The sequence below is a fragment of the Anolis carolinensis genome, chromosome 6, assembly GCF_035594765.1.
Source record: "Anolis carolinensis isolate JA03-04 chromosome 6, rAnoCar3.1.pri, whole genome shotgun sequence".
Lineage (NCBI taxonomy): Eukaryota > Metazoa > Chordata > Lepidosauria > Squamata > Dactyloidae > Anolis > Anolis carolinensis.
In genome coordinates, this window is record NC_085846.1 from 17,722,274 (window position 1) to 17,843,843 (window position 121,570).

General features: G+C 41.6%; 6 protein-coding genes across 10 annotated transcripts; 3 read left to right on the forward strand and 3 right to left on the reverse strand.

Annotated features, from left to right (window-relative positions):
* Positions 1-375: 375 nt before the first annotated feature.
* gys1 (glycogen synthase 1) lies at positions 376-37,310 on the reverse strand. 2 transcript variants are annotated; one of them, XM_062957439.1, is made up of 17 exons: positions 37,173-37,310; positions 31,210-31,389; positions 21,037-21,218; positions 19,462-19,653; positions 18,761-18,946; positions 16,892-17,036; positions 15,415-15,532; positions 12,199-12,319; positions 8,863-8,969; positions 8,184-8,243; positions 7,889-7,967; positions 7,375-7,488; positions 5,772-5,898; positions 5,436-5,531; positions 3,878-4,041; positions 2,373-2,453; positions 376-971 (listed from the first exon to the last, which is right to left on the reverse strand). In XM_062957439.1, exons 2-17 carry the CDS (start codon positions 31,325-31,327, stop codon positions 663-665), a joined length of 2,199 nt encoding a protein of 732 aa, XP_062813509.1. In that variant the 5' UTR covers positions 31,328-31,389; positions 37,173-37,310; the 3' UTR covers positions 376-662. The 2 variants fall into 2 exon arrangements, with proteins under 2 accessions (XP_062813509.1, XP_003225280.1); XM_003225232.4 differs by lacking the exon at positions 37,173-37,310 and adding an exon at positions 33,861-34,016.
* Positions 37,311-38,644: 1,334 nt separating this feature from the next.
* prmt1 (protein arginine methyltransferase 1) lies at positions 38,645-60,084 on the forward strand. Of its 4 annotated transcripts, XM_008117500.3 has the most exons (12): positions 38,665-38,800; positions 45,533-45,590; positions 46,911-46,954; positions 49,695-49,799; positions 49,932-50,087; positions 51,121-51,184; positions 52,015-52,157; positions 53,821-53,908; positions 54,901-55,016; positions 55,778-55,928; positions 56,691-56,812; positions 59,175-60,084. In XM_008117500.3, the coding sequence occupies exons 1-12, from the start codon at positions 38,771-38,773 to the stop codon at positions 59,256-59,258; spliced, it is 1,161 nt and encodes a 386-aa protein (XP_008115707.1). In that variant the 5' UTR covers positions 38,665-38,770; the 3' UTR covers positions 59,259-60,084. The 4 variants fall into 4 exon arrangements, with proteins under 4 accessions (XP_062840013.1, XP_008115707.1, XP_062840012.1 ...); XM_062983942.1 differs by lacking the exon at positions 46,911-46,954 and having other exon boundaries at positions 38,666-38,800; positions 45,533-45,586; XM_062983943.1 differs by lacking the exons at positions 45,533-45,590; positions 46,911-46,954 and having other exon boundaries at positions 38,645-38,800.
* A 1,346-nt stretch (positions 60,085-61,430) lies between these two features.
* Positions 61,431-66,217, reverse strand: LOC134299887 (DNA-directed RNA polymerases I, II, and III subunit RPABC5-like). The gene is made up of 3 exons (XM_062983945.1): positions 66,058-66,217; positions 62,809-62,924; positions 61,431-61,751 (listed from the first exon to the last, which is right to left on the reverse strand). The coding sequence occupies exons 2-3, from the start codon at positions 62,901-62,903 to the stop codon at positions 61,643-61,645; spliced, it is 204 nt and encodes a 67-aa protein (XP_062840015.1). The 5' UTR covers positions 62,904-62,924; positions 66,058-66,217; the 3' UTR covers positions 61,431-61,642.
* A 6,014-nt stretch (positions 66,218-72,231) lies between these two features.
* LOC100557727 (tetraspanin-4) lies at positions 72,232-83,267 on the forward strand. Its single transcript, XM_062957268.1, has 8 exons — positions 72,232-72,382; positions 77,265-77,346; positions 78,323-78,514; positions 78,884-78,958; positions 79,855-79,956; positions 80,054-80,182; positions 81,548-81,631; positions 82,824-83,267. Exons 2-8 carry the CDS (start codon positions 77,278-77,280, stop codon positions 82,890-82,892), a joined length of 720 nt encoding a protein of 239 aa, XP_062813338.1. The 5' UTR covers positions 72,232-72,382; positions 77,265-77,277; the 3' UTR covers positions 82,893-83,267.
* A 717-nt stretch (positions 83,268-83,984) lies between these two features.
* Positions 83,985-94,100, reverse strand: akt1s1 (AKT1 substrate 1). The gene is made up of 5 exons (XM_003230317.4): positions 93,922-94,100; positions 90,446-90,912; positions 86,088-86,165; positions 85,683-85,831; positions 83,985-85,023 (listed from the first exon to the last, which is right to left on the reverse strand). The coding sequence occupies exons 2-5, from the start codon at positions 90,909-90,911 to the stop codon at positions 84,880-84,882; spliced, it is 837 nt and encodes a 278-aa protein (XP_003230365.1). The 5' UTR covers position 90,912; positions 93,922-94,100; the 3' UTR covers positions 83,985-84,879.
* A 2,845-nt stretch (positions 94,101-96,945) lies between these two features.
* tbc1d17 (TBC1 domain family member 17) lies at positions 96,946-119,936 on the forward strand. Its single transcript, XM_008117501.3, has 17 exons — positions 96,946-97,101; positions 98,488-98,586; positions 100,163-100,237; positions 102,398-102,509; positions 103,050-103,263; positions 103,978-104,089; positions 104,677-104,841; positions 106,416-106,547; positions 106,660-106,763; positions 106,886-106,980; positions 110,791-110,907; positions 111,694-111,794; positions 112,661-112,760; positions 113,193-113,290; positions 115,129-115,245; positions 117,679-117,765; positions 118,541-119,936. Exons 1-17 carry the CDS (start codon positions 97,081-97,083, stop codon positions 118,751-118,753), a joined length of 1,962 nt encoding a protein of 653 aa, XP_008115708.1. The 5' UTR covers positions 96,946-97,080; the 3' UTR covers positions 118,754-119,936.
* Positions 119,937-121,570: the final 1,634 nt, after the last annotated feature.

The window sequence follows — 121,570 nt, forward strand, 5'->3', positions numbered from 1 at the left end:
CAACATTGCTATTCACATGTCCCTATATCAACAGTGCAGGATCTATTTAAAAATGATCAAGAATTCCCTTTTCATCTTACAAAAAACCTGTTCATCAACATAATTTCTAAAAGGTTATGGCATTTCCAAGAGAGTGACTCCTGGTGAAATGGGATAGCGTTGCTACGCCTATAGACCACAAACTGATCCAGCCAAAGGTTCAGTCACAAGTACTGAATGAGATATCATCTGATTTAACATCTGTGTGGCTCCCACGACAGCCTTCAGATTGATCTCTTTCCCACATCTTTTAAATGTACCAGGGTTCAACACATGCCTTAATATCTCCTCCTCCCAAAAGGACGGCAGCGCATGAGACTCTAGAGTATGTTTCGGTGTTGTGTTTCATGTTCTGAAATGAGTTAAAACCACATCCTTGAGACCCACTCCAAAGCATGGAGGAGCGTCTCCCTTTCCCTCATTTGCACAACCTGAGCTACAGCAGACAATTTTTCAGCTTGGCATTAGAAACACAGGCCAATCCCAAGCCTTTCCTCAGAACTGGAACATGTTAGAACCTACATTTGTGGATCTTTTCAGGAATCCAGCACCAGAGAACCCAGCTGACCTACTGAGGGCAAGAGGGAGGTGTGGGAAAGAGCGGGAGAGTGCGTAGGCACAAGCTAATTCCTCTCTTCGATCAGAGAGTTGGTGGGGCTGCTGAGGTCGCTGGGGCTGCTGGGAATGGTGGGGGTGCTGGCATTGGAGGACGTGCTGGCTTCGCTGGATCCTTTCTTGGAGCGCTTGCGCCACTCGGGGATGGGGCCCATCATGCCCGGGGGCTTGATGTTCTGCCGGTCCTTTTCCGCTTCCTCCTCCTCATCGTACCGTTCATCATCCTCTTCGGTCTCGCTGTGGTGGGGACTGGAGTGGCGGGAGACGGAGGGAGATGGCGGCACCGAGGCCGGGCGTGGGTAGCGGAAGCCCTGAGCCTGGAGAGAGCAACAACAAACATAGGGGAGTTGAGACTAAGAGGGAGAATCAAACAGCTCCATCTTGCTTTCCATTGCTATCCTTCTGCCTGAAACAATCATTCAGAACAAGCATTTGGAATTATTTTTGGGAAGGCAACTCTCAGAATCCCAGAAGCAACATGACAACAATAATGGAGCAGACGGAAACCTAGGGATCAGTGCAATGTTAGTTGTTTTATGTTCATATTTGATGGTTCATAGTTTTTAATGGTCCAACCCCCTCCCGAGAAACTGCCTTTTTTCTAGGAATCTCTTGGTACATCCACTTTGTTCTTCTAATTATGGCACATTTTTTGGCTTGTGGGATCTACTTTGTCAGTTATGATTCAGAACCAAATTGGTACATGTTGTATAGGGTCTGTAAGTCACATATTGCTCTCCCATGGTTTGGAAGAAAGAAGGGAGACGGCCTTCCACAGGAAATATGAAAGATAAATTGAGGCAGAGAGAGCTTGGGAGTGTTGCCTTTCACCCAATGAGTTCAAAATGGCACGTGAGTCACTCTCACTCCTGTTGTAGCATCACGAGTTTGAAGGAGTGACTGGCCTAAGACCAAGGAGTGAATTTGGTACTATGTGTTGTCAAAGGCTTTCATGGCCAGAATCACTGGGTTGTTTTGAGTTTTCTGGGCTATATGGCCATGTTCCAAAAGCATTCTCTCCTGACATTTCACCCACATCTATGGCAGGCAACCTCATAGGCTGTGAGATCTGTTGGAAACTAGGCAAGTGGGGTTTACATATCTGTGGAGTGTTCAGGGTGGGAGAAAGAACTCTTGTCTGCCTGAGGCAAGTGTGAATGTTCCAAGTGGCCAGCTTGATTAGCATTGAATAGCCTTGCAGCTTCAAAGCCTGGCTGCTTCCTGCTTGGCCAATTGCAACATTCACACTTGCCTCAGGCAGACTATAGATGTGGGCAAAACGTCAGGAGAGAATGCTTTTGGAACATGGCCATACAGCTTGGAAAACTCACAGAAAATTAGAATTTGGTACTGTTCCATTATCTGCGCAGAGGCCACTAGGGAGCACTGGAAAGATAATGGAACAGTATCATGAATTTCACAGATAAATGGATATTAGAAGCTGGATTCCCCAAATCCAAGGCCAACTCTCTCACCACTACAGCAGACTGACTCTAGTTCATTTGTTTATTAAAAATAGGAGATCCACCAACCAGAGCAACATGCAAACCAATAGTTGAGTCAGGTGGATGGATGTTCAGAACGAAGAAAAAACTGGATTAGGGTCTAATATACACATGAAGGGGCCAGCTCTATTCAGGGGATTCTACTTTGGGACAAGGCGGTCCCTCCATATAAAGATCTACATTTCCTTCTTCCATCATAGAGTGTATACTCACCGCTGTTGGCTCATGTGGCTCATAGGTGAAGTTGTCAGGGAATGCCTTAGCGAGTGCCATGTGTCTTGCGTACATGTAATACTGCAAAGGAAAGAGAGGGTGGTAGGAGGAGACAAAAATGAGCATTAGAGAGTCTTTCTTGTATCTACCTGCCATTTATCTTCCCTCCACTTAAAATAGATTAGAATTTATGAAATATAAACAACACCTCCCCTTCCCAGCAAGGTTCTCTCTGTATCTAGAAACATAAAAATTTGTCTGCACTCCAAGATCCAATAAAGAGATCCTTTCTATGTCTTTACTGCATTCAGAGAATAGTGAATGACCATGAGAAAAGAGAACTACATTGAGGATAGAAATGCCCTTCAGAAAGATACTTTATAGTACCCACTTCCTCTCAATTGACACACTTGGGATCTCAAATGATACACTTTGCCTTCACTTGGAACAAGTGGTCTAAAACTATTTAGTTGCTTGTGATTTCCTTTTTTTCCATCATTTTAAAATGTATTTGTTATGCAATGCTTTTGACACAAAATAAATAAACAAACTTGGAACAACACACATCTTGTCTTTTTAGAAGAAAGGAAGGCTGGGGAATGTATTATCTAAATTATGAGACTCAGCAAAAGTTTCCCTCCTTCACCTAGCCTCACATTCATTCTGCTCCAAGAAGCAGAAGAGGAACTGAGAGTATACAAAAGGATTAAAACCCACTTTGGGAAGGCAAAAGCTAACTACCCTAAAGGCACCAGATTTAATCTGATCGTGGAAGCTAAGCAGCACCAGCCCTGGTTAGCACATGGATGAGAGACAGTTGACGAAGAGGGCTATATTTCACAGGAAGAAAGTGGCAAAACTACATCTGAGGATTCCTTACCTAAGAAAACCCTATGAAACTCATGGGAATGGGATTTATGTAAGTTGAAAGGTGATTTGAAAGCACACATACACACAGAAAGCAAGCTTCAACGTTTAGACTGAGTTCCATCTAGTGGCAGATGTGTAAATTGCAGCATTTTGAGGCAAAATTAAGAAAAGTTCCTTTTTAGACTTTATTGTTCTTATGTATCTTCATAAGGGCGTTCCATGCAGTCATGCTGGCCACATGACCTTGGTGGTGTCTATGGATAACTTCGGCTCTTCGGCTTAGAAATGGAGATGCGCACCAACTCCTAGAGTCAGACACAACTAGACTTAATATCAGCGGAAAACCTTTACCTTTGTACCTTTAAATTTACTTTCGAGTTATGGAGGCCCTATCAAAAGGTTTAAGCAGGGATTTTAACCCTGTGCTCCTAGAGTCCTATTTTAAAACAAACCGCTGCACCATGCTGAATCTCTATTACAAATTACAGATTCAACTGGTATGTTGTCATATTGATTAGAAGACTTGTGGACTTGTAGTCCAAAAAAGAAACTTTTTCAAGTTCACCATGAAGGAAGAAGCTGACAAAATGTCAACAATGAGCCCCCTTCCACTCCCGTCTGCAGAAACAGCTCACCCGGCCTAGATATTTCCAGTCTAAGAGATCAGAAAGCCGCTCGGTGCGGTTCCGCTGGATGATGCGTTGCCGCCGTGTTTGCTGACAGAAGCTGTACAGAAAAGAGGTCAGCTGTGTGCAAGACTCATCCAAGCCCCGAAAACGTCGGTCGAGGATGTAGATTCCTGGTCAAATTAAGAGACAAGGTTAAAAGGACACATCCTATTTCGCCTCTTAAAAAACACAGGTCTATGTTTCCTCGTTTTTAATAAAATAGATGTGGAAAAGGAAGGCCACTCTGCCCAACTACCTCTATGGAGCTCTGCCTGAATTACCTGGCTGTATGATGAGCCTAAATACCCTATAGCAGGCACTGGCAAACTTCGGCCCTCCAGGTGTTTTGGACTTCAATTCCCAACAGCCTACCGGAAGGCAATGGCAAACCACTTGTGAGTATTCCTTGCCTAAGAAAAGTTGTGAAATTTATGGAGCTGCCAGAAGCCGGCAGGTGATTTGGAAGTGAATACCCATTCTTAAGCGAACATAGTGATCAAGGCTGCATCTACACAATAGAATTAATGAGTTTTGACACCAAATCATGGGAGTATAGTATTTAGACTTCTATACCAGAATGCTGGTGCGTCAGAAAACTAGTTTCTAGGATTCCATAGTATTAGTATTTTCCAGCCTGAAAACATGGATGTTCAAACAGGCCTTTGACCTCAAGAAGGCTTAATGGGTCCATACAAAGTTGACACTTGGCACTTTCTAAATCAATGGCTGCTAGTTTTATTTACTGATGTTTTTAAAATTGTATTATTTTGACTTTTATGTTATACATGTTATGTGTTACAGGGGTTGTGTTATAATTTTATGTGACTTGTTTATACTTATTTACCATTTTTTACTTGCTGTATGTTATATGAGCACCTTGGAGTACGTTTGTAAGGCACCCCGAGATCCTTCGGGGAGATGGTGGCGGGATATAAATAAAGTTTATTATTTATTATTAATTAGTTAATATGGTGCCAAACTGGATTAATTCTATAGTGTAGATTCACCCATATTCTGACCTTACAGATCACATAATCCCTCTTATATGTTATTCTTGAACCAAGACAACAGCCTTTGGGAGACTATGGCTCCAGATTTCCAATATACTTTTCTCTGTTGATATCTACTTGGTGATTTGCAACACTGGCAAGAATGTAAGTTGTCCCCTAAATATATTCCACAGACTCAGAGAATTTTGTGTATCTATATTGGAAAGAGAGGGAGAGCACAAAACTATAGCTACAGAACTCTAAGAGCCTTCTTGGAGGCAGTAAGGGAGAAGAAGTAAAATCCCATGCTCATGATGTCCAATCCATCTCCTTCCCTTCGTAGATGTCACCATAGGTGAGGAGAGGGAACTAGATAAATAGCGACCGATCATTTAAATATTTAGGTAAATAAAACCTCTATTAGGCTGTCCCTTTGGTGATTTGTCTTTTTGATTAGGATTTGATCCATGGATACCTGCTCTACCTTCTCCTTTTAGTGTACTCAAAAGTCCCAGTTCCCAATTCCTAATACTAACCATAGGCAGATGGATCTGCTATGTGTTCCTCCATAAAGCAGCCAAAGCCAGAGAGGTTGGTGGAAACACTGGGGATGCCCATCACAGTGCATTCAGCTAGAAAACGAAAGAGAGATAATTTGAGAATGTGGTGGCTACTTCCTAGGCCTGCAATGTCAGACGAAGAATCAGCCAAGATTCAGAGCAATGAAAGCAAACTGAGCTAGGAATGGGGAGGGGACACTATTAATACATTGCATTAGTAGTTTTGGAACAAAGTAGTCAAGTACAGCCAAAGCACCATTACATTTTATTTTTTTAGTATATCTCACCACCTTCACCTCAAAGAAATCTTACCTGGTGTGTAGCCCCATGGCTCGTAGTAAGAAGGGAACACCCCTAAATGGCAGCCTCTAACAAATTCCTCATAATCAACTGGAAGGAGAGGACTAGTGGAAGACAGGAATTCTGGGTGGAAGATAACCTGGAAGAAGAAAAGAGAGAGTAACTAGTAACAAAATAGTGTCACCCTAAAGATTTAAATATCCTTTAAAATTGGGTGGTGGATCTTTGGATCTGCAGATATTGCTAAAATATATCTTCCATCATATCTTGCTTTTGGCCAGGATGAAAAGGGACGATTGGAAATGAAGCTCAGTAACATATGTGGGAGAGCACGAGTTTCCCATCCTTGCTTTAAAGATATACAGTTGGCTCTCCACATATTGTAGGTTTGACTTTTGCAGATTTGATCGCTCATTAATACATTATTTCTATGAATATCTAGGTCCTCCAGTGCAATGCTATGGTAAATTTCCACCAGACATGCTGAAAGACCCAGAGATTCCTAGAGGTGTGTTCTTCGGACAGTAATATCAGTGCAATGTGAATATGGAATAAGTACAATTACAACTGAAATGGCTCCTGGACTAAGATTTTGGATTGTGTGATTTTAATAATTGGTTTTAATGTATAGATGTTTTTAACTTTATGGTTTTTAATGTTTATGTTTATTTTATTTGCATGTCTGTTTAAGTGGCATTGAATTGTTGCCTACTGTAAGCTGCCCTGAGCCCCATTCAGGATGAGAAGGGCAGGGTATAAATACAGTAAGTAAGTAAATAAATAAACAAACAAACTCAGATAAAAATAGTGTTTTTCCATTTGCTGTTTTTCCACTTTCACGGGAGTCTTGCACCCCTAACTCCAATGAGTGTGAAGGGTTGACTGCATCCCTTATCTGGAATTCCAAAATCAAAAACTGTCCACATGGGTGGCTGAGAAAGTGACACTTTTGCTTTTAGATGGTTCAATGTACATACACTTTGCTTCATGCACCAAATTATTAAAAATACCATATGAAATTACTTTTAGTCTGTATTGTACATGAAGCCCAAATGAATTTCAGGTTTATACTTAGATTCTGTCTCCAAGATAATGACCAATGTATATGCAAATAGAGGTACAGACAGTCCCCATGTTACGAACAAGATTGGTTCTAAAGTGTAACTTCATCCACATATATATATATAGGACTGTCTGTACCTGTATTTCATATATATGGGTAATGAGGTATCTTGGAGACAGAACCCAAGTGTAAACCTGATATTTATGCTTTGGATAGTTTTGGATTGAAGGACTCAAACCTGAGTCCCAATTAGGTTATACTAGGAGCCCAACAACTACAACCGCGCCCTCCCAGCAGAAAAACAAATAAACCCACGAGGGATGGTGTCCAAGAATGCATATTTAGGTCCAATAATGGGTCCCCAGGTTTCAAAAGGTTTCTAGTCATTGAGCTACGCAAGGCAAAAAAACGATCATGACCAAGACAAAATTGTAATAGACAGGAATGTGAAAAACTCCCAATATCAGCTGAATTGCAACTCATCCTTTGATTGCAAGTAATATTCAGGTATTCTCACTGCTTTTGTATTATAGCCAGACCTCTGTCACTCACCTTGACGCGATCGGCACTGCTGTTAAAAAGGCCAATGCGGCGGATGCTGTTGAGAATGGGGTCGGTGGAATCATCCAGCATGTTATGGGTGCAGATTGGGGGAAAAGACTGGCGCTGGTTAGGGAGGAAAAGAAGACAGGTCTCAGTAGTCATGATTTAAAAGCTAAAATGATGAAAAATAGAAAAGTTGTGGTCCTCACTGTTGCTGTAATTCCAATGCCTTCTCCTTATCCTGAATACAGTATCTATGTTCCTCTCACTCCAGCAACCCAGTGATTCTGGCCAAGAAAGCCTTCGACAACACATATCATCCAAACTATTATAAGCTAATATCTCAGTTTTAATGGACCTCCTTCAATTTGAACCAGCCAGGAGTCAGGCACTGAGAAATATTTTAGACATGCAGAAATTTATGTCTGCTTCATCTGGCAACACCATATTCAAGGGGTTTCTAGCTTAACTTTCCTTGGACAACCTAACCGCTTATAGGTCTTTCATTCATACATCCGAATACCTGGGTGGCAAAGATGGCTCTCTTCATCATCGTGAAATCCTCCTTGTCCAGCATTTTGTTCATATCAGGAAGATTCCCTCTGAAATATAAAAGTAAGCAGAGCTTAATAGGAGTGAACATAATTAGTGTGTGAGAGACTTCTTCAGCCCCACACAAATAGTTTTTAGATATCTATTCAAGAATTAAGGTTCGTCAAACACAGACGGTGTAGGGTAAACCCTAAGGCAATACCCATTGTAGCCCTGGCATCCCAATAACCCACTCTCTTGACGCTTTCTCACAAGAAGCCACTTACACAAGGAGTGACTCGTAGAGCTTTTTGCCAAACTTTTCTTTCACTGCATTAGCTGTATCCCTAAGGAGAAAAAACGGGAAGGGAAGAGAATGATTGTGGATAAATACAGAAATAATGCTTAAAAATCAGGAACTAAGACTGATAAGCAAATATAGGATTTATGGAATTCCTCTTATGAGAGAGAAAAGGGAGGCGAAGCAAATTGGGGGAGAGCCAGAGTGGTTCTGTGGTATGAATGTTGGACAACAATTTTGGAGAACGGAGTTCAATCCACTGTTGGTCATAAAAACTCAGTGCCTGATACCACACTCTCGGCCCCAGAAAACTATTTGATAGATTCTCCAGAAATTGGAAATTACTTGGAGACACATAACAAGAACAAGTGAACAAGGAAGTGGTAGAAGTAGATCAGTATAAGGACTTCAATACTTCCTATACAACAGTGATGGAGAACATCTGATATTCTAAATACTTGGCTACAAGTCTTAATCCTTGCACACAGCAAGGACCGGGGAGTTGTGGTCTAAAATATCTGCTATAAAGTGAGCGAGATGTAGTTAATTTTCAAGTAGAAGATATTATGTGCACCGCAATCCCCCAGAACCTAGTATTTGTATAGTGAGTTAGCATTTCTGAGAAGAGTTAGCATGGAGTCTCAAGGGGTGTAATAGGAACTCACCAGAGCTGCTTGCGGACGGCTTGGCCTTTCAGAGTCTCAACATTGAAGTTGTTGGTCCTGGCTGGCATAATGAAGAAGGCCACTACTGTTGTCTGGCTACCATTTACCTATGAAGAGAAAAGGCCCAAGAGTCAGCCATGACCTGTTCCTCCTGCTTCTGTCCAAAGGATTTCTGCCTTATACTCACCACTACCTGCCAATTCCACAACATTGCAAACATGAAAGGAAGTCCACAACAATTCTAAGGCTTCACCATTCATTCAGGGCACCACCTTAATAACTCTTGACATGCACAGAGAAGTGTGGTAATAATGGCTCATAGACAGATTTTTGTTCTTGTAAAACATCCTTGCAAGTTTGTGGAAATAATATGCGCATACTTGGCTCAGCATTAATTCAAGAAAAGGTCAACATCATGACAGACCTTGCCAGAATGGTAAGGGAGTCACATGGCTGCCAATGAGTTTCCAGACCCAATTCAAAGTGCAGGTTATTACTTCGGGTCCAGCCTATCTTCGAGACCGCATCTCTTTCTACGAACCGACACGGGCACGAAGATCTACCATGTAGACCTTCCTCTTGGTCTCACCTCTGTCTCAAGTGTGGTTGGTGGGGACGAGAGAGAGGGCATTCTCAGTGCCCCCCTCCCCCCATCTTTGCAATGCTCTCCAGAGGGAGATCAGGCTAGCCCCCACTCTTCAAGCCTTCCGTACACAATTGAAAAATATTTAGATTCTTTCAATGAATATACGTGAGGACCCATAGATTCACTAAGCACTTTACATGACTGAGATTGATTATTGTTGTTTTATACCTGCAACTATTGTTGTATTTTACTGATTTTAACCAGGGGGTTTTGTGACGTGAGATATTTATGTTGTATTTTGTGTGTTTTGCACCTTTGAGCGTTTTGTAAGCTGCCCTGAGTCCCTCTGGGAGATGGTGGTGGGGTATAAACAAAATATTATTATTATGAACTGAATTGCCCAAAAGGGGAGTTTCCCCCAAAACACTTGCCAAAAGTTTTTCACTTCTCTGCTAGTTTTTGTCTTTGCTCATGGGGTGAGCATGGTGACCATCCTTGGATATGCATGAATTTGACTAGCGATCATTTTAAGCTGGACATATTAAAATGTATGTTTGTTATCACACTATAACCTATATAGGAGTTATGTGGTTCCCAACCTTTGGTCCTCCAGTTGTTTTGGATTTCAACTCCCAGAAATCCTAGCCAGCTTACCAGTTGCTTGAATTGTGGGAGCCGAAATCTAAAACACCCGGAGAACCAAAGGTTGGGAAACACAGCTTTACAGACTGGTCAGTGGTTTGGATCCAGAAAAGAGATGGAGCGTGAGCTGAAAACACTTCCTGCCAATCTCTTCTCTTATAGCCTCTGGCAGTTATTTCCCTTAGAAGCAGGTTGCAAGGAAGAACTGAAGGAAAATACTGATTTTGAGTTGTTGGCTTCTTTCAAGAAACAATAAGAGATGCAATAGTAAGAAGCCTTTTCTGCATTTTCAGAGCAATAGAAACCGAAGTGTAAAACAAAAAGGGAATCCTTGCCAAAAATGGAAATCCCTTCAGTTACCCCCCAAAAAGAACTACCTGGGCAGTTCCTTTTAACAACAGCATTGAAGAGGTTGCTGTGTAATTGGTTTGCAGGAGGCGGGAGGGCACCATATGCAGGCAGTTCTCTTTGTTCTCCCAGAAGAGAAGCAAAGTGAGCAGATCCCTTTGACAGAGCAAAAGGAAGGTTGCTAGGCAGCCACTTTCTAGGAGGGAAGGAGGGAGGGCACCAAACGTCCATGCCGGCTGGGCTTTCTTTGTTCTCTTGAAGGGAAAAGCCCTGCAGTCAAGTACTTTTTTGCTGGAAGGCAGGTGAGAGAGCTGAATGCTGGAAAGAAGACAAGGTCTCAGACAATGAACCTGTACTATGCCAACCCAGAAATAATATCATACAAAAGCTGACTGGCATAACCTGGGGATCACAACCAGACACAATGAAGACATTTGCCCTTGCGCTTTGCTACTCTGCTGCTGAATACACATGCCCAGTGTAGAACACATATCACCACATTAAAACAGTGGATGTGGCGTGTAATGAGACATGCCACATTATCACAGGACATGCACACCCTACACCACTGGAGAAATGATACTGTTTAGGTGGCATTGCACCACCTGGCATTTGCTGGGAAGTATCAGCCAGTAATGAAAGGACCAAGGCAGTGACATCTCCGGCCCATCCCGTTCGGATATCAGCCAGCACATCAACGCTTTAAATCAAGAGATAGTTTTCTAAGATCTACAGAGATACTCACAGGAACACCACAGCAAATGAAAGTCCAAAAGTAGCAGGCTAAAACCTCAAGACATGGCTGATATCGAATGAGAGACTTCTTCCTGGGCACACAGAAGACTGGGCGACTTGGAAGGTGCTGAACAGACTGCGCTCTGACACCAACTTTAAAAAATGGGGCCACAGTGGAGTCCATGACATGCGAGTGTAGAGAAGAGCAAAGCACAGACCACCTATTACAATGCAGCCTGAGTCCTGCCACATGCACAATGGAGGACCTTCTTATAGCAACACCAGAGGCACTCCAAGCGGCCAGCTACTGGTCAAAGGACATTTATATAATGCCAAGTTTTTAACTTTGTTTGTGTTTTAAAATACATTACAACTGTATCTTTGGTTCGCTTCTGAAACAATAAATAAATACCAACCCAGAGCACCAAAATGCCTCCTGAGGATGAGAAAGGGGAAGGGGCTAACAGTAGCTGGTTCTGCTCTGTTTCCACCTCTCTGCCTAACTTGGCCCGTCTACAAAGCTTAGGACCAATGCAAGAACTAGCTGAAGTCTAGAGAGAGAAAAGAATACTGACAGGCTCCAGAACTAATCAGCTTTTGAAGCAAAAAAAAAATTGTTATTATAGGCAAAGCCGAAAAGATAAGTGGCTTTCGGGCAAACAGAAGTGCCCCCAACAAATAAAATCTCTGGAAACAGTCCAGTGATATCGTATCCTTTCTCTCAGTCTCTCAACCTAATTGAAATCACAGAGCACATTATTAGGGAGGAAGGCAGAAACGGTTGCGGTCTTGAGCTCAGTGGGAGAAAGACATATGATAAATGTTGCCAGTGTATGTTTCATTTCACACAAAGGAAGCTTGTCAGGGCTCATGAGGCATTTTTCACCATTCTGTGTTATCACAGAAGCAAAACAAAAAGGCTGGAGGTTACCGTTTGAATTTGGGGCTAGAAATTTGACACTGCGCAAAATTGCTCTCATCCCATACTGTTCATGGTTGTCAACTGTTCACAATCCTCTACTTACTCTCAGCAGGTAGTTGAGGCGGGCAAGGGCTTCTAAGAAAATGTCAGCCCCTTTGTTGGAATATTCATAGCGCCCAGCGATGAAGAAGAAGATGGTCTTGTCCAGATTGAAGTCCAGGTGCCTAACAGAGGAAAAGAGTGAGGAACTGAGTTAGATACAGGCTCCTGAGAAAGAATATCCTTTCTGCAAAGACTTTTTACATCCAGTCAGCTCCTTTTCCTTCTTTTCTTTGGTCTAGTTCAAGTTTTTTGTTTTTATTTTGAAGCAAAATCCTCTCTCTAATTAGGAAAACAGGAAATGAAGGCTGGAAGAACACAGTCTTCCAGAGTCAGGTGGCAGCAGTGTATCTGCAATATATAATACAATATAATTTGTGCTGGGAAAGAATGGAATTTTGGTCTAGTAGCTGGTTTTACTGTTGCTGCATGTACCTGGTTGCAACAGGTAAGGGAGACAGCAGCTGACTCCAGAATCCCTTACTGAGCATGCAAGAATAGCAAAACAGAAAAAAGGAAAAGCCAATAAGCCTGCTTCACCAGCTACTTTCCGCATTTTTAAAAAGCATAGATTCTCCCTAAATGTATTTGGCAGAAGATTTCAAGTCATCTCTTGTGCAAGGCTTACTTGGCCTTGCTGTCTTGTTTCACATGAGAATTTTGTTAGTTTTGATAAAAATGTTGAAACATGTTACACTTCTGTTCCTTGTTGTAGTGTAGAAGCCTATTCTATTCCTTCCTTTTTATGCCCAATTTTCAGTTGAGGAAGCAATGCTCAGGAATACACCTATGTCATGAACTGAGGTATATTTGTATTCTAGTATAGACAGAAGAATCTGAATCTCAGTTGTATGCCCCATGCTCCCAATTTACTCCACATTGTGGTCTGAGTATGATCCTGGAGACAAGATTCAATGCTCTACTTGGCTTTGGAAGCCAATGATTGTTCTTTTCCAAGGCTTAGCTTGAGTGAGTCACACACTCTCAACCCCAGAAATCCCCATGATAGGATTCCTATAGGGTTGTCATAAGATAATACTTACATTTTCACACTGGTGCACAGATCAGCTGATTTTTTAAAAGAAAGAAATGCTATCGATGGGGGTTACTAGATTGAAAACTGGACAGGGTCTTTATATCTTTCATGACCATGTACCATGCCATGGTTATGGGGAAACACACTGTCTATTTAACTAGGAAAACCCTCCTTCTGAGCTGTGAGACCTGCTTCAATATAAACATTTATAGGACTGTGTTATACAGTTACCTTGTGTGTATTGATTTCATTGTTGTTGGTATACTGTTCTGAATTCCTGTATTTATAATGCATCAAGGTTGCCAGACAGTAAACTGGATAAGGTCTCTGTGCTTTTAATGGTTGTGTAGAAGAGGGAATTTCAGCAAGTGGGGCTTTTCATGGAACAAATAATACCTACTGATTTTCTCTAAATATGGAGGGGGGTCCAAAGTGGTATTTCTCTGCATAATTGTTCAAAGAGGGAGGAAAGGAAAAAGTACCACAAGGCTGACACAAAATCCCTTGAGTGAGCCTTCATAACAATCTGAATTCCAGCTGAGATGTATTATTTATTAGGCACCATACAAATTATTAAAACAAAATGAACAAACAAAAATAGAAAAAGCATTGTGTGCAGACTGGGAATGCCACTTTGAAATAAATAAATAAATAAATAAATAAATAAATAAATTATTTATAGACTGTCCTCTCTCCCCAAAGAGACTCAGGGTGGTTCACAAGAAAAACAAAAATTGTAAACATTCAGTGCTAAAAACAAATAAACAACACTCAAGGCAAAACATATAATGGATCAACTCAATAAACTTATAAACCAGAACCAAGGATTTAACTAAATAAATGTCATAGACACAAGAAGTCAGACCAATTGAACACAATACATTAAAAGCATAGTATAATGTACTACATAATCAGGCTGAGACAGGTATCCTATGTTCGGGTGAGAAGGTGTGTAAGATATGCTAGTCCTACTCCTCTCCATAAGCTAGGTTATTGATAGAAGCCAAGAACTTGAAAGACAGGAAGGCAACTGGTCTCCCTTCCTCATGGTTTGCCACCAACCTCAAATCAAATATAGACTTTCTATCCAAACACGGAACTTCTGCTTAGGTGTTTGAAGACCTATCCTTTGTTATTTGCAAATGATTATTCTCTTCCAAGGATATTTTCAATGCTTCCTTCTTGTTTAGTCTCCACTGAAAATGTGTGTTCATCACTCTTCCCACTATTGCTATAACTTTTCTCATGAGTAAGAAGCATGCGGTTTCAGACTCCACAAGTCTCTTGATTTTAGTCTTGATTTGCAATGAAACCCATACTACTTTGCCTTAGATTGGCTTGCCTATGTATTAGTTACAAACCAATATTCTGACCAGAAACATATTACAGTTTCATTTTTACTTATATGAGGCCACAGCAGTCACTTCTGAGAAAGCATCTTAAGAAAAACAAGCATGACTTTCCACTTCTCATCTTTCAAAGACACAAACAATAACACTTTGGAGGTAATGAAGTCACAGATAAAGGTCTATATTGAATATAGGACAACATGTTGCCTCTACTTTCATCCATGTACAAATGCTGACTATACTACGAGTCAAGTCTTCTTCAACAGTGAGAATGGGACTGGTTCCAGAATCATCCCTAATTGAGATGGCTAGTTTAGGAAGCCTGGGATAGGTTGCATATCACACCTAACTACATCCTCGAACTGAGGGTGCATCTATACTGTATAATTAATATGGTCTGACACACTTTAACTACTATGGCTCAATACTATGGAATACTGGGAGTTGTAGTTTATGGAGGCACCATTATCCTTTGGGAGAGAAGGCTAAAGACCTTGTAAAACTACAACTCCTAGAATCCCATATACTCAGCTATGGCAGTTACAATGGTGTCAAACTGTATTAACTCAACAGTGTACATACACTCATAGAGGGATAGATGTGGAGATCAAAAGGAAGGATGAATGCTACCAGTGTCTCTCATTTCAGTCTTAATAATGGTAGTGTCAGTTCTTCCTATTATCAAAATATAGAGATTTCCACATAACCAAATTCTTCTTACATCCATCACCACTGGTTCCTGCCTCTCCCTTCCCTTTAAAACTCCACTTCCTGGAGCAGCCATTTCAACTGATTTTGCAACAGTGAGGAAAGACTAGGCCCCATGGTGACTCACCCGTAGAAGTGGCCCCGGACAAACTCCTGGATACGCGCCTTGCTCTGGGCATGGAGGTTCTGGAATTCGTGCATGGCAGAAAATTTCTTGACGTTTAGACCATTGGGAGTCACAATATCTGGAAATGGAATGGCAGAATGGGAAGTAGAAAGAAGAGTTTTATTTCTTTAAGTTTTTGAAAGTGCTCATCCATAAAAAGGGAAACAGACATAAAAAAAAACCAACCAGGGACACTGTATTTACATGTGAATGGAGAGGGATATTCGACAACAAATTAAATGTGGATTCAATTAATGGATGGGATTAGGGAATAAATAATATTCTGCAAACAAGGATTAGCAACAGTTAAAATGATTTACAACCAACTTAGGCTTCAAATGCGAATATCTATTTCCTGATTTTGTAACCTAAGAAATAATTGTGTATTATTGCTGCATGTGTTTCAAGCTTCCACACTCCTAAGGAAATGCTTCCTGAAGTTTCTAAGCCCTGAAGGCTGAGCAAAACACTAAACATAGCTCTAGATTATTTTAAATTGCAGAATATGTTTTTATACTGTGATGTTCTTTTGAATCTATTTGTGATATACACTATGAGTGTAGCTACCACATACTGGTCTGATTTTGTGTAGTACTAGGAAAATGCAACCCATGAGCCAGATGGATCCTGGATCCCATTTTCTGGCTCCTGAAGCCCCGGCCTCAAAGTTTTTGTCTGGAATTCCCCTGTCTTCTGAGTGTTGTTCTTTATTTACTGTCCTGATTTTAGATTTTTTAAAAAAGAATTAGTTCTCAAATTCCAAACAGGAAAGAATCAGGGCCAGTTAACACCTCCCAACAAAGGATTCCCCCCAGGCAGGAAACAGTCAGGCTTTGAGGGTTGTTGTATGTCTTTCGGGCTGTGTGGCCACGTTCCAGAAGTATTCTCTCCTGACATCTCGCCCACATCTATGGCAGGCATCCTCAGAGGTTGTGAGGTATGGAAAAACTAAGCAAGGAATGTTTATATATATATCTGTGGGACGTCCAGGGTGAGGGACCAGCGTAAACGTTCCAGTTAATCACCCTAATTTGCATTGAATGGCTACATCTACTAGCTACTTTCTGCCTGGGGACATTCTTTGTTAACTGCCCCTAGTTCCCATATCTCAGAGTGTTGCTTCTTATTTACTGTTCTGATTTTTGAGTCAGGCTTGAAGCTGCCAGGCTATTCAATGTTAATCAAGCAGACCAATTGCAACATTCACACCTACCTCAGGCAGACAAGAGTTCTTTCTCCCACCCTGAACATTCCACAGATATATAAACCCCACTTGCCTAGTTTCCAATACCTCACAACCTCTGAGGATGCCTGCCATAGATGTGGGCGAAACGTCAGGAGAGAATGCTTCTGGAACATAGTCATGGAGCCCGGAAAACTCACAGCAGCCCAAAAGATGACTAGTACTTTTGAAAGCTGTGACACAAATACCACTCACCTGGTTTCCTTTTCAACAAGTGTTCAGCTTCCACAGCTGTGATCTGGGAGACTGTGGTAAAAACATGCGTGCAATGGACAGCAGCCCGCTCCATACAGTAACGATGGTAGATCTGTCGGTCCCCAGCCTCCTTGTCCAAATTAAACTAGGGAAGGACAAGACAAATAAAATTGAGCAAAATTCACCTGTAAAGTCCTAAGAGCGGAATAGAGCAGAAACAGATTGAAAGGTAGACCTGATGCAGTTCTAGGTGCAAACTACCATCTTGCAGGAAAGAGAAATTGAGGACTTCCAAGACTTTCTGTGAATTTATAAAAAAAAATAGACCTAGATATTTTCTTCATGATATCTTCTACACCTAGCTCACAGTGCTGTATCTAATCCCCAAGAGATGGGATCGAGATAAACTGAATTGTTGTGGTATTCAATAAGCAGCCTTGCTTTGTGAAAACAGCTTTGGTGATGTTTTATCTGTTAAAAAAGTTTCATCTATGTCACATCTCCTTTTTCCATGTCCACCAACCCAAGTCCTTGATACATCTTTGGAAAGGAGGCACCGGAAAGAGGAGCACATATTCTTCAAAACAACTAAACAAAACCAAAAGGTTGGTGAAAGGGACCACAGACATACTCATGACCGAGAACATCACTGGCATTGTCCAATGACTGCTTGTTGCATGCAAGCAACCCAACTCACTCATCATAAATGTCACAGTAAAGTGAGGTTTCAAAATCACATTTTCATGTAGAAAAAAAATATTACTGTTCTGAATGCCAGTAAATGCAATTGCCTCATGTCGTTTTTGTGCCACAGATGCTATAGAATCATAAATATGGAAGAGACCGCATGGGCCATCCAGTCCAACCCCCTGCCAAGAGTCAAGAAAATCTAATTCAATGTACCCCCGACAGATGACCATCCAGCCTCTGCTTTAAAGCCTCCAAAGAAGAAGCCTCCACCATACTTCGGGGCAGAGAGTTCCACTGCTGAACAGCTCTCACACTTAGGAAGTTCTTCCTAATGTTCAGGTGGAATCTCCTTTCCTGTAGTTTAAAGCCATTGTTCCGCATCCTAGTCTGCAGGGCAGCAGAAAACAAGCTTGCTCCCTATGACTTCCCCTCTCATATTTATACATGGCCCTCATCATGTCTCCTCTCAGCATTCTCTTCTGCAGGCTAAACATGCCTAGCTCTTTAAGCCGCTCCTCATAGGGCTTGTTCTCCAGACCTGTGATCATTTTAGTTGCCCTCCTCTGGACACATTCCAGCTTGTCAACATCTCCCTTAAATTGCATGCCTAGAATTGGACACAGTGTGATTCCAGGTGTGGTCTGACCAAGGCAGAATAGAAGGGCAGTATGACTTCCCTGCATCTAGACACTATACTCCTATTTACGCAGGCCAAAATCCCATTGGCTTTTTTAGTCACCACATGGCATTGTTGGCTCATGTTTAAGTTGTTGTCCACAAGGAATCCAATAACTTTTCTACACGTACTGCTGTTGAGCCAGGCATCCCCCATTCTGCATCTTTGCATTTCATTTTTTCTGCCCAAGTGGAGTGTCTTGCATTTGTCCCTGTTGAAGTTCATTTTGTTAGTTTTGTTGCTTGGAAAGGCCCCGGGAGTAATATGATTCTTGCGTAAGTAGGACTTTGTGACAAGTCTTTCCAAGAAAAACCCTACACAGGGTCATGTTATGCCAGAGCCAAATTGAAGGCACATAACACTACAGTAAACAAATATACAAATAATTTCTTAATTTTTGAGTAACTAAACTGTATCTCTTCAGAAGGGCAACAACAAGGGATGACTTGCCTAGAAATCTATCTGTTTCCCATCCCAATTAAACCCCAGTCATAAAAACTCACAGTTTGGAGATTATTGTAGAAGTCGACACTTCCGGCGCACAAGTAGCGCCCAAGCAAAGTGGCATGGGTGGTGAAGATGGTAGCCACCGGAAGCTTCCGGATCCTGCAGAGGAAAAGACCAACCCCAGACAACCACTCGTGGAAATGACCGATGATGAACGGCGTCTCCTCACATTGTGCGGAAAACTGTACCGAGAACACAAGCAGAGAAGTAAATGGAGTTTTATTGAAGGGAGAAAAGAGGCTAACACAATTTGAACATGCCAATACTTTTATTTTATTTTTGCTGATCCCACATATCAACTGCTTCTAAAACCAGTAAAATTGAGGGTACCAGTGCAAGGGTGGAAATCATCTGGATTTCTAGCTGTGGGTGTGCTATATATCCCAGCCTTGTTCAACTTTGGCTACACTGGAGGTACAGTTCAACAGCATCTGAATGATTACATAATTTCTATGCCTGCTCTGGAGGGAAGTCATTCTATTTGTGGCCCCAAGAGGGATCCATTAGCAGCTGCTTTTAATTAGACTTTAAATGCACACTTGGTTTGTCTGTTTTTTAACTGAAGTAGTTGTTATAATTTAACACTGAACTCCATTCATTCATATTGCTAGCTATCTTGAGAAAACAATGATCTTGAAAGGTGGCCAAGAACTGTATTTAATAAGTACGTAAATTAGTCAGGAAAGTGTTTCCTTACCTCCCCAAGAAACCAGGCAGTAAGGAAGCCAAAGAGAACGGCATCATTTGCCTCTCGGTCGTACCAAGGAATCCCAATGGAGCAGCTTTCCCAGAGTTCTGTCTTCCAGCGATCCAAGCTCCAGGCAGTGGCTCCGATATCAATGAGAATCACATAGGGCCCCCCTTCAATCAGCCAGCGACCAAAATAAACCTGGACAGGAGATATACACAGAAGATTAACTGACACGGTTACTCAGTCCAAGGATTATTTCTAACAATGCTCCCATCAAACCACATATTTTGACACTTAAATAGAAAATGCACAAGCAATCCAAGTTCAAAATAGTGTGCTTTAGTTTTACAAACAGACTGGGTCATCCACTTTCGTGGGGGTTAGTGGTGCCTTTCAAGAAAGTGAAAGAATAATGTGAATAGGAAATACACTATTTTTATCTGAAGGAACCTTTCCAAGAATCTTTCAATCCTTCAGTGCAACTTCATAAGAAATTCAACACAGAATCACACTGGAGGACCTAGAGAGCATATTGATCTAACCTGCAAAAGTTAAATCTGGCAGGGTGACTAATATTTTGCTTCGATGCCCTGCTGTAAAAGTTTTACAAAATGCTAGGAGGGGAAATTTCAACACTCACAGATCTAGAAGCCTGGAGATGGTATAAGAGTAATTATGGGAGAAGAAAGGACTCTATATGTTCCAGAAAGGTCCTTGCTAAAATTTGAATCCTGAGTTTTTGGTGGATGATGCTTGTATCATGAGGTTTGACCCTTGTGCTAGCAGGACTGCTGACCAAGGCTGGTGGTTCAAATCCAGGGAGCGGGGTGAACTCCTGTCTGTCAGCTCTAGCTCCCCATGTGGGGACATGAGGGATCTTCCCACAGGATGGCAAAACATCAAATATCTGGGCGTCCCCTGGGCAGCTTCCTTGCAGACAGCCAATTCTCTCACACCAGAAGCGACTTACAATTTCTCAAGTTGCTCCTGACATACACACACACAAAATACATGAGGCCAAGAGGCAAGTTTGCCGTTTCTGTATCGGAGTCAAATCCATGGATTTTAAAATTCTATATGGAGCTTTTTAACTTTTTACAGAAATGCATAAGGTTAATCATCATGATTTAAGACCAAAAAAAATTTATTTAAACAATATGACTGCTGCAAGTGATAGTTTGCAGCGCACACATTCTGGCATCCCCCAGGTGTGAAGGGGTTTGTGTGTGGTTAATTTTAGCCTCTAGTTCATGTTACCCCCATCTCCATGTTGTGAAAGGTCGCTCTCCTGGTGTTGCTCTTTGCTGAATCATCCAAACTAACTGCCTGGGCAGAAATACTGAGCAGCACTCCTGGCCAGGAAAGTGCATGAGAGTGTGTGGGGTGAGTGAAAAGAGAGAAACCAAGGAGAAAGGAGGGATGGCACAGATACATCTCCTTTGCAAAAAAAGGGAAATGTCAGGGATTGAATCAGAAACCTTTTCCATGTACAAAAAAAGGTATCAGTGCCCCATTTGTATCAAGCACCTGCAGCCCCTAAATTCAATTGTTTTGTGTTTTTTGTCACCACCAGCTTCTTACTTTGCATCCTTTTGCATTCATGGAGTCAATTGTACGGCGGATGGCAGGGTTGGGTGGCTCTATGAGCTCCACTTGTGTGCGGACGTTCAACTCCAGGTAAGGCCCGATCAGGAAGTAATTCTCACCCCACTCATCCAGTGTAATCTTGGCCTTGGTCTGGATAACCGTGTAAATCCCACCAACTATATAAGAGACAAAGCGAAGAATTATTTTCTTTCTTGCAGGCATGTAAGTTTATACATATGTGTATGCTGTATCTTATTGATTTAAATACAATATTAGCCCCATACCTGTAGGACTGGTACCTGCAGTTTCACCTACCTGTAGCCAACAAAATATGTCATCCCTAGGAAGGCAGAAGGGAAAGCGGTAAGGTAACAGCCAGGCTGTTATCAGTTGTGGATTTTAGAGATGACATAGTACTGTCCTTTACAAGAACAGCAGACTTCCAAAGCCCTAAGAGGCTTCAATCCATGATATCGGTCCTTTCAAGTAGTTTCTGATTTACGGCAACCCTAAGGTGACCCTATCACACGGTATTCTTGGCAATATTTGTTCGGGGGGGGGGGGGTGCCTTTGCCTTCCTCTGAGGTTGAGAGAGTATCACTTGCCCAGGGGATACCCAGTGGGTTTTCATATCCAAACGGGAATTCAAACCCCCATCTCCAGAGTTGCAGTCCAACTCAAACCACACTGGTTTACTATATGACACATTTAACCAATACTTTGCTCACAACTGATAAATACTATTGTTTTTAAAGCTGTTTTTCATTTTGAAGCCAGCATGGTATAGTGGTTGAATGTTGGACTATGACTCCAGGAGACCACGGTTCAAATCCACAGAAACCCAGAAAGTGATCTTAACCACGTTGTTCTCTCAACCTAAAAGAAAAGCAATAGCAAACCCTTGACAGGAAAACCCTATCAAAGGGTTGCCATAAGTTGGAGTCAAGTCAAAGGCATATCACATTATTTCTATCCCAGAAAGTTATACTAGCAGAAAGTATTCACAGATACTTTGCTTTAACCAAGGTATCAGTTACCTATTCCTGTAGTTCCTGAAAGTTTGCCCAATGCAGCTATGTGCCAAATCTCTTCTGAAAAGGCACACACAGTGTTCCATCACTTTAGCTACTATCTGTTTTTTAAAAACCTGGCTCGGTTTACTAAATCTGTCTCTTATTCTGCAGTTTTAGAGTCTTGGTTCACCACGTCTCCTTCCAAGCCAGGTAATTTAAAAGAAAGGAAAGGAAAAACCAGTCTCATTAATCATGTAGCAGGAGACACTTGGCTTGGAAGTTGCATTGCAGAATGCAAGAACCCGGAAATGTAAGAAAAGGCAAAATTCAGGGAGTTGAGAAATGGCATTTTTAGGAAGGGATTACTTCAAGGGTCCACTTTGCTTCTCTTTATTGCTTGGGTGAAGAATCTTTGGTCCTCCAAATATTTTAGACAACTACTTCACAGTCCAGTACCATCAATCAAACTTCAAGGTCAACTAGAAAGAACTCTAGAGACTAACAAAATGTTTTGTGTTTTTATGGAATATTTTCCATGTCATCAGATGAATTTATACAGTACATATGATTGGTGTTGTGGCTGTATGTTGTGCAATCAAAGGGAAATTAAATAAAGTACTCTCACTGATCTCTCCCGATTATGGCACTATTGTTTACATTTCCTTTCTTTAGACTTCAGTGTTCAAATCGTATTCCAACTATGCATATTGTGTATATGCATGCTTACAATTCTTGGTAAAACTCCATTCATCAGATGAAACAGGCTGTTTGTACTAAAGCTCCCAGGAGCCCCTTAGTTCTCATGCTGGCGGAGGATTCTGAGAGTTACAAACCAAAAAGTAGGTTTTCCCAGCTGTAGCAGTAACATAGTTATATGATCAGAAGTCCTTATCCTACGGTAGTACTCCTGCATTCAACGGTAAAGCAGGTGACTGATGGCTTTTTCGTCTGGGCATCTAGTTTTGGAACTTTACCTCTAATGTTTTCTTATAATCAACTTTAGGGACTTTAAATGGTTTGGCAAACCTTTACTCTGTTGTTTTGAGACATCTTTGCTAGGCTTTTCAGCTACAGTATTGTATCTTGTTAGCTGGAATTACAGAAGATAAAGGTAAAGGTTTTCCCCTGACATTAACCCTAGTTATGTCCAACTCTGAGGGTTGGTGCTCATCTCCATTTTTAAGCCAAAGAGCCAGCGTTGTCCATAGACACCTCCTAGGTCATGTGGCCAGAATGACTGAATGGAGCGCCATTACCTTCCCGCCAGAGCGGTACCTATTGATCTATTCATATTTGCATGTTTTCAAACTGCTAGGTTGGCAGAAGCTGGGGCTAACAGCAGGAGCTCACCCTGCTACCCGGATTCGAACCGCTGACCTTTCGGTTAGCATATTCAGCAGCTCAGCGGTTTAACCACTGTGCCACTGGAGGCTGTTATATTATTACATTTCCTGCAATCCAGGTTTTATGGCTCTCATTTGCCTTGAAGCCATTTTAACATGAAAGACAGCTGAAATTTTATGGAAACACACAAATGTTAACACCATTTCCACACTTTTGAAGAGCAAATGGAATTATTGAAACACACAGATGGATATGTCGAAATACTAGAAATATATTACAGTATAATATTCTGGGGTTTTTTTTAATGAAGAAAAAGTATACGAAATATTAGGCTCATTGATCTAGGAGAGTTTTACTGATATTTATGACTCCTCTAACTCTTTTCAAAGAGTTTGCAGCTCAAACCTTTTTCTCTCCAATTTATCTCAAGATCTCTAATGTAAAGATTGCCTACAGTGTTTAAAGGTTAATTCTGTTATGTGTTGACAAGGTTGAGATCCAATTTCCTATCGAGGGGTGAAGGATGATCATTAGTATTACCCGTATTCTTACCCCGCTCTTCATCAAGGGGCTTCCATAACTACCTACAAATATCAAATCTTGCGATACCAGTCGTTCTCTCAACCTGTGGGTCCCCAGATGTTTTGGCCTTCAACTCCCAGAAATCCTAACAGCTGGTAAACTGGCTGGGATTTCTGGGAGTTGAGGGCCAAAACACGTGGGGACCCACAAGTTGAGAACCACTGAGATAGACCTTTGCTGTAAAGTGCCAGGAATAGCTAAAGAAAAATACAGGTGAAGTATCCCTTATCCAAAATGCTGGGACACAGAAGTGTACCGTATTTCAGTTTTGTTTTTTGGGGGAATCTGGAATATTTGTATACAAAAAATGAGAACCTTGCAGATGGGAATTTATTTATGCTTTTTATATATCTTATACACATAGCTTGGAGGTAATTTTATAAACAATATTTTTAATAATTTTGTGTATGAAACAAAATTTGTGTACATTGAACCATCAGAAAGCCAAAGTATCACTATCCTACCACCCATGTGGACATTTTGGAGTATTTAAGAATTCCAGGTAAGAATTACTCAGCTTTTAGAACTGTTAAGGTTATTTCAGAAACCCTCTGCTATGAAATCAGGATGGGGAATGAATGGATTAAGCAAAGAGGTGGAAGTGGAATAAACCAGACGCAGGTGAGTGCAGTCAATTGAACATGTCACAGAACAGGATTTCCTCTTCCTCCAGGACCACAACCATAAGTAGCTAGTATATATCCATCTCGGTTATTGCTGAATTCAGGTATGATGGAAAGAGACATATCTGATGGAAAGAGACATATCTGATGTTTTCCATCTCTCTGATAGCCTCAGCTGTCAAGTCTGATGGACCAAGGAAACTCTCCTAGACTGTTCACTTAATTGAAATTATAGCATGCAAACCTAAGTTAAGGTTCCCTGGTGGCGCAATGGGTTAAACTGCTGAGCTGCTGAACTTGCTGACCAAAAGGTCAGTGATTCGAATCCAGGGAGTGGGGTGAGCTTCCCTTGTTAGCCTCAGCGTGTTTCCATAAAATTTCAGCTCTGTCTTTCATGTTAAAATGGCTTCAAGGCAAATGAGAGCCATAAAACCTGGATTGCAGGAAATGTAATAATATAACAGCCTCCAGTGGCACAGTGGTTAAACCGCTGAGCTGCTGAACTTGCTAACCGAAAGGTCAGCGGTTCAAATCCGGGTAGCAGGGTGAGCTCCCGCTGTTAGCCTCAGCTTCTGCCAACCTAGCAGTTTGAAAACATGGAAATATGAATAGATCAATAGATACCGCTCCGGCGAGAAGGTAACAGCGCTCCATGCAGTCATGCCGGCCACATGACCTTGGAGGTGTCTACGGACAACGCCGCCTTTCGGCTTAGAAATGGAGATGAGCACCAACTCTCAGAGTTGGACATAACTAGACTTAATGTCAGGGGAAACTTTTACCTTTACTAAACCTAAGTTGGAAAACTACAATCAGAAGCCAATGTTATACCAATAGCAATCTCAGTTCTTTGTGATTGGTACATATGAAGATCACCTTTCTGATACTGGACAACTCGGGTATCCTGGAGTTTGTGTGTCCTGCATAACTGCTGTCTCATTCCCCCAGAAATGCCCATACTACAGAGTCAAGAGATCTTAGATCCTGTAATTAATCAATACAAAGAACCATTAACTCCTAGCCCTGAGATAATGGAAGAGTTATTTAATATTGATGTCTCTGCTACACTTTTAGAAGGAGATCCTTGTATAGCACAATTACAATCCAAGTTGTTTGTGGCACCAGCCAAGTAGAAGAAGGTGGAATCAGAAGGCTACGGGGAAATTCCAGGGTTCACGGAAGGACTTTAAAAATACATTTAGAAGAAATCTTTGGGCCATGGAAAAAATCACTGAGAGTTCCGAATGAGACCGAACACAATCCATGTTCATGAAATATTGACAGACAGTTGGAGTGAGGGACCAGAAAACAGTTGATCAGAATAAAATTTGTCACACGTTTAGCTGTAATAACAGCCTGGAGCATTCCTTCCTAGTCAATTCCATGTTGAGATCTGCTGTATTTCAAAGTATACATGGCTAAAACCTAGATCCGTGTGCATATGCATAGAATTATTCTATAAGACCGATACATTCTTAGGATATTCAAAAACAAAGTGCTCTTCCAGCAGTCACCAGCCAATCCCTCTGCAATGCCAGAAATACAGCTTAATGGTGTAATGTTAGAAAATGTTGACCATTTCCGTTCCCTTGGCAGCCACCTCTCCACAAAAGTCAACATAGGCACTGAAATACAACACTGCCTGAGCTCTGCGAGTGCAGCATTTTTCAGAATGAAGCAGAGAGTGCTTGAGGATCGGGACATCCGCAGGGATACCAAGGTAATTGTTTATAAATTTATTGTCCTCCCAACCCTGTTATACGTTTGCGAAATGTGGACTGTCTACAGACGTCACATTCAACTCCAGGAATGATTCCATCAGCGTTGCCTCAGAAAAATCCTCCAAATCTCTTGGGAAGGCAGGCAAACAAATGTCAGTGTGCTGGAAGAAGCAAAGACCACCAGCACTGAAGCTATGCTTCAACGCCATCAACTCCACTGGACTGGTCACGTTGTCCTAATGCCCGATCACCGTCTCCCAAAGCAGTTACTATACTTCTAACTCAAGAATGGAAAACGGAATGTTGGTGGACAGGAAAAGAGATTTAAAGATGGGCTGAAAGTTAACTTTAAAAACTGTGGCATAGACACCAAGAACTGGGAAGCCCTGGCCCTTGAGGGCTCTAGCTGGAGGTCAGCTGTGACCAGCAGTGCTGTGGAATTTGAAGAGGCATGAATGGAGGGCAAAAGGGAGAAACATGCCAAGAGGAATGTGCATCAAGCCAACCACCTTCCAGCTGAAAATGGATGTCTTCACTGTGGAAGAACACATGGGTCAAGAAAAGGGCTCTACAGTCACCTACGTATCCACTAGGACACTGCACTTGGAAGGCCATCATACTCAGACAACAAGGGATTGCTTAAGTAAGTAAATATATTTTGCAAAAATTACAGTACAGTCTTATACGTATATCTGTTAGGAAGGAATTTCTGCTATATTCAATGGGATTTACTCTTGGATAACTGCCTGCAGGGCTGTATCCTTAATCAGATTTCTATTAGTAACCTGACTCCATTCCTGCATACACAGGGCAGTGGGTGAGCACCAACAATTGTAAAATAATACCTTGGCAAAATGCCATAAACCAAAATATTATATCAGAGACATCTATTCTAAAAGCATGTACAGAAAATCAAATTGCTCAGGATCCAGGTTTAGCCACTGATGACGTGCCATTGCTGTCTGATTTTATTGCATGGATGGCACCTACTTTATTTAATGATCACAAAACACCATTTGGACGGAGATGCTATCTACCATAAACACTAAGCCTTGAGCTATTTAATGGCTTTCGAAAACCAGCACTTTGAAATGTGTCCAAAAGACAATGTGGAGCCATGGAAGATCCTGGAGTGCTACCATAACACGCTCTAGGCAACCCAATTTTCATCACACAACAGACCATCTAGAAATCCATCCAAAGCAATTTTGTATTGAGCATGCCGCTTTCAGATTTAAGATCTGGAATGTAGTTAAAGCAGATCTGAAGAAGCGACAGAGATGATAGATGGGAAGACATGAATGGCATCCATTGAGAACCAATGTACAGCATTGCTCCTGCTTAGTGATGTGTAACCATTAAACAGAAGGCACAGCAGGAATGCCAGGGGGTTGGGTGGGAGAGAGACCATAATAGCTTAATGAGGTTGGGAAACAAAAAGTGAGGTATGCAACATAAAGCATAGTTTTCTGAAGGACAGAAGCCATAGCAGGCATTTAACCCCTTCTTTGCTTTTAGCAGGCAACGTCATCTTTCTCCACTGTGCGCTAATCCCGTAAGGACTAGCAGCATGATTTGGTTTCAGATCAACAGAGGAGTTGGCAGGATCCTATGTGCTTTTAAAAATATGCCAGGCCATATGACTGCATATGACACAGCAGAATCATGATAATGGATGGCGCATGAGACAGGGAAAAAGTTCTGCCAAGCTGCCACCTGCTCTTCACTCTCCTCTGAAGTTGACTATTTATACAGGGATGCAGCCTGTGACAAGGATTGGGTGACATTTCAGAAAGCTCCTTCCACAACAGAATTGCATGTATTTCTCGTGATGTGTTTGTGGAAGGCGAGGGCAGCCTCCTTGGGCTCAATTCCAGAGGGAACATGCAAGGCACGTGTTCAAACCATGGGGAGAACTTTAACCTCAAAGGGGTCATGTCCTTAGAACTGCACACAGGGACAGATCATGATCAGCAAATATCCAAAACGAGGAGGAATCCCTGGTGAGGCTCCCTTACCCCATCCTGACGCAAGCGCAACAGGGTCCCTTTCAGCATTCTTACATATTTCCTGGCCCCAATCACATTATAATTATAGGGGAAACCGCCTAAAATAGGGCCTATCAGAATCTTGGTGCCTTAAGCAAGACCTATCCTGGAGACACTTGGCAGTTGAATCTGTCACCAGAGGGCACACTGGGTGATCACGTTGCTCCCTGGCAAACTGCCCCATTTGACAGCACTGGAAATGCTCAGCAGAAGTGTAGCTTGGAAGAGACGACAGACCAAGGAAAAGCCAAAACTCCCAAAATGTTCTCCATCAGGATAGGAGGAGGAATCCCCCAACAGTACATTTTCCAAGCTCAAGAAGAAAAAGTTAAATCACTCCTTTACATCCTCTGTAGGTGTTCAGAATTTGAGATTGCTAACATACAAGTGGAGGAGCCAAGCTAAGGCTGTCTCCATGTGGAGGGCAGCTTTCTGAAGGAGATATTCTATCCATGCAGGTTCTCTACATAATTTTGGATTCGTATTTTTTTTTCTGGACTGCAAATTGTGCAGAGACCTTCCACAAACAAAGGATGTATCTACACTTAACACCACTTTATAACTGCCATTGCTCTACACACAGCAAAACAACAAGTTGTAAGGAACACCTTACATGAAAGCAATAAAAATATAGAATTCAGTATCCCATCGCATTCTCTGTGTGGTCAAGAAAAAGAACTGAACCACAGGGTGCATTTACCCTGCTCAATGCTATGTAATTATGGGAGTTGTCGTTTTACAAGGGCAATAACATTCTCTGTTAGATGGTGCCTAATCAAATATTCAGTCCCAGTATTCCACAGTATTGAGCCATGGTAGTTAAAGTGGTATCAAACTGCATTAATTTTACAATGCAGATGAAATCAGAGAGAGGTTTTTCCTGAAATGTAAAGGTAACTGAAATTTAAAGAAGGAGGCAGACATAGTATACTGGGTTCAATGTTTACAAAGCTCAGTTGATGCTTGACTTTTGATACTTTTATGTTTGATATGTTTTAATCGTGCGAAATACTATTTTAATTGATACGTGCATGTTTTTTACAGTTTATAATATTGTGTTTTACTGATATTGTTATTACAGTAGAGTCTCACTTATCCAACATAAATGGTCCGGCAGAATGTTGGATAAGCGAATATGTTGGATAATAAGGAGGGATTAAGGAAAAGCCTATTACACATCAAATTAGATTGATTTTACAAATTAAGCACCAAAACATCATGTTATACAACAAATTTGACAGAAAGAGTAGTTCAATACACAGTAATGCTAAGTAGTAATTACTGTATTTACGAATTTAGCACCAAAATATCATGATGTATTGAAAACATTGACTACAAAAATACGTTGGATAAGCGAATGTTGGATAAGTGAGATTCTACTGTATTTGAATCTGGCATTGAATTATTGCCATAGTTTGTAAGCCGCCCTGAGTCCCCCTTCAAAGGTGAGAAGGGTGGGGTATAAGTACAGTAAATAATACATAAATACAGTAGTCTCACTTATCCAACACTTGCTTATCCAACGTTCTGGATTGTCCAACACATTTTTGTAGTCAATGTTTTCAGTACATCGTGATATTTTGGTGCTAAATTCGTAAATACATTAATTACTACATAGCATTACTGCGTATTGAACTACTTTTTCTGTCAAATTTGTTGTATAACATGATGTTTTGGTGCTTAATTTGTAAAATCATAACCTAATTTGATGTTTAATAGGCTTTTCCTTAATCCCTCCTTATTATCCAACATATTCACTTATCAAACATTCTGCCGGCCCGTTTATGTTGGATAAGTGAGACTCTACTGTACATTTCTTTCTTGTAAGCTAAATATACAGTCAGCCCTCTGTATCCATAGGTTCCATAGTATCCATAAGTATTTTTTAATTCCTAAAACAAACCCTGATTTTTTTTGCCATTTTATATAAGGGATGCCCTTTTACTATGCCATTATACATAATGGGGCTTAAGCATCCATTAATATTGTATTCATAAGGAGTTCTGGAAACAATCCACAGCAGATAGCAAGATCCCACTATATTTCCGACATAAAATTAAGAAATCCTGGCTCCCATAACCTTTTGCTCCTAACTTTTGAATTTTCATTTGCAGAGAAAATTGAGAATCTCCACTGCCAGAATCCTTTGGCTCCATCTGGTTACATGTACAATTCAACTAGCTGCACCCAACACTTCTGTCCTCTAGGAACCAGTCCTTCCTTGCTCTAAACCAGTAAGGTCTGATAAGAAAAAATGTGGGAGAATGCAGAACCAGATCATCTTCCCAGATGATTTTTAGAGGTTAAGTTAGGCATGGGCAAACTTGGGCCCTCCTGGTGTTTTGGACTTCAACTCCCACAATTCCTAATAGCCTACCGGCTGTTAGGAACTGTAAAAGTTGAAGTCCAAAACACCTGGAGGCCCAAGTTTGCCCATACCCGGGCTAAGTCAATTTCCTAAAAGAACAACACAACTTTGAGCACAAAGACCTACACAACTTCAGTTCCCATCTCTTCCTATCTCTCCCTTCTGTCTTCGTAAAGCAAAACCCCCTTAGCCATTCTGATTTCCAGTCTCCAACATGCACTCATCACTTCAAGTCTCACCATACGGAGACTCTAAGGCTGAATCCACAATGAAGAATTATACCAATTTGACACCACATTGGAATTCTGTGAAATATTTACTCAGAGTATTCCATCCCACCGCAAACTACAAACCCCAGGATTCCATATTGTGGAGCTATGGTAGTTAAAGTGGTATCAAGCTGCTATAATCCTGTATTGTGGAATGTTTCCAAGAAAATACTTTTTTGAACATGAAATCGCAACCTACCTTTATTGGCCACCTCCCAAGCCACTTCAAAGAGGACGGCATTATCCAAGTCAAGTTCATCGTCCCAGTCCTCTAAGCCCGTCAGGGAGGTCACCGAGAGGCTGCGGGCCAGCGGCATGGCAGGACTGAAGACAGCAGAGGTGAGGATGGGATGGGCAGGTCAGCGGCTCAGGGTTTAGCCTGGAGAAAGAGGAAAGTGATTCATTCCAAAAGCTGTGACATTCCCCAGAATCACCATGCTCGATTGGAGTATCAGAAACCCCCTGGGTCTTTGCTCCAAGCTAGTTTGTCTCATTGGAATAAAATGCCATTCTCCTTGACATACCTCCAGTCCTTTTCTTCTCCCTTCTTATCCTCAAAATACATGGAAATCACCATAAGATTAAATTCCACTGAAATGCAAATCCCAGAATTCCATGGTGGTTAATGCAGTCTCCAATTGCTCTAATTTTGCAGTGTGGATTCAGCCTTAGGCTGTATCTACACTGCCATATAGTCCAGTTTCAGAAAGCTGGTTAATTGCATTTATTTATTTATTTATTTTATTTACAGCATTTATATTCCGCCCTTCTCACCCCGAAGGGCACTCAGGGCAGATCACATTGCACACATAAAGGCAAACATTCAATGCCATGACATAGAACAGAGACAAGACGCAGGCACTGGGCTGGCCTCGAACTCATGACCTCTTGGTCAGAGTGATTTGTTGATTTGTTGCAGCTGGCTTGCTTTCCAGCCTGCGCCACAGCCCGGTCCTGGATTATATGAGTTTGCACTGCCACATAATGCAGACCAATGCAGATAATAATAATAATAATAATAATAATAATAATAATAATAATAATCTTTATTTATATCCCGCCACCATCTCCCCAAAGGGACTTGGGGAGGCTTACAAAGGCACTCCTGGGTATGACATACAATATAAAATGATACATGAGTATAGAACGATATCACATAAAATTATAACAATAACCACTATCAACACATATGACATAAGATCAAAATACAGTAGTCTCTCACTTGTCCAACACTCGCTTATCCAACGTTCTGGATTATCCAACACATTTTTGTAGTCAATGTTTTCAATATATCGTGATATTTTGGTGCTAAATTCGTAAATACAGTAATTACTACATGGCATTACTGTGTATTGAACTACTTTTTCTGTCAAATTTGTTGTATAACATGATGTTTTGGTGCTTAATTTGTAAAATCATAACCTAATTTGATGTTTAATAGGCTTTTCCTTAATCTCTCCTTATTATCCAACATATTCGCTTATCCAACATTCTGCTGGCCCGTTTACATTGGATAAGCGAGATTCTACTGTAGCACAATGTTAAAAACACAGAACACCTGTAGATAAAACTAGCTGCCATCCATTCACAACTAAAGTAACAAAGTGTCAACCTCATTTGTTAATCTGCATTCTGAAACTGGATTGTATGGCAGTATAGATCCAGCCCTGGTGCGATGGAGTCATGACAGGACTCTCTGTGGCCCCTTTTACACTGCCAAATAAAATCCAGATTATCTGCTTTGAACTGGGTTATATGGCAATGTAGACTCATATAATCCAGTTCAACGCATTATACTCTGATCTTTCTCTCGGATCTGTGCCTCCGCTGTCTTCCAGAAAATAATAAATCTTTATTTATACTCCGCTTTTCTCCCTCACAGGACCCAAAGCAATTTAAATCATATCAAAACCATGTAAACAACAATCCAAATACATTGATACCAAGTATAAAACATCACAAAATAAGGTAAAGGTAAAGGTTTCCTCTGATGTTAAGTCCAGTCATGTCTGACTCTGGGGGTTGGTGCTCATCTCCATTTCTAAGCCAAAGAACATTTCTAAGCCAGAGCGGTACCTACTGATCTACTCACATCGGCATGTTTTCGAACTGCTAGGTTGGCAGAAGCTGGAGCTAACAGCGGGTGCTCACTCCACTCCCGGGATTTGAACCTGGGACCTTTCGGTCTGCAAGTTGAGCAGCTCTGTGCTTTAACACACTTCGCCACCGGGGCTCCATCACAAAACAGACAGTTTAAAATAATAATAATATACATTAATGTTCATGTGTCATCATGTAGGATTATATTGCACCAGGAGTCCTCCCCCTCCCCTTTTCCATCTTTTTGGAAGATAGCACTTAAGTCTTGAGTAGCAGCAACAGCTGTGGTTGGGAAGATGGTAAGGAGGAGGAGGAGGGTAAGGGGAGATAATCTGCAACACAACCTGAAGATCTCCAAATGTCAAATGACAGAAAGAAAAACTGGAAGGATAAAGTGGGAAGGCAGGCCTCTATACTAATTCTGTCTTTAGTATAGAGACTGATTTGGGATATGGATCCAGAGAAAGGAAGTCGATAGCAAAGTTCCTGCAAGAAGAGAAGAAGACAGGGCTAATAGAAAGCTATCAGGAAAGTATGGAAAAGGAAAGAGATTTTGGATAGGTCATTAAATATGGGATTTTATGGAAGTGGGAAGGGATAAGGGAAATAATTTTGGAGAAGTGCAGCATTTATGGAAGGGGGAAAGGGAGGGAAAGGATCTGGGAGGATTGTAGAGAGTTAGGAATGGTGCACTGCAGAATGAGAAAGGGAAGGGAATCCGGATTCATTTAGAAGTCCGATTGCACTTACCTCTCTGCAGCTGAGAACAAAACTAGGCTCTCGGTTGCCCTCCCCACCTCCCACCAGACCCAGGCTCACAGGCTCCGCCCACTCGGGGGCGTGGCCAGGAGGCCACCCACTCCTCTCCCTCCCCACCTTCTTCCCGTTAGGTGAGCAGGGCCGCTCTTTCCCTCCATTTCCCTCCCTTATTTGCTCTTCCTCTCCTTTCTGATTGGCTGGAGGGAATGAATAACTCCCATAAAGCTTTATTGCTAGGAGTCAGATCACGGAAGGGAAAAGCAAAAGGAAGAAAGGAAGGAAGGAGCAGAAGGAGGATGCTGCAAGGTCTTAAAGGGGAACTCTCAGGAGTAATTTCCAGGAAGGAAGATTGGGTTTGGGGGGGGGGGGGATGGAGGACAGAAGAATGGTGTAATCTATATTCTATCTATACACATAATACAGTAGAGTCTCACTTATCCAACATAAACGGGCCGGCAGAACGTTGGATAAGCGAATATGTTGGATAATAAGGAGACATATGTTGGATAATAAGGAGACACAATAAGGAGAAGCCTATTAAACATCAAATTAGGTTATGACTTTACAAATTAAGCACCAAAATATCATGTTATACAACAAATTTGATAGAAAAAGTAGAAAAAACTACAAAAATGCGTTGGATAATCCAGAACGTTGGATAAGTGAAGGTTGGATAAGTGAGACTCTACTGTAAAAGTGAAAATATGTATGTGTGTGTGGCTAGGGTGTCCACTTCCACAGGCAAGCTCCCACTTCCACTACTCAGGAGACACCAATGGCCCTCCCTCCAATGACATTGCAGGTTATAGAGAGGGCCGTAAACATGTCCAAGAGCCCTGCCAATGTCCTCCACAAACACCATACTGCCCACCATCCAAGTGAAGGCTTTTATACTGGGACAATTTCATCCTAGATTTTATGTGTTTCCTCCACCACAGACATCCCAGTGTTTCTGACTCTCTTCATTGGTGTGGAATTTGCATGACCCTGCCCACTTCCTCTCCCATAACCCTTTCCTATTACTTTCTATGGCACACAGAGGAATTAATCAGCAGTTGAACATACCAGAGAGGTTTGGGAAGAATTCACCATGTTTATAGGAATTGTAGGTAAGGGGATGTATAGTTCGCCTGCAACCTAAGAACACTGAATTCCACCAATGATGATCCTAGAACTAACTTGGCACAAAGAACCCCCATGACCAACAAAAAAGAGTGGAGGTTTTTGGAGGGATTTATAGGAGTTGTAGTTCACCTACATCCAGAGCACACTATGAACCCAAACAATGATGGATCTGGACCAAACTTGGCATGCACACCCGATGTGTCCAAATTTGTATACTGGTGGGTTTTGAGGGGCATTGGCCTGGGCATTTTGGAGTTGTAGGTACTGGGATTTATAGTTCACCTGCAATGAATGAGCACTCTGAACTCCACTACATCTAGAGCACACTACAGAACTCTACCCACTGCCTCTCTCATAACCCTTTCCTATTACATCAAGGGAACCATTGACCGCATAGGCAAGCTGATGAAGAAGCACAACCTACAAACTATCTACAGACCCACAAAGAAAATCCAACAAATGCTACGGTCAGCGAAGGACAAGAGGGATCCTCTCTCCTCTGCAGGAGTCTTCTGTATACCATGCAGCTGTGGACAAGTCTACATAGGGACCACCAAAGGCAGCATTGCCCAAACACAAGTCAAAGAACATGAAAGGCACTGCAGACCCTCAACCAGAGAAATCAGCCATAGCAGAGCACTTGATGACATAGTATATTATTTGAGAACACAGAAATGCTGGGCCACTCCAACAACTATCATGTCAGACTACACAGAGAAGCCACTGAAATTCACAAGCATGTGGACAACTTCAACAGAAAGGAGGAAACCATGAAAATGAACAAAATCTGGCTACCACTATTAAAAAACTCAAAAATCAGAACAGTAAATAAGAAGCAACACTCTGAAAACAGAGGAGTTCCAGACATGAGAACCAGGGGCAGCTAACGACTCTGAACAAAGGATGCCCCCAGGCAGGAAGAAGCCAGGAGATGAAGCTATTCAATGCTAATTAAGGTGATTAACTACAACATTCACACTGGCCTCCAACTGACAAAGAGTTCTTCTCTCACTCTGGACTTTCCACAGATATATATAAACCTTCCTTGCTGAGTTTCTCCATACCTCACAACCTCTGAGGATGTCTGCCATAGATGTGGGCGAAATGTCAGGAGAGAATACTTCTAGAACATGGCCATACAACCTGGAAAACATGCAACAACCCTTTCCTATTACAGTAGAGTCTCACTTATCCAAGCCTCGCTTATCCAAGCCTCTGGATTATCCAAGCCATTTTTGTAGTCAATGTTTTCAATATATCATGATATTTTGGTGCTAAATTTGTAAATACAGTAATTACAACATAACATTACTGTGTATTGAACTGCTTTTTCTGTTAAATTTGTTGTAAAACATGATGTTTTGGTGCTTAATTTGTAAAATCATAACCTAACTTGATGTTTATTAGGCTTTTCCTTAATCCCTCCTTATTATCCAAGATATTCGCTTATCCAAGCTTCTGCCGGCCCGTTTAGCTTGGATAAATGAGACTCTACTGTAAATACATTTAACCCAATTGATTTTAAATCTATTTGTATATGATTGTATTGCATTGTATTGTGGTCGGAGGTATTTGTATGAATTTTATATGTTGTACGTCGCTTTGAATCCCACGCACAGCAGAAAGGCAGGATAGAAATGAAAAATACTAATACTAATAATAATAAATTTAAATAAAGTAAATGAAGCAAACTAATAAAATTATAGGGTCAGGGTGAACTACAACTCCCAATAGGATCCCATAGGATGGAGCCAGGGCAGTTTAAATGGAGTCAAACTGCATTCATTCTGCACTGTTGATGCACCCCTCCAGTGTCTTAGGAGCTGTATCTACACTGTAGAATGAATGCAGCCTGACACCACTTTAATTACCTGGCTCCATGCTATGGGATCTTGGCAGCTGTAGTTTGGTGAAGCACCAGCACTCTATGGCGGAGGAGGTTTAAAGCAGGCATGGGCAAACTTGGGCCCTCCAGGTGTTTTGGACTTCAACTCCCACCATTCCTAACAGCCTACCGGCTGTTAGGAATAGTGGGAGTTGAAGTCCAAAACACCTGGAGGGCTCAAGTTTGCCCATGCCTGCTTTAAAGAAATTTAAAACTATAATTCCCAGGACCCCATAGCATGGAATCGGGGAATTTAAGGTGGTATCAAATTTGATTGATACTATAGATCTCACCTCCTTCCTGTTTTCTATAGGAGCCGGACGTGAATCTAGGCACATAGACGAAATTCCCCACTGCAACTTAAAATTGTCAATGGTATCTTGTCCGGACCAATAGGAAGGCCGCATTGATCCACCAATGAGTTTTCAGGGAAGAATTCTGAGGTTGTGAATGGCACACTCACTTTGCCCGGACTAGGCGAACTCTGACTGGAAATTATCCAATGAAGTTTAAGGATGTTTTTAATTGACAGGCAATCTACCCAATGGCTGACAGCCTAAGCAGAAAAGGCCGTTCTTCGTCGCTGAGTGACGCCTTGCCCTTCCATATAGGATTTGACCTTAGCATTGAATGAACACACGCCAATGAAATAAATGATTGTCCTTTCCGAATTCGGATTGACAGGTTTGTCTACCAGACAAATACAGATACAGATACAAATACAAATACAGATTTGTCAATCATTTATCCTAAATGATGCGTATGCCATTGAGCCAATGAGAACATAAATGTATAAGTGGTGAGTCTACACTGTAGAATTAATGCGGTTTGCTACTTCAACAGCAGCGGCTCAATTATATGGAATTTTGGGATTTGTAGTTTTTGGCATTTCTTTGCCTTCAGCATTCTATACTGCCGAATAAAATCCGGATGATCTGCTTTGAACCGGATTATGTGGCAGTGTTGACTCATAATCCAGTTCAAAAGAGATAATGCGTATTATCTACTTTCATAATCTGAGTTATATGGCATAGTAGAAGGGCCTTACGCCCCTTCCCCTCAGCTGTATACAATCCACAATGAACTGGGTTATATGGCAGTGTAGACTCATATAGCCCAGTTCAAAGCAGATAATGCGGATTATCTGAAGGCTCAATGCATACGTATGGATAAAGAGAACCCTGTTCTTTGATTGTCACCTCAGTCAACAAATCACTTTCTTCGTCCCACCCTTTTGAAATAAAGCAGCTAATGATGACGGAGAAGACGGAACCCTTTGCTTTGACCGACATTTTTCAACACCAATAAATCGTGGGATATTGGTCCCGAAACCCGCCTCCCTTTTTTAACTGGTGGTCGTTTCCTTTTCGGACCAATAGTATTTCAAGCCAATAACAGACGGTTCGTGATTGACAACGCACCGTCCTTTGGACATGCTAAACCAGATTTGGGCAGACTTCGGCCCTCCGGGTTTTTGGACTACAACTCCCACAATTCCTAACAGCCTCAGGCCCCTTCCTTTTCCCCCTCAGCCGCTTAAGGAAAGGGCCTGAGGCTGTTAGGAATTGTGGGAGCTGTAGTCCAAAACACCCGGAGGGCCGAAGTTTGCCCGTGCCTGTTCTAAACCATTAAGGAAGCCCGCCTCTTTCACGGAAAGCATCCAATGGGATTCGAACGTCGGCTTGATGGAAGAGCCTGACGAGAAGTGTTGTCGCGTCAACCAATGGGCAGTACGGAGGCGGGGCTTATTTCCCCTCCTCTTTCTCTTTCTTTGGAGTGACAGCGGGGCCGCCCAATGGGTGATCCCGTTTCTACCTCCCACCTTTGAGACCGTTGAGGGGGAGGGGGCGGGCGCGCGGCGGCTTCTCTCTTTCAGCGTCTCATTCGCAAGATGGCGGAGGCTGCAAACTGCATCATGGAGGTGAGGGCGCGTGGGAGGGGGGAAGGAGCGGGAGAAGGGGGGAAAGGGGGCTCGGGGGAGGCCCCAGGCCCTAGAAACCCTTTCCCCACTGAGCCCGGGCCCTTTGGGGGGTCCATTTAGGGAGAGACCCCCCCACACACACTCCTTTCCCATTCAAAGGCCTGTCCACTCCTCATAGTGAACCCCAGAGCGCCTCTCCCCATCGTCATGGGTTCCTTCTCCTTCCAAGATAAAGGCCTTTTGGGTCTCATTGAAATCCCCTCTTTTCCCATTGACGGTTTTTTTCCCCCTTGGTAATTTCCCCACATCGTTAAATGGAATGAATTATTTCGATTTATTACTATTTTATATCTATTAGGCCCCTTCCACACAGCTGAATTAAAATCCCACATTTTCTGCTTTGAACTGGAATATATGGCAGTGTGGACTCAGATAATCCAGTTCAAAGCGGATATTGTGGGATTTTCTGCCTTGATATTCTGGGTTATATGGCTGTGTGGAAGGGCCCTCACATTGTTGTGGTTATTACTATTATTCTATTTTATGATCCCTCCATACAGCCATATAACCCAGAATATCCAGGCAGATAATCCTCAATATTTGATTTGAACTGGATTATTTTGAGTCCACACTGCCATATAATCCAGTTCAGTTTTGAGTTTATACGGCTGTGTGGAAGGGGCTTTAGTTTATGATGGCTTATTATTATATTTACGTCCCAATTTATGATAATCTCCCCACATTATAATGAGGAAAGGATTCTTCCCCATATTACTACTATTATTATTATTATTATTATTATTATATTGGAATAATGAGGAATTATTATATGAGGAATAATGAGGAAACATTTTTATTACCTGGTTGCTGTGAGTTTTCCGGGCTGTTTGGCCATGTTCCAGAAGCATTCTCTCCTAACGTTTTGCCCATATCTATGGCAGGCATCCTCAGAGGTTGTGGGGTCTGTTGGAAACTAGGAAAGTGGGGTTTATATATCTATTGAATGTTCAGGTTGGGAGAAAGAACTCTTGTCTGTTTGAGGCAAGTGTGAATGTTGCAATTGGCCACCATGATAATCATTAAATAGCCTTGCAGCTTCAAAGCTTGTCTGCTTCCATCCTGGGGGAATCCTTTGTTGGGGCGTATTAACTGATAATGATTGATTCATTTCTGGAATTCCCCTGTACTGAGTATTTTTCCTCCCCCCCCCCCACCCCCACAGATATATAAATCCCACTTGCCTAGTTTTCAACAGGCCTCACAACCTCTGGGGATACCTGCCATAGATTTGGGCGAAATGTCAGGAGGGAATGCTTCTGGAACATGGCCATATAGCCCAGATAACCACCCAGTGATTCTGGCCATGAAAGCTTTCTACAACATATATTGTTATTCCATTCCAATTTATGGTAATGTGATCTCCATAAGAAACAAATTATTTCTCCTCACTTGATATGTACATCATTATTATCATATTATATTTTCAGATCATCTCCCCATATTAATATGAGGAATAATGAGGAATCATTTTATTATATTATTATTATCATTCTTACTATTCTATCCCAATTTCTGATGATCTGATCTCATAAGGAACAGATTCTTCCTCCTCACTTGATATGTATGATTATATTCCACCTTCTTAACGAGGCTCAAAAATATTATATTATGTCGATATATTGTAATATAATATTTACAAATGACTGATCATCTCATTATGAGGAATAATTTTTGTTATTATATTATTATCAATTTCTGATGATCTGATCTCGTAAGGAACATATTCTTCCTCATTTGATATGTATTATATCCCACTTCCTTAACGAGGCTGGAAAATACAATTTTAAATATTCAATAAATCTCTTCCCCAGAGGCGTCGGCATAAATCGTGGGGGGGTGTGTGTGCTTTCTATCATGTTAATTGGGTCTCTCCCCCCCCCTCCCCTCCCCCTCCCCTCCCCCTCCTTTCCTGGGGCTCCCTGTAGCCACTGTGATTTTCGGTGGGTCCTATGAAATCCGGCGGCCCCGTTTTCTCTATCGCTGGCTGCCTCCGTAAATCGGCTGCTTCCCTCCTCATGGTCCCCGCATGGCACGCCTCGCCCCAGAGGGCTCCGCCTTCTCCGGCCCCGCCCCCTCCCGCCTCGTGAGAAAGCGCGCCGGCCCGAGAAATACGCCTCGTTCCTCCCCTTTTATAGACGGATCCCCCTCCTTTCCTCATCCCAAACCGCCTGGAGCTCTCTGCCCCGCAGAGATGCCCAGAGCGTTTGAGGCGCACTTCTCTGTGCCAAGCCTGCAGTCATCTATTGGGATGAACCTAAGGGCACGTGGAGCACGTCTGCACTGTCGCCCCAGTGGAGCTCTTTGTCCAGGGAGAAGCCTCCCACCTTTTGAATAGCTTGGAATGTTTCCCCTGTTCCATTGGCCCCTTCCTCACAGCTCTATAAAATCCACATTGAGCTGCATTATATGGCAGTGTGGACTCAGATAACCCAGTACCCCACCAGACATGCCCTATATCCCTGGATCTGATCCCAGGATGTTTGCTTTAAACTGGATTATATGAGTCTGCACTGCCAGATAATCTGGGGTCAGTTCCTGGGATATAGGGTATGTCTGGAAGGGACCCCAATTCAAAGGAGATGTGGATTATCTGCCTTGATATTCTGAGTTATATGGCTGTGTGGAAGGACCCTAAGTTAACCAGTACCCATAGGGATTGGCAGTTGCCGGATACATATAGTTTCTGGTTGATTGAAAGTTATTATTAAAATAGGCCTAATTGTAGTAGACTCTCAGTTAAGCGGCACCTATGGGGATTGGTAGATGCCGGATACATGTAGGCTCCTTTCACAGAGCTGTGTGAAAGGGCCTGTTGTTTATTGCTTGAAAGGCCTCTTCTACACAGCTGTATAAAATCCCACATTATCTACTTTCAACTGGGTTATATGGCAGTGTGGATTCAAGACCCTTTCACACAGCCCTATAACCCAGAATATCAAGGCAGAAAATCCACAATATCTGCTTTGAACTGGGTTATCTGAGTCCACACTGCCATATATTCCAGTTCAAAGCAGAAAATGTAGGATTTTATTCAGCTGTGTGGAAGAGGCCTGAGTCTGCACTGCCAGATAATTTGGAATAAACAGAAAACCTGGGATCAGATTCTGCGATATAGGGCCCTTTCACACAGCCATATAACTGATAAGTAGATAATCCACAATATCTACTTTGAACTTGAGACCCTTCTACACAACTCTATATCCCAGAATATCAAGGCAGGAAATCCCACAATATCTGCTTTGAACTGGGTTATCTGAGTCCACACTGCCATATATTCCAGTTCAAAGCAGAAAATGTGGGATTTTATTCAGCTGTGTGGAAGAAGCTATAGTAATTAAAAACAAATTAGGACCAATAAAGACAAATTTCACATAACACAGCTTTACTGTACAGGCAGTCCCTCAACATCGCACTGGAGCATGAATCCACTTTAAATCCGGTTTCTGCCTCCTACAGAATTCTGGACTCTGTAGTTTAGTGAGTCCCAGGAATTGTCTGGCTGAGCTGTTTAAAGCCCCCTCTTTAAAGTGGATCCAAGCTCTAGTGTGATGAGGTTCCCTGAGTTATAAACATCTGACTTACAAATAACTCTCTGCTCAGAACAGCATGTGTGAGAGACAACAGGAAGTGAGGGAAATCTATTCCTCCTAAGAGAAATTCACTCCTGGAAGAGTCATCATGGGGGAAACGTGTCTCTACTGAAGCTATATCCCCAATCCTTGTTTACACAACAAGCCAATTTTTTCAAAATCCAATTATCACAGGCAGCAAAATGAACACCACAGGCGTGTTAACTCTTCCCTATGCTATCCAAAGCTTAGCAAGAGAAAGAGCACACTGGAGTTACACTTTAAAAATGTACGTGTTCCCACCTCCATACAAATTCAACATAAGCACCACCCTACAGAACCTATCTTGTTCATAACTTGGGGACCTCCTGTATTCCTATATTATACCATAAACTCTGTGTTGACTTGATATTCATATTGAAATGTATTCATTAAAACAAATTAGGGCTAATATAGACAAACATTATTTAATGTGACACAGCTTTACTCTAAAAAAGCTTTTTCAGTTAAAAGTGTTATTTCTTCCATTTTTGCCAGTTTCTTAAGTTCCAGTTAACTGAGAGCCTACTGTGTCTGTAGGTTGGGCATCCCTTTTCTGAAATTCAGTCATAAAAGTGGCTGAGATATTGGCACCTTAACATTCCAATGGTTCAGTGGACACAAGTTTAGTTTCATACACAAAATTATTAAATATAAGCTATGTGTATAAGGTATATATGAAAGAAATTAATTTCGTATTTGGGTTGGGGTTCCATCTGCAAGATACTTCATTTTGTATATGCTAATACGTACTCCTTTTAAAAAATGAACCGAAGTATAGAACACATGGTTCCAAGCATTTCAGATAAGGGATGCATAAATTTACTTACTTACTGTTTTGGGGGTAGATTGCTCATAGTGGGAAATGCTGGAGTCTTCTGAGGGTTGTAAAAACTGCCAGGGAAAACTCAGAACATGAATAGTGTGGTGAGCATCCTTGAGGGATACTTTTAGAATTCAAGTTGGGGAGGAAAAGGATGAGAGGAAAAAAAATCCAGGCAGGTTAGGATATTGGAGGTTTGGTCATCTAGGTTTCAAGGTAGATTTGGACGACCGGTATCTTGGAGAAAGGAAAGAGATTTAAATTGGAGCCCTAGGATTGGGTTGGATGAGACCTGTAAAGGATGTTGCATGAAGCTCTGAGGAGGGAAATAATGTGAGCTGGGGGAAGTTTCCTGTGACAGGAAATTGATTTCTCCCCGCCATTTCACCATGTGGCACTCATTGAAACAAAGACAAAGCCGGTATTGGGACAGCCCAACTTCCTCGCTGGAAAGGGAAGGGGGATGTTTTGGGAAAGGTGGGCATACTGCCGCCTTTTAATTATTAATGGTTTCAGAAAAACTTTTGAAAAGTTACTTTTTCAGATTATAGCTCCCTGCAGCAAAATCTGCAGCCAGCTTTGCTTTTGGTGGATTCTAGGATTTGTAGTAAAGAGGAAACTTTTATAAGCATTTGCAGATACTTTAGAGAACAGTTTGCATGTGGTTTATGATCAAAATGCAAGCCGCCAGATACTGATTTGCAGTTCTCATCAGACCTTGCCAGGATGATCAGTGGTGAGAGATGCTGGGAGTTGCAATCCATTATCTGGAGGGCTGCTTTTTGACCCTACCTTAAACAATATCCCAGATCTATTACCACATTCCCTGGGAACTTTCTGGAAACTGACTGACTCTTCTTCTTTTGGAAACAAGTTTATTGCCATTTTTTCAGCTTGCTATCAATTTTTTTTGTAACTTGCACCAAACTGGATTCGGGAATTGATCCATTGTGTCCCCTTAGACCAGGACAAAGGGTACTATTGGTAGCTTGTAGTATAGATGCAGAGCATAGATTTATTTATTTATTTACAACATTTATATCCCGCCCTTCTCACCCGAAGGGACTCAGGGCGGCGTACAAATTGGCAATAATTCAATGCCTACACATAATTAAAACAGCAATGAAAATCCAATAAAACAATTAAAACAATATAAAAATATAAAACATGTGATTAAAATCCATTCCTCCAAAATCCTCGTGCTGTAGCCTACAGCACCTGCTATTTATAGATGTATAAATAGCAGGTGCTGTAGGCTATATTTCAGAAGAAGAAACTGGCAAAACCATCTTGAAATATTCCTTACATAAGAAAACCCTATGAAATTCATGGGGTCACAATAAGTCGATAGGCAACGTATTTGAAATGGGATAGGGCGAAAAAGTGCTTTGGAAATAATATATTTCAAATGGCTACTGGAAATAGACCTTGAATGTCAAGGACATAATACTTGAATTAATAACCTTTGGTCCTCCCCCATGTCCATTGTGGTTGGGGCTGATGGGTTTGGGAATTAACAATATCTCAAGTGCCACCAGTTTCCACCCTTTTACCTTGTGGTGTTGGGAATTTCCCCCACATATCTTAAATAACCTGTGCAAATAGTTTCTTGTTTTGTTCACCTTTGTTACTTTAAAGCACTTCTGGCATAACTGGGGTTTTACTTCATCCCCTTCCTGGAAATACTGTCCCAGACCAAGTAGATCTTCAAGAGGGGTGCTCGGAATAGGGAAAGTGCCAGAAAGAGCAGTTATCAATTTGACGAGGGGTGGTGTGTTAACAAAGCAGTCTGGCAAATCCCCATATAGCAACCTTGTCATTTTTTGGCTGACTTTTTTTTCTATTCTGGGCCTAGGATTGTGATAATCCCATAAGAGGCCTCATTCAAACAGGAGGCGACCTTGTTCTGTGGACTACGGAAGTATATGCCTTATTGTTGGGGGTGGGGGTGGGCTGTCTCTTTCCCATAAGGGAGCTGTTTGTGAAGACTTTCCCCCATTTCTTACATCTACCTGTGTTGCCATGGCAGTCCTGAGGCCAGGTGTCATGCTCTGAAGGGGAACTTGGTTCTTCTTGCTACCAGTGTCAAACAAAGTAGGAGCTGCCTTTGACACCTCTCCCTATAGATCACAATCTGGCCACCTTTTCGCCCTCTCCCACAAGACTTGAATCCAGTCTCCGGCTCAGTTCCCGTTGAGCTCTGAATTGACTTTATTTCCCTTGTTACTCTCTCTTTCCTAGAATTTTGTAACCACGCTGGCTAATGGGATGAGCCTGCAGACTCCGCTAGAAGATGTAAATATCCTTTGAGTACCTGATGGCTAAACTAGTGCCCAACCCTGGGGTGGGTGAGGCACGCTAGCCCTGGCCAAATCTGTTTTCCTTCCTATGTCACCAGCTTGGTGGGGTTCACTGTCCCATAGCACCCTTCTCTCCCTTGTATATGTCCTTTGCTTTTAAAAATGCCTCTTTAGTTGCTCCTCTGGTTTTGTAGGCAGCTTGCTTAGCGATACTGCTCTTCTTCAAAGTCAGTAGGAACAACTTACCATCCTTTCCCATGGATTGTAGAAAATGGTCACTTTCTGTTGCCATTCTTCTTCCTGTGCATTGTATCCCATCTTCATATAACGCGTTTTAATTTCTGTTCCTGTACATTTTTTGATACATATATTCAATTAATTCTCATTAACAGTCTTAACTCATTATACTCTTCCTATGTAGTCTGGGAGGCAAGACTTTTTTAAAATTGGGGCATGTACCATACTTTACTTGCAGGGTGGTTATTCTCAGTTCTCACTGAGTTAAGAGTATTGAGCCAGGTCATAGCAGTTTATCATAAATAGTTCAGTTTGCTGTTATTGTGATTCAGTGAATTTGGCCTTAGTGGAGCCTCTCTAAGGCCCCTTCTATACTGGCTCTATATCTGATCTCAAATTATCTTCTTATCCCAGATTTTCTGGCAGTGGAGACTCATATAATCCAGTTCAAAGCAGATAACCTGGGATCAGATCCTGGGATATAGGACAGTGTAGAAGGGACCTAATCATTTTGTTCAGAGAGGAGTTGCAATGGGAAGTCTGGGGGTGGGGAATAATTCCTCCATTTTGGGGGAAAGGGGAGAGAGCTACTTTGTTTATTCTCTTGTCTTCACTACACCTTCATATCCATATTTCTAGTCTTCATAGTTGCATAGGTACAAACAAAGTGTGAGAGCAGTTTTCTTCGGGAGTTTTCAGTGCTGGTCAAAGGAATAGGCTGCTTTATTATTATTCCACTTTTCTCTCAGGACTGGGAACCAGAACGGCTATACTTAGCCCATCTGCTCATAGGTGCTAGTAGATACACCCTTCTGATGTGCTTCACACCTACTCCACTTCCAGTGTTTTGTACTCCTGTTTCTGAAACCCTTCTCCTATTGTAGTATAACCCTCTTGAAGCACATTTTCCTTCCTTCATGTCTATCTGCTATGAATGTACAATCTTGACTGGTTACACATTTGATGGAAATGTACATGTGGGAGGCAACGGGATTTGTGGTGCAGGGAGGTGGGTGGCTCTGGATGCATGGGTGGTGGTATTAAGAGTGCTTGACTCATTGCTTCCTTAACTTATATTGCAGCTCCCCACTCGTGGGGGCAGTCGGGGGGTAGTGCAACCCAGGAGGTAGGCCTAAAAACCAGTATAGCCTGCTGCCCTTCCCCTGGGGTGGGAGTGGAAGGATTTTCCCCACGTGCCATGCAAGGGGAGAAAACAGCTACAGTTCTATAGCTACAGTAGAGCTAAGAAGACTAATGTAACAATAGGTTTCTGACAAAGGACAGATTATTCAGTTGTAACTAGATAGGGAATAACACCCACAGTATCATCCTTTCTAACGCATATTTCAGAGGTAGGAACAGGCAAAATAATCTTGAGTATTCCTTGGAAGTCAACACCTTGATGAAGGGAGCAAGAGAGGATCCAGAGGGTTACACCCTTGTTGTGGAGGTACCTATAGGTTTAAACCAACACCTTGAATTGTTTCAACAAGAGGAGTGATTCTTTGCAGGCACAAGAACACTGGTATAGGTATTCTCAGTGATCAACTTCCCAAGACATCAGACCTTTGTCACATCACTGGGGGCAGATTCATACAGCGATGGATCACTCTGGTTTTGACAGCATGAGTGGTTGTTAGAGAAGAGGAATCCAACAGCAAGTCGTCGGGTTTTTTTTGTAAAAGTATGAGTAAAAGAATTCCTTTGGAACTGAAACTTCCAGTGACTTAAGTGACTGGGGGATTCTGGCAGTACATTTTCAAAAGGTCACTTTGCCATACTCTAGCTTTTTAAATACAGAGATGGCAACTTGAAGCCTCTCAGATGTGATTAGACTGCATGACCTATTATCTCTCGCTAGTGTCTGCTTCCTGTAACTTATGTCTGTTGCAGGTATCTCCCCTGCTCAGACATCCCCCATCCTCAACTCTCCATAGACACATGTGCTTGACAGCATGGTTTCTACACATGAGGCACAGATGCCAATGAGTGACTAGATTTTCTGTAGTTCTAATATTTTTGTCTTCCTTACATTCTGTATATTGAGCAGGTTCACTTAGCTCCTGAGGAAATGAAAGCTGGGATGGACTTGAAATGTGTTTATGGTCCCCCATTTTTCCTGTTGTCTAAAGCGAAGAATGGAATAGAAATTTGATGGTTATCTAGTTGAAAGGTCTAGTAAACCACATCTCAGAGCTGTGTACCATCTGTTTCTTTCCTACACAAAATGTTTTATCACTTCCTTTTTAGAATGAAATGACCTGCTAAAAAGGTTTCAGGTTCCTCTCCTAAACAGTCCGTTTTAAAGGGGGAGGTTGCCTTGAAAGGTACGTCAGGACATCAATGTGCAGTCAAAGTTAACCCGCCCCATCACACGCTGAGTAAAAATAGCACTTTATCTAAGAATAAACGTGAATAATCCCTCAAGGCGAGCTAATGCTCGGACAGTAAAAGGACATTCTGCTCTTGTGATCTTGAGGTTTTCGCGTTACTGAGGTGTTTCAAAATGAATTATCCATGGAAGCAGAATAAGACGGGCCTTAGGAATTTCTAAAACTCAGTGACTTGCTGCTCAGTTAATGAAGAGCAGCTGTTTGAATTTAGCTTAGCAATAGGTCACCACTAGCATTGATGTGAGTATTGCCTGTCCAGCAATGCATGTAGCTCTTCCATAATTTTCATAGGCACTAATTTGATCAGTGCTGCTCAAAATAGTGGTCCCTGGACTTGTGCCTTTAGCTTTTGGACCCTAGAGAACTCCAAGTTGAAGTTGATAGGCATAAATATGGTGTTGCTCCCTGGCATCTACGGGAAGAAACCCTGCTAGCCTTATCTGGAGAAACACTGCTGTGGATCATTTTTGAAGGAACCCTTAGGCTGGAATGGGCCACTGCCAAGTACGTAGGGGTTGTTTTTCATTCTCGAACCTTCCAAGGGAAGCATTAGCAACTCTGGTGCAAATGAAAGTGACATCATGTCACTTTTGCTTGATTCTGGGGTGGACTTTCTCCCCACTTTTCGAATTACTTGGGATGAGGAAACTGACATTTTCTAGTAATGCTGTGCTGTTGTTTTGCTTAACAATAGGCTCTAATTCTTTTTTTCTAGATTTTCAAGCAGAGGATCATGAAATAGGGAACTGCTGATCACTTAACATATAGAAAAGGAGTGTGGGGAGAAATGTAATGAGAACTCTTCAGGGAGGCCTGTATATCTTTGTGGAGAGTGTTTGCTAAAGATTCTTTCTTTCTTTCAGGCTACTATGCTTGTGGCCTTTTCCCCTCCAGCCATCATTCCCTTTGTAGTTAGTGCAGCAGCAGAATTCTGGCCTCAGTCTGTGACATCTCCAATAAAACTTGAGCCATTTGGTCTTTTTATTGAAAGGGTATTAATAGAACTTCCAGATGTGTTGCATGACAAATTCTACTGTCTTCAGGCCTGTATGCTGGGTGATTATGATGATGAGAGCTGTGACCTATGCGTTTAGTGGGCAGTCAGTTGGGAAGGATTGCTTAATCTCATTAGTTGATTAAACCTTGCAACCTATGCAGCTCAGTTGCTGGCTGATGAATCCTAAGGGGTAAAGGGTGAAAGAACAGTTGTAGGGAAAAGGCAGCCTTAGGAGATTTATAGAATCGTAGCGGTAGAAGAGATCACACAGGCCATCCAGACAACCCCATCCTTCCATACAGGAATACATAATCAAAGCACTCTCAACATATAGTGATCTATCCTCCTTTTAAAAACATCCAGAGAAGGAGGTTCCACCACACTCCAAGGCAGCATATTTTTCTGTTGAGAAGTTACTGAGAGGCCCTGGGGTGATTTAAGCCAGTTTCATCTTAATGCCCTCTTTCTTTTGCCAGGTCTCATGTACCACCCAGCCGGAAAGCAGCGGAAAGCCGACAGCGGAGGAGATGACCTCCAAGGATTACTATTTTGATTCTTACGCCCACTTCGGGATCCACGAGGTGATGGGAGTTGAATTGAGAATGGGTCAAAATGTTCCTTCTTAGCAGGATTCTTTTCTGTTTAATGGGGTGCAAATGGCTTTTATGAAGGTTTTCTGAACCTGCATTTTTGTCCTTTTCTCTACCCACTAGGAAATGCTGAAAGATGAGGTGCGCACACTGACCTACAGAAATTCCATGTTTCACAATCGACACCTCTTCAAAGACAAAGTGGTTCTGGATGTTGGCAGTGGAACTGGGATCCTTTGCATGTTTGCAGCCAAGGCTGGTGCCAAACGGGTCATTGGGGTGAGCAAGACGCCCATGTTCCTATTGGCCCCCTTTTTATAATGGATGATAGATATTCTAAAACAGGTGGGCAGCTGTGATCACCCACCATCTACCCCTAACAAAACTGGAAGTGAGACTGCTTCACTTCCACTTTGTTTTACTGGGCTAAAATGTGATCAGATTTGATTCAATTTAGGGCATAGTGGAGGTTAAGCAGGCACAAACCCACCACTTTTTGTGTAGCTGCCATCATTTACCCAAAACCTTATAAGTTGGTTTTTGAATGAAAATAACATTTTTAAATGGGAATATGTGGGCTTTCAGAGCTCAAAATGGTGTTGGCGGAGCCTCATGTTGACCACATTTCCCCCCACCCTGGAGTTTGATGAAAACTTGAAAGTGAGCAGAATGCCATGGGTTCTGCAACAGAGCTTGGAAAAGTTACTTTTTGAGCCTCTGTCCTCAGAATCCTTTCACTAACTGGGGATGATTCTTGGATTTGTAATCCAAAAAAGGTAACCGTTCTCAACTCTGCTTGTGCACTAAGATAAATTCTGCAATCTGAAAACCACCAGCACACCACTGTATAAACACATAATACCTCTTGAATAATAGGTGGTTAAGTCAGATTAAATTTTTCCTTCCTGCAGAATTTAGCTTAATAGGACCAGTTGGATAGGCCTCATGGTGAGATTATTTTATATACTTTGGTACCATGGAAAGAAAGAGAATATTGCAGGCCTGATTCCTAGGGTTTTCATATATTCAGCAAAAGTCTGGGTTTTTTTTTTTTTTTTTTGGAAAAACAGTTACACACATCTTCCTTGATTTTGTAATTGAGGTTGTACCCTTTGTTATTGTGATCAACTAAATTACATCCAGCCTTGGATAATAGTAAAGGCTTTTTAAACTCTATTGAAGCAATGTTTGGTGATGTGAAATTACATGAACTAGTATTTTGGCTGAGCAGGAAAAGGAAGGAGAAACATTTTTACTTCTGTATGATAGACTATGGATTGAATTTCTTTTTTTGGAATTACTTTCTTAACAGATTGAGTGCTCCAGTATCTCTGACTATGCCGTGAAAATTGTCAAAGCCAATAAACTTGATCATGGTGAGTAATTTCTTTTTAGATATCCCGTCTGTACTTCTCAACTTTGGTGCCATTTACTTGGACATGTCTTGTAGGGAACACTACAGGTGAAATGTGCCTGCCATTCATTCTGTCCCTCATTTTGTCTCAGAATATCTAACACAAAGTGTAATCACTACAGGACGTGCAACTACAACACCACCCATGTGAAACTTGGGGTCATTATAGTTTTCTTTTAGATAGTTTCCAGAAGGACTGTTTTCTCTATTTCCTTTTGATTTTATGCCTCTCAATTTAAAGAAAAGAATTTTGTTTTAGAAACAGGGCTGCCCTGTGGTTGTAGGTTTTTAATATTAAAAACCTTGTTCTAATTATGCAGGAAAACGGCTGTTATATGACCCTTCTCCACCCTCTCAGTGAAAGCTGTGACTTATGCTTGGGTCACTTCTCATCTTGTGACTCCTGCAACTTCCTCCTCCTCGGCCTTCTGTTTGGCAACTCATCCCCTCATCACAGTGTAGAACTCAGCTGCCATATACTTACTGTTTCATCATACTATGATGTGATGCCTCTCTTTTCACTTTAGACTTGCTTTCTCGCAGCTCTGGAACCTTTTTATAATTAACTTCATACTCTTCTCAGATCTATACCACATGTCCCTGACTCTAGCTCAGCTCTACCATTGATTTTCTGAAGCTCATCAGTTTAACTGTTTCTCCCTTGCTGCCTTGTAGGCTTGAATCTGCCTTCCAAGCATCCTTATGCTGCTGATCTTTTTTAAAGTTAGGAAATTATATGTATTAAATTAGCTTGTATCTTCTTTCTTTCCCATCCTGCATGTTCCCCTCAAGTGGTCTCCATCATCAAGGGCAAAGTGGAGGAAGTGGAGCTGCCTGTGGAGAAGGTTGACATAATCATCAGTGAATGGATGGGCTACTGCCTCTTCTATGAATCCATGCTCAATACTGTTATCTATGCCAGGGACAAGTGGCTGGTGAGTCTATTGTCTTTCTGTTAATTATCAAGTCCAGAGTCTGATTCCATGCCTTGCTGTTTCCTTTTGTATGACACGGGAATAATGATATAGTCTCCGTTGAATAGCGATGGCTCGAGTGGCAGAACGTTGATTGCTTTGGCCAAAAGAGTACTTCGTGTTGAGCAGCCCTTATTTGAAATTCCAAAATCCTTAATAATCCAAAATCTGAAATGGCCCCCATGTGTAGCTGACATAGTAACACTTTTGCTTTATGATTATTCAGTGTACACAAACTTTGGTTCATGCACAAAATTATTAAAATATTTTACAAAATTGCACTCAGGCTATGTGTATAATGTTTCTATGAACCAGAAGTGATTTTTTTTGTTTAAATTTGGATTCCAGCTCCAAAATACATCATTATGTACTTTTATGCAAATGCAGCTATCACAGAATTCAAGATGCAACACACTTCTGGTTTTTAGCATTTTGAATAAGGTATACTCAACCTGTAATTTAAGTTGGCTATTACCAAGAGCCAAAATGCTCTTACTCTTCCAAATACACCAATTTCTACCATAGTAGAACAGTGATTAGTCATTTGTATTCCTCTGCTATGAAAATTTCACTGAGGCTGTTTTGCTCCATGATGAGGAAGGTCCCTTTCCACCTTCTAGTACTCCCCCCTGAATGGGACCTTTCTCTTCATGGAGTGAAATTTTCATAGCAGAGGGATACAAGTGACCCATCACTGTTCTGCTATATTACCTTACTTGCTTCTGGAAACAGGGATTGTCCTTAACCTCCTTAAAGTCCATTTGTTAGGAAGGAAGAGAATAATTGAAAGGAAGAAAGGAAAGGAGTTGAATTTCTTGTTAGTACTCTGCCTCTTCCTGCCTTTTGCACGTCCTTCACACATCTATGAATATATTACCCCTGAAGGAGTGCATCCATCCTTGAAAAGCCCTTTAATGCCATGCGAGTTTTACAGGTACTTTGTTTTTCAAAGACCTGTTCCTTATGGTGCTCTGACTACTCCGGTATTTATAGAGGGCTGAAGAAATGGGGAATGTTACTTGGTTGAAGTACAATTTCCATAATTCAACATTCCTTCAAGCTCTGGAAGGCTTAGGTTTTTTAAGACTGGCTGTTTAGAAGCAAGTGCTAGATTAGATCTCATTTTTAATCAGTTACAAGGGAACGGCATTTAAAGAATAAAAATAAATGGTGCTGTCCTCTTTCCGCAACCTATTTTGTTTCAGGCAAATGAAGTGATTTGGATTTAACTGATTCAATGATAGCTTAAACGATGATACCTTCATGTAAATGTTGGCTATTTTATGAATTCTGCAGCTCAGCCCTCCTGAAGATCACCTCAAAAGTTAAAACATTAAATATTATACTGTAATAACTTTGGTGTGAATGCAGCTGGAATTTCTTAGCATTACTGTACATACCTAATTGGAGTCTCATTACTGCTAAAGTCTTAAGAACATGATATTGGGACAGTTATTTATTGCCATTTTTCATCATCCAAACTAGAGTACTGCTTCATGGGAAGGAGTCCCTTTACCTCAGTTATTTAGCTCAGGGAATTGGATTCTGCAGGGAGGGATGGCTTATGAGTGCTGTGGAGCTCCACCAGCCCTAACATCTTCCTTCCAAATCCCTCTTGTCCCAGACTCCTGATGGGCTCATATTTCCAGATCGTGCTACGCTGTACATCACAGCTATTGAAGACCGGCAGTACAAAGATTACAAAATCCACTGTAAGTAGGTTGTTCTTTGATTTACAAGGGGCAAGACCAGGCCCTCAAAGGGAGGATAGCTGGAGTCATGACAGGATGAAGCCTTCAGTTTCTAAACTTTATTCTGTGTGCTCCATCTTTATACCTCTTGTGAGAGTAGCACCTTGCCCTGTTTACCTTCTCTGGGGTCCCCAGCCTGGTCAACAGAATGTGAAGTGAGACATAGAAGGCCTGAATATATACTTAATGGTCATCTTAAAAGCTTTATTACTTTGGAGGAGATGGTAACCGGATGAGAAATGGTGTTGAAGCCTGGGATTTAGATTACTTCTCCCACCTCAGTTTCCCTCTTGTAGAAAAGCAAAGAGGGAGTGAGGCTAGTCTGTGGACAAAGCCCTGATGTTGGCTATGGAGTTAGTAATAAAGTTCAGCCCATTGGGAGGGCATGAGGTATGAATGAATCATAGAACCTTAGACTTTGAAGGGATCCCAGGAGCAATCCAGCCCAACCCTCTGCTATGCAGGATTCAAAGAATACCCAGCAGATTGGACTAGATGGTCCATATGGTCGCTTCCAATAAATGGCCATCCAGACTTTATTTAAAAACCTCCAAAGAAAGAGACTCCACGTATGACCAGACTTTCTAATGTTTACGTGGAATCTCTCTTCCCATAGTTTGACTCCATTGTTCCGTATCTTAGTCTGTGGAACAGCAGAAAACAAGCTTGCTCCATCTTATGCTCCATGTTCTAGATCAGTTATCTGCTTCTTGTTTATTTGTTCCTTCCAACATGTTCTAGAAATTTCTGTGACATGCAGGGGTTCTCGCTAGCAAAAGGGTTACCTGAAGCTCAAAAGCTTGAAAATTACCAATTTAGCCCAATGTTATGGGGAAGCAAAGTTTGATCTGCTTCTCTTGGAGTTGCCCATTTTGAATTAGATTGATGGTAGTTGGTGGATTGCCCTTACAGCATCTGATTCTTCTCTCTCCAATCTGTGCCTCTTATTACAGGGTGGGAAAATGTGTATGGTTTTGACATGTCATGCATCAAAGATGTGGCCATCAAAGAGCCACTTGTGGATGTCGTTGACCCAAAGCAGTTGGTCACCAATGCCTGCCTCATCAAGGTATGACTGGGGTGGGGACAATATTTTCTTTTTGCTTGCCTCCATTACTGTTGTTCCTGAGCATATTCTAAAACAGGAATAGTCGTTTATCCATCCATTACACCATTATAATATACTTTACCTCACATTGATTAGCCCCCTCAAAGCTGAACATTATACTGAGCACAGTGCAAAACTCAAAGCAAACATGATTCTAACCTGCAAGGTTTTGGGTAAATAGTAGAACGAGGAAGAGGAAGCTGACCTATTATCCACTCACTGAAGGAGGATACAGGCTGGAGTTTGTCTCTTGCTGAACTAAGTAGGTAGGTATTCTTGCATCAGTTACATGCTCAGCAGGTACTCTTGGTAGTGGGTTTGGAGTTCAGATGTTCTTTATGGCAGTGGAGGTGGGTGACTTGATGAATTCCACAGGCATAGTGCAGGGAGGAAATGGATGCAAACAGGTCAAGAATTGGGGATCAGACACAAAATATTGGAAGGGCCTGCCTTAAAAGAGATCTGTCTGGGAGGTTTTTTTGCCTTTGCAAATCTTTCAGATCTGGAATAGCCACTCGGGAGGAGAGCCACCTTGTGTGCGCTTGCTTCCTTCATTACCTCCAGTTCCATTTGCAGATGGTGTCATCTCCCAAGTGTTTGGCTATAGGGCCAGAGGAGTTAGTTATTGAAAAGAATACTTCCAGTGTATCATCCTGGTTATGTCTTTTTTTAAATCAGCCATTGCTTATCCATTGTCCTTTTTCTCTCCTTACGGCTGGCAGGAGGTAGATATCTACACAGTGAAGGTGGAGGACCTCACCTTCACATCGCCCTTCTGTCTCCAAGTGAAGCGGAATGACTACATCCATGCCTTGGTCGCCTATTTCAACATAGAGTTTACCCGTTGCCACAAGCGCACTGGCTTTTCCACCAGTAAGAGACAGAGCCTTGATTTGGGAAACATTTTCAGTACATTGCATTCCAAGTGGGTGCTTGTAGTGTAGATTTTGGTAGCTGGGAGAAGTGAAGCTTTAATTTTAAAACCCACTGCATTAGGAATTTAGCAAGTAAATAGACAACTAGCTGTTATCTAATATTTTGGGGGAGAATGTACTGTTGTAAGCAAATAGGTGGCCCAGTTGCAGCTAGACAATGTAATCTAGTCCCTGAGTGTGAGACAGATAACAACAACAACAACAACAATAATAATAATAATAATAATAATAATAATTTTATTTATAGACCACCCTCTCTCTGAAGGAACTCAGGGTGGTTTCCAACAATATGGCAACCATTAAATGCCAAAAGAAAACTATACAAACAGTTTATGTCCGTATAAGGCACATTAGACGATATAGGCAACCTAACTGTAACTTAATAAACAAAATGATGAAAATAAAAAATAGTAATCGAAGCTCCATCAGGCAAGGTTGAGGAATCAAATGGCTAGGAATACTAAAATGGACCTAATCAACTGTAAAAGGACTGGATGAGGGGTAGTGCAAGATACCTTCAGACTAGAAATTCATGTAGACTTTAGGGAGTCTTGAGTACAAGAAGGGAATTCCAGCAATATTGGTGAAGCAATGTGTGTGAGTAAAGTAAAGTTGGGCTGATAATAGTGGACACTCATGTGAGTGAGTGCCTTTCTCACCCGATATATTTTCCCATTGACCTGAACTTGTTCCTTCCCAGGTCCAGAATCTCCATATACCCACTGGAAGCAGACAGTCTTTTATATGGAGGACTACCTAACAGTGAAGACAGGAGAGGAGATATTTGGCACCATTGGCATGAAGCCCAATGCCAAGAACAATGTAAGTTGAGAATGTAATCCTTATTTCTGTGTGTACCTTTAGAAACCTCAGCTACATCCTTCCCTCTAGTAATGGTCAGCTGCTAAGTGCCAAGAGAAATCTGGGCCACTGAGAAACGAGAGGGATGTACCAGTATGTTTGGGAAAGAAAGGAGAGCAGGTTTGCAAAAATACTCTAAAAAACAAAACAAAAAATGTGGAAACAATACAGCCCAAAGAAAGCTTATTTTCCTTGGTAAGTATAGAAATAAAATGATTGAAAGGTGTTGGAAACATGGGTGGGAGGTAGAGGGAGACAAATCAAACAGCCTCCTTGAATGGAGGGCATTTAGCCTTGAATAGGAGCAGTGCACAGGGAGAGGTTGAAGGACTTGTAAGACCTTGGACCCTTCCAGACAGGTCCTATATCCCAGAATCTTATCCCAAGTTTTCTTTTTCTGTCAGTGTGGACTCATATAATCCGGTTTAAAGCAGAAAACCTGGGATCAGATCCTGGGTTATAGGGCGTGTCTGGAAGGCCCCCTTGTGCTCTGTTTAAAGTGAAATAGATGGTGAGACCAATGAGTTTGGGAGAGAAAATACCCCAAGTCTGGTCAGACCCAAGTTTTACCACAGCATTGCATGATTCATAGGAGACTTGGGTGGCTGCCCCCATTTTGGGACCTCACTCCCTTCCTGGCATAATCTGCACTGGAAGCTCATCTGAGAGCCCTTCTACACTGCCATATAATCCAGAATATCAAGGCAGATAATCCACATTATCTGCCTTGAACTGGATTATCTGAGTCTACACTGCCATATAATCCTGTTCGAAACCGATAGTTTGGATTTTATACAGTTGTGTAGAAGAGGCCTGAGTAAATCTGTCCACATAAAATGTACCAATTGATTTCCCCCCCTCATCATAGCAAGTGCACATGCTTTTAAAAATTGGCCATCCTTTTAATCCCAAGACCATCTCACTTCCCAGCTAAGTGGTCTTAGTTGCTCAAAACTGGAATAAGATGAATCAAATCAAGACTGAAAGTGTCTGTGTATGTTTGACTGATTGGCAGCTAGCACTTTACATTTGAAGGAGGTGTTAAGAGTGATAATAGTAGCAAGTCTAGTGAATTCTTACTCTCCCACTACCATCGCATTTCAACATCATGAGACAGGGAGGGGAGGAAGTAAGCCAGCTAAACATGTTCCTACTTGCTGAAATGAAGGTGCCCTAAAGTGGAGAGCATCAATAGGGAACCTGTGCAAAGTCTCCAGCCAATTAATTATCTGGGATTGGGGTTATAGTTGTACAGCATCTGGAGGACCACAAGTGTAATGTGTGGTAAGCCCTAAGCTCTCTTAGCCACGTGTTATCTGTATTCATTAAAAGATTTCAGACTAGTTGGTGCCAAGGGATGATATCCAGACCCATGACAGAGCATTTCAATTATGTGATTTTTATGTACCCATTGTTGCTCATTGATTGTAGGAAACACATTCTAAAACTTGAGTCTCCCTCCGCATTCACCTCACTAACTCAATGATGCTTGGCTCGTCATTCAGTGACATCAAGAGTTTAAGCATCCAGGATTTAAAAGGTCAGGGGATAAGGAGATGAAGCCAGCAACAGATGCTTTGGCCCTGAGGCACATGCTTTCACGTGTTTATGAATAAGCCCTTTGTAGGACTCCAACCAGGGAAACAATCAGCTTGCAGGCTGGAAACATGCCAGTGTGTTGTATTGGTTAAAAAGGGTGTTTGATTGTTCTTCTGCTACACTATTTACAGGGAGAAGAGAATCATTCTCCTAGCCTCCCCTTGCTTTGGAAGGAGGAGAAAAGAAGGGTTTGTTATTGTTGGGGAATTTCAAAAACAGGAAAAGTATTTAAACACAGAAAGCAGCAGGAACGATAACAGAGCAGTTTTAGGAGATCAGAAGTTTCTTGAGCAGAACAGGTAAAGCAAGTGAGCTTCATCAGTTACAGGAGCAGAATCAATCTTTGAAAGTGAAACAAACAGTGAAACAATTACATTTCTGTATAGGAAAATAAGGGCCTAACAATCTCTAGAGATGTTTCTCTCTTTCCATGTTCACAGAAGAACAAAATGGAGACTTGGGCTTGCCATGTAGCTAGAAACTTTGAATAAAAAGAGCGTGTCCCTGAAAAGTGTCAGTCTTAACAAAGAAGAGAATAGAAAGACAGGCAGGCAGAGAGGGCAGTGGGGAAGGGCTTTCCCTGCCAGCCAAACCATCTACCTATCTAGTTCCTTGATGTGGATTATAAACCTGAGCAGGATGTAGTTGAGTTCCAACAGTTACAAGGGAGTGATTTAAGGAGGAGAAATTAATCTGGTCTTTCCCTCTCCTTCCTCACCTACAGCGAGATCTGGATTTCACCATCGACCTGGACTTCAAGGGCCAGCTGTGTGAGCTCTCCTGTTCAACGGATTACCGGATGCGTTAACCCATCTGCCCCATCACCCGTTGTTTTTTCCTTCCTCCGGCCGACCTTGCGCCCAGAGCTAACTCTCCCTCTTGTCTTCTTCCGTTGACGTATCATTAACCCATTTCATTGTGTAGTTCCCTGTTGCTGCAACTCTGGGCCAGCAAGGAGAGGATCAGTATTAGAGGCTAGGGGCGGGGGGGGTGGAAGTAGCCAAGAGCCCCACGAATCCATTGCCCCTCATTTCCAGCTCCCTCCTCCCCCAGAAGAACGGGGGCTTTTAGCACAACTGAAGACACATAACGTGGTTAGTCCATCCGTCCGTTTGTTTTAAGGCCTGCGTGCTGACTGCGGACTTTCATAATGAATTTTTTTTTTGTTAGTTGGAATCATTGTTGGTCTCCTCTGCCAAACCGTATTGTCTAGAATTATTCTCCCTCCCATCCTGTTTTCAGAGTAATTCTGCTCTACAACGTCTACTCTTCTCTCTAGAGCAAAAATGCTGCTTGGGTTTTTTGGGGTTCACTCCTCTATCCAGTGTTCAGTCAAGGGGCAGGGCAAGGGAATGGGAATCCCCAACTGGTTTATATTAATCAAAAGAATACGGTTGTTCTTTGGGGGGTGGGAGGGTGGGTAGGGGGTGGCATCTCCATTTTGTGGGTGTTGTTTTTTCACTAATAGTTTTGTACTTCTCCCTCTCAAATTCCCTGTTTGGATGTGTGGGGTGGGAGTGGGTTTTTTTTTTAATCCCCTGCCCTTTGAGAGCTGACATCGTGTGACTTTCATAACTTATGGTTTTTATATGGTTACATTCATGAGGAAAAAAAAATAAAGAGGTTGAAACTAACTACTTCTTCTGTTTTCTTTGGGAAGCTGTTGTCTGTTATGTAACTGTGTTTGTGGCGTGGGTACAAATTACCTCTAGTTCAAAAAAGTATGTTTTTCAAAATACAAGTTTTCCAAGCTGTCCCCAGAATCAATAGATGAACAAGAGCTTGCTTTATTCAGGTATAAGGGAAATGTTTGCGCTCAAAATTCCCAATAAGAAAGAAAGAAAAGTTCAGTATTGTCGAAGGCATTCATGGCAGGCAAATTCTTTCTCCCATCCTGAACATTCCACAGTTTTATAAACCCCACTTGCCTAGTTTCCAACACCACAACTTCTGAGGATGCCTGCCATAGATGTGGGCAAAATGTCAGGAGAGAATGCTATGGAACACGGCCATACAGCTTGGAAAACTCACAGCAATCCAGTTCGGTATTATTTGTTCTATTTTTTTCTGGGCAGCACAGTATTAGGGGAAAGTAACTAGTAGAAAAAGCAATGAGAATGACCAAGCCATCTCTCTTCTTCAATATATGTGCATTTATACAGCAGCTGACCAACCGTACAGCAGGGATGGGCAACTGGAAGATACAGGAGCTGCTTTTGCAATCAATGTAACAGGAACAAAGATTTACATATAAGAAATGCACTTGTAATTCTAAGATGTACATGTTTAGACATGTTATATGGAAGGGGGTGGGGCTTAGAATGGAATAAAGATGGTATATATAAGACTTGATGGGCTGTTTCTGGGCTTCCATCGGCGCATAGAAGGCATTTTGAAATGCACATGTGATTGAAATGCCTTCCATAATAAAACCTTGACCCCTGCCTCACAGTGACTATATGGCCACTTGGCAGATCCAGTCTTCTAATGTGTATTTGCCTTCAAATTGACTTATGACAATCTCATTAATTGCTTTGGGTTTTCTTAGCAAAGGAATACTTGGGAGGTCATTTTGCCAGTTTCTCCCCCTTAAATTAACCTACTGGATCTGGCATTCACTAGCACTTTCTTAGTACTCTGAGACAATACTGTAGCACTTGGGTTGGAAAAGGCAGCTGAGGAAAAGCTTATGAGTTCAAAGCCTTCGCTGTTATGCTGCACCAGCATGAAGTGAACTGAGCACATTAGATACAAACGCTGGTACAACTGGGCAAAAGCCAGAACCCATGCGTTGCTGCAGATGCCAATCCCCTGAGCCCTCTTGACTACTCCAATTACGTGTTGCTCCAGTTCACTTACTCCCTTCGCGTAAGCATACAAACTAAGAAGGAACAGCAACTTTGCCATGCCCTATTGAAGAATCCCTCTAAACTGGAAAATGCCATTGATATCACTGGATCAAATGACTGGGAACACAATATAGGATGAGCATATTCCATACTTTTTTATTGCACATCATTGAATGAGGTGGAGTCCCTCCATTGCACAGCTGCACCCTTTATAGTAAAAGACGCCAATTAGTTCGACACAAACTAAAAAACCTCATGCCAGAAACAAGCAATCGGGAAAGTATAACAAGTTGAAAGTCATGCTTCGGGATGGTGGCAACAGTCCTGCTCCGGGACGCCAATGCTATTTCTCCAAAGGTGCATAGTTCAACAGTTTCTCAATCAAATCCACATGCGAGAGAAGCATCCGCCGACAGCAGTAGCGCTTTAAGCCGAGCGCATCCAATGCGTCCCTAAAAGAGACAATGGAAAAATAAATACGACATATCTCTTAAAATGTTTGCCTTGGGACAGTGTGTGTGCTTGTATCTCTTCTCCCCATGTAGGGCTGCCAAGTTGTGCCTCCAAAAAGCATGATATGTAGAGATGAGCTTATAAATGCCTCCTCCTAGGCTGTGAAGAAGTTTCACCTACTACTTATAGTGACCTGCACGCCACATATGTAGACCATAGCAGCTTTCTATAGTAGACTTGCAGGCATACCAAATATACCCTTTCTTAGAGATATAGGACCAAAGCTGGATATGCACTGCAATATAAAATCCATATCTGCTTTGAACTGATTATATGGCAATGTATACTCATAATCCAGTCAAAGATGATAATGTGGATTATATGATTTGATAATCTGGATTATATGGTAGTGTGGACTCAGCCCAAGAGTGCATCTACACCAGGCATGGGCAAACTTCGGTCTTCCAGGTGTTTTGGACTTCAACTCCCACAATTCCTAACAGTCTGCTGGCTGTTTGGAATTATGGGAGTTGAAGTCCAAAACACCTGGAAGACCGAAGTTTGCCCATGCCTGGTGTAGATGCACTCTTGGGCTGAGTCCACACTACCACACGGAGGGCCGAAGTTTGCCCATGCCTTATCTACACTGTAGAAGTAATGCAGTTTGATACCACTTTAACTGCCATGGCTCAATGGCGTGGAATCCTGGGAGTTGTAATTTGTGTGGAACCAGCACTCTTTGGCAGAGAAAGCTAACAAACTTGCAAAACTGCAACTTCTATGATTCCAGTTTAAAGTGATGTCAAACTGCATTAATTCTACAGTGCAGATGCACTCCTAGATTCAGTCTATAGTATATCACACTAAAATGTGAACAGGAATCATTGATTCCTAACTGCCCCTGATGGCAGTGACTGGACTGTTAAATCAGTAAGAACGACTAAGAACATTCCCTGGGTTTGATATAAGTTGGGTCTGCTTCTTCTCGAAGCTGACAATCGTATAAGATTTTTATCAAAGGCCCTCCATGGACCCCACCTTCACCTGCAAACTCACCCTTCGGTATATTCAGCCTGCAAGAGGCCCAGGTAGGCTTCCCATTTGTTTCCCACGACTTTGCCACAAGTGAAGCATCGGACAGGGATGATCATTTTTCAGACAGCTTCGAATATCTTAGTATGGGACAAAGAGAGAAAATGTGAGATATTCAGACTTGTCTTTTCTTCCTATCATCCCTGCTTTGCTATCCAGACCCTCTTTACAAGCCAGCACAAGCAGGAGACATAGTGCCTCCAGGTGTTTTGGACTTCAACTCCCACCATTCCTAACAGCCTCAGGCCCCTTCCTTTCCCCCCTCAGCCGCTTAAGCTTAAGCGGCTGAGGGGGAAAAGGAAGGGGCCTGAGGCTGTTAGGAATGGTGGGAGTTGAAGTCCAAAACACCCGGCGGGCCAAACTTTGCCCTTACCTGTCCTATATGTATAGCCACAAACGACAGGTAAGAGTTAAATGAGGCATTGCTCTGTTCACCATAATTAAATTCTTCAGTAATAGTCTTATTATTACAGTGGGTCCTTGGTATCCCCTGGGGTTTGCGTCCTATATTCCCCATGTAGAACACAGCATTTGATATTTGTTATCGGTCTCCCATCCAAATACTAACCAGGGGTGACCCTGCTTAGCTTCCAAGATCAGAAGGGATAATAGGCCTTTAGGGATGTGTAGGCCAGTCCAACTGCTTAACTGTTGCTGTTGCTATTGTTGGTTGAGTGGGCTTATTACAAAAGACCCTCCTCATAAATGTACAGCAGAGTAACTTATTAGTAGCAGCGTGACCCAGCACCAGTAACCAAAAGTGATTAGAAGAACACACAGACCAATGTTTATCTCTTTCTTTGAAGGCACGTCTTTATAGCAAGATAATATGGTTGCACTATTTACAAAAAACAAGGTTTCCATAACACAAATAAAGTTCTTTATACTTTTTTCTTTGCTTCCACACTGTGCTTCTTTTTCATGAAGATAAACAACTTCGCTCTCACACAGCCTCCTCTCACAATGAACTTACACAGGAGCTTTACACACAATGTCATTCACGCAGGAGCTTCACACATGAGGCCTTCAACCTGGGGCTTCTCTCACACGGAAGCTTCTCACACCAGGCCGTCTCACGCTGAGGCCTACTTCACACTGAGGGCTACTTCACACTGAGGCGTTCTCACACACTGAGGCATTCTAAGCTACAGGCACACCTACTTATATTGAACTGCAGTTTTTGCTGAGTCATTGCATTAATTTAACCCTTTCAATGCTGACTCACATTTTTGTAATTATGTGTCATCCTTTCTGACCTATGGCAACCTTATTATGGGTCTTCTGCTGGGCTTCTTTCTCATGTACATAAACAGGTTCGCTTTCACAGTGCCTCCTCTCTCAACGAACTTACACAGGAGCTTCACACAGGAGCTTCACACACAGCATCCTTTGCAGTGGAGTTTCACACACAAGGCCTTTTAATCCTTTAGTACAGTGATCTTCAAGCTTTTTAAGTGGAGGGCCGATTCACAGTCCCTCGGACTGTTGGGGGCCCGGACTGTGATGAAATAGTCCAAAATTAGGATTGTTTTTGTGTGCCTTCAAGTCGTTTCAGTCTTAGGTCTACCCTAAGTCTAAAGTTTAGGACAGAGGCCAGGTCAATGACCTTGGAGGGCCTTAGTTTGGGGACTCCTGATCTGGACGATCTCATAAGACCATAGGAAAGCAAAGATACCTCCAAAGACCATCTAGATGGTCTCATAAGACCATAGGTAAGGAAAGGGACTTTCAAAGGCCATTTGATGATCTCATAAGACTATCAGAAGACCATAGAAAAGGAAAAGGACCCTCAAAGGCCATCTAGATGGTTTCATAAGACCATAGGTAAGGAAAGGGGGCCCCAAAGGCCATCTAAACGGTCTCATAGGACCATAGGTAAGGAAAGGGACCCTCAAAGGCCATCTAAACAGTCTCATAGGACCATAGGTAAGGAAAGTGACCGCCAAAAGCCATCTTGATGGTCGCATAAGGCCGTAGCTAAGCAAAGAGACCTTCAAAGACCATCTAGACCAGTGGTCCCCAAACTAAGGCCCGGGGGCCGGATGCGGCCCATCAAAGCCATTTATCCGGCCCCCACAGCACAAGGGCAGAAGGGGGTTGGGCTAAATGACCCAAGGGGTCTCTTCTTCTCTTACAACCATTATTATTATTATTATTATTATTATTATTATTATTATTATTAACATTGATTCTGGGTGGCTATCTGTCAGGGGTGCTTTGTTTGTGCTTTCGGTGCACAAAGGCAGAGGGGGATTGGACTCAATGGCTCAAAGGGTCTCTTCCAACCCTCTTTTTTGTTGTTGTTGTTGTTGTTGTTGTTATTATTATTATTATTATTATTATTATTTATTGCTCGGTGGCCAACTATAGTTCGGCCCTCCAACGGTCCGAAGGATCGTGAACTGGCCCCGTTTAAAAAGTTTGGGGACCCCTGATCCAGACGATCTCATAAGACCATCGGTAATGAAAGAGACCCCCAAAGACCATCTAGATGGTTTCATAAGACCATAGGTAAGGAAAGGGCACCTCAAAGGCCATCTAGATGATCTCATCAGGTCATCAGAAAACCATAGATAAGGAAAGGGACCCTCAAAGGCCATCTAGACGATATCATAAGACCATAGGTAAGCAAAGAGACCTCCAAAGACCAGATAGACTTAGGTCAACCCTAAGTCTAAAGTTTAGGACAGGGGCCAGGTAAATGACCTTGGAGGGCCTCATCCGGCCCACAGGCCTTAGTTTGGGGACCCCTGCTTTAGTGATTAACTCACATTTTTGTAATTAAAATTACTTAATTTTTAATATTTCTGACAGCTATATGCTTTCATCATTTCTAACCTATGGCGACCCTATTGTGGGTTTTCTTGACAAGAAGTGTTCAGAAGGTTTGCCTGAATTTCCTCTGCCTTTGAGGTTGAGAGAGTGTGACTTGCCCGAGATCTCTTAATACCTTGCATGGCTGAACAGACCAAAATCCACAAAGACAGCTTTTACCCATGACAACACCAGCTCGATTTTTTAAATCTCACCAACTGAGTTTCTGCTAGCATTGCAAAGGGCCATGAAAAAAAAATAACCAGGAAGACAGTATTCCAAGTCCTTGCCTATCTAACCCCAATGGGATATACATCTAGAGAAGCCAGAGGCTGTTTTGTTGCCTGCCTAAGTCTCCTCTGATTCCCTTATTTTGCTTTCTTTTGGTCAATTTCTCACCTTTTTTCTGCTTTTTACTCCTGCTCTCTTCCGGGAAAGCTCTCCAAACGTGGCCCAGCAGCGTGCCCGGCTGCTTGTTCGCGCTATCTCCCCATCTCACCACTCGAGGGCGCCAGAGAGCAACAGAGGCGCCGCAAAGGGCGGAGAAAGATGCGAGGCTGCTGCATCGACTCCGCCCCTTTCTCCGTAAGCAGTCCTTTAGTTGCCGTGGCAACGTCGAATGGAATCCTGGGACTTGTAGTCTTTGGAAGAGAAGTTAGCATTCTTAGCCAGAACGCTATAATGCCTCACTGAACTACAAGCGACAAAAATGTTGCTATGGCAATTAAAGTGGAATCGAAGTGCTACAACAGTGCAGTGTGGACAGGGTTCAAATTTCCTTGCTTTTGTCACTAATTCACTGGTCGATTCTCAGGCCCCTTCTACACTGCCATATAAAATCCAGATCATTTGCTTTGAACTGGATTATATGGCAGTGTAGACTCATATAATCAAGTTCAAAGCAGATAGTGTGGATTATTAATTTTGATAATCTGGATTATATGGCAGTGTAGACTCATATAATACAGTTCAAATAAAATAATCTAGATTATCATATTTGATAATCAGGATTATATGGCAGTGTAAACTCATACAATCCAGTTCAAAGCAGATAATGTTGATAGCCGTCGCCCCAGCCTTCAAATTGATTTAAAAAAAAACGCAGCAGAGAGTTCCATAGATTACTCTCCAAAAGAACGGAACGGGACCGCAACAGACTATTATTAAAAGACCTTTTTTCCTTCATTTTCCTCTTCCCTGAACTATGTAACAAATCCCCCCAATAAAAGTAGCATTTATTTTAACAGTAACACTCTCTATCTGGTTATTTTGTATCTCCCTCTGACTCCTTCCTTTTGCATGCGGTTTCTCTCCCTCCCGTCCTTTAACTCCGGCTGAGGTTCTCCGCCATAGATTAACATGGCGGACGATATAAATTGGCTCATATCTCTATCAAAATTACCCCTAGAACGCTCCTCTCTTAGACCTAACCCTTTCTAAGGCTCCTGACTCGAAGACAACCAGCAGAACCGGAATCGGTCCAGTTTTCGGCACCTCAACAGCTGACTGTCAAACGGGACCGACAGCTCCTTTCAAGCCAAGCTGCTGCTTTATCCCGGGTTTTCCTCTCCCCGCGACTCGCGGAATGGTTTTCCCTAGCCCCTTTCTGTGAATTGGGGATGGGGGGATCGCTCTCTCGCGGGGGAGACATAGTTCTCCAAGGACCCTCACCCTCTACAGCTGCCAGGGGGTGACGGACGGGTGCACTCCACGTTTCATGCATACTTTTGTGATTTTATGAAGAAGAAGAACACTCTTCCCCAGACCTACCCTTGGACTTATGGAATCCTATACTTCCAAAGACTACAACCCACATGTGCCCCTTCCCATGCCATCTCTATGAATTCCTTATGAACTCTTTCTCCTCATGTATTTGTGAATTTTCATATTCTATATGACTCACTGTTGTATGAATTTCAAATCGTTGGGCTAACTTCATGGATTGTGAAATCATGTTGCTTGAACCCCACTTCTATGTTGAATTCCCCAGATGTTGTGAACTTCGTTCTTATCAAATGTTTCCTATTACTTATATCGATTGTTTATGTCATTCATGATTCCCCTTTATGCAATGTCACCCACCTTTATGGATTCTCCTTTATTTTCTTGAAAGCTGCCTATCTGCCTATATGTATTTATACTCTTTGGGATCCCCGGAAAATATGTGTTTTTCCCAGCTGGGTTTATATTCCGACTTTATTTTTAATTTTCATTTTATCCCATATAATTGTCAGATCATGAAATCAAATGGGAAATATTATGACCCCAACCTGAACTCTAGCCCCATGACTCAGACCTCCCTTCCCAAAAACAAAAGGATAATCTGCCACAGTTTAATCCCATCTCATTCCGATCGCATGGACAATATAGGGCGAGTCACCAAACTAAAGGTGACTCGCCCCCAAGGCAAACATTGTCACATCTCAGGCCAGGACGCCGCAGGAAGGCACCCTGTGGGGCCGTCAATGATGGCTCATCACCACCCATCACCACTTCCCGTCTGACACCCCAAAGACATATCTAAAATCTGTGAACGTGACAGGACCCCGGACATCCTTGATGGGTGTCATTAATTCCTTTAGAAATAGGCTGGGCCAGAATTAATCAGATATTTCCTGTCCGGTCACCCCATTGTCTCAATAGCTCCCGCCTCCTCCTCTCTGATTGGCCCGAGAGGGGACAAAAAGCGGCTCCCCATTGGGCCAGCAGAGCAAGGCGGGAAACGAAAGCCCGCCTCGTTCAACCTCTCAGCCTATCCGCGATCAGATGGGCAGGGAAGCGGGGCGGGAGATTCAAAGGGCTGTCAGACCGAAACATTGTATAAATATGGCTTTATTTGAAACATATGTTACGCTAGTAGATTGAATGATCGCTATTAGCGTCCTTTTCAGCTGAATTGCTCAATAAAACTCCTTGGCGGATTTTCCTTCAACTTGGCGGACCTTCTTCATTCCAGGCTTCAGGTTGTATTGCGGCTTATATTCTTCTTTTGGCTTCGCCAAGGTCCGTTCCCTCAGGACCGGATCGGCTCTCTCCTTAAGGGGCCCGATCCCCCAGAAACGCGGTCGATAACAATGTGGATTATCTGCTTTAATAATATGGATTATATGGCAGTGTAGATTTATATAATCCAGTTCAAAGCAGACAATCTGGATTATCAATTTTGATAACCTGGATTATTTGGCAGTGTAGACTCATATAATCCAGTTCAAAGCAGATAATGTGGATTAACTGCTTTAATAATCTGAATTATATGACAATGTAGAAGGGGCCTCTCTGTGATCTGCCCCTCCCCAGATTATAGTTTTCTTAATTGCCTTAAATGGCTTTTAATTACTGTTTTTCAATATGAATATGAAGTCAAGATAGTGTTTATGGTATAGTATAATATGGGGTATAGTTTTGGACCTTTTTCTAATAATAACTCTCATGCAACCAGAAATTATATCAATGCCAGTCATCTGAGATCTAATGTAATTTGAATGATCATGGGACACAGTATGATCCCCACATAGTTGTGGAAACCCGTTGGGTGACTTTGAGCAAGTCACACTCTCTCAGCCTCAGAAGTAAGCCTCTGAATAAACCTTGCCAAGGAAAACCCATAAGAAGGCTAGCAAATGTTGGAGTAGAGCTGAAGGCGCATAACAATAATAACAATGTAAACAGAGAGATGTCTTAAGACACCCTTGAGGTTTAGTTTGGAGCTGAAATTGGCCAGAGTCTTTCAGAATCATGTGATGTTCCCATTTAATATGATAGTTTAAGCTTCTTATAATTAGCATGACCAAAAAGCACCCTTGGGCAGACCTCGAATTCATTGGGATGAACTACTTGGACAGAAATGGAAAAGAAAAGCACAGGATTTTACATTTTGGCACATGGTAGATCTGCATGAAGCCCAAAGGAGTGGATCTACAACAAATCGGATATGAATTAGTAGCTTTCAATTAGGGGACGAAATGTATGTTTTCATGGATTTGATGGGGGCCCTTCCAGACACGCCTTATATCCCAGGATTTGATCCCAGGTTTTCTGCTTTTAACTGGGTTATATGAGTCCCCACTGGCAGATAATCTGGGATAAGCAGATAATCTGGAATCAGATCCAGGGATAAAGGGTTGTGTAGATCCAGCCTGAGTTGTTAACTATGGCTGGATCTACACTGCCATATTATCCAGATTATCAAAGCAGATAATCCACATCATCTGCTTTGAAGCAGATTATATGAGCCCCCTTCTACACTGCCATATAAAATCCAGATTATCTGCCTTGAACTGGATTATATGGCACTGAAGACTCATATAATCTAGGCCCCTTCCACACAGTTGAATAAAATCCCACATTTTGTGTTTGAAGTGGAATATGTGTCAATGTGTACTCAGATAACCCAGTTCAAAGTAGATACTGTGGGATTTTTTACCTTGATATTCTGGGTTATATGGCTGTGTGGAAAGGCCCCCAGTTGAAAGAAGATAATCTGGATTATCTGTTTTGATAGTCTGGATAATATGTCAGTGTAGAAAGGGCCGAAAAGGAGCCTGTATTCTTTCGTTTTGACTTTCTTTAGGTGCAAAAATCAAGCATCTATCAATTTATATAGGTGTCAGTTTACTGGGGCCCCTTCTACTCTGCCATATAATCCAGATTATCAAATCAAATAATCCAGATTATCTGATTTTAACTGGATTATATGAGGGCCCTTTAACACAGCCATATAACCCAGAATATCAAGGCAAATAATCCACAATATTTGCATTTGAAACCCTTCCTACAAAATTTCCTCGCCATTTGATCCTCCTTCCAACTGCAATCAAAGACTCATAGTTTGGAGGGGATCACAAAGGTCATCCAGTCCAGCCCCTGTCATGGGGCCCTTCCACACAGCCCTATATCCCAGAATATCAAGGCAGAAAATCCCATAATATCTGCTTTGAACTGGGTTATCAGAATCCACACTCAGATAGTGTGGGATTTTCTGCCTTGATATTCTGGGATACAGGGCTGTGTGGAAGGGCCCATAGAGAACACACCATCAAAGTATTCCCGAGGCCTATTCTACAATGCTATATAATCCAGATTATCAAAGCAGATGCTCCACTGGATTATCTGAGTGCACACTGCCATATAATCCAGTTCAATGTGGATTGTATACACCTGCGTGGAAGGAGCCTGAGTCTACACTGCCATATAATAATAATAATAAATAAATAAAAAAATATATTATGTCTAGGCCATCCTACTGGGATCTACGCGCATCATCCGAAAATATATCACACAGTCCTAGACACTTGGGAAGTGTTCGACTTGTGATTTTGTGGTACAAAATCCAGCATATCTATCTTGTTTGCTGTGTCATACAATAATAATAATAATAATAATAATAATAATAATAATAATAATAATAATAATAATTTTATTTTTATACCCCGCCCCATCTCCCCGAGGGGACTCAGGGCGGCTTACATGGGGCCAGGGCCAGGCAACAAACAATATAAAACTCAAGAGTAGAAAACAAATCAAAAACAGATAAAATCACATATACCAATAAACAATAAACATACTTTGGTAAAAACCTGTGTTGGCTCCTAAAAGAGGAGTGGGCCAGAAAAGTGCAAATAGTGTACAATGCAAATTAGAAGAGAGGTAGGTACCAGGGACTATTATCCCATTAAAGTGCTGGAGAAGGTGAGCCTAGGGACAATGTACGGCTAAGGAGTAAAAATACTATAAAGTAAAATAGACAACAGGGTGATCCAAACTAAGGAAATCAGTCGCCATAATCAAGTCCAACACAGATAATCTGGATTTTATCTGGCAGCGTAGAAAAGGTCTGGGAATCTACTGAATTTGGAACCTATGTATATGTTAGGACAATATAGTTTTACTTCTTGATGCTACTACAGTAGAGTCTCACTTATCCAACACTCGCTTATCCAAAGTTCTGGATTATCCAACGCATTTTTGAGGTCAATGTTTTCAATACATTGTGATATTTTGGTGCTAAATTCGTAAATACAGTAGAGTCTCACTTATCCAAGCTAAACGGGCAGGCAGAAGCTTGGATAAGCGAATATCTTGGATAATAAGGAGGGATTAAGGAAAAGCCTATTAAACATCAAATTAGGTTGTGATTTTACAAATTAAGTGTTTAATTTGTAAAATCATAACCTGATTTGATGTTTAATAGGCTTTTCCTTAATCCCTCCTTATTATCCAAGATATTCGCTTATCCAACATTCTGCCGGCCTGTTTATGTTGGATAAGTGAGACTCTACTGTATTTCCATGGTGCATTTTATTCCTTTTGCAGGAGAAAGAAGAGAAAGAAGTCCCTCCCCTTGGAGCAGAGGCATGTAAAAACCCTGCTAATAGACAAATAAGTGATGCCACATGTCTGGGCTGTTTTGAGCAAAGAAGGGTCGGGGAATTGCTTGCTTTTCCAGACACAGATCAGAGGTTTTGGGGTCCAGGCCAGCTTGGGCCTCCCAATTCCCTCCCAGAGAAGTCTTTCCCCTCCTAGAGCCCCTTGGGCTCCTCCCCAGATCTGCAAAAAAGCCTCTGCCCCTTTCCTCCCCTCCCATTTCCTTCCCTCTGTCCCGTGCTGGAATTTGCTCCCTCCCTTCCCATCCTGCATCCCACAGCCAAGGAAAGGCTTGGAGGCCCCCAAGTGCCTGGGAAGGGGGCCTGCCCCACATCAAGGACTCCCCAGACCCGGGACCAAGGTGAGGGGTCTTCAGGATGGTTAAGGATGGGGAGGAGGGAGGGCTGCAAGGAACCAAGGGGGGTTTAGGAAGGAACAAGTCTGTGGGTAAGGAAGGAAGAAGATCAAAAATGGGTAGGAAGGGGTTCAAATTAGTGGGTGGGTTGGTTGGTTGGAAGGGGATCAAATGGGTGAGTGGGTGAGACCAAGGTAGGGTAGATAGGTTGGAACAGGCATGGGCAAACTTGGGCCCTCCAGGTGTTTTGGACTTCAACTCCCACAATTCCTAACAGCCGGTAGGCTGTTAGGAATTGTGGGAGTTGAAGTCCAAAACACCTGGAGGGCCCAAGTTTGCCCATGCCTGGGGCAGCCACAAAGTAAGTACCACTCCATTAATAGGAAATAACACTTTCAAACCAGGAACAGATTTTTTTACACATTTTGTTACATAGTGCAATGCTTGTTACCATTTAAAGAAGAATCAGACCATGACATCTGGAATCTTAAAATGATCTAGGCCCATAGTCAAATATGTTGCCTTGGAGCAGGGGTCCCCAAACTAAGGCCCGGGGGCCAGATGCGGCCCTCCAAGGTCATTTACCTGGCCCCCGCCCTCAGTTTTATAATATAATATTTTTATATCAGTTTTAATAGTATAATATATTGTAAATACATATAATATTGATAATAATATTATGTTATACAATATAATACTAATAATAATACCATATAATAATATTAATTATATGTTATATATTATGTATTATATAATTGTATAGTGGTATAGTTCAATATAGTACTATATAATGCTAATATTGTGCTATGCTAATAATATAATATATTGTATGTACATACAGCTGCTCTGAGTCCCCTTCAAGGTGAGAAGGGCGGTATATAAATGTCGCAAATAAATAAATAAATAAATATAAATGTAGTAAATAAATGCAGTAAATAAATAATTAATTTTAGACTTAGGCTCAGCCAAAGTCTGAAATGACTTGAAGGCACACAATAACAACAATCATGTTGGTTAAAATTGTTTTCATTTTTAAATATTGTATTGTTCTTTCGTTCTTGTTTTTGTTGTTGCATTACAAATAAGACATGTGCAGTATGCATAGGAATTTGTTTGTATTTTTTTTTTCAAATGATAATTCGGCCCCTCAACAGTCTGAAGGATTGTGGACCGGCCCTCTGCTTCAAAAATTTGAGGACCCCTGCCTTGGAGGATGGTGGAGTCTCCTTCTTTGGAGGTCTTTTATCAGGTCCCTTCTATGCTGCCATATAAAATCCAGATTATCGGGTTGCTGTGAGTTTTCTGAGCTGTATGCCCATGTTCCAGAAGCATTCTCTCCTGACGTTTCGCCCACATCTATGATAGGCATCCCCAGAGTTTGTGAGGTTTATTGGTAACTAGGTAAATGAGGTTTATATATACAGTAGAGTCTCACTTATCCAACACTCGCTTATCCAACATTCTGGATTATCCAATGCATTTTTGTAGTCAATGTTTTCAATACATTGTGATATTTTGGTGCTAAATTCGTAAATACAGTAATTACTATGTAGCATTACTGCGTATTGAACTGCTTTTTCTGTCAAATTTGTTGTATAACATGATGTTTTGGTGCTTAATTTGTAAAATCATAACCTAATTTGATGTTTAATAGGCTTCTCCTTAATCTCTCCTTATTATCCAACATATTTGCTTATCCAACGTTCTGCCGGCCCGTTTATGTTGGATAAGTGAGACTCTACAGTATCTGTGGAATGTCCAGGGTGGGAGAAAGAACTTTTGTCTGTCTGAAGCAAGTGTGAATGTTACAATTGGCCATCTTGATTAGCATTGAATAGCCTTGCAGCTTCAAAATCTGTCTGCTTCTTGCCTGGGGATTCTTTGTTGGGAGGTGTTAGCTGGCCCAGGTTATCTGGTTTAAACTGGTTGATATGGCAGTGTAGACTCAGATAATCAAGGTCAAAGCAAATAATGTGGATTATCTGCTTTGATAACCTGGATTACATGTCAGTGTAGAAGGGTCCTCAGACATACTTTGGACTGTGTGTTCTCCATGGCAGGGGTTGGACTGGATGGCCTTTGTGGTCCCTTCCAAACTATGAATCTATGATTGCAGTAGGATGGAGGATCAAATGGTGGGGAGGTTGTATGAAGGGGTTCAAGTGGGAATGTGTTTGGTAGGTAAGAGTTTAAATGGGTGGGTGGATACAAAGGGGGTCAAATGGGGGGGGGGATTAGGAAGGGATTCAAAGGGAAGGAATTAAATGGCAGGATTAAGTGGATAGGAAGGAGTTCAGATATTTTCATGAGTAGGAAGAAGTTAAAATATATGGGTAGGAAGGGGTTTAAATGGTGGATAAGTGCTAGAGCAGGCATGGGTAAACTTTGGCCCTCCAGGTGTTTTGGACTTCAACTCCCACAATTCCTAACAGCCTACCGGCTGTTAGGAATTGTGGGAGTTGAAGTCCAAAACACCTGGAGGGCCAAAGTTTACCCATGCCTGTGCTAGAGGGTTCATACTGGAAGAGAGGTGTATAGGAAAGTATTCAAACAAGAAGGAGGTTGGGTAGCAAGGAGTTATTGTCCTAAAGATTCCCCTCTCCTGCCCCATAGAATTGATCCTGATCCAGGTCCCTTGTGTACAAACTGTTAAATGGAGGGGCGTGCATTTGGCAGCTGGAAGCCCTTTTCCTCTAGAGGTGTGTGACTTTGTTCAAGACAAAAGATTTACTTCCCCGTTATGAGAAATCTATTTAAAAATAACGCTTTGCAGATTTGTGTAGTTGATTGAGCATAGGAAATACATCTTTGCCCAGGGCCATTGAAATAAATGGCAAAGTTCCTAAAAGGGAGGAGACTAGAAAAGTAAGAGTTAGATATAAAAACTGGTCATTTTTTCATACAGTATTGGCTATAAGTGTGGGATAGACATGCCCCATCCTTTCTCACACACACCCCATACCCTCCCCGACCCCTATGATGACAGGAAGTGGGTAATCCTAGGGAAATGTGTAATTCGTCCTTGGTGGTGTGGTTTGAAAGCACTGGGATGCTAACAACTCTGTTATTGAGAGGGAGGGCCATAAAGAACAAACATTTAGTGCCCAGCTGTTGCCAACGGGTCAAGACTTTGGGGCAGGAGCTTGGCATCCGATTAAGCAAAATGAGCTTAATGAGGAAATTAAACATATCTGGAGGCTCAACGTACCACATTTTGGAAGAAACATAATGCTTGTTGCCTTTTAAAGAGAGGTCAGACTGTGACATCCGGAATCTAAAAAATGACCTAATGTTCCATGGTCAAATAGATTGCCTTGGAGGATAGTGGATTCTCCTTCTGTGAAGGTCTTTTTATCAAAAATGGATGAATGCCTCTCAGGAATACTTTGACAGTGTGTTCTCCATCGCAGGGGTTGGACTGGATAGCCTTTGTGGTCCCTTCCAAACTATGAATCTTTGATTGCAGTACTAGACATTCCTTTTGTTTTTAATTTCCCCCTCTCTTCAGAAATAAGTTATGTCTTGGCTGCTCGTATATGCCTTTATCTGCGCAGAATAAAATGTGTATTATATTAGTTCCAGGTGTATGTGTGTGTATGTTTTAGATAACAACGTAATTTTAGTTATTGCAAGAAACAGACTGGCAAAACCAGCTTTGCGAATGCCTTTTCCTAAAAAAATCCATGGGTTTGTCATGCGATGACAGGCGACAAAGAAACAAATAAACAAACAACCAAGTACAGTAGAGTCTCACTTATCCAACATAAACGGGCTGGCAGAACGTTGGATAAGCGAATATGTTGGATAATAAGGAGAGGTTAAGGAGAAGCCTTTTAAACACCAAATTAGGTTATGATTTTACAAATTAAGCACCAAAACATCATGTTATACAACAGATTTGACAGAAAAAGTAGTTCAATATGCAGTAATGCTACATAGTAATTACGAATTTAGCACCAAAATATCACGATGTATTGAAAACATTGACTACAAAAATGCGTTGGATAATCCAGAACGTTGGATAAGTGAGACTCTACTGTAATTAAATATTGGTTTCATCCCAATTTGAAGAGAGAACATTATATTTCTTGTTTAACATTCTAGTCCTGTTTCATACTTATGCCTCTTCTACACTGCCATATAAATTCCAGATTGTCTAATTATGGCAGATTATATGGCAGCGTAGGCTAATATTATTTATTTATTTATTTATTTGCAGCATTTATAACTCTCTAAGGCTCCTTCTACACTTCCAGATTATCTGCTTTGAACTGGATTATCTGGTGGTGTAGACTCATATAATCCAGTTCAAAGCAGATAGTGTGGATTATCTGTTTTGATAATCTGAATTATATGGCAGTGTATAAGGGGCCTCAGCAGTTCCTCATAAAACTTGCTTTGCAGATCTTTGGTATTTTTAAATCAGCCTCCTCCAGACATAATCCATCTTGTCAATATCCTTCCTAAACTATAATGTTCAGAAATAGACCCAGAATTCCTGGTGATATCTGGATACTCTACTCCTCTTGATGCAGCCTTGAACTACCTTGTCTTTTTTTGATGCCACGTCATGCTGTTGGTTTATGTCCACAGTGGAATACTGTACTGCTTTCAAGCCATATATCACTCATCCTATATTTGCGCATTTTCTAACCCTACATTTATTCCTGGTAAAATTCATTGTGCTGTTGCCATCTATGAAATGTTGGAAGGTTTGGATCCTGGATTGCTTGTGATTCTCTGTGAAATGTGTTTGAATGTATTTTTTAGTGTAATATGTGAAAACTCCCAGTCACTGAGTGTTGTTTATTATTGTTGTTGTTATTATTGCTATTATTATTATTGTTGTTATTCTTATTCTTATTATTTTGCTTCCATGTCTGATTAGAAATATATCCATCATGGGGGTCAGCCATGGCTGTTTGCTCTGCGTTAAAGTGAAAATGTTTGTCTTCAATCTCATCTTCTGGGTGAGTTACAGTGGGCCCCCATTGTGAAGAGAATATGAACTATATGCTAGCCAAATTTGTGCGTCAGATAGTCTTTCAGAACAATAGGTCATTCACAGTCCCAGGATTTTTAATGAACAGGTAAAGGTAAAGGTTTTCCCCTGACATTAAGTCTAGTCGTGTCTGACTGTGGGGGTTGGTGCTCATCTCAATTTCTAAGCCGAAGAGCCGGTGCTGTCCATAGACACCTCCAAGGTCATCTGGCTGGCATGATTGCATGGAATGCCGTTACCTTCCCGTCGGAGTGGTACCTATTGATCTACTCACATTGGCATGTTTTCGAACTTCTAGGTTGGCAGAAGCTGGGGCTAACAACGGGGAGCTCACCCCGTTCCCTGGATTCGAACTGCTAACCTTTCAGTCAGAAAGTTCAGCAGCTCAGCGGTTTAACCCGCTATACAAAAACCTATCTTGCAGGGTTCTGGCGAGACTGAATGAGGTAGAAAATGTATTTGCTACCCAAATTCTATCATGAAAAGTAAAAACCTAAAACATGTTCTCTTCTCCCAATTGTTTGCTGAGCTGTCATTGAATATTAATCAGTCAATTGCTTGTAGGTCTGTGTACAATAGAAATCCAAGGGCAACTTCAGTAACAGAAATAAAAGCTTAATTTTATTACACAATTTTTTTGCACAGTACCTACAGACACAAAGACATGATTGGAATAGAAGGAATTTAAGCGGAGTTTGGTCTTGAGTTTGCAAGAGCCATTAGCTTTATAAAAGAACTGCTCCAGATAAAGATGAAAATGATAGAAACTGTTTTTATTTGGCACAGCTGTCTATATGTGTTTAATTCTCTTTTAGGATGGCATTGCTTATAGAAACTGTGCTGGTCAGATCCTGTGCTGGTTCAGAGGCATAAGAAGAAGGGGATGATAGGCTTCTGCACTGCCTGGCTTACACATGCTGACTTTCTCTCTGCCTCTCCTCTAGCTGGGTGGCTGTGGGGTCCTCGGCGTGGGAGTCTGGCTGGCCGTTTCCCAGGGCCGCTTTGCCACCTTATCGTTCTCCTTCCCATCGTTGTCAGCCGCTGGCTTCTTCATGGCAACTGGGGCGATCATCATGGTCGTGGGCTTCCTTGGATGCTTGGGGGCAGCCACAGAGCACCGCTGCCTCTTGCTCACAGTAAGTAGTAACTCTCTATGGAATTGATGTGTTTTCAAAGAAGGAGCTGTGTTAGGGTACATCTATACTGTTGATTTAACACAGTTTGATGCCACTCTGATTGCCATGGCGGATATATGGTGGATATATTTCTATGTGTGTGGGTGAATTGGACTCAAGGTGGGCAATAGTTACAGAAATGTTATGTGAAAACTTTGGCAAGTATTAGCAAGAGACACTAGTGAATACAGAATGTCTTGATGACTTACATTCATAATCTATTTGAAAAGCCACGGTAGGGAATAGGAATACTATTGGTTCAGGGATGTCCAGTCTGCATGTGAACACAAATTCTAAGCTCTATGCTTTACCTGTCTCTCTCCATCCCAGTTTTTTGTGGTGCTCTCCACTCTCTTCCTCCTTGAGCTGGTTGGATTGCTGATTTTTGTCACTTGTAGAGACAAGGTAAGACCTTTAGTTGTATAGATAGGAGGGACAAATAGCGTGGGACTGATAATGTTAAACAAGATAGCCAGAGGTTTCTCTATCTTGGGGGAAGGATAAGCAAAAAGAAATTGATTCAGAAGGTGGCATGCCTTGAATGCATGGCATGAGAAAGAGTCCTTTGCACGAATCCGATCAATCATTTCCACACTTTAAACAGCAAGAAAACTGCAACTCAAATTGTGTGTATTAATGACTTGGGTTTCCTTTAAAGAGCTGCAGCACACAGGGATTTTAGCAAGGTCCGTCAAACACATTTCGATGCCTGAAGTCGGACTGCATATAATGCTACTCCCTTTATGAAATCAAGTGGTTTGGGCCATAATCCTGTGTCAGTTTAACTAAGAAACTTCTCCCACCCCTCAAACCTGATGGAAACATAATTCAATACAACCTTACATTTGTTATATAGTAGGTCCACAGTATCAGCCGGGGTTTAGTTTTAGGACCTGTCATGAATAACAAAATATGTGGATGCCCCAAATCCATTATGGATTTTACATGCTGGTATGCTGCAAGCCACCTCGAGTCTGTGTTGCTGAGAAAGGCAGGGTAGAAATACCCCAAATACATAAATAAAGCATATACAATGCCACAGTAAAAAGAAAGGGAAACCGCTATGTGAAGAGTTTAATGTTTAGTGATCATCATAAGGACTGGGAACTTTGGATTATTCTAACTCAGGCATGGACAAACTTTGCCCCTCTGTGTTTTGGACATCAACTCCCACAATTCCTAACAGTCTACCATCTGTTAGGAATTGAAGTCCAAAACACCTGGAGGGCTGAAGTTTGCCCATGCCTGTTCTAACTTCTTGCACTGCTCCATTCAATGTCTTTTTTGAATCTTTTGTCTAGTTTGACAAATATGCCCAGTCTAACCTAAAGGAAGGTCTTAAGCTGTATGACACAGATGACAACTTGGGGTTAACCAAAGCTTGGAACCACGTCCAGAATGAGGTGAGTGTCAAACAATTATTTTAAGAATGGTAAGGAATGGCAGGTGGGGTGTTGATTTTTCTCACATCTCCACTTGATGTCTCTCTTTGCTTTCCAGTTCCGTTGCTGTGGTGTTCAGAGTTACACGGACTGGTTTGAGGTGCGCAACCAGACGTGGGTCCCTCTGTCCTGCTGCTTACAGCAAAGCGACACTTGCCAAGAGGACAGCACCAGCTGGTGGAAAGAGGTGAGAGAAAGACAGCAAGGGCTGGCTTTGCGAGAGAAGGAGGAATCCACACATTCTGCCCTTCCCATGAAGCTCAGGCAGAATCAAGCTGCGGTACCTTCTTCTAGTGTGTTATTATGTTTATTTATACTCAATTTTTTCTCTCCATAAATGAGACTCAAAGTGGCTGTATATGTGTTATTCCTCATTCATAACTTTTGAAAGCTTGACCACACTTTGATCCTGCTTGGCCTCTCACATGTTTTAGTTCTCATCTGTGAAATGTTGCCAGGTATGCTAGACTGCTATGGTTTCCAAACTAGTATTCTCACCAAGGTAGCCATTTGTTGTTGTTGAAAGTACAGCCCTCACTGAAATATTGAGCTGAGAAGAAAAGGGATCCCATTTTGCCTGAACAAGAAGTCTTTGATTGCCTTTGACTGGGAACTGCATATTTCCACCTTCCATCCTTACTGACACCTGCATTAAAAGCCATTGTACAGCTAAATAATTTTAGATTATGAATTTAACGATCTTACTAGTTGGAAATTGCTTTGGTGAAGCACAACATTAATGCTTCTCTGCAACCAAACTCCTATTTATGCTTTACAACTGCTTCCAAATTCGTTATGTCAGAACATAAGACTGATTTTGATTACTGCTCTAGAATGATTTTTAAAAATAGGTTGATTCTCCTTTTGAATTTCAAAATTCTAGTTTTATTCCTGTGTTTTCTATGAGACGTGTATTTCAGATTTTTTTAATGTGTCAGAAGCGACTTGAGAACATCCTGCAAGTCGCTTCTGGTGTGAGAGAATTGGCCGTTTACAGAGACGTTGCCCAGGGGACGCCCGGATGTGTTAGCTGGCAGTCTTCTCTCATGTCCCCACAAGCTAGAGCTGACAGATGGGAGCTCACCCAGTCTCGCAGATTCAAACTGTCAACCTTCAGCTCTACAAACCAACCTTCAGGCCAGCAGGCCAGCCGACACAAGGGTTTAACCCATTGTTCCATTGCAGCTCTGTATTTCAGATGTCTTAATTTCATTATGAGCACTTGAACATTTATGTTTATATTTAGAATGGACAAAGGTAGAAAGCAAGGATATACATATGCAGAAATTTTAGGGAAAATATTAAGGCTGTACTGTGGGTACATACTGTACTCAATTTTCTCTCCTTCCTCTTTTTTTAAAATCCCGAAATACTGACAAACATAATGAAAATAGTACTATTTGTGTAACCAGACTGAATTATAATCTAACAGTTAAGGTTTTCTGCAGTAGAAACTACTGAAACTGCACGTAATGCATGGACTTGATCTTCCATACCTTCTGACCATTTCTGCAGTTTGACTTGTGTTTATTTTGTGTACGATTCCCTGCAGCCCTGTTATGAGAAGGTGAAACTCTGGTTAGGAGAGAACATTTCTGCAATGGGCATCTTTGCTGCCTGCATCATCGTTGTCCAGGTGAGATGGTCGGCTTGTTGCTAAGGACCAATTCAGCCATGTTTACATCTCTTTACACAATTCACCTGCTTTTGATATTGATAGGAAGGGAGAAGAAGCTATTCTATAGTAACTCAGGGGCCTGTAATTTAAGGCAAAAGAATAATAAAAAACAGAGGGTTGATGACCTGAAGATTCATTAAGCATTGCTTGAAGGGATTTACTAAGCATAGATCACACCGTTCAAAGTTTATCACTGCTGTCTTTAAATGGGGAAATTGTGGCATCCAGATTTCTTGGACTGTACATATAGCAGCCCTTTAGGCAGCACAATCAATGAGGAGTAATGTGTGGATGGGATCATGCAAGGAAGGTAGACTTTTTACAGTAATCCCCATCTCATCTCCATTCAGACATTAGTTGGGAAGCAGAATGGAAAGACGGGTGGTGGATTCACATGTCTCCGGGGCTGTTTGCAGTGGCAGAGCACATGCTTACATGCCTAGGAAGCTGTACCACTTCTAAGTTGGGTAATCTTTAGAGTCCTGGTGGCGAAGTGCATTAAAGTACTGAGCTGGAGACCAAACAGTCCCAAGTTCAAACCCCGGGAGTGGCGTGAGCGGCCGCTGTTAGCTCCAGCTCCTGCCAACCTAGCAGTTCGAAAACATGCCAATGTGAGTAGATCAATAGGTACCGCTCCGGCGGGAAGGTAATGGCGCTCCATGCAGTCATGCTGGCCACATGACCTTGGAGGTGTCTATGGACAACGCCAGCTCTTCGGCTTAGAAATGGAGATGAGCACCAACCCCCAGAGTCAGACATGACTGGACTGAACGTCAGGGAAAACCTTTACCTTTTAATCTTGTCTTCATGGCTCATTAGTTACTTTCCAGTTTTCTTCACCCCATTTAAGAATCCTGTGGTGGATCTTTTATTTGCAAAGCTGTGATCTATCACAGAGCTACTGCCAGTGTAGGCAATACTAGACTAGATGGTGAACTGCGATCTGGCAATTTCATGTTCCCCAGATGATGGCACTACGGCACCACTGACCAAGGACTGTCTTGTCTTTTCTGTCATTTTTAGAGGCACGGAGACAGGACAGAGTTGGACATTTTCAGAGTGGGGACTTTTGAGATGTCATGATAACGTGAACTAGGGAGTCAACCCTACTGCTTTCAGCCTAATATATCACTCCTCTCCCTCCCAACAGGTCTTGGGCATTGTGTTCTCCATGCTGATGTACTGCCAGGTTCGGAGAGCAGAGAAGTACTATGACTGAACCCCTCTGAGCTACTCCTTGTAGCTCAGGGACATAAGTAAAGGTTTTTCATTCGAAGGAGCTACTTTGCTTTCTCCACTCAGCCCCTTTCTTCTCATCTTTCAAGACGTTCCCTTCCCATGCTATTTACAGACAGAATGTGTTACCTGCTAAGAAGTATTTTCACCCCAGGATAGTCCCCCCTCTCCCCTCTATTACTTTTTTAAAATTCCCTGTATCTCTTTTTAACCATTGAGGCTCCCCTCCCTTTCAAACTTTATCCTATATAGGTCCCCCCCCCCCAATATCTTTTATCATAATCTCTCTCTCCTAACTCTGCTGCTTTTGTATATAACAGAACTATACCAAGTACAAATAAACACCTTATAATCACAATCCTCTTCCTGCTGTGTATCTGTACTTTTTGGTTATGACTAATTTCCTTTTAAAGGGGACTTTACCCCCACTATTATCTTTCCTTTAAAAAAAAAAGGAACCCTTGAGCAGAAATCCTTTCATTTAGATACCGAGACCTAGAAGAACTCTTCCTATTAACTAGCCATTATTCATCTCCTCAAAATTAATTGCATGAGTGATTGTCAATAAAGTAATCAAGATGTTGGGGATACAAAAATAGGAGAAAAGAGATAAAACTGCTCTCTTCACATCATTTCTATTTGGTAGATTTCACATGCCTGCAGGCACAACGGGAGTCCGTAGAGCAGAGCTTGGAAATGTTACTTTTTGGGCTAAGATCTTCCAAAAAGCACAGCCACAGGCAACAATCAGCTGTAGAGCCAAAAAGTACTTTTCCAATAGGACAATGGGCAGTTCTCCAACTATGTACTGCCTTTCTTTCATATCTCTGGGAGTGCATTGCAAGGCCTTCTCCCTTTAGGTATCTTAGGCCCCTTCCTCACAGCTAAATGAAATCCCATATTATATGCTTTGAATTGGAATATATGGCAGTGTGGACTCAGATAACCCAGTTCAAAGGAGATATTGTAGGATTTTCTGCCTTGCTATTCTGAATTATATGGATGTGTGGAAGGGCCCTCGCTCTTTAATTTTGTTATCCAAACCGTATATTTTCAGACAACACAACACAAGGAGTTGGTAAAAGACATATTTTTATTATTGGCTAGTAGGTTGGCAGGAAGGAGAAAAAATAATACATCCTCTCCCTTCCAATTCACCAATCATCTTTGGACAAAAATAGAGGGCCAGAGCCAGAAATAGCCCTTGAAAATCTGATACAAAAGTATGCTGGGCGAGCAAGGTGGCAGAAAGAAGGGGATAAACAGAGGGTTTTGTGTGACTCTTAGAGCCCCATCAAGGCTCATATTTGAACCACCCTCCGCAACAGGAAAAGGAAAGACCCTGAAATGCCACTCCTGCAATCTGGCAGAGGCTTCTGCATGGGGAGGAAGAGGAGACAGGGAAGAAGAAGAAAATGACAGTATCTCCCCACCACTCCAACGAGGGCTCAAACTGAAGTGCAGACAAACCCAGCCTATGTGCAAAGGATCTTTTAAGACACTTATAAGGAAAACCGGGATTAGAAAAGAAAAGAAAAACTATTCTGATTAAGGGGGCCATCAGCAACCAGGGTTGGTAGAGTAGGGAGCACACAAAGGGGGATGTAGTGAGGTTTTTGTCAGTAACTCTCTGTAGTGTGTTGTTTTACTTTTCCTCATTTAAACGTATGGATGTCAGTACCCCCTTGCAGAACAGCTATCGTCCCTCCTAGTTATCCAACATAAAGGATAATGTAGGACAGGTTTTCTGAGTTGGAGACAGAAGGGGGTTTATGAGACCTTCCAGCCCAACTGTAGTGTGAGATTGAGGTGATCGCTGTAAGTTAAAGTTTATGGGAGCTCAAGCTTGGAGGGAAGATTTGGACTGTATGGCTTGAGGGGAGCTTCCAACCCTGTCCACCGGATTTTGAGGGGAGTGGGGGAGAAGGGGACCAACTGGGGAGGGGGAGGCACAGGGACCCCCAGATCTATCAGTATTTCCGCTGCAGCTTCTGGAAGTCGCTCGTGTTGAGCCGTGGCCGAGGCAGGTCCCCAAACATCTCTGTGCCATCTGAGACCCGCAGCACCAGTGCCCGCATGCTGGCAGCAATCTTCTCAAGATCAGGAGATGAATGCTGCAAAAAGGGAAGTAAAATGAGAGGCGGAGGACTTTCCCCCCTTATTTCCCACATATTCTGCCCTTGATAGTTCTTAACTTCACTTACCATGCAAAAAGGGCTTTTTTTTTTACTACCCTCCCCAGTCAACAAAGATAACTCTCCCAACCTTGGGCCTTCACTTCCCATTTCTCATAGGCATTATTCCTTTAAAAGCATTTTATATGTTTCTCCTCTTTTCAAAATATCCAACATAATGAAAGCTGATTTCTGTCCAAAATACACACCAAGCTATTCTGTACCATTTATTCTGCTGGTACTGGAGAAAATGAAAAGGCAATAGCCAACCACAAAACACCTGAATCCGCAATAGCTATTAGTCATATGAATTCAAGGCTAACTGCAGTCATAGTACATCTTAAAAACCTTTTTAAAAAAAGGATTCCAGCCCCCACTTATCTGTTGGTTTAGGAACCAGAACATTGTCAGAAAGTAGAATTGGTTGAGAACTGAACCCAGGTTATTTTAGCTCGCAAATGCCACTGAAAAATATGAAACCTGTATAGCTAGGTTTTTAAGGTTGCATGATCGCTCTGAAGGCAAGGTTGTAAAAGATACTATATGATTACAACTTTGAAATACCTCAGCATTCATGGCCAGTACCCCCTCCTACTCACCTTGCTGGTCTCTTCATCTGAAGATCGCAGCTCTTGCCGCTGTTCCTTGAAGCCCCAGATGGGCACTGATACTGGCAGAGATTTGGCATATTGATGGCTGAGTGTTGGAGGGGCCACCTGCCCCGGAGCCTCTTCGCTAAGACTCCCATCTAGAAGAAAGGCCAGGGTGGGTAGAGTGGGCGCAGAAGAAGCAGCAGAAAGAGGAAGTCAGCAAGCCTTGTCATCTCACACTATACTGGGTGGTGTCCTAGCTTAACTATTGTAAAAAGTTTCACCATATTCTCAAAAGACGTTGGGAACTACAACAATATCAGCTAGTTCTCTTAACTTGACTTTTATATCTGAGTTTGTTTGCCTTTCTGAGAACTAGTTATTTTTCAGTTATTTCCCCTGGCCACCACTTACCATCAGTGCTCTCCAAATCTGAGTCAAAGAAGGGTTCGTAGTCCTGCGTTGGGGAATCCTCATCCATCACAAACAGACCTGGAAGTGGAGTTTGGATGGAAATACAGGAGGGGGAGAGAAAGAGAGTTTTCAAAACAGAATTACAGTTGTTGTTTTCCATAACGTGATCCCATAAAGAAAGGCAAGATGGAGCATCTCTGAATCAAATATGCACATGTCTTTGGATTGGGGCATGGCTCTTTATACCAGAATCCCTCATCAAAGATTTCACACATTCGTAAAGATGCAAGGTGTTTAATGGACCATTATGTCCAAATCCCTGCTGAATTCAGTATCTTCAACTAGGGCATTTCCTCCAGGTAGCTGTCCAGCCTCTATTTTTGAAGATATTAGAGCAGGAGACCCAGCACTTCCTTTAGGTAAGTTGTTCCACTGCTGAACTACTCTGACAAATCAAGTAGTTCCTTCTAATGTTCTAATGTTTGAGCCAAGGTGAGGAACTTTTTGCTTTTCTATCTCACCTTTCTCCTAGTAAAGGACCCATTCCTCATGATTTCTAGATCAACATACAATTCTAACATGGGTTGGTACATATAACAGCTGGAAAACAACTGTTACCTAGGTTTTGTTTGATTTTGCCTCTTTGCAATAGATCTATTAGATCAGTGTGGTCCGGGGTGCAGGCCGCATGCAGCCCACCAACTCATTTTTGTTGGCCCTTACTCTTCTTAATGGAAAAATATTTTAACACTTGGAAAAAATAATTTACCCTTCTTATTGCTTTACGTTTTTAAGAAACGGCTATATAACGGCCATATTGAAGCCTCACAATCCCATACTAAAGTTTGATTGGCCCTCAAGTAACTAAAGGTTGGATCACACTGTATTAGATTGTCAGCTATCACACACATGAACAGTAAACTCAACTCAGAGTCTCGGTTGCTCAGCATTGCCATCATCCACACAGGGTTGGCAGAAATATCACAAGAAACCTGACAGGTCAATATGTATGGCTGCTACGTTTCTCTTATTACAGTCTGAGCTTCCATCATCCACACTTCTGAAATTCAAAATACTCTGGAATCCAAAATTATCCACATGGGTGGCTTTGCTTTCTGATGGTTTAGTATACACAAATGTTTGATGCACAAAATTATTTAAAATGTTGTATGAAATTACCTTCTGGTTATATTTATAAGGTATATATTTTGACCATTCCTTATGGCTGTTTGCAAAACCTGGCAACATAATCATCACGTGAATAGGATGTTAGACTAGATGGCCCTTTTATCATATTCAGCAGGCCACTTATGTTCTAACTTACTTCACAGGCAGATTAGATGACAAGTTAGTTCAGATATGGAACAGCCTTCTCTAAGCTAACAACCTCCAGATATCTAGGACTATAGCTTTCATTAATTAAAGTTGCCAAGGAGGGATAATGAGGACAGTAGTCCAAAGGAGCTTGAGAGTACCAAGTTGGACGAGACTCATCTAAGAGCATTTTATTCAATATAAGGGGATGAGTCCAACAGATACAGACCAACATGGACTTTCTAGCTCAAAATGGGACTCCAAGTGACTTGGGCCAATGAACTTTACTGGGTTCCATATTAACCACAGACTTCACAGAGACCCACAATCTTGGCAAGTCTCAGCATCAACTCCCTAACCCCAGTGGCTAAAAATACCTATGCTCTTCTCTAGTTCAGACTCACTCGGGAGTATCATGTTCATTCAGCCAATTGACAAACAAGGGAGAGGGGGGCTCACAAGGCAGCAGGAAAAGCCAAAAGATCAGTAGGCAAGATGCAGAGCTTGGGAAAGTATCTTTTTGCACTAACCCCAGAAACCCTCTTGCTGGGGATAATGGGAATTGTAGTCCAAAACAGTAACTTTGGAAAAACTACACATGTGGACACACAGAGACCTGGTTGTTTGAGATTGCTTTATAGCAATGATATAAGTTACTAAAAACCCTGGTATCTTATTCCCCCCACCAAGTCACATACGTTATTGTTGTTGTGTGCCTTCAAGTGGTTTATGACCTATGGCAACCCTAAGACAAACCTATCACAGGATTTTCTTGGCAAGATTTGTTCAGAAGAGGTTTGTCACTACCTTCCTCTGAGGGATAAAAAAAGGCAAAATATAAATACAGTATATTTTGCTCAGTAATTTTGTTCATCTAAAAGTAGCAATGCTTTAGAGAAAGATGAGAAGGATTTGGGATGAATAACTAGCTTGTGAGAATAATAGACCTACAAATTTTATGAGATCATGCTCTCTTTCTAAGCATTGTAGTGCTCATGAAGCACCTAAGAGCATAACAACTTCATGTTCACCGCAACTCATAGAATCATAGAATCATAGAATAGTAGAGTTGGAAGAGACCACATGGGCCATCTAGTCCAACCCCCTGCTAAGAAGCAGGAAATCGCATTCAAAGCACCTTTGGCTGTTCCCTAACATCTCAAACCCAGGGCTTGAGAATCCAGAACTTGGAAATAATAGCATTCCCTGTTACTTTTGGGGATATTAAATATAATTATTCTGTAAAATAGTGTTACAGCTAATGTAGCTACTGATTTTGTATAATAAATAATTAGTCTTCATTACTTTTTAAATGCCTTTTGAGGTCACGGGGGATTTGGGATCAATTCCAGGTTGCTTCTTTATACTACTCATTAAAATAAACAAGCTTTTAAATGAATAGGACCAGATATGATCAATGGCTCAATTGATGCAATTGCTCTTGATTCATCAATGGCTAGGGGTCTAATGCTGAAGGGAAAAGGGTATATCTTGCTTCTTCTTTCCCAATCATTTCCTGAATCTCCAGATGTTTCTGTTATTATCCAATCCACTATTACCCGAATAGCAGAATAAAATGCACAGGCTCAAGCTGCTAGTGTCACTAAAGGGCTGAGCTGAAAATAGTTCACTTATGAAGACTTCGTACTACAATCTTTGTATTATTTTAATTATTTAATTTCAATGCCATTATGCCTAGAACAGTCCATGCACGTGCCAAAAGGGGGACCCTGTTTTTTGAACTGCTCCGTGGTGCTAGTCACTTTACTCCAGAGACTTCTCTCTGTCCTACCACCCTTTCAGGCCCTTTCTACACTGCCATATAATTCAGATTATCCACATTATCTGCATTGAACTGGATTATATGAGTTTACACTGCCATATAATCCAGTTCAAAGCAGATAATCTGGATCTGATGTAGCAATATAGAAGGGGCCTCAAACTCTTTTGGTGGGAACCAGGGAGAGGGCTTGTTCGGTCACTGCTCTCCCAAGAGAGACCAGAATGGCCCCATTCCTGCTTGCCTTTAACAGGAAGGAGAAAACAATCCTCTGCCATTGGTCATTTATCAACTGATGGAAGGAGAGCTACTGGGGACAGTGCCATGTAATTTTATTGCATGTAATAGTTTAATGTTTAATGGCTTTAATAACACAAAAGTTCTTAAAGTAAAATGTAAATGCATTTACACTGATTTTACTTGAATTGTTTTATATTAATTGTTACCTGGCCTAAGTGGGATAAAAATAAACAATAAATAAAATAAATAATCTAACTCTCAGTTAACGCTTAATAATTACACTTTTTTAAAGACTCTGAAGAAACCACCTGTATTGCTTCAGCAGATACAGATTTCCCCCAAACTACTATAAAATGCCCCATTAGCAACAGCAAACACAGGTCTTCAAGGGCTTCCTTCTATCATGCATACTTTCAGAAATGATACATGTCCACCATTTTATTTTACTGTTGAACCTTTGGCATGCTCCTTAAGCCAGGTTTTTCAGAAAAACCTTGGGGATGATTTGCAGTGTCCGAAAACTCTGGCTAGTGTAGTTTGTTTTGCCTTGCATTTGTGCTTCAGCTTTGTTGATTAAAAAGTAAGCTATGTTGAGGCACAACATTATGAAGATCATTTGATGGAAATGTGGCCTATATATGTGAAGCTTCGTTTCAAAAGGTACCAAACCCATCTGAACAAATTTTACAGGAATTAACAACAACAAGAAACATGCTGCGGATATGCATGCTTTTGCTTTTAAATGCAGTTTTCCAGGCCCTGAACTAGTGATGTTGATAGTTTTGATCTGTGTATAACAGGCATGGGCAAGCTTTGGTCCTCCAGGTGTTTTGTACATCAGCTCCCACAGGGAGTTGAAGTCCAAAACTCCTGGAGGGCCAAAGTCTGCCCATGCCTGGTGTATAATATTCTACTCCTAGCCAACAATGAGCTGCCACCTATAACTCAGTTATTTTTTTATTATTAGTTGGTACCTTTTGGAAACAAACTCCACATATGTTTTTAAAAAGAATCCCAGACTTACCTGTGGTGTCACTAGGATGGTCTCTCCCACCTGGCTGCTCCAACTCAGTCAACGTGTTCCTGTCTCCTTCATCATCATCATCTTCAGGTTCCTGGCCTCCAGAGGCCTGTGGCAAGGGCCCCTGGGGCGTGGGTGTCCGGTGTGGGGCAGGCTCCTCTGGAGCATAGCTCGGGGGCAAGCTCCTGGAATAGGAGTCATGGTTGGGAGGTGGGCGAGGGGTGGAAGGAGGGCGGGCCGCATAGGTGAAGGCGGTGGTCTTGTGAACCACCGCAATATCTTCGAGGTAGCGTTGGACAGCGTCCGCCAGAGCACCACTTCCATGCTGGACGTAGCTGAAGCCAGTTGGGGGCGGTGCCCGGAAGGCAGTGAGCAGCACAATCTCGTTTCCTGTCTGACGCCGGTACTGTTCTGCTGAGGCAACCAAGGCCGCCCAACTCTCCTTGTGGTTATCTGCCATGTCTGCCATCCTGGAGAGGGAAAAGCATCAACTTTAGGATTATCACACAAGCAAAAAATGTTAATGCCAGGCATGGGCAAACTTTAGCCCTCCAGGTGTTTCAGACTTTAACTCCCACAACAGCCAGCAGGCTGTTAGGTATTGTGGGAGTTGAAGTCCAAAACACCTGGAGGGCTAAAGTTTGCCCATGCCTGGCATTAACATTCTATCACACATTTTTACAAAATCTTAGCCAATCCCTTTTTATGAAGTTGAGTTGACTTGAAATATTTAATTGTCTGTACTTGGTAAAAAGAGACTTGATTTTAGGTTACTCACATTTACTAAATTTGAGTAAATGTGGCATGTTGCTGTTGTGTGCCTTCAAGCTGTTTTTGACTTATAATGTCCCCATCACTGTTTTTTTTTTTTTTTGCAAGATTAATTTCAAAGAGATTTGCCATTGCTTCCTCTGAGGCTGAGAGAACGTGATGTGCCCGAAGTCCAACAATAAGTTTCATGGCTCAGTGAGGATTCAAACCTTGATCTTAAAAACTGTAGTTCAATGTTCAAACTATATCCCCTACATTAGCTCTCAAAACACAAATTATTATACAATACAGATATCAGAATGGTTGCTTCCAGGATTACAGCTTCCAGAATCCCTCAACAGCTGCTTATATTGTCTGAAGATCATGGAAGTCTCAGTCGAAAGTAGTGGTTTTCAACCCATGGGTCCCTAGATGTTTTCACCTTCAACTCCTAGAAATCCTAACAGCTGGTAAACTGGCTGGGATTTCTGGAAGTTGTAGGCCAAAATACCTGGGGATCCACAAGTTGAGAACTACTGGTTTAAAAAACAACTTTCATGCAATGCCTCTTTTCACAAAATGTGTTACCCTCATTTTATCTAAGTCTTTATATTAAGATAATTACTGTATGATTTAAAAAAGAGCTTTTCTTAAAATTCAAAGGATTATTTCTTCAATATTTTTGTCAGTTGCTTACATTTTGGTTACCTGAGAGTCTACTGTAATAATAAAGAAGTTACAGAATCATTTAGGAGCTAAATAGTTTCAGCTGAATCAACAAACCAAGATAGGGAAACAATCCTCAGTACAGTGTAATATCAAACTTCATTGACTAGTGCAGGCGTAGGCACACTTCAGCCCTCCACGTGTTTTGGACTTCAATTCCCAGAAGTCCTAACAATTGTGGGAGTTGAAGTCCAAAACACCTGGAGGACAGAAATTTGCCCGGAGGGAAAGAGACCAAGAGTCTTGGATTTTGTAGAGGAAAATTTGTTAATACAGTAGAGACTCACTAATCCAAGCTTTGCTTATCGAAGCCTCTGGATAATCCAAGCCATTTTTGTTGTCAATGTTTTCAATATATCGTGATATTTTGGTGCTAAATTCGTAAATACAGTAATTACAACATAACTGCGTATTGAACTACTTTTTCTGTCGAATTTGTTGTATAACATGAAGTTTTGGTGCTTAATTTGTAAAATCATAACCTAATTTGATGTTTAATAGGCTTTTCCTTAATCCCTCCTTATTATCCAAGATATCCGCTTATCCAAGCTTCTGCCGGCCCGTTTAGCTTGGATAAGTGAGACTCTACTGTAAATCAGAATGGCTGGGCTCTGTGTACAGTTTGACCTGACCCCATTTTAACTGCCATGGGCTCAATGCTGTTGGATTGTGGGAGTCGTAGTTCAGCCAAAGAGCGCTGGCACCTCACCAAACTACAAATCTCATGACTCCATAGCATTGAGCCACAGCTGTTTAAAGTGATATGAAACTAGGTTATTTCTACAGGAAAGGGCAGCAGCCACAAACTGTGGAAAGGTAGAAACCAGGAGACCTGAGTCCTCTTAGCCTTGTATGATTGTGTTGTTTTGTAATGTTCATAAGCCTCTTTGTGTCTTGAGTAAAGATAAAAGTGAGAAACCAGGACATCTGGGCCCTCTTAGCCTTGCGTGGTTGTGTTGTTTTCTTGTGTTGCTTTGTGTCTTGACTAGAGGGATAAAAGTGGGTTGCAAATAATAAAAATAATATATAGTAATAGAAACCAGTGCACCTAGACCCTCTTAGCCTTGCATGGTTGCGTTGTTTTCTTCTTGTTGTTCTGCAATTGTCAAAAGCCACTTTGTATCTTAACTAGAGAGATAAAAGTGGGTTGCAAATAATAATATAATAGAAACCAAGAAACCCAGGCCCTCTTAGCCTTGCATGGTTGCATTCTTTTGTTGTTGCTGTTGTTGTTTTGCAAATGTCGCAAGCAGCTTTGTGTCTTGACTAGAGATAAAACTGGGGTGTAAATGATAATAATAGTAGTAATAATAATAATAATATAGTAGCAGAAACCAGTGCACCTGGGCCCTCTCAGCCTAGCATGTTTTCTTGTTGCTGTCAAAAAGTGGGATAATTATAATATATAATAATAATAGAAACCAGGACACCTGGGTTTTCTCAGCCTTGCAGGTTGTGTTGTTTTGTTGCTATTGTTTTACAATTGGAGTAAGCAGCTTTGTGTCTTGACTATAGATAGAAGTAAAATGCAAATATATATACACATACACACCAGAAACCAGAACACCTGGGCCCTCTTAGCCTTGCATGGTTGTATTGTTTTGTTGTTGTTGTTTTGTAAATGTCGTAAACAGCTTTGTGTCTACACTAGAGATATAAAAGTGGGATGCAAATAACAACATATTAACAACAATAATAAAAGGTACGACAACAGGAGAAGGGGAGAAAGTTTAAGGCTTTAGGAAACACTCCAAAGAAGGCCTCCATCATAAATGGGGCCCAATGTTTTGGGGAAACATTGGCCCCCATTTCAATAAGGAAAGCAAACAGGACCCAGGGCTCATAGGTTCCCTCAAATAATGACATACATTCATGGGAAATGGGTACAAAATACCTATTTTTGCCAGGCAAAGCAAGCTGGGTGAAGGACGCAATGCTACTCAACGCAAATCATGAGGGAAAGACATCAATGGCCCCACAGCCTTCCCCTTCCCATTGATTACCTTCCTCAGCCTTTGGAATCTCCTTCCGAGCTTCACCACCGGAGTCTCCCCCGCCTCCCCTTTCGGGGCAACTAGGCCAAACCCTGACCTCTCACCTTTAGCCCTCCCCAGGACACCCAACTCCCCCCTCCTCTTTAAACAACAACCGCCTCCTCCTCCTCCTCCTCCCCCTCCCTTCCCCACCCCCTCGGCTCCGCCTCTTCCGGTTGCCCTCAGAAGACATGGAAGCAGCGCCCACGCCATGCCCTTTCCAAAGATGGCGGAGGGACAGGAAGCGCTAGCTAGAGAAAGGAGAGCGTGAAGGTTTTTCTGCCCAAATCAAAGATGGACTGAGAAGGTGACGTAGGAAAAGGAGGCGGAGTCATAGGAAGGAATAGAGGAGGGAGGTTTATTTACAGCGTTTCGTGTCAAAAGCATTGCATAAATAAACAAGTATTAGAATATTACAATATTATTATATATTATTACTAGCTGTGCCCGGCCACACGTTGCTGTGGCAGTGTTGGTGAGAACTTGTTGAGGTAGTGGTGGTATTGAATGTCTGTTGTATGGTTGTCTTTATGTTTAGTATGCATTTGGTTGTTTGTGTACTGTGAAAGTGGTGAGGGTAGAGGGGGTCTAGGTCCCTGTGTAGTATTGTATAGTATTTATACGTTGTCCATGTGTTGTGAATGCTTAGATTGTGTCCTGCTGCATAGTAGAAAGGGTTGGGCTGGATGGCCCTTAGGGGTCTCTCCAAACTCTTGGAGTCTATGCTTCTATTATTATTATTATTATCATCAACAACAACATCTTCATCATCATTATTATGTAGAGGCTGGATGGCCATCTGTCAGGAGTGCTTGGATTGTGTCCTCCTGCATGGTAGAAGGAAGTTGATCTGGATGATCCTTAGGGTCACTCCAAACCTTAGGATTGTATGATGATGTTATTATTATTAGTATTAGTATTGAGAGGCTGGGTGGCCATCTGTTGGGAGTGCTTGGATTGTGTCCTGCATGGCAGAATTGGGTTGGACTGGATGGCCTTTAGGGGGTCTCCTAACTGTGTGATGCTATGATTCGATGTGTATTATTATTGTGCAGATATTGGATGGCCATCTGTCAGGAGTGGTTGGATTGTGTCCTCCTGCATGATATAAGGAAATTGATCTGGATGATCCTTAGGGGTATCTGCTAAACTTAGGATTGTATGATATTATTATTATTATTATTATTATTATTATTATTATTGAGAGGCTGGCTGGCCATCTCTTGGGAGTACTTGGATTGTATCGTCCAATGGCAGAGTTGGGTTGGACTGGATGGCCTTTAGGGGTCTCTCCTAACTGTCTGATTCTATGATTCAATTTGTATTATTACTGTGCAGATCTTGGATGGCCATCTGTCAGGAGTGCTTGGTTTGTGTTGTGGTTATTATATGTGACATTGGGCTTGTTCCCCATGTGAGCTGCCCCGAGTCCTCCTGGGAGAGATGGGAGCGGGATATAAAAATAAAGTATTATTATTATTATTATTATTACTATTATTATTACAGTGCGGCTGTCTTGCGAGGGTTTTAAATAATGGTTTTAATATGAAGATAACTGATTTTAGTGATTATGTATATTTATACAGTAGAGTCTCACTAATCCAAGCCTCGCTTATCCAAGCCTCTGGATAATCCAAGCCATTTTTGTAGTCAATGTTTTCAATATATCGTGATATTTTGGTGCTAAATTCGTAAATACAGTAATTACAACATAACATGATTGCATATTGAACTACTTTTTCTGTCAAATTTGTTGTATAACATGAAGTTTTGGTGCTTAATTTATAAAATCATAACCTAATTTGATGTTTAATAGGCTTTTCCTTAATCCCTCCTTATCATCCAAGTTATTCGCTTATCCAAGCTTCTGCCGGCCCGTTTAGCTTGGATAAGTGAGACTCTACTGTAGTTTATTTTATGCTCTGGCATTGAATGTTTGCCGTATATATGTTGTGTTCCGCCCTCAGGAAAAAATAAATAATACACTCACTGTTGTCCGTTTTTGAGCTAAAATTATTTAGCCGCTTGTGTTGCCTCTATTTTATCCATTTTATACTTGTTTATTTATGGAATGCTTTTGACGTGAAATAAATAAAAGCAGGCGTAGGTTTGACACATCCTGTGATTATTCTACACGTTTCATTCAGTGCTGTATTCACCTGCTTCGTGTGGGCAGATTTGTGCCAGATGGGACAGGCATACTGAGCAGTCAAGTAAGACAAGTCCAGGGCTGATGTTCTTAATAATAAATGGGCAGTGTTTCCTGTAAACAAGTTATCTTTCCAACCCAAAAGCATTGCTTTACAACATTTTAACTGGAGGTGTGTCTTTCCTCCACAAATGGATGAACACACAGGGTCTTTATCAAGACCAATGTTAACAATTACATCTATTAATATAGAAAGTGGCTGTGAGTTTTCCGGGCTGTATGGCCATATTCCAGAAGCATTCTCTCCTGACGTTTGGCCCACATCTATGTCACACATCCTCAGAGGTTGTTCGGTGCTGAAAACTATGCAAATGGGAGTTATATACAGTATCTGTGGAATGTTCAGGGTGGAAGAAAGAACTCTTGTCTGTCTGAGGCAAGTGTGAATGTTGCAATTGGCCAGCTTGATTAGCATTGGCAGCTTCAAGGCCTGGCTGTTTCCTGCCTGGGGGAATCCTTTGTTGGGAGGTATTAACTGGCCCTGATAGTTTATTGTCTGTATTTCGCCCGAATTCACCGGTAGGCTGTTAGGAATTGTGGAAGTTGAAGTCCAAAACACCTGGAGGGCCCAAGTTTGCCCATGCCTGCTCTAGGGTTTTTCCTTTGGACTTCAACTCTCGCAATTCCAGATCATTGTCCCAAGCAGCTGAAGCTTCTGGGAGTTGAAGTCCAGAAAAACCATCTGGAGGCCTAGAATTTGGGGATCCCTAGCTATCCTCAGGGTTTCAATATGAAGCGTTGTGTGAGCTTTCTCTCATTTTGCCCTATTCTAAGATGGCGGGTGAAGCACAATTCCCTTCACAACCACCTCTTCGTGCTCTTCTTCCGCCATTAACAATAATGGCGTCGAAGAGGAAGGAGGAGCAGAAAGGGACCCGGAAGTGACGAATTGTTTTTCCCGGAAGTGGCTGCCAGGGAGAATGGAGTTGGGAGGCTGCAAGGTAAGCGATGCCTTTGACCCACTGGGGAGGGATGGTTCTCCTCCCGCGAAGAGAGCGGAGGCGCAGAGCGGGAAAGAGAGGGTTCTCTCTCAGAAGGAGTTTACATTTCCTTCGTAGGAGCAGTGGGAAGGCCCTGGTCCCCATTTTGTCAATGCAGTGGGTGGGCGGTCGAGTGGGAAGCCTTTTTCTCAGCTGAGAGGTTGAGAGATTTATACAAGCACTTCAAGGAGGGCCCAAAGTCATAGAGGTTTGGTTGCTGTGAGTTTTCCGGACTGTCTCGCCATGTTCCAGAAGCATTCTTTCCTGACTTTTCACTGCATCAATAGCAGGCAACCTCAGAGGTTGCTAGGTATGTTGGAAAACTAGACAAGTGGGGTTTATATATCTATGGAATGTCCAGGGTGAGAGAACTCTTGCCTGCTTGAGGCAAATGTCAATGTTGCAATTGGCCACCTTGATTAGCATTGAATGGCCTTTCAGCTTCAAAGCCTGGCTGTTTCCTGCCTGGGGGATCCTTTGTTGGGAGCTGTTAGCTGGCCCTGATCCTGTCTGGAATTCCCCTGTTTTCTGAGCGTTGTTCTTTATTTACTGACCTGATTTTAGAGTTTTTAATACTGGTATCCACATTTTGTTCATGTTTCATGGTTTCCTCGTTTCTGTTGAAATTGGCCACATGCTTGTGGATTTCAGTGGCTTCTCTGTGTAGTCTGACATTCCACAGATATAAGCCATTTGACTAATTTCCAACAAACCTCACAATCTTTTAGGATAGATATACAGTAAAGCAATGTCATTTACAAACTCTTGCAAGCATACACATACTCTCTCTGTACCCGCACACATAAATCAATATGCAGCAAAGCGAAGTTATTATCAAACTCTGCAAACATGCACATTATATATATATACATACACATACACAAATGGATATACAATAAAGCAATGTCATTTACATGCTCTTGCAAACACATTATATGTTATGTCAGTAATTTTGTCTCTTCCGTATATTTTCATACTGTTGGGATGTTGTTGTGATACAGTCTGTATGAACAACGCTGAAAAGTGACTTAGAGTGAGCCTCCACTTTGTAGAATAAATTTAGTTTGAAACCATTTGAACTGTCATGGCTCAATTCTCTGGAATCCTGGGATTTGTAGTTTGCTGAGGTACTAGCACTCTTTGACAAGCCTATAGATCTTGCAAAACTAAATTCCCAGGCATTGATAGCATTGAGTTGTGGCAGTTAAAGTGGTGTCAAACTGCATTAATTCTACAGGGTAGATGTATTCTGAGTTACATGCCATAATTGTATGTTGTGGGGGGGGGATGGGAGGACTGGCTTTTGTGGCTTTTTCTGTCTTAATTGTCCATTCTCTCTTGTCCCAGGTTGCATTTGAGAAAGATGGTGTTTACTTACACACCAGTGCAAAGCGTCATCCTGATCAGGATTCCCTCATCCCAGGGGTTATCCGCATAATTGAAAAGGTGGGTTCAATGTGGGATACCAGCTGAAATGGAAAAGCCATGTGACTGTAAGGTGATGGTGGTCAGATGCTAGCGGTGAGAAACTTGTCCATGTTTGGAAAATATTTTGAACCTTGATTTAGCGTGACATGAAGAAACCACATTGAGTTATGTGCTGAAATACTTCTTCTCTGCTACAATGTAGTGAGAAATTCAGAGACTTTTACTTCTGGTTTTGTTTGACCATAGCTTTTCATATTGAAACCAACAAACTGTGATTGGTGCTAACCGTGGCTTACTTGAAAGTATCATAAGGAGGAAGCAGGACTCCTGATTCCTAGACTTCTTGTATCTTGTTCACAGAATGCCAAAAAGTTTTCATGTGACATCTACATGTGCTTATTCTCAGGGCAGTATGCGTGATGGTTGACATTGACTTTTGCTATTAATTTAGCATATGTGTTGTAGCTCTTGTGATTTTTAAAAGCAATAATTTGCTGTTCATTATGATTTAAATGTTGAACTTAAAACATGAAATGCGATGTGGCCTGACCTATATGTTCAATAGTTTGTGTGGGGGGCAGGGAGGGGGGGCTTGTAATTGATTTTCTAGGCGTTGGGAGATATATGTAGGGTGGACTTTTCAATATTATTAGTAGTAGTATTATATTTATTTATATTCTACTTTTTCTCTCTTAAAGATATTCAGAGTGACAAACAATGCTAAAACAGTGTACAATATAAAGCCTAAAACATATACACACTAAAAGAGAATTTAAATAATTACATCACTAGTACAGTTGCCCCCTATACGTACGACTTCTGTATCCACAGATTTAACCATCCATAGCTTGAAAATACTCTTTCTAGAATTAAACCTTGATTTTGCTATATCTAGAAGGGTCACCATTTTATTACAGCTTTATACAAAAACTTGAACATCCATAGAGGACCCTGGACCCAAACCCCAGTGAATACCAAGGACCCACTGTATTCTAGATCAGAGCTTCTTAAATTTTTTTTACTCATGTCTGCTTTCCACATGAATTTTCTCATGATCCTTTTTTGCCAGAGAAAGTTTTATGTGACCCTGGGTATATATATACATAAAACAGGGATAAAAAAAAATCAAACATTTACTGATAATCAGCATTTGCAAGGCTTTCTAAACAAGATGATTTTCCTTTTTGTGGAGTACAGATAAAGCATTTTCTGCAGAGTCCACTGTTGTTGCTGACAGATCCATGTAAATATCTAGGTGGCATTCAGAAACCTTTTACAATTTTTGTGACCCCAACACTGAGTTAGGGGACCCCATTTGGGACCCACAGTTTAAGAAGCAGTGTTCTAGGTGGCCTCTTGATTTTACAAGTGGCTTTTAGAGGAAACAGCTTTTTTCATCTTTACTGAAATGTGCATGATATTGATGACTGTTCAGATTTCCTTCATTCATCTGGAGTGTCTTAATACAGTGTACTCTAATTATGTGTGTGCTAATGTGGGGGCTGTTATGTAGTGGATTGTGTAATACAGTACATGTACATCTATGGATATTGTATTTTGGAGTTCAAGGCCTGGTATTTCTTCCTTTCTTCAGGGTTCGGATACTTTGCTGCAATGGACACCTATAGAGGAGTCTTCAGATCCTGCTCAAATTGTGTACACCAAGAAGGTGAGACTTCTTTCCTGGTATTACAGTCCTTTACCCATATCTCACAAACTTTTCAATACATTTCATCCCAAAAATTTGGCAAAAATTATGGATTTCTTTTACTGGCTATTCATTATATTAGACAACATTTGTATGCTTTTTTATTCTTTGCATACCATCATGTTGTTATAGATATAGCGCTGGCAAAAACAGTGGACTGCTGTTTTGAATTAGTTTCCAAAGAAAATTGCAGCAGGAATGTGAAATAGCTGTTGAAATTACTTCTGCATGTGTTTTTGATTTTAACTGTTTCTTGAATTGTGCTTCTCTTAACCAGATTTGAGTAGTTCTGTAAAAGTTTTTCAGGAGCTTGGGTATTATTTTTCATATACTTTCTACAAAAAGAGTCAAGTTTATTGATTTCTCCCCTTTCCACACTAATGTCATTGTTGTTATATATATATATATTTGCTGTGCTTTCCAGTTTTGAGGTAGTCTTTTTCTCATTGAGTTTTCTCTGAGGCACTTTTAGAATAGTGAAAGCATAATGTGGTATTGGAAACTGCTTTATATATATATATTTATTTTTATCTTGCGATTCCTTAGAAGACACTTCAGGCAGGCAACAGCCTACACAAAATATAATCCAATATGAATGCACTTTGTTAGTATTAGTTGTTATTTGCCATCAGGTCAGTTTCATCTGGCCACCCTTTGAATAAAAAGCCTCCAGGGCCTGGTCACCATCTGCCTTGCTCCGGTGTTGCAAACATAGGGCCATGGCTTTCTTTATTGAACAAATCCGTCATGTGTTCTTCCTCTTTCCCAACTGCCTTCCATTTTGTCTAGGGTTATCCAATGAGTTGTGTCATCTCATAATATGGCTAAAGTATAATAGCTGAGTCGTTTTGTCTTGTTCTTTACTTTCAGTTATTTGTCTTTTTAGCAGTCCATATTCTTAGAATTCTCCTCCAGCACCACATTTCAAAGGAGACGATTTTCTTCTTGTCAGCTTTCTTAATTGTCCAGCTTTCACAACCCAATATAGAGAATGGAAGAAATGTATAACATGCTGGATTCTGACATGAGTATTTAGCCATACATTTTACACTTGAGGGTCTTATCTGCTTCATAGCTTCCCTTTCATATATAGAAAGCAGATGTGGCATTCATATGATTTGTTGTGAGTGGGTATTTGCAACCAAAAGGTATGTGCCTTCAACTTAATGGACTTATTATGGGTTGTTTCCCCAGCCCCCTTTTTTTGGCAAACAACTTTGGGGTAACTGCCTTAAAACACAATATGCTTTGTGTGGGCTCAGAAGTTCTTAGCCTTTCACGTCAATTTTATACATGACTTTGAGCAGAAAGAGGCATGAGCAAAAGTGATCTTTCTCACATTGTTTTCCCCTGCATAATCCTTTTTGTCAACAAACAGGTAGAAGCGGCCTGGCTCTACCAGTGGCTCCACATTCCTTGGTCTTGTCTCACTGAAAGCCTGATTGGTCTTGTACCCTTATTATTTGAGTGGCCAGAAATCAAATCTAATCCTTCCCCTTATCCTCATGCCTTCCAATGCCTTCTAAAATATAAGTTAGGATAGAGAGCTATTGGAGTGTTTGAATATTGGACTGGACACCAGGAGACCTGGATTCAAATCCTCATTCATCCATAGGAACCGGCAAGGTGATCTTGGGAAGTCACACCCTCTCAGTCTCAGAGGAAGGCAAGGGCAAACCCTCTCTGAACAAATCGTGCAAAGAAAATGCTGTGATAAGTTTTCCTTAGCGTCACTGTAAGTCAGAAATTGCTTGATGGTGCACAGCAACAAATGGATATATAAACTGAGCCCAAAAACAGATTCTTTGAATTTGACCCCACTGAAGGAGATTTTCTTATGATTTAGGGAATGGCGTTTAATGGCACTTCTGCTCATAGGTTGTGAAATCTGGCTATGATCGCATGGGAAGATGGTTTTTCTCTTTTGTAAACTACTGCGACCCATTCATCACCAAATCAATTCATTTAGCACCAATGGGGTTCTCATTATGACTACCCTAATATTTTTGTGTGTGTGTGGTATGCCTTGGTCAGGCCCTGATCTGCGACATTCTTTGCAAAGCTAGTAAGGATTTGTATATCTTCTCAGACTGTAATCCTGCCTTTTCTCCCTCTCCACAGGAGCCAGTGGGCTGCCAGACTGAAGAAGAACTGTTTGATCCAGGTTATGAACCAGACTGGGCTGTGATCAGTACAGTGGGGACTCGGTCTCGGGTCCAGGAAGAAACAGATGGTAAATAAAGAAATAAAAAGAGGGCTGCTGCTTAGAGTAGCCAAAAGACCTGGTTCTAAGCTTGGAAATGTTCCTCTGTGTAGCTACTTTTTCCATGCTCCCCTCAGTCAGCATGGCCATGGCTTGAAACTATAAAGGAGTAAGAGACATGGATTAAGAAATATTGATAAAAGGTGTACATATAGAGACCAGGTGGATGTAGGGAATAGGTAACTATTGGAAATAACTGCACTCAGTCAGACCAGGAAGATATCCTCTGTAGTACTGGAGGTTTTACTGTACCACTTCTTTCAGTTTTCTTTTTGTGTATGTGCTCTCACATTGCCTCTCAATCTTTGGCAACCTATTAATTTCATACAGTTTGCATTTGAATACTCAAAGATGGTTTTGATAAGATCTTCAGTTCCTTCCTCTGAAATATAGGCTATAGCACATGGTTTTCCTTCACAGTCTTTCTCCAAGCACTAACCAGGGCTGAACCTGCTGAGTTCCCTTGGTTAGACAGAATATTGTGTCCTTATCCTTTTTTTTCCATGCCAGGTTCTGTGCCAAAATCCCCAATCCCTCGTGGTCAGTGGGCTTTCACTCTCAGCTTGTCTGACCTGAAATCCATACGCAAGAGTAAGCCAGGTCTGGGCTGGTCCTACCTGATTTTCATCACCAAAGACGGCATCTCCATCCAAGCCCTCCACTTTCATCGCGGGGGCACCAAGGCCCTGCTCAAAGCTCTCTGCAAATATGTTATCCTTGCCACGTGAGTGATGCTCATTGTTTCATTTTCCTGAAAGACAAAAGGGCAGGAGTTGGTAGGGGAGGGGAGGGGAGGGGAGGGGAGGGTAGCTTAAAGTTGTTATGTATGACCCTCATCCATGTAGTCTTAGACTTTGCGGGTGCTGTTGATTTGTGTTAATGTGATGTTTGGCAGAGCATTGGGAAAACACAATCCGCTTGTATCTTGAAAAGTGTTTTACTCATCCTGTCCTTGTAATGGGAAAAAAGCAATCTGAAGTTATGGATTTGGTGTAGAAGAGGATAACTTTTCAAAAAGTGAATTTTGATTTTTTTTAAAAAAATGTTGGTGCCTTTAGCTCTAGTTAAGTCCTAAATTAGTCCCAGTTTTGGAAAACAAAGGCAAGAGAAAATTGTTTGAAGACCATTTTGGAAGTATATTGTAGAAAGCAGATTGCTGGATCTGATGAACATTTGGTGAGATCTAGCAGGGCTTTTTCTTCCCCTGTTTAGATGACAGGGTGGTTTTTGTTTCCAGACTAAGTTCATAAAAAAGACTTGTGTGTACTGTAGATGTCATCTGCTGAGCTCCTGACATTTTTTGGGCAGTATATTAGATGCAGGTGGAAGATTTGGACCTCCAAGATTCCCTTTTATTAGTGTAGGCTGTATATCCCAGTGCTAAGAGCACTTGGGGCATAATAAGAAACTTGCTGTAACTTTTCTTCTCTCATTGCAGCTCTCCCAAAGATTCCCGTCTCTATCTGGTGTACACACACGACTCGTATGCCCTCTCCCACTCCTTTGATGAGCTTCAGCTCTTTGATGACAGCTCTTCCAACCTGGTGTCAGTGAGTTTCTCTTTAAAAAACCCATGTATTTGATTTAGTCGGTTTGGGACAGGACTTTGAAAAAGTGCCTTTGGGGACTTTGGGGACTACAGTTGCTCAACCAACTAGACTGGGGTCAGGTGGCCTCTGGGAATTGCAGTCAAAAAAGTAATATTTCAAAGCTTTAGTTTGGAATGTGGAGAGAACTACCACAGAGTTCCCTGGGACTGAGAGTGTGTAACCTGTCTAGTGGGTTTCCATGACAGTATGGAGATTCAAACTCTTGTCTCCAGAATTCAAGTCCTACTTTCAAGCCACTAAATCACACTCAAGGGAGACTCAAATAAATCTAGTGAAGCCTGATATTAAAAGGCTTTAAATCTGTGGTTATAACATATGAGGATAATCAGCCCCTGGAATTAGCTGATATATGCCATCTCTAGGTATAAACTTGTAGAGGCATCAAGTTGTAAGAGAGCCTCTTCTGTGTACCTTCAAATGATCGGAGAAAGCTCTCATTGACATTCCGCTTCGTATAGATCATGCCCCATAGTACCCTATACAATGCAAAGCATAACCTTCCAACACGTTGTCTTTCTTTCCCTTAGCGATTCCTGCAGGACCCATATGCTGCCACCTTTGGTGGCTTTTCCAAAGTCACCAATTTTTTCCGAGGGGCTCTCCACCATGAGGATGGCGTGGGTCAGCATTCTCAGGGCGATGCAGCTGCTGCCAATGTTGAGGATGAGACCGGTTTTGAAGTTATCACCTGTGTGAGTGCTGGAGCAGGCAACTCCAGTGAGGAGCAAGGAAGGGTGGGAGGAATGGTAATCGGCCGGATATCATGTGTGGACTTGTTGTGCAGAGGTGTCCTTCCATAGACCAAAACAAGCTTTGGCTATCTGCAGTCTCCAGCAGCTATCTGCTGTCTCATCTTGGTTTGCTGTTCCACCAAGGTTAACCATGTTGAGGGATGGGCAATTTGTAGTCCTCCAGATGTTCTTGAACTTTCAGTCCCATCATCCCTCATCATACATTGGCTAGTGATGATGAGAACTGCAGTCTCAAGGACTTCTTGAGAGCCGCAAGTGACCTGCTTCTGCTCTGGAGGAAGTAGAAAAGAAATGAATAGATAGGCTTAAATTACTTGGTAGGATATCCCTACCCATCAGGTGGAGAACAGACAGTCCATAGCACATATGCTTAAGTGGACTTGGATGGACCCTAAAGGAATGCAAAACAAGACAAGCAGTATTGACTGGGTAGTTAGTGAGCAGTAGGCTTCTTTTCTCAATTTTTTTTCTCATGGATCAGAACATAAGGATGGATCTAGCCTGGGTTTCCATGAATTCAAGTAACTTGGATGGTTCCTGAGGACCAGGAATCGGAGAATTTAGATTGAAAACCAATATGATATCAGTTGGTACTCTAACAACCCTAATATCCCACCAAAGCTTACCAAGGACTTCAGTTGTTGTTGCTATTCTTCTTCTGCAATGTATGTCAACAATAAATAACTTGATACATTTTGCTCTTGTCATCTTGGCCTGTCACACAACCTAAATTGAGAGGATGCCCCCCCAAAGACCTTTAGCATCCTCTCATGGAGTATAGCTATATGATGCACTCTCCCTTCAGATGAGGGCCCCCTGGTCCCCAAATATGGACTCCCCCTAGTCCTCAAATTTGTAGCATTTCAGAGCATGGGACCTTGAAAGTTCATTGACACCTTGAATTTTTACACGTGGTCTATTCACATTCCCTTGGTAAACTTTTCCCTTTTCATTTAGATGTTTAAACTCTAGTTCTGGATGCTCAACAGACTTTTTAAATTATTGCAATGCTATCAATTTGAAATCTGAAGGAAAATAACTGAGGTGCAGAAATCCTGTGGGGGAAAAATGCTTTCTCTTGGAATTTGCTAACTATTTAAAACTTAAAATTATACAAACATTAAAATGTAATTAAATACTAATGGTATTAAAAATAAACAGTTGAAACCCTTAAAACCAGTTGAATAACTATTCATAGATAATGACACAAGAATCTCTGAGTTCTTCCATGGCATTCTGGGATCAGAAGTTAGGTAATTTAATGGTGTGTGGTTGTATCTGCAATTTCAGATAACTGCAGTCCACCTGCAAACATAACCCATGTAGATATGGGGGTCTTGTTATATTTCTTTAAAAATATTTCAAGGGGAAGAATCAGCTTGTACTTTGCCCCACAGGATTATTATTGTTGTTGTTGTTGTTGTTGTTATTACCTTGCTTTTACTTTCCACAAGGAGAGAAAAGGCTCCCTGTGAAGATTTCTCTTTTAAATCCTTTCTGTTTTCCCCTGGCAGCAGGCACAGCTAGGAGAGCGACCATCTGTGCAGAGAGAGGCCCCAGTTACAGAGCAGGAATGGGAGCAGCACTTGGATCCTGATGGGCGTGTGAAGGACCTCACTGGATTGCGTCGGAAGATCTTTGCAGGGGTAAGACATGCAGGAAAGATTGATTCAAGTGACTAGCCATTTGATCTTGGTCATGAAATAACATGGCCTAATAAACCACCTTTCCCTTGCTGCTTTGTTTGTCCTCTTCCAGGGTCTCAGCATGGCATTACGCAAGGAGGCATGGAAGTACCTTCTGAGCTACTACGCCTGGGACAACACCAGTGAGGAGAACAAGGCACAAGTGAGACGGAAAACGTAAGCATGGATCAGGATTGTTTTCCAAGAAGAAACTGAATTGACCTTTGATCAGTTGGCTGATCAGTAGTCAAGGCTCGGATTCCTAACCTGACCATATTTTTCACTACTGCCTTTGTCAGAGATGAGTACTTTCGCATGAAACTACAATGGAAGTCGGTCAGCGAAGAGCAGGAACAGCGGAACTCCTTGTTGCGGGGATACCGTAGCCTGATTGGTAAATATTAGTTTAATCTCCCAGCTCTAATTAATCATTGGTTTTATCATTCTCAGTCACAACGTGTGTTCTTGATTCTTATTTCCCCCATTTCTCCTAGCTGACAATGCAGGCTTATCTGTGTGCAACAAGGTATTCTCAACAGTTGAAAATATATGCATAGAGAGTGCTGTTGTCTAATTCCAAAAAGCTGTCTCAACATCCTATTTTTACAAATGCTTCTAGAAGCTCAAGCAGGATGCAAGACAATGGCTCTTCCCTCCTATGTCTTGCCAAAGTCTAGTATTCAGTGGCACATCAGCTCCAGACATGGAGGCTGTATTTGGTTAATCTTGCCAAACTCATTCATTCATCGGCAATCACTCGTGTCCGAGTAGGATGGTTTTCCAAGTGTAGGGTCTTGGCAGTGGGTCTGTAGGTGATTGTGGAGATCTATTACTGGCCTGTATGTTCTTCCACAGGGAGGACATCGGTTTCCAGATGGAAGGCAGTCCCAGTCAGGGTTGGCTTGATGCACGTTTCTCCCTTGAGCCCTCCATTTATTTATTTATTTATTTATTTACGACATTTCTACCCCGCCTTTCTCAACCTTGGAGGGGACTTAAGGCGGCTTTACAAGTAGGCAACTGTTTGATGTACAATTAAAACAAACACTTTAAAATATAATTATAAAATACATTCAAACATTTAAAAACCTTTAAAACAATACAATCACTATTAAACCAAGTTATCCTAAGTCATTTGTGCCTCTTCAAATTCTACAACACTAGAGCTTGGAAGTAACTGTTTAAAAGTAGGCAGTTACCCTGAATTGGCAAACCAATCCCTTTTACCAGTTGATTATAATGAGTTTTCTTTTCCCATACTAAATATATGATTACTTCACTTTTTGCCTTTAACTGAACAAGGGATAAATGACTCATTTTGCAAAGAAACCGGAACACTAAAGGTATTTGTATAGTTATTTAGGTGTGTTTTGACAAAACAGGGAAGGAGGAACATCACGTGGTTCACTTGCTGGCTCAAGTGCTATTGTGGGTGGTGTAACAAGAAAGTGAGCATAAGGAAAATATAGTTTGTACCATAGGCCAACACGCTGTAACTATATATCTTGGAAAAGGGAACTATTGGTATCTATTATACAGTCAGCCCTCCACATTAACTGGAGTTAGGAGTGCAGGACCCTCCCAGAAGTAGGTCCTCCTGCATGACACTATGCCACCTTCCCCAGGAGGGCATTTTAATCAAAAGTGAAACTTGCAAGTGTGGAGGGCTGATTGCATAATAGTTCACCTTTTCTTTTTCTAATTTTTTTTTAAAAACTTTTATTGGTGTGTTTATGTCACAAAATTCAAGCATGCAACACTTCAGTGGCACTTGATAAATACAAAACTCATTACTGTAATATGCCTACATTAGTTGGTTTGACTGAAAGAAACAGTACATGGCAGGCGTTGTCTCCTCTTTTCATTCTGAAACGTGGCAAAGTTTCCCATTGCTTAGTAAATTGATTTTAAGTATTCTTTCTTAGCCTTATGTAATAATATAAGTTTCATCATAATCACAATGTTCCATATAGATTAAATCTATAGTTGACAAAGAGATAGCTCTTTCCAGAATGAAGCTGTCCAGTTTTAGCGGCTGTCAATAAATTAACAATAAATTCCAAATGGATGTCATCTACAAGACCTTTTAAATAATTCAAAATAATTCTTAAGTGGATCCATTGGATGTTTATATCCTAGAGTGCGTTCTGTGGAATGCAACTTCCAAGGTGGCTGCACTTTCTTCCAGCGCCAAGATCAATAAATATAGTCTGCATCCAATATACTACATCACCAGCATCTGATCTGGTCGTGCTAATTTTATTTAAAAAACATGTATGGCTTATGATACCATTTATAATGTCTTATGAAAATTATTGTGCTTCAGATTAGTAGCAATCAATCTCCAATTTTTCCCTGACCACGGCAAAACATTTTTACTAAGAAGCCTGATTTTTCACTCTCCCTGTTCTTAAAGCTACATATATTATCCTTGGGAACATTTGTTATAGATTACATAATGGCATTAAGATACTGGCCATCTAATTTTCAGTTCCTTTACAGATAATCCCTTGCATGGAACTTGCCTTTTTTCATGGCTGTTGATTACTGAATTGACACTTAGTGAGTTGTCCACAGAACCTCATTGTCAATTCTATCTCCAATTTTAGTTGGTTTTTAAGGATTTAATGCATTGCTTTGCACTCACGTAGCTGCAGAATCAGGCCAAGTAATTCTATCTGCAAATTGTGTCAAGGGAAAAATGGTTTCAGCAATCGCTTCCAGATCCTATATATGCCTAGCCTGGGGTTGGAAAGGAACAGTATGCAGCCCTGAAAAATCATAGGGGGAAAGCCATGATACCATAGCAACACCACTAGCAACACAATTCAGACTGCAGTTCCTGTGTGTCATGACAGACAGAGAAAGCCAGTGAATTCATGTCCACAGAGAGGGGGCCAGGATAGTTTTCTGACCCAAGCACTGTGATGGTCCAATGATGCAATGATACCTCTCAGGAAAAGAAATTCCACCTAAACATTAGGAAGAACTTACTGACAGTAAGAACTGTTTGGCAGTGGAATATGCATCCCTGGAGCTTGGTGGAGTCTCCTCTGAAGGTTTTTAAGCAGAGGCTGAGTAGCCATCTGTCAGGAGTGCTTTGATTGTGTTTTCCTGCTTAACAGAATGGGATTGGACTAGATGGCCCTTGGGGTCTCTTCCAACTCTCTTTTGCATACTCCATGAGCCCTACTAGCACAGGTAATGTGAATGCATTGCAGAAGAGACTTGGATATGACACCAAGAACAAACTAGAGACTCCTTATCCTAGACACTGCACACAACACACAAAGGTATGAGAGCAGACAACTCTCAGAGTCAAATATGTGGGTCCCCTACTCTAAGTCCTGCAGAAGGAATGCAAGATCTTCCTTTGGACAAAAGATGAAAGCCCACTGAAAAGGGAAAAAACATCATTGGCCAATCATAGAAAGAGAGGAACTAAAGCAGATGTTTGGACCTCCAACTCCCTGTAGCCATGGCCAGCTTGTCCAGTGGCCAGAAATCCTGGAATCTGAAGTCCAAAATACCTGGAGGGCCACAGGTTTGATGCCACTGAACGAGAGCATGACACATGGGGAGCCATATCCAAATATTTTAAAAAAACCCAAACAATTTCATCCTCAGTTCGTTGCTTACAGACTGGTTTTTGGATGTGGGAGATGTGAAATTAATTCCCACCAGGAAAGTAGGAGGAAATTATTCTCCTTTTGCAAGGAACAGTCCTCTTCTTAGGAAGGGGACTATCTTGGGTAGCAGATTCCGGTTGTTTTGAAAGTGAAGTGGCTTTCAAATTAGTTGTTATAAGTTTATTTTGTGGTTCTTAGGTTCCATTCCGAATTTATGGGAGTTGGTAACAGAGCAACCAGTATCAAATCAAAAAGATAAAAAGTGTAAACAGGCAATGCACACTTTTCAAAACAGTGCAGGGGGTGAAGAACCAATACAACTCAACACTCAGCAGTAATCAAATGAACAACCAAATATACAAGGTAGGGCTAAAAGAAGAAAAATAAAGAGAGGCTGGATGCCATTTATCAGGACTGCCTTGATTGTGTTTTCCTGCATGGCAGGACTGGATGGACTTGGTGGTCTCTTTCAATGCCACAATTTTTGATCAAAGCTCATTAGAGTGCTTCATACTGTGCCACTGCCATCTTCAAGATACATAAATAATCTGTAGGGTGTCTTTGTACCTTTGCAGAAAGGGATGTGAGTCGCACAGATAGGAACAACAAATTCTACGAAGGCAGCGAGAACCCTGGATTGGTCCTCCTGAATGATGTGCTGATGACCTACTGCATGTATAACTTTGACCTGGGTGAGTTTGGAAGAGGGGAGAAAAGGGGACAATCTGCTTGGCTTTTGGGGAAGACGTAGGGTCCTTCCAGACAGGCCCTATATCCCAGGATCTAATTCCTGGTTTTCTGCTTTGAATTGGATTATATGAGTCCACACTACCAGATAATCTGGGATAAACCGGAAACCTAGGATCAGATCCTGGGATATAGTGCCTATTTTGAAGAGCCCTTAGGTTGCTTGGCCTAGAATATTTGCTTAACCAGGTCGGGCAGAAGTAGAGAAGTGAAGAGTAGCAAGAATTGATGATCTCACCATTCCTTGGGTCCATCACAAAGGAATATAGGATGTGTTCTTTATAATAGGACCTAGTAAGATAAGAGAGGGCATATTTTGCTTATTTTCCCAATACTGATTGATTATGCACATATTTTATTGCCAAAATAATCACTTGCATACTTGTTTTCAAGCTTCTCACAGCAGTATGAACCAATAACTTGAATTAGCTTTGTTTAATTTTTCACATACATGAAAATTGAGAAAATTAGGATAGAATTCAATACTGAATAGCAAGCAATGTTGTTAGTCCTACATGCCTCCCTGGCTAGTCATTTCCAAGGAGGATTTTTAAAAAGTCTTCAGTCTCTTCAAAATGCTTATCTTCAAGTTCTGACTCCTGTCAATACCAGACTACAATGTCACGAAGGACATGGGAAAGAACTTAGTGAGCCTACAACTTGAAGCATCTTGTTGTATATTTGTTTATTTTAGCAATTCACTAACTCAATTTTTTGGCTTCTCTGTGCAGGTTATGTTCAAGGCATGAGTGACCTCCTGTCTCCCATTCTCTACATCACCCAGAATGAAGTGGATGCCTTCTGGTGCTTTTGTGGCTTCATGGAACTGGTGGTGAGTACATGGTCTTGAGGGGGCTCAGTTTACTTTGGAAAGGTAGCCCTTTCCAACATAATTGGGGGCTAAAATTACAGAGGATGAGGTGAAGGACCTGGAGACTAAGTTTGACCTGGATAAGAGACCATTCAATTAAAGTATGATGCCCATCTTCACATTTCTGAAGGGCTGTTCTCATGAATGACAGCAGAAACTTGCATTCTGTTGTTTGTGAAAGTGAAACTCCAAACTATGCACACAAATTCTAATTATTAGGAAAAGTTTCTCAGGTACGGTATAATTGTTTGGCAGTGGCAGACCAGGCATGGACAAACTTAGGCCCTTTAGGTGACTTTTGGACTTCAACTCCTACAATTCCTGGCCTCAGGCCCCTTAAGTGGCTGAGGGGGAAAAGGAAGGGGCCTGAGGCCAGGAATTGTAGGAGTTGAAGTCCAAAAGTCACCTGGAGGGCCTAAGTTTGCCCATGCCTGGTTTAGACTGTAAATTAGTGGGTATTCTTGCTCAGATGTTTTGGAGGAAATAATCAACCCTCAGCTATCAGAGTTACTGAATCAGTAGTTTGTCCAACAGGGCAGCAAACCTTTAGTCCTTCAGATGTTTTGGATCACCACTCCCATAGTTCCTAACCATTGGAGCTGATGCGGATTTCAGGGTGAAACATCTGGTGGCCACCATTGATACTAGGTTGGTGTGAATATCTTTTGTGGCGCCCTGTGATTCTGATTCCTCTGATCGGAGCTTGTAATGGCATTAATATCGTAGTGGTGTTACCCAGTTAAGAAGATTTAGAGGGAAATGAAGAGAACATGAGTTAAAAATGTCTCCCCATGATTTTGCTTACACTCTCTTGTTTTCTGTTATAGCATCGCAATTTTGAAGAAAGCCAAGAATCTATGAAGCGACAGCTATCACAGCTCACTTTGCTCCTCAGAGTGCTGGATCCCCCACTTTGTGATTTCCTAGGTAGTTGGGGAGATTGTCTGTGGGGTTGGGGAAACCTTATTAAAATTAACGTGGGCCAACTAAGAAAGATTAAAAAATTGCCAGTTTGGCTATTTTATGGTGAAGTAGAAGTTTGAGTTATGAGTGGATTAATTCTCAGTCTGTGATTATTTGGGGAGGAGCAGTTTCTTTAGCTTCTCCTTGCCTCAGCCTCCTAGCTGCTTCCCTTTGAAAGTTGAAAATGAACATTAAAATGAAGTTAACTTATTTAGCTAAATCCCAGTAAATGCAAACTATGAAAAGGAGAAGTGCCCACTTGCACTTTCCCAACCCCCATCCTGCCTGGCTATTGGTCCTGCTTTCAGAGTTGATGGGAGCTGGGGGAATGCAGAAGATCTGCACAGCAATAAAACAGTCTTACTGACTTCTGCTTTCTTTTGCTGCTATTATCAGATTCGAAGGAGTCTGGTACTTTGTGCTTCTGTTTCCGTTGGATCTTGATCTGGTTCAAGAGGGAATTTGCCTTCTCTGAAATACTTCAGCTATGGGAGGTGAGATTGGATTGGAACCTTTGGAATGTTCTGAAAGTTGCAAGAGGATTCGTGATTTGAGTGCAGAGTGGGAAAATAATTTGAAGCTTGAAAAGTTTGTGGGGGAAAATTACCTTGAGGTTTCCTGTACTCATTGGGTTTAGAAATATCTCAGTGGATCTCTTACTTAGATGCATAACATATAGAAAGATTTGATATAGCTTTATGCTAACCTTTTGATCAGAGTGCTTTGATTAGAAAGGGTACTTTTTTGAGCTGCAGCTCCCAGCGAACATCTTGCTTCAAGATTCTGGAAGCTCTAATCCAAAATGTAACTTTTAAAGAAAACAATACACAGAAGAATATTTATTTATAACTTAAAAGTACTATCTGCCCTAGATGAGCCACTGAAACACCTGAGATAGTTTCCATTGGAGCTCCCATATTTCACTATACAGTATTCCTTCGCTACTTCACAGTTCACTTTTCGCTCCCTCGCTGTTTCGTGGGTTTTCAATTAATATTAATGTACACATTTATCGCAGTATTTTTCGCTATTTCTTGGGTTTTTGCTGTGTTTTTTTGGGGGGGGGAGGGAGAAATAAAGGGAGATGAGGGAGGGTAGGGAAGGGTTTTAAATAAAAAAGGGTTATTTAGCTTCCATTCTTCTTTGTCTGTGTACTGTATATTGTAACTGCTAAAATAAAGTACAGACTGCATTGTAGTAAGTGGTCTGTGGTTTGCTCTCCTCCACACATAGAATAAATATAGTATCCCTACTTCACGGATTTTCACTTATTGTGGGTGGTCCTGGAACATAACCTCTGCAATAAGTGAGGGAATACAGTATTGGGTGAGACTGCTGGGAGTTATAGGCCAAAATGCAAAGGATCTCCACGCCTTATGGTTACAAGGATATCCATAGGAAAAAGCACATGCTTCTGAAAATAGAAATCTAATTTTATTGTCTCTTTGAAAGAGGGTACACTGTCAATTTCAGCAAAGGGGGGGGGCTTTCCTTTCTTCTGAATGATCTAGTGCCCTACAATACTAGTCCCATTGGATGAGTTTATTTCAGGTAACAATTCTCAGAATCCCCCAGCTGGCAAGACCAGTGGTCGCTTTCCTAAGGTCTGATTCTCCAAGAATAAAAATGACTGTGATCTGGTTCTGGGACTCAGCATGATTTGAGCAGAGCTTGCAGGTCAAGACTTGGCGTTGTTAGCTAGTAAATATCTGAGATGTTTTCCATTGTGTGGAGGGATATCAGCCCATAGCAGATTTCTTGGCCTATTACATGGTTTGAGTCCAGGTTACCTACAGGATCATTTCCCACACAATCCGCCCTTTAGGACACTTAGATCCTCTGACGGACGCTTGCTCCAACCAGCCAGAATCTCACTGGTGACTGTCACCAAGAGGACATTTTTATTGGCTGCCCCACGACTGTGGAAGTACCTGCTGGAAGAGATCTGACAGCTAAATTAGCTGTTGGAATTCAAGACTCAAACGAACACCCTTCTCTTCCGGCAGGCCTACCTAGTCAGCTTTGAATGCACGCTATTGTCGCTATATGTTGATTTTTGTACTCTGTGTTTGTTGTAGGGTTTTTAAAAATATTGGTATGTTTTGATCTATGTATTTTATTGTATGTATTTTATGTTTTGACTTTGCTGTTCCACGCCTTGAGAAGTTAGTAAAATGTATTATATTGTTATAAGCATTATTATTATTAGGAATCCAGACACTTAAGCTGAGGTAGTTGCAGACATAGCAGAAGGGTACATTGAACTCTGGCCTTGTTGTGCTACACAATATTCTGTGCTGTTAAGTTGAGTTTCTTTTCCCCTCCATTCCAGGTGCTCTGGACAGGATTGCCTTGCCCCAACTTCCACCTTCTGGTGGCCTGTGGCATTCTGGATGCAGAGAGGCAGGCTCTGATGAACTCTGGCTTTGGCTTCAGCGAAATCCTCAAGGTGAGGCCTGGGGAGCTCTCACCCCTCGCTTGCTTGTGTATGTGTTTGTGCTTGCGCTCTGCTTAGTGGACAAAGGCAAGTGCATTTGCACTTTCACCTTGTTATAATAAGAATAGCCAAGTTTGTAGTTCTCTCAGGTTTATATACCAGGTCTTCTGAAAATGCATGGTTGCTATTTTCTGTGAAGCAAAAATAGAAAAGGGTCTGCCCTTCCTCCATCTTTTCTAACCCTCTTCTCATAATTTTTTTGTCTATGGCTCTTTGCGGCTGTATCCAATTTCCCTTTGAGCTACACTATCCTGTCCTCTGCTGGTGTGTGGAATTTCTGCTGAATGCTTCGAAAGCTGATCTGGCCCAGTATCTATCAGTTTGATCAGCATGCCATGTTAGTTTTTCCCAACACAAATATCAATCCTTACCTCCAAATCCTCTGGTCCTGCCATATCTATTTGTCCTTTCTAAGATTCAGTCAGCACATTTTACAAAAATGTTCCAACTTGCAGCGCTTGCATTTTGTAAAAACAACATTATGACTTGAAATTACATTGCAGAATTACATCAGCCATCTTTTTTCCAATTCTGTTATTTTATCTCAACTTTTATCACTGCTTTTTGAATATACAGTAGAGTCTCACTTATCCAACACTCGCTTATCCAACGTTCTAGATCAGGGGTCCCCAAACTAAGGCCCGGGGGCTGGATGTGGCCCTCCAAGGCCATTGACCTGGCCCCCGCCCTAGTTTTAGACTTAAGCTTGCCCAAAGTCTGAAATGACTTGAAGGCACAACAACAATCCTACTTGATTATCTCATTGGCCAGAAGTGGGCCCACACTTCCCACTGAAATCCTGATAAGTTTACAGTATGTTGGTTAAAATTATTTTTATTTTTAAATATTGTATTTTTTTTCATTTACCAATATTGTAAATGAATGAAATGGTAATAATATAATATATTGTAATAAAAATATTGTGTATATCTATAATATTGATAATAAATATTTTAATGTAATACAATACAATATAATATTTATTTATGTATTTATTTATTAATTACAGTATTTCTACCCTGCCCTTCTCACCCAATAGGGGACTCAGGGCGGCTAATAATAATAATACAATATAATAATATTGTATAATATAATAATAATATTTGTATAATATAACAATAATATTAATTATATATTATATATTAAATGTAATATTACTAATAATATTACGGTATAATGGTATAGTACAATATAGTAATATATAATGCTAATACTGTGCTATGCTAATAATATAATATATTGTATGTACATACAATTTGTAAGCTGCTCTGAGTCCCCTTCGGGGTGAGAGAGGGTGGGGTATAAATGTAATACATAAATAAATAAGTAATTGTTGCTGGGTTTTTTTTTTTTGCACTACAAATAAGACATGTGCAGTGATCATAGGAATTTGTTCATTTTTTTCAAATGATAATTTGGCCCCTCAACAATCTGAGGGACCATGAATCGGCCCTCCACTTAAAAAGTTTGAGGACCCCTGTTCTAGATTATCCAACACATTTTTGTAGTCAATGTTTTCAATACATCTTGATATTTTGGTGCTAAATTCGTAAATACAGTAATTACTACATAGCATTACTGCGTATTGAACTACTTTTTCTGTCAAATTTGTTGTATAACATGTTTTGGTGCTTAATTTGTAAAATCATAACCTAATTTGATGTTTAATAGGCTTTTCCTTAATCCCTCCTTATTATCCAACATATTCGCTTATCCAATATTCTGCTGGCCCGTTTATGTTGGATAAGTGAGACTTTACTGTACAAATAATTAATAGTGTTATTAAATCTCATGTTTAACGTTGTTTCTTAACTCTACTTTTAATAATGGTATCTTAGTGCCTAAGCTTATGTTTTATTTACCTTTTACTGGTTGTTCTAATGCTAATCATTGACTGAAATAAAATATTCATTCACCCCCTCCCCAATTCCCCATTAAAACATCTATACAGTAGAGTTTCACTTATTCAAGCTAAACGGGCCGGCAGAAGCTTGGATAAGCGAATATCTTGCATAATAAGGAGGGATTAAGGAAAAGCCTATTAAACATCAAATTAGGTTATGATTTTACAAATTAAGCACCAAAACATCATGTTATACAACAAATTTGACAGAAAAAGTAGTTCAATATGCAGTAATGTTATGTTGTAATTACTGTATTTTATGAATTTAGCACCAAAATATCATGATATATTGAAAACATTGACTACAAAAATGGCTTGGATAATCCAGAGGCTTGGACAAGCGAGGCTTGGATAAGTGAGACTACTGTATTTCTGTTTTTCATTTCCTGCATATTTATTTTCTCAACCCTATTTTCTTTCCCTTTTTTATTTTCCTGATTAACGATTTGAGTTTCTCATTGGCTTTGTTGGTCTTCTCACAGCATATTAATGAGCTGACAATGAAGATGAGTGTGGAAGACATCTTGTGTCGAGCTGAGGCAATCTACAGACAGCTGGCAACTACTCCTGTGAGTTTCCTCCAGCACAGTATGGCGTCTCTGTTGTCTTGGCATTCTTTGGGGAGACGTAGAGTCTCTGCACACTCTTATGCCAGGCAAATTGGGTGAGCAGACAGCTCTCTATCTCATTGGTAAAAGCAAAATATATAACATAATAGTTAACAAATAGTCAAGCCTCAGGTAACTATGGTCTAGTTGCGAACCTAATGCCCCGCAGATATGGGGGTCTTACTGTATCGTCTTGATTACCAGTGGCTCTCCAGGGGTTACCTCCCCCCTCACACTCTTCTTAATCCTTCAAATGAACTTTTTGGTGTCTGCTTCAGACTTTGGAACTCCCTCCCAAGAGAGGTCAGGATGGCCTCATCCCTGCTTGCGTTTCGCGGGCAGGTGAAAACAAACTTCTGTCATCAGGCATTTAGGGGATGCTGAGAATGGCAGTTGGTGGGGATATTTAGTTTTAAATATAATTTTAATTGTATGAATATTTTAAATGTATTTTGAGTGTATTTTGTATTTATGACACAAATATGTAAATTTTTAACTTTTGTATTTGCCATGTTTTAAATTTATTGGGTTGTTGTCATGTTATTGAGTCTCCATGGGGAGAAAGGCAGGGTAAAAATCAAATCAAATGAATAATGAACTTGATGCTGAGACCTTCTATAATGTATAATGTGTTTCAGCATTCATGGGTCATCAAAGTGAGTATGAGATGGGACCGTATAGTGGAGATGTGATATTACAACTTTATATACTTAAATTCTCTTGTTTCCCTCCCCAGGACCTTCCCCGCAATGTTCAGGAACTGCTGGGCCTCTCGGAGGGCAAATCCCCGACCCCCAGCACAGACACGGCTAGCTCCCCACAGCCGCTGTCTCCCAGCCAGGCCCAGGAGATGGAACTGACGGACAGTGTTTCTCCCAGCCTGCCGGACAGCAGCATCGAAATCTTGCCTACCGAGGACGCCTCCACTTCTCAATCACTTACTCCTTGAGAACCTCCCATTGTTGCCACTGTCTTCTTAACACAAGCACTTTAACCAGGGCAGGGTGGGGGCTGGGAATAAGGCAAGGTTGGTATGGGAGTAGAGGTATTGTGTATTCCCCGGAGTTCAGGTAGCTGTAGGAACAGTCAACACTCACTGAGGGTAAATAGAGCTGGAAGTAGCTGTCTTTCCCCTCCATTCCTGCGTTTCATCCCTTACTCCCATCCCAAGTGGCCTCCAAGGACCCCCAGTGTTTGGTGTGCATTGTGTGCCTTTCCCATAATGCACTGGGGTATGGCCATCTCTCTAAGAACAGTCTGATTTGGTATAGAGTTCACCTTCTTGTCCTCAGATGTGCAGAGAAGGTGGAAAGGAGCAAGTGAATGGTTGCCATGCTTTTTTCCTTTTCTACACTAGCTTCCTCACTCCTTAGATCAGGCCCGCACAACCAGCAGCCCTCCAGCTGTTTGGGTCTCTAACTCCCAAAAACCCTAGCTAGCTTGTCCAATGGTCAGGAATTCTGGGAGTTGGAATCCAGAACACCTGGAGGGCCACAGGTTGTGCAGGCCTGCCTTGGTTTCTACCTTTGGCTTCCACTGCCTGCTATATGATGCTCCCATTTCACTTCCCTCTGCAGTTTTCAGGCTCCACTGCTGAGCTTGAGACTGATGGTGACATCTTTTCTCTCCAGGTCGCTGAGGAAGCTTTTCTCTCCGGCCGTGGAAGTTAAGATACAGAGGTCGTTTGGTAAAGAGAAATAAGGGAGAATAGATTTGGAGCATTTTTGTGAGCAGAAAGCTTGCCAGTGGGAGGCAGTCAGGTTCTCTCCAAAAGAAACATGGCATCAGAGGAAACAGCAGTTGAAGCTGGAAGGCAAAGCTCTTAGGTCCTTTGGTTCGTTGCCAGGGAATTCCTGTTGACGTAGCTCGTTGTGCTTCCCTCCCTTGGCCAGAGGATCGTCTCCCTTCCAGCTTGCCGCATTCCTCTTAGTGGATGGTTTTGAACTGACAGCCCATAGATATGAAGGGGAAAGATGTCAGACTCTTCTGTGGTGCCTTTCCAGCTTAGGGCGCATGTAGATTTGATTACTTATGTGCCTATGGGCACATCTCACAATCGAACTGCCTGCTTGCCAGCCCTTACTTTGGCTTCTTTGTTTCCTTCATAACGTATATTAAAAATGTAGTGTCAATTGTTTGGCTGTGGGTTGTTTTTGGATGGAAAACTGCTCACTTTGAGCTATTTGCTTTGGCCTGGTGGAGCTTGAAGATGGGAAAAGCAAAAGGGGAGTGCTTGGAAGCCCATAGCACAGCATTCTGTTCAGAAAAAGCAAATTCCTGCTGCCCATACAAAGTTCTCCTTTTTTGTCTGCACTGCATGCACAATTTAAACTAGCTCAATCTATGGATTTTCCTAAGGCCATTTTGGATAGCATGAGGTACTGCTTTTCTTTCCAGAACTAGATTTCCCAGTGTTCCCAAGGAGGAAGAGATTGTAATTACCTTATGTTTGGCATATATCTTTTACTTAGGAAATGAATGTCCTGTAGATTCACCATGTAACATAACAGATTAGGTGAATGTTTCCAAATATTCTCAGAATGCTGCTTTCTCCATTCCTTCATACAAGTCATCTGGCACTGAACACCCAGAATAGTATGTAAGATTGTGTTTTAAGAACTGGAGCTGGAATAGCAAACAAATACACCCCTGATTTCAAAGGTTTCTTTGTTTTCAGTAACCTTATTAAGGTGGTGAGGCTTTGTCTCTGTAGTTAACCACTGGGAATAAGAAATCATTGCTGATTGTACTGTAAATCACATGGAGACCTATCAATAGATCCTAATCTCTTCCCACTCAGCATGTGAGGAAGTAAACTGTTGGATTCAGGATAAGTAACTATCTGCTCTTTCACATGATGATTGAGAAATGAGTTTGGAAGATGAACTCACCCAACCCAACGTTTTCAAAGACACGTTCTCAAGCAGGTCAGCCACTACCTGAGCTGAGTAAATGCTCAGACTACATATGTGCCTCCTGGAGTCACTGCTTTGACCCAATGTCAATGGATCAATTCAAGGGTTCCTGTAAGAAAACGGCATGCTTGAAGCCTGAACACCATTTGCTCTTTTCTGATAAGCACAAAGTTTCCCCCGCAGACTTGCTTGGAGATGGTAAATTGGACACATTCACATGTCAGAATTATAGCTGTGTTATTCCACGTTTAATTGCATGGTTCCATCCTATGAGATCCTGGGATTTATAGTTTGGAAGGCACTAGAGAACTATAAATGCCTCTTTTTGAAGTTCCAGAATTTACTAGGACAGAATTGACAGTTAAAGCAGAAACATCTTGATATAATTTTCTAGTGTGAATAGGCCCCTGAGCTGTAGTACTACTCTACTAAGTATGTGGTCTTTGCTTAAGTGAATTCATAGCCCTGTTGTATTAAATGTTAATACTTACCAATTGCTATATTCTGTTTCCTATGACTGGTTTCTTGAATTGGAAAAGAGTTAAGGATCCAAGACTGCTGGGACCAGCAAGAGTGTGATACATTTCTGATCATGTAAGTGAGAGCTGAGAATCCTTCAATTCTTTAGATGTCGTTCCCATTGTTCCTCACCATTGGTCATTCTGGCTGGGGCTGCTGGGACTTGCGATCCAACATAATCACAACAACATTGTATTTTCTTCTTAGATGTGAGGAAAGGGACCAAGTTTGGAGCACATGCCTTCACCCTGATAAGGTATGCTAGGACTTTGAGGGCGAATAGTCCAGAAAGTTGCTAAAAAGGTGGAATGGGATTGGTGGTGATGAATCAT

Excerpts from the sequence above, each read along its gene's own strand:
- gys1 (XM_062957439.1), bottom strand. The coding sequence starts at position 31,327 with ATGCCGCTGGCCCGCAGCCTCTCGGTGACCTCCCTGACGGGCTTAGAG. Across the intron at positions 18,947-19,461 it reads CTGCCTGGTTTCTTGGGGAG|TTTTCCGCACAATGTGAGGA; the intron begins GTAAGGAAACAC and ends TTCTCGGTACAG. Across the intron at positions 972-2,372 it reads AGCCACATGAGCCAACAGCG|GCTCAGGGCTTCCGCTACCC; the intron begins GTGAGTATACAC and ends TGCTCTCTCCAG.
- prmt1 (XM_008117500.3), top strand. The coding sequence starts at position 38,771 with ATGGCGGAGGCTGCAAACTGCATCATGGAG. Across the intron at positions 46,955-49,694 it reads GGGGTAGTGCAACCCAGGAG|GTCTCATGTACCACCCAGCC; the intron begins GTAGGCCTAAAA and ends TTCTTTTGCCAG. Across the intron at positions 55,929-56,690 it reads GCGCACTGGCTTTTCCACCA|GTCCAGAATCTCCATATACC; the intron begins GTAAGAGACAGA and ends GTTCCTTCCCAG.
- LOC134299887 (XM_062983945.1), bottom strand. The coding sequence starts at position 62,903 with ATGATCATCCCTGTCCGATGCTTCACTTGTGGCAAAGTCGTGGGAAAC. Across the intron at positions 61,752-62,808 it reads CAGGCTGAATATACCGAAGG|GGACGCATTGGATGCGCTCG; the intron begins GTGAGTTTGCAG and ends TGTCTCTTTTAG.
- LOC100557727 (XM_062957268.1), top strand. The coding sequence starts at position 77,278 with ATGGGGGTCAGCCATGGCTGTTTGCTCTGCGTTAAAGTGAAAATGTTT. Across the intron at positions 78,515-78,883 it reads ACCGCTGCCTCTTGCTCACA|TTTTTTGTGGTGCTCTCCAC; the intron begins GTAAGTAGTAAC and ends TCTCCATCCCAG. Across the intron at positions 81,632-82,823 it reads CCTGCATCATCGTTGTCCAG|GTCTTGGGCATTGTGTTCTC; the intron begins GTGAGATGGTCG and ends CCCTCCCAACAG.
- akt1s1 (XM_003230317.4), bottom strand. The coding sequence starts at position 90,911 with ATGGCAGACATGGCAGATAACCACAAGGAGAGTTGGGCGGCCTTGGTT. Across the intron at positions 86,166-90,445 it reads CCATCCTAGTGACACCACAG|GTCTGTTTGTGATGGATGAG; the intron begins GTAAGTCTGGGA and ends CTCCACTTCCAG. Across the intron at positions 85,024-85,682 it reads CAGATGAAGAGACCAGCAAG|CATTCATCTCCTGATCTTGA; the intron begins GTGAGTAGGAGG and ends CCCTTTTTGCAG.
- tbc1d17 (XM_008117501.3), top strand. The coding sequence starts at position 97,081 with ATGGAGTTGGGAGGCTGCAAG. Across the intron at positions 104,842-106,415 it reads GTTTTGAAGTTATCACCTGT|CAGGCACAGCTAGGAGAGCG; the intron begins GTGAGTGCTGGA and ends TTCCCCTGGCAG. Across the intron at positions 106,548-106,659 it reads GTCGGAAGATCTTTGCAGGG|GGTCTCAGCATGGCATTACG; the intron begins GTAAGACATGCA and ends GTCCTCTTCCAG.